Consider the following 119,853-nt stretch of genomic DNA (forward strand, 5'->3'; position numbering starts at 1 on the left):
AAATTCTCATTTTTTCCCAATACACATCTAGTTTCCTAAGGTCAAGATTACCTTGGGTTCCCCTGAATACAAATATAATGGTTTCCCCAAAAGACTGTTTAAATAGTGACTCTCCAATATCACTTTAATTTCATAGACCTTAAGGGAAAAATTATTGTAACTAACTGTTTGGGTGTTGTTCAAGGACATAGTTGTTGCTTTTTTCCCCTTCCTAAATCAATTTATTCTTTAAAGAGAATTCCCTCAGCAGGTGATTGTACCTGAGATGAACGCCTGTTCAACTTGTGCTTCTTACCAAGTAAGGTATGGTGTGTAGGGAAGCCCTCAAATGCGTAAGATGCTCCTTTTCATTGAGACTTTGAGGAAATTTCAAAATAAATATAAAAGGCAAGATGTAGAATATAACATTTTTATGAATCAGAAGTTACAGCTCATGACTTCAAAGCTGTCACATTCTTCTGTTCCTCTCCAGAACACTTGGCAGATATGTGTTCATTCTCTGTCTTCTGGAGAAGAACATTTGAGAAGCATTGATTTATTCTATTTTCAAAGAAGTAATTCCCTTTTATGAAGTGTGTCTCCCAGTTTATTTAGACATTACTTTATATTATAACTTTTTTTTCTTGAGATACTGGAGTTTTGAATATGTCAATTCTATATCTTGAATAAGGAAGAAGTGGATTTAAGTATAGCTTTTCCACTATTGTTCATAGCTGTGCTTTTTTTTTTCTTTTTTTAAAAGATTTTATTTATTTATTTATTTATTGAGAGAGAGAGAGAGAGCACAATCAGGGAGAAGAGGAGAGGCAAAAGGAGAAGCTGACTCCCTGCTGACCGGGGAGCCTGGCAGGGCTTAATCCCAGGACCTTCAGATCATAACTTAAGCCAAAGGCAGACACTTAATGGACTGTGCCACCCAGATGCCCCCCTGTGCTTTTTCTTCTCACTGAGAACAGATTCAGAAGATGTAGTACCTTTTTCACCATCATTGTTTAGGACTCTGCCTCTTGTGTTGGTTTATCATCAGCTTTAATGTCCAGACGTGGGAAAAGTTGGTAGACCCACTTGCATGACTCGTCATAAGCATGGGCTGACACACTTACATTTACACTTTACACAGGACATCACATAAGTGCTTCAAAAATAGTCTATTTTTACTCAAGCAAACATTATGTCTAGGTATTAATATCTCCACCACTTCATAAAAAAAGAAATAGAAGTTTTGTCGTTTTAAGTAACTTGTCCATGGCAACATGGCCAGTGAGTTGATGAACCAGAATTTATCTGGTGACTGGACATCGAGGCCTGTATTTTTATTATTATTCATTTATTTTTTTCCTATGAGGAGATAATTATTTATTATATACCCATAAATATAAAATTACAGATGAATTTATGCAAATAAGCATGCACTTACTGCTTCAACTGAGGTTCAGAGAGTGGAAGACCTACTTTTAACAAGAGTTTCAAAGGCAGTATTGAAATATTACTGTTAGAGTTGGAGATTAAAGAAATATTCTCTGGGCAGATCAGAACAATGCTAAGGGACAGAAAAGAGGTTGTTGAAAGCCATGCTTACCTCTTGCTAACATTTCTAAATGATTTGATCTTTAGATGAGTTGCACACATCAGTCGGTTAATAACAGCAACAACAAAAAAAAACCTCTTCAATAATGATGGCTCTTTCCTATCATAAACCAAGATATCTTTAAAAGTAGAGCCTGATGACTAGTTACTCTTTGATAGAACAACTCAACATCATAACATTAACTTCTCCAAACACACACACACACACACACACACACACACATATTTTGGCATAAATTTCTAATATTTGAATATACAGTTCCCAGTCACTCTTTAGACAAATCAGTTAATTCTGTTATTATTGTACATTTTTGTGGACCACTCTTTCTATCAGGTCTGTCAGAACAGAGTATAATTTATTCTAGGTTTTCTAAAGAATTCATACTTAATGTCTTCCAGGATTACTGGTACTTCCTGACATTGAACTCTCTTGATTAAAATCCTTGTCATTATATTTTATGACAGGAATCAGGAAACTTTCTCTAAAGGGCCAAAAAATAAATAATTTAGGCTTTTTTGGGCTCTCCAGTTTTGGTCCTGACTAGTCAACTACTGGTACTGCATCATGAAAGCAGCCTCAAACAATGCATAAAAGAATATATAAATAAATGGCCTTGTTCTACTAAAACTTTATTGATAAAAACTAGTGGTGGGCCAGATTTGGCCCATAGGTCATACTTTGCTGACCTCTGCTCTATGATATAAAATCCTGAGGTAACATTGTTTAATACCTTGATAGAATTAGTGCCACTTTACTCCTGTGAAGGAAGGCATCTTCTCTAGGCAAATCTACTCCCAGTGTTCTTAATTCTTATAATGAAATGTCAACTATACTTGCATACAAAGTGAAGTATGAGAAACATTTAAACTACTAATAAAATATATGTTCATCACTAATTTTTCAAATAAACATAACATCTAGAATTTAAGGATCTTTTCATACAGAAGTGTGTTAAAACACATATGCAATCTATTTGATGTCAAAAAACGAGTGAGATTGAATGAGGTTAAGTATAGAATGAAGTTGAGGGAGAGAATATTTCTAGATAGAGTTTCAGTATATATGAACATCCTGGGGCAGGAGAAAACAATGATTTGGGGGGAACTATGAGAAGCCTTGAGTGGCTTCATACGAAGACCAAGGCAGAGAGTAATACGAGGCCAAGTCGAGAGGCAGGTGTGGCTCAGATGACAGAGCACCTGACAAGCACTGTGAAGGATTCTGGTCTTTAGCCACAGGGCAGTGGGGTCATACTGAGGGTGTTCAAACAGTGGTACAGAAGAATCAGATCTAAGGTTTTAAAAAGTTTGGAGCATGTTTAACTTGTCTACCTTTAGAGTCATCCCAATAGAAATGTCAGATGAAGTCTGGAATATAGAAGAAAAAACAAGATCTAAGTAATACAATTAGAAATCATCAGCAAGTCCGTGGTTAACTGAGGGTTGGCAGGGAGATGAGACAGAGTAGGGAGAGAGGGAGAAGAGCCCAGATCAGCAGTGTGAGGGATCCCACCTTTAATGGCTGGGGGAGGAAGATCCTATTGAGGGTTCCTGATTTTTTTTCAGACGATCTAAATAATTTACCAAGTATGTACTGAGTGCTTACAGCGTATTGGGACATGTCTAGGGCCTGGAGTTACAGCAGTGAAGGAAACACAGTCTTTGTCTTAATGGAGTGATAAAGCATCTGACAATAAATGGTGAACAAAATTCCGAACTAACTAGAACAGTAGACCTCTCGTCCTCTGCTCAGCGAGTGTTGCTTCTCAAGGCCATCAGAGTGCTCTCCTCCTCCTCCTGTTGGTTTTTCTTCCTGTGTGTTCTGTCAGAGATCCCATTCCCCAAACACTGCAGGAATTAGCCATCAGACATAATTGACCATGTCATCCTCCAAGTTCAGTGCACTGGGTGGGTGAGGGTGGCAGGTGGCCTCATGGGGAAGAGTTGAGATAGTGGTGCACAGTGGGGGTTACAGTTTCCATGATTCCTACGCATCCACAGTGTTAGGAGGCTAGAGAGAGAGGAAGACAGATCAGCACAGACAAAGGGAATTTCACTAAGAAAAGCAGGCTAGGTCAGGAGGTTTTGACATGTTGTTTCTACACAGATAGACCTTAAAACTACAGCAGACCAATCCCTTCTTATACACAGAGGTGCTGAAAGATGTGCTGGGTGAGGTGAGCAGAGAGCTGTCCATGTTTCCTGAGGAGCAGGGCTTTTCTTTTTCAAACTCTTCACCACAGGCCCTGGAGAAGCTAGGAGCTGTGTCCTCAGGGTGGGTCTCTTACTGTCCCTTTGAGGACTGCAGTCTGGTGGGCCTTGGGCAGCCTGACAGCTGAGCACATCCAGCTGCCTTTCCTCCTCAATGTCTGAGAAGGACGGATGCTGACGTTATGGGGGGGTGGATTTCTCAGCATGATGGGATTATGGGTGATCCTTGTTATTTATATATTTTTCTACATTTTCTTCAGAAAAAGCCTGTTATTTAAAAAAAAAAATCATCCAAAGCTTATTACTATATAAAAGAACAAAATGGTTAAGCTGCAGCAAATAGAGAAATTCCAATCCTGTATCTTAGAAGAACAAAAATTGTTCCTGAGACTGATGACCATGCAATGCTCTCATTGACCCAGGAAATATCTATGACAGCAAGTGACAAGAGTGCGGGTGTGTAATGGTAGTATTTAGACTTTGAAGTCACAGGGATATGATATAAATACCACCTCCTGTCCTTACTAGCTTCAGGGACTTGGAAACTTACTCAATCTCTTTGGTTTCAGAGTCCTTTGATGTAAAAAGGAACGAGCACACACCCTCCAGAACTACCATAAGATTGCACACACAGCACGCCCTTTGCCGAGGGCCTGTCACAGAAAACGTGCTTAATATGCAATTCATGTGATAGACATAGACACCGATTTCCTGCAGTCTTCTGATCCACGACATCTTGTGCTGAACCCTGAAAAGAGGGAGAGAGATTGATTTCACAAATAACTGATAACGTTTTAGAAAAGGCAGAGATCTCCCTGAATCTTGTGCACCCGGAGGAAGCGGAAACAGGAGGCGTCTGTCGTAGGCTAAATGGGGGGCGGGGCCTGTAGTATGAAGGGCGGGTCTTCTGACTCCTAGATCGGGGCTCTCTACATCACAGCGTTTTGTGACAAGGTGATACATTGATTTAGTGTTTTCAGAGAAGCAAGAATCCTTACAATTCTTTGAATTATTTTAGTTATTAATTTAAAGTACATTAGCATAATGAGAATAAAGGAAATTAGCACAATTATACTCTTAAGGATACTCTTAATAGAAGTTTTCTTTCAAATATGTATTTATTTAAATGTTTGCTTATTTTTTTAAAGATTTCATTTATTTTATTTGAGATAAAATTTTATTTGAGATTATTTTATTTGAGATATTTTATTTGAGAGAGAGAGAGCGAGAGAGAGCGTGAGAACATGCATGGGGAGAAGAGGCAGAGAGAGAGGGAGAGGAAGAGGGAGAAGGAGGCTCCCTACTGAGCAGGGAGCCCAAGGTAGGGCTCCATCCCAGGACCTGGGATCATGACCTGAGCCAAAGGCGGACCCTTAACTGACTGAGCCATCCAGGTGCCCATGTTTGGTTTTTTTTTTTAGTTTGGTTTTAATTTCTTCTCAAAGTTAAAGGAATCTACATGGGGAAATTATCAATAAGAAAATACAAATATAAATTAACTGGTATGCATGATTTGACTGTACAGAATAGATCCAAATATACTTGTGTGTGTGTGTGGTTTTTTTTTTTTTTTAACAGATTTTATTTATTTATTTAATTATTTGAGAGAGAGAGAGAGAGAGAGATCACAAGTAGGCAGAGAGGCAGGCAGAGAGAGAGAGGGGGACGCAGGCTCACTGCTCAATCCCAGGACCCTGGGATCATGACCTGAGTGGAAGGCAGAGGCTTTACCCCACTGAGCCACCCAGGCACTCCATATACTTGTGTTCTATATATATAATACAGTATGGACTCTAGGTTCATGTTTTCCATCATCTTTATTTAATGAAAGTGGCATGAGAATAATACAAAAGCTGTATTTTATTTCAGAACTAAATACTTGATCAAATCAATGAGAATAATCAATTAAGCTGGATGTCAGACCTTACATTAACAAAGAGTAAATTGAGCCCTGATATTGTCCCCCAGGTCTAATTTAATAAACTAGTTATTAGCTTTAGCCTCTCCTTTCACAGACGTTCATTTGTAAAGCATATGAAGAGTGAGCACTTAGGTCTCTTATCTTATTCTGTTGTTGGGTTCCAACTAAGTTTAAATAATAAAAAATCAGAACTAAAAAAATATGTTGTAGTAAACATTTTTATAAGTTTCAGTTACAGGACCCTATCCTACTTGATCGTGGTGTATGATCCTTTTAGTGTACTGGTGAATTAGGTTTACTAATATTTTGCTAAGTATTTTTGTGTCTGTGTTCATCAGAGATACTGCCTGGAATTTTCTTTTCTTATGGTGGCATCTTTATCTGGTTTTGGCAGTATGTTATTTTCTATGAGATAAATTAATTTCAAAAAAACCAGAGCTGCTTAGTCCAAACTGTTTGCATTACCAATGTGTATTTTCTCTCTTATGTTAATATTTACCATACAATACACAATAATTTAGGAAGTGTGTAGTTATATGAATATACCAATAAAATGCTAGTCTTAGTTGAGGATTGCTACTAGAGACATGAGATGTCTGTTAGGTATGAAAGTATGTAAGTGCTTTAATGAAAAAACTTGCTATGAAGCACAAGTTAAGTATTTATGGATTTTAAACCAAATTTTAGCACCATTTTACTTTTTTACATTTTAGAAAACTCTCTGAAAGACATTCTAAAAATCTTCTATGTAAAAATCTATGTTATTTAATACAACTTTATGTTCCTGAGGTCAGGATGACTATGCATCTTTAGTAATGAGAAATACTAGCTTTGAATTCCTGAGAATGCATTAGGGTTCATGAAGTATGGAAAGCAGATGTATTAACTAAATGAGACCTTGCACAGTGGAAAGTTGGCAACATTCTGGTTTTGGCATTCCGTTTTGTCCAAGGTCCAAATATCATCCTTTATTATATACTGTATGTACTTGACCTCAGCAAAACTAGCATGTCTGTCTTTAATTACTCAAAGGACCCAGTCCTAGGAAAGAAGGATTAGATTGTTTTATGCATATTTTTGAAAGTAAATTGATTGATAATTTAGAATTTTATAATGTTTGCCTTGGCAGTTTTATTTTTTTTAAATTTTCTTAAGATCCAAATGCACACATTTAGAAAGACTGCTTGTAATAAGAGAATGTGGACACGCCGAGAATGTGTTGCAAGTGCCCAACGGCAGACAGGTCACGCTGCTGTTGGCAAACTCATGTTAGTTACCTCATGATTGTGGTTTTCTATGAGGGAAGAAACATCTCTTTTGGAATTACAAAGAAAAAATTTTTTTTTATGATAGACTACAAAATAATAGATAAGAATGCATTGGTAAAATTATATCACGTACTTCCCTAGAACTTTACTGAACCCAAATATCATTACTAATTTTCATTAAACAGATACTTCAAAAGGTGCCATTTATATTTAACAAGTAGGTTAATGGAACTCCTTTGTAAATCATTTTTACATTAATGTGTTATAACAAATTAGGAATTGATCCCAAGAATTTCAATAAAGAATCATCAGAGACTCTACCACCACTGGGAATGCAAAATACATCTCCTTTGGCATAGGACTTCTTTGTTGGGTTTTCATTTTCCTACAACAATTCCCTAAATGATATTTTAGTAGCTGCTTGGCTCATTTGGAAGCTCATAAAGTAATAATGCCGATTAAAAGGATTAAAATCACTCCTCCCTTGGCTCTGATTCTTGCATGAATGAGTTGCATATATGAATGTAATCTAGATTTGGAAATGGTGGAAGCCAGAAAAAATAAGAACCCCTAAGAAAAGGGAGAGAAGAAATAAAGTTTGAATAAGAACTATAACTATGATTTTGTTACAAAATTTTTTTTAAAAAATTTTATTTATTTATTTGACAAACAGAGATCACAAGTAGGCAGAGAGGCAGGCAGAGAGAGAGAAGGAAGCAGGCTCCCCGCTGAGCAGAGAGCCCCACTCAGAGCTTGATCTCAGGACCCTGGGATCATGACCTGAGCCGAAGGCAGAGGCTTTAACCCACTGAGCCACCCAGGTGCCCCTTGCTACAAAATTTTTTACTGGAACATTTGGACAACTGTCAAAAAAATATACCATCTACCCCTAGGGGCCTCACCAGATACTGATTGGTGTCATTGTCAAAGTACCTAAGGTTTTCCTTTTAATGGTAGCAACAGACAGTGCTAGGCAGGAGTTTTAAACTTATTTTTGTGCATGAAGGCCTTTGGAGAAGTTTCTCAGAATGTTATTTTTAAATGTATAAAATAAACAGTGTACTAGTTTTCTATTGCTGCCAGAACAAATAGCCACAAACTTAGTTGGCTTTCACAGCACAAATATATCATCTTAAAGTTCTGAAGGTCAGAAGTCTGATAGAGGTCTCTGTGGGCTAAAATTAAGGTGTTGGCAGGACTGCACTTCTTTTTGAAGGATCTAAGGGAGAATCTGTGCTCCTTGTCTTAATGCAGTTTCTAAAGGCCACCCACATGCCTTGGCTGCTGGCTTCCTTTTCCATCTTCAAAATCTGTAAAGGCTAATCAAGTCCTTTGTTCATTCTCCTCTCTGACCACACTGGGAAAGGTTTTCTGCATTCAGGAATGCTTGTGGTTAGACTGAGCTCATCTGGAGAATCCAGAATAATATCCCCATCTCAAAGTCCTTTACCTTAATTACATCTGCGAAGTCCCTTTTGCCACTTACAGATTCTAGGGTTTGGGTGTGGGCCTCCTTAAAGGTCATTATTTTACCTAATTGGGTTATGAATGAAACAATCATGTGGAAATAAATAATAAAATTATATTAAAATCCAAATTTGCAATAAAATAATATGTTTTTCTTTATTAATACAATAATATCTAGAGAAGATCAAATAATGTCCATACCTGGAAAATAATGATAACCATCAATGACTTTCCAGTCTATCAGGAACAATCACAAAGGCTGTAATGAAGGAGGAAAACAATCCGTCGTGTTTTTATTGGTGACAGAGTCACAAGAAGTGTTAATCCTGCCATGGTTTGTGGTTTATATTCCTAATTGTAAGAAATGTTACATGTCAGCTAGAGATTAAAAAAATAAAGATGTATTTTTTTTCCTCTCCTCCACAACCCCAGATCGTCTTTCAGGTTGAAAAGCTCTGTGCTAAAGAGATGTCAAGAAATGATAACCCTGATGGGGCGCCTGGGTGGCTCCGTGGGTTGGGCCTCTCTTTTTGGCTCAGGTCATGATCTCAGGGTCTTGGGATCCAGCTAGGTATCGTGCTTTCTGCTCAGCAGGAAGCCTGCCTCCCCACCTCTCTCTGCCTACTTGTGATCTCTCTCTCTCTCTCAAATAAATAAATAAAATGATTGGGGGGAGGGGAAGAAAAGAAATGATAACCCTGATGTTATTCTGACATGGGCGGGGAGAACACAGCCCGTCCCATGGCCACAAGAATTATCCAGGACAGTGAGCCTGAAAGAAGACCACGGCAGGTAAGGGGGAGTTTTGATAATATCAGAAAAATCCTATCCTCTTCAAGCTCTGCTTTGTCCACAAAGCCTTCTTGGACTCTTGGAGCTGCTCTTGGTCACTCTCTCAACTCCGTTCTCCATAGCACATTTCCATTGTTTCCAGACACAGGCAGAGCCTGCACCTCCTTCTTGTCTCTCTCGTTTTTTGGGCACCTTGTTCTGCATTGCCCTGGGATGCTCGACGTCTTTTCACATATATGCTCTGCCTCACTCTGAATCTCTGCAAGGAAAAGGGATATACATCTGCGTTCTTTCCAGACAGCAATAAGGGCTTTTTAGGGTAATAGCGAGTGAATATTTACAATGCGATTGACCAACTATCCAATGAATAATCCTCACTGAATTTACATGTGTGTTGTGGAGAAGGCATGCAAATGTCAAGAATTAGCAGAGAGTCTTTTTGATCTAGCTTTTAGACCAAGATATATTTTACAAAAAGATCCTTGGTCTGAGAAATGGAGTTTTCCTTCTTTTCTTTTTGCTTTTTCTGTTCCACTGATTAGCCAGCTTTGTGATCCTGAGCAAGTAACTGCATCTCTCCCGGGCCTCAAGCCCAACCTCTGCTTAGAGGATGGGATTAGATCATTTCTAAGGGCCCTTCCATCTTGAAGAGTTCGTGAATCAGAGTGTATGTCACATTACTAAAGTTTTTAACACTTCATTAGGACTGAATTCAAGTTTCCAGGATTATTCAGTTTTCCCAAGCAGTTTAAGAATTTAAATGTCTAAGGACTGAGACTTTCCTGAAAAAGTAAATTGTGACTCTATCAAACACACTCCTTATAAGATTTATTCCTCCTTGTCAAAAGTCTCATTTGACATGACATGCTCTATCTCCAGTCCTACTCAGACTCTTTCATACCCAGATGAAAGAGGGATTAATTGGTGAAGTCTTCAGAAACCTTTTTATGAGAGCACACTGTGAATTTTCTCCACAAATTTCTTACAAAAACTTAAGCATCCTGATAACTTACCATAAGCTCTTGTGGAAGAGTTTTGGTGACGGTAACCACCAATGAGTCTCCGAGCTGGACTTCAGGGATATTTCCTGTGAATTACTGAGATTGAGTTAACCCCTTAGTTCCGTCTTCTAAAGCTCTTAACTATGAAATAGGTAGGGAGGATTTCAGTTTTTTTTTTTTTTTAAAGTTTTTTTTTTTTTTTTTTTTTTTTATTAATTTGACAGAAAGAAATCACAAGTAGACGGAGAGGCAGACAGAGAGAGAGAGAGAGGGAAGCAGGCTCTCTGCTGAGCAGAGAGCCCGATGCGGGACTCAATCCCAGGACTCTGAGATCATGACCTGAGCCGAAGGCAGTGGCTTAACCCACTGAGCCACCCAGGCGCCCCTTCTAAAGCTCTTAAAGCAGCCACTCCCTGACCTGCTTCCAATTTCCTTGCCACCTCACTCTCCCTCGGCCCTGTTCTGTCCTGTCTGTTCCATATCACTCTCGTCCTTATGAGGAACCGACCCCTCCCTGTGATCTCAGGTCTCTCTCTGACAGACATAAGGCCTAGAGCAGGGGATGAAGATCATGGAGAGGACTGGGCCTTCTACGAAGATGGGATCTACAAGTAGATGCACTTTCAGCTTGAGAAAGAATAAAAATACTTTATTTAGAAGGCTTTAGAATTTACTTAGGATTTATATAGAAGGAAAGGATTTAGACTGGAATCTATTCCATCTTTAAGAGATTGCTGTCTATCTCATTGGAATGATGTGACTGTACTCACTTATGTGGCTATACTGTTAGCCAGTTTCTCCTCATGGCTATTTCGCTGTAATTGAAAAAAGTTATCATGCCCTTTCCCACTACTTTGTTTTTCTTTTTATGTTTCCCCTTTACCTTAATTACCCACTCCATTTTATTGGAATAAGGTACAACTCAAATGTCACCATCCCAGGGAAATTCCTGCTCCAGCTTCCCCAGTTTGGGGGAGGAAAAAATTGTTAAGTTTCAGTAGCAGTTCATGAATATTTTCATTCTGGCACTTAAAACCATGCCTCCAGTTATGTTTACTCATGCACATCTGTGCCTACATAGATTTTAAGCTCCTGAGCAGCGGAAACGTCTAACAAAACTTTGTGCCCTCAGGTTATAATAATAGAAAATAAGTTATCTTATAATTTTGCTTTTTTGCTCCACATAATTCTAAAGAGTATTTTCAAAAGAATTACTAGTATCTGATACATATACATAAATGTATATGTGTATATATATATATATATTATTTTATACACAAACACATATTTAGCAGGATTGTTTATGTTATTCTAAGCAATACTGGGATTTTTCCCAAAAATGATACCAATACTTAATAAATTAATCTGACAGTTTTTATTATAGTGACTTGGAATACATTTTTCCCCAAGATGCAGTTACTATAGCAAAAGCTCTGAGACTAATTCATTTTGAAAATACTTAGGATATCAGGAGATGTTCATAAGCAGTATCTCAAGACAATGTTAAAAAAAGAATCAATAAGTATATACTCAAAATAAATATACTCATTTAAAAATAAAGACACCTATTTTAATTCATCATCAAAAAAGGCAGACATGTTTGCAGTCTTCACACAGGTAGAAATAAAACCTCCAATCGTGAGGAAAACAGGGTCAGCAGATCATTCTCATATCATCCTATGAAGAAGTCACTCTAAAAAAAGGAGAAAGGAAACTACTGCCAAAAAAAAAAAAAAAAAAAAAGGATTCATTTTATTTAGGGTCATAAGGACAAATTTAAAGGGTTTAGGATACCAGGCATATTTTCTTACTGTTCTGTCAACTATTGAGATGGGTATTAAAATCTCTGATTATGATTGTAGACTTCTCCTTGCAATTATATTAGTTTTTGCTTCATGTATTTTGAAGTTCTTTTGTTAGGTACATAAACCCTCAGGGTTGTAATGTTCTGTTGATTAATTGACCACTTTATCACTTTAAAATGACTCTCTTTATCCATGGGAGTATACTTTGTTCTGAAATCTTGTCAGATTTTCTCTCCCTGGTAATCTTCACACTAGCAGAAGAAAATACCCCACATAAAGGAACAGTAATTATTTTGCCGTCTGGGTCCTTGGCTTCACCTTTATTCAAAGAGATATATTTACTGAATTCATGACATATTAGCATAAGATGTTCAGGGGATGTTTATTTATTAAATGGATGTCAGGATTTGAGTTTTGAAAACATAATGTAATGAGGCATCTAGTTCAAATAAGGAGTCATTCAAGGACTATAGACCTCAAATTGTATCAAAGGATTATTCAGAGACTTGAAGAATCTGAGATCTTCAAATGATGTTGACATCCAGCCCTGCCCACTCCTGTTATTTGTGGGAAAACTAACCCTCACAATCACAACGATGTAAAGCAATCGGCTTGAGCATATTAATCTCTCCAAGAGTATGGATGGATCAAGAACATATAACATACACCTACAGAAAACTTGTATGTCGTTACTAGGATGTTATTAGTGGATACTATAGGAATGTTCTGAGCACATCTGACCCACTGTTATCTTCACAATTTCAACAGATAAAGAACCCTGCATTTGAATTAGGAGTCAAGACTTTCTGGGTGGTGTGTATGGACTCTATACATTATCCAGTATTCTGATGTTGTAGAATGAGGTTTTTTTTTTTTTTTTTTTTTTAAAGATAACAATGATAAACAGATAATTTCAGAATCTTTTGAGGCAATTCTCATCTCACACTATAATATTAGAGAACAGTTTTCTGCACAATAATTAACATTTATTTGATGATTTCAGTATAATTTTTTCAGTCCTCACCCAGTCATCTATTAATTTTACTGGTTAGAGATACTTAGTCTACATCAGGCATCACCTAGAATACTAAGGATTTACAAATCTAAATAGCTCTCACCATTAAGGAGGTTAGCATCTTAATGAAGAGAGATTTGTATAAGTAAAGCTTAACTTACACGATGTATGAAGAGGATTTTTGCCAGGTTACAGTTAGAGGGGTTTCATTAGTTTTGGACAGAAAGTATAAAGCGTGGTGCAGCAGACACATCTAAATATCCTTCTTCCTTCTTCCGGGACTCTGACTCTCCCCCAGAGCACAACACAAGTCTCACAACCGAGGGCCCAAGAAGACCAAAACAATTCTATGGGTTACCACCAACGAAGCAAGCAATCAATACGGTCAAGGGCATATTTGAGGGGATTGAAGCCTTCGTAGAGATACAGATACAGATCATTTCTTAAAGCACAAATTGAGCCATAGATTTTAGGAGGAAATTGAGAATTGAAGTCATACTTTCCATCACTTTCAAAACGATAACGTCAATTCTTTGGCCCGATCCTCAGTGCTTTTATCCTCTTGCCTCCTGTCTTAGTCAGCTTGGGCTGCCATCACAAAATACCACAGATGGTTTCAGTGATGGAAATTTATTTCCTCACATTTCTGGAGGCTAGACGTCTGGGATCAAGGTGCCGCCAGGACTGGCTTCTCATGAGTCCTCTCTTTTCTGGCTTGTAGATGGCTGCCGTCTTGCTGTGGCCTCACATGACCTCTTTGTGTGCTTGGAGAAAATAGAGACTGGGAGGAAGGAGAGCAAAGAGAGAGACAGGTATCTTCATTGTCTCTTCCCTTTCTCACAAGGAGACCAGTGCTATGGAACTCAGGCCGCATTGCTCACTTCATCTAACTTACCTCCTGAAAGGCCCCATTTCCAAATACAGTCACATTGGGGGTTGGGCTTTAACTTAGGAAGTTCGGCAGGACACAATTCAGTGCTTAACCCCTTTCCACCTTTGTGATCTCACATTTACAACTCCCATTCCTCATAGGCTTTCTACCACAGGAACACTAAATTCTTCAAATTCCCCTGATTTCTTACATTCTTTCCCCTTCATGCTGCTGTTGTGCATGCTTTGTTTTTGCTCACTTCTCCCTGTGTCTCTGCCTGGTAAACCTACAGTTCAAACTCTTCTTCAGGGCCTTCCCTGATCCTTCCCAGGAAGAACTACTGTGTCTTGTATATAACCTCCAATAATACCACATTATCATGTTAAGTTTTACTTGACCGTGGATGCTTAATACGTATTATTTTTGAACATATGAATGATGCTAATATTTTTACAAGATCTCTTAATATTGCTGAACCACAAAGCTAGTTCTCCAGAAAGTTAGAAGTAATTGTTATACAGTCACCTCTTTCCCCCTCCAAATTCAAGGGATTTCTGGAAGGACAGGCACTCTTGCCTCAGATTTTCAGATAGAAGTTTGAGGAAGTAACTAATTAGAAAGATTACTGACTTTATATTGATGTTCATATCCCTATCTGATTTCCTGATGGGTCTAATGTATTTTTAAAATAAAAATACTTGAGATAAACCTTGTATACTTAGAGTCAAAATAGTAGTATTATTTAAAATAAAAGGAAAAATGGGAAGCTTGGGTCTCCCTAGTGATGTGGGACACCCTCTCCAAGATAATATATTTATCCTTTGCATTCAACTCCTGCTTATTTTCTCCCTGGACTCAGTCCATATACTGCCAGGCCATCAGCTCCAGACTGTGTGTTCCTGTTCTTTATTCACTGCCTCACACCTGCAGTTAATTGTAACACATTGCCTTGATAACTGAAAAATCTAGCTGATACACCTCCCACTAATAACAGGGATTGTGACCTTGACTGAGATCCATGACCTTGGTAATATGGAGTTCACTTAGAACATCTCACTATACTCACAATTTAACTGGTGATTTACCTACATGGATGATAACGCATTGTCTGAAACAGGTAGCCTGAGCTTAGAAACTTTCAGTTATTAGCTGTATGGCTTCAGGCACAGTTAGTATCTGGCTCAGTTTCCTGACCTATAAAACAGGGACAACGATAGGACCCACCTCTCAGGATCACGGGCAGGATTAAATGAATTAACACATGTAAAAATACTGAGTATAGTGCCTAGTCCTTAGTGGGCACCAGCCAGGTAAGCATATCTCCACATGAGGGATGTCTTAAAATTTTGTCATCTTTTTTAAGAAACTTTCTACTGGTGAAAGTTTACTTATGGCCCAAAGTAGATGATCTGATCCAATTGCTCTGATACATAACGTGAGAGAAGTTAAAAAATAATGGGGATGGGTAGGGGAAGTTGTGGAGATAACCGGAACTCTTCAACCCCTAGTCAGTTCCTGTTCTTTCAGAGTTGAAGATTATTTATAACAATGCTGCTATTAGGGTGTAAATTCCTTTAAAAGAACAGCATATAATCTAATTTTAAGGCATACACAGTAACCTCACATTTCTAGAAGTACAAGTTATGTAAATATAGAGAGATCAATTCATATGAACACCCTAGGCTGTTAACTTTCAAGAACTGTAACTGGAGTCTTTTTCTGGGTATAATCTTGAAGCCTGCATACATCCTTGATCATGGGATCCCTAACCATGGGATTGGTCCTTGGCTTCTAGCTCCAGCTCAGTGGTGATTTGGTGAGATGTCTGTGACAATCAAGTGCAGACAGAACTTTATCTTATTTTTTCTTCCCCCTCCATCTGCACTGGCAAAACAATGTTATCAAACAGCTTTACTCAGGATAGTCACAAGAACCTGGGAACATTGTACTTCAGCGTAAATGTTAGCAGCGTTCAGCAACAATCTATCTCTACTGCAATTAACCACCACTCATTCTTTTCAGGCGTTCAGGTTGAAGACCTGGGAGTCAATCTTCATTCTTCCTATGCTCATACCTCATATCCAGTTTATTGGAAATACCATGTCTCTACTTAAAACATAGCCAGAAACCAAGAACATCCCGTTACCTCCACTGCCACCTCTGGTCTAAGCCATCATACTTCACCTTCATTATTGCAATCCTCTTTTAACAGGTCTCCCAGCTTCCACTCTTACCCGCCTTATGGCCTAGTCTCTGCACTGTAGCCAGTATGATCCTTTTAATGATTTCCCCTCCCAGATTCTCATTCTTTGTGATTTGGGTAGGGCTAAAATTACTTAAACTTCAGGGACCGCCAGATTACCTAAAGTGTCTCTTAACTCAGAATGCCAGACCCCACCCTTATAGTTTCTTCTGATTGGGTAGGACTGGGGCAAGAGCCTAAGATTTGCATTTCTAACAATTACCCTTTGAAAAACCACTGGTTGAATATATGATACACTTTTTATTAAGTTTCTGTTTCCTTTCCATAAGAATATAAACTCTACGAGGAAGGAATTTTTTTTTTTTATTTCCTGCTTATTTCTCATGCAAAGACAATACCAGGTATAGTAGCTGCTCGTTAAATATATGCTGAATGACTAAATAAAAATTTCTTATCCTAGTTTTACATCAAAAAATTTCTAACTGTATCTTGCCAGATTTCATATGAAGAAATACAAAGCTAAAAATATTTATATAGTTTAATTCCCTTAGGCAAGAAAGCACTGTAAAGCAATTGGACATAGAGACAACTGGGATTTCCTGATATTTGGGAAATAAATTAATAATTGACATTATTATCTCAACATTACAGTTAATAACAATAAACATTTGTGGTCTGCTATCAGCTGTTGAACACTTCACCTAAAGCATCTCACAGCAAATTGTGAGGAAGCTAGCGATGTTGCTTCCATTTTATAGATAAGTGCTGTTACACCACAGCCCACTTATCAGTGCACTCCAGGGCTTCCACTTTATCTTTTTCCCCCCCAGTGTGCTCTCCCAATTGGGAGCAACCAAGTAGGGTGTGAAATGGGAGGGGACAGTTTTCTTTCAAGTGTCCAGGCATGTGAAGATCTGAATTAAAATTTGCTGTATTTATTTACCTCTTCTAACACTAAAGACCATCCTAGACTCTCTCCTACTACAATAGAAGTGTAGAGGAATGCATCAGAGCACTAGCGTTCTAGATGCAAATATTGAACTCTACAGATGTTACAGGAATTTAGTTGTGAAAAATATGGAAGACATTTTTCAGAAAGATATGAACACATTTTTCAGCCCCACATGGTTTGTGGGGCTTGAATTTGCACTATCTTAGAATAGTTTATTCTTTCTGAATGTTCATTCTATCAAACCCTATGCAGTAGCATTACATTTAGGCAAAGAAAATTGAAAGACAAATGATTATGAGTTAATGATTCACTTTCTTTCAAAGAGACTGTTAGAACAGGGGTCAGCAAACATTTTCTTAAAAGGCCAGATACTAAGTATTTTAGACTTGGAGTCCATCGAATTCTGCAGGTAGGGAAAGCAAACACAGATTAAACATAAATAATGGGTATGGTTTTGTTTCAGTAAAACTTTATTTACACAACAGGAGTCTGCCCACTGACTATACAGAGTTTGTGGACCCCTATGTTAAATTACTCCAATTTTAATGGGATAAGCGAAATGGATGAGATAAATTTCAGGTAAATTTGGCAAATTTACCTCTTTCCTTTTAAAAACTTTTTTTTTTTTACTATAGAAATATCCATATTCCCATACTAACATAATGACTTAAAAAAATGACAAACTCTAGCATGCAAATTAAAACACATTTGGCTCTGTAATAAGCTGAACAACTTAAAGAATCCTCGTATTTATTTTTTACACAGCACAAATGCAGGTGACACACAGTTAGTCCATATTTTCCCACAAAACTTATAAAATTAACAACTTAGAGTCTAAATTCTTATAACCTTCTGCATCGCTCCTAGCTATACACTGTATGGAATCCATTCCACAGCAGCAGAGGAGAACCTTAACTTTAAGCACCAAGCTTCCAGGCATTACTACAAATGTCGTCTTTTCATTCCCTAGTACATGCAGTCCAACTGCCTATGAATAAATACCAATTCACTTTAGTTTCAATGGAGAAAGGAAAACAGCTGGGAAGCCAACATTATTCTTAAGTCTAAAAGTGATTCCACCTCTTTACCTTCTATTTTTTTCCATAAAAATTTTAACTTTTAATGTAGTTATATTAAAAATGAACATAAATTTAATTCTGAACATAATCCCTTTCAGATTCCTCTAACAGTTTAGGATGTTCATAAATCCAGAGGAAAACAAAAACATGATCTCTAATCTAGTATAATCTGGTAATTTTTATTTAAACTTAAATTTAGAATTTTATAGCAAAGAAATACAGTCTGTGTGTTCAAATTATGGTTTAAAAAATCCTTAATTTATGAATATTAAGATAAAATGCGAACCCCAATACATTTCATAGAAGTGTGTGTTTGTTTTCTGAAGCAGGATTCAATGGGCATTTTTAGATTTTGCTCACATCAGCCCTATACACCCGAAGATTACTGGATCCACTAAATGGACAATGAAAACTGGTTGAGGCTGCTGCTGAATGCTTCAACAGGAATCTGATACACAGACACAGATTTCATTGTTATAGTCAATGCAACTGAAGTCTTCCTTAAAACTGTGCTCCTGATGGGCTGAAGATAGAGTAATGGACTGTTAGTTCTTTAAGCCAAAAATGCATGGATCTACTGTACAAAGGCTTCATTCTCTGCCTGTAGTTAGCAACTTGAGGGCCTTCTGTAGATTCTGCACAGCAGTGCTGACATCTTCATATTGCAAAGCACTGCCAGCATATTTGCAGTATTTCTGGGCTCTAGCAAAGTCCTCTGGAGTTAGACGGATATCCCCTAGAAGAAACAGAGAGTCATTAAGATATTTGTAGGAATCTAAAAAGTATCCTGTTAGGTTAGCTAAATGCTTACATTTAAAATTATAGAAAATATTTAAGGTTATATAAAAACATGAAGATTTTTTTCAACCCTAGGTGTAAATATTTAACTAAGTACTTTCATGCTTTTCACTTTTTTCCTTATTAACATAAACCATACATATGCCAATACTAGTAACTTTTTTGAAAAGATTTTTAATCTGGAAGTCAAACTAGAAGCCTTTCTATTTTGATAAATTAATAGCAAAAAAATTATAATCTGTGCAAAAAATGACAGTAGCATTGGTGTTTATACTAGAATAGTTAAGCCTCTCTTTTCACACACAGACTAAACCATCTGACCCTCATCTGAGCTAGAATATAAATATAATTCTCCGTGAAAAAAAAAGAAAGAACATTTTTTAAAAATTATGTAAGTCATTTAGCTTTTTCAGCATGAAAATATTTTTTGTGCCCCCCATATAAAAATCTCTACAGTTTAATTGTCATTAATATAAAATTAAACACATGAACAACCTTTATAAATTATGTCCAAAATTTATTCTCAGCAAGTTTTCCAGTTACACATATGATTAATATGGGTAGACCCTGACTAAATAATCTGGGTAAAACCAAAAAAACAACTTCACTTAATCTAAAGTTTGAATATATATTTCTAAAGATGAAGTTAAAAACTGACTTTGTGTCCTGACTTTTGAAATACTATTTTCTTCAGAATTCTTTATAAGGATATTAAGAACTGATCAGAAGGCTGGGACACAGAATATAATAAACAAACAATATATTTCAAATTCTATTTATATACATACATACATATATGTATGTATGTATATTTTTAAATACTTTATTTATCTGACAGATCACAAGTAGGCAGAGAGGCAGGCAGAGAGACAGGAGGAAGGAGGCTCCCCGCTGAGCAGAGCACCCGATGCGGGGCTGGATCTCACCACCCTGAGACCCTGAGCTGAAGACAAAGGCTCAGATAATATATTTTATATATTATTTTATATTTATTTTTAAAATACTATTTTTAAAAGATTATTTTAAAATATTTAAAAATATATTTATAATATATTTTAATTCAGTTTTAAACATGTACTTCTAAACAGACTATCTTTGTTTAGTTGCTTTTAATTTTGCTATTACCTAGGAAAGGATTTCAAAGTAGGTAGTGTCTCCAGATATCTAGACTCTAAATTCTGATCCAAATCATTATTTTCTAAAATTTTCAAGAGTTCTGAAACAATGCATCCTAAAGTTTCTAGGCCAATGCCAGGTACCTATAAGTACTGAGTAACTTTAATGAATGAAAATAAAAATGCTGTTTGTACATTATTTCCTATATTTTATTTATTTATTTATTTTTATTTCCTATATTTTACAACAGAGTTCATACAGAATTAAACATAAATGAAATTTTAGATTTTAAGATGATACACATAGATCTACATTACAGTAATTAGCCCAGTGTGTTACTTAAAAAGTCTTCAAAAAGTTGTTATTATTAAAGATCATAATGGTTGGTTTTTACTGTTGTGAACTAAGAGATTATATATTCCAACTTTGACAGACCTTGTTTCAATTTTCCTGCATTTCAGTTTGCTTAAAAAGCAAGAAATACAAATCAATAAACTAATAAAATGCAATCATTGCAATCACCACATTGCATCACCACTGCAATGCAATCACCACAAATCTTTTAGTATTTTAGTGTCTTGGCATTTGTTACCCATTAAACCTAAAAAACAATTATCCTGTTGTTGTTCTGTTGAAAATTTAGTCAGGACACTTTAGGTTTATTTATTTTTTTTTAATTGAAAATACCTACTAGATTCTTCAACAGTTTTTCCAAATACATTAAGCAAGGTTCTAGTCATGTAAAGCTATACACCCTATCTAGGTGAGGGAGACACCGTTGATAATTGAGTTTACCCCACTACTCATTTTGTGCTTTAAAAGCCTGTCTTATCATCTCAGGGCAATCTTTAAAGATATACATACAGAATTTATTGGACCTGCTAGAAGAAAGCCCCATGGTTAGAACTCTTATTTTTATAGCATTAGCCGTAGCAATGTTTTGCTGACATACCACTCATTTATTAATGAGATGTATGTAGTGGAAAGAACTCCATTACTATCTTAGTTTTTATAAACCAAACTTAACCACCAATGATAAAATTATTTTAAAACACAAATACTGCACTTATCATGAAATAACAATTTCAATATTCAAAAAAAGTGAATGAAAATATTTTAACAGAAAAATATCATTACAGATATGTAATACATATAGCTTATAAACATGTATGAAATTACATAACTATCATATAAAATATAACTAGATAATAACCAACTTATAGACTCAGATACAAAATATAAGTTATAGATTTAAATAGAGATGCTAGACTTATTAATTAAAAATATAAAGAACTTAAAAAGCCATGTCAAATAGTTGTGTTTGCTATTCTGTAACACTTCAGGTTTCCCTTAATTTAACAAATATCATCTAATCGGGTACCTGGGTGGCTCAGTTGGTTAAGTAACTGCCTTCCGCTCAGGTCATGATCCCAGAGTCCCGGGATCCAGTCCCACATTGGGCTTCCAGCTCTATGGGGAGTCTGCTTCTCCCTCTGACCTTCTCCCCTCTCATGCTCTCTCTTACTCTCTCTCAAATAAATAAATAAAATCTTAAAGAAAAAAAAAACAAACCCCAAACCAAATATCATCTAAGAGTCATTAATAGTAAGACATGTGATTAAAATTTTAAATTAAATTGGGTGCCTGGGTGGCTCAGTGGGTTAAGCCGCTGCCTTCGGCTCAGGTCATGATCTCAGGGTCCTGGGATCGAGTCCCGCATCGGGCTCTCTGCTCAGCAGTGAGCCTGCTTCCCTCTCTCTCTCTCTCTGCCTGCCTCTCCATCTACTTGTGATCTCTCTCTGTCAAATAAATAAAAAATCTTTAAAAAAAAATAATAATAAAAAAAAAAATAAATAAATAAATAAAAAAAAGATTTAAAATTTTAAATTAAATAAAAAAGAAAATCTGCTTAATTATGATTCTTTTAATTTAGCATTTGAAAACTAGATAGGGGCGCCTGGGTGGCTCAGTGGGTTAAAGCCTCTGCCTTGGGCTCAGGTCATGATCCCAGGATCCTGGGATCGAGCCCCGCATTGGGCTCTCTGCTCGGCAAGGAGCCTGCTTCCCTCTCTCTTGTCTGTCTCTCTGCCTACTGGTGATCTCTGTCTGTCAAATAAATAAAATCTTTGAAAACTAGATAAATGGAAAATACATAAAAGGAGAAGAGAACAACTGTTCAATTTCAGTATATACAAAATAGTAAACACTGCTTAGTGCACCCAAATAAAAGCTGTTTTTTTGTATTATTAAAACTTACTAAAGGCCATATCAGACAGACCAGAGAGCACACAGTGGACCTAACAGGTGTCTGAAGGATTAAAAAGGTTGTCTAAAAGAATCTCTTTTTTGAACTCTAAGCTCAGTACAGTTGCAGATGGCTTCAGAGAAGACTCCTCATCACAGGGCTGCTTTTCTCCTCCACAGGGCAGGACAAGAAGGCAGAAGACAGCTAGAGCTGTTAGTCAAGTTCCCATTCACAGCAGAAAGAGCCTGGGTCAGCACTGGATCAAAGATAACCTTTTGGGTTTTAAGAGAAATCCCTGCACATTCAGTAGGCATAAGCATCCATTTCTAAGACTGATTTACCTAATGTCATGATAGATCACAGAATACTTAATTTTAAAAATTCCAAAATGGGTCTTTTGAGATTCCTACTTACCTAGGTAATTTTAAAAATTCATGTCAGGAACCTTGGATATCTGATCCTAGTGTACTCTACTGTCCTCTGACTTGAATGCAAAGCATGGGCAGAATCATTGGGGAATCACCTGATATGCAGTAAATCTTAGAGGTAAAGATAAAGCTCAGTACAGAACCCTTATATCCAGGCATTACCAAGATATGTTCCTTAGAAATGGCAACACTAGAATGATTAGAGGTAGAATTTGATTAGGTCAGGCACTGTGCTAAATACTTTTCAGATATCCCATTTAATTCTCAAAAAAATTCATGAGGTAAGTGGTTATTCATACTGTAATACTATATAGAGAGATGTAAGTTAAAAAAGGAAATGTTCTTCAAGTAATTTGATTTTCTTTTCCACAGTAAGCCACAAATTCACTACAGAAATGTTTAACATATTAATACTAACACACATACACTATGGGTATTAATGGTGATAAGTACTAAGCACTAAAAAGAAAAATGTAACAGGAAAAGGATTCAGGGAGTATTTATTAGAGGTGGTGGTAAAGAGACAGTGATGGTTATAACTATTAGTTCTAATCTGAGTATTATTTAGAATTTTTCAATGTACTTAAGCTCATACATCCATGCAGGAAGATAATTTTAGTATTTTTTTCCTAAATAGGGTCATACTATACATAATGTTCTGCAACCTGTTTTGTTTTTGTTTTTAACTTAATATGCTTAGGAGATCTTTTCATGTCAGGTACTATATGTGTGTGTGTGTGTGTGTGTGTGTGTGTGTGTGTATCTTTTAATATCTACTCAGCATTCCATATGATGAATGAACCATAATATTCCAATAAGCACTTAAAAGATTATTTTCCACTATTACGATGATGTTGAAATAAAAGATCCTTGTAAATTTTGTGACCATGTCTGAATATTTTCTTAAGACGGTGGAATATAGCAGGTTCAAAAAAATTACATTTACAATTCTGACAGTGACATAATACTGCTGAAAAAAACTTTACTAATGTACATTTCCCACCAACAGCATGCGAGAGTCATTCCTTAGGTCTTCAATGACACTACGGATTATTGATCCTTTAAAATATTTTTTTATCTATTGACATAAACCCAAATCACTCTAATTCTCAACTTCCCTAATTAATAATATGGTTGGGAAAGCTTTCATGTGGTCACTGCATACCTGCATTACCGATCATATTCCCTGCCTATTTTTTTCTCCCGAATTGAGTTTCAGTTATTCATTTGTAGGAGCTCTTTATATATGCTCTGGACATTACTTCTTTATTTTTAAATCTCAATTTCTCCTGGTCTATTAGCTGCATTCTAACAATGTAATGGGGAAGAAGGAGTATTCTGTGGTATGAATTTATCATTTTTCATTTGTCAAACCTGTTAAGATAACAACTAAATCAGATACAAGTACTGAGAGATAGTATCTAACATATATTTTTTTCTCATAACCAATTTTTATTTTTTTTAAAGATCCTATTTGAGAGATAAAGAGAGAAAGAATGAATGGGGAGAGAGGCAGAGAAAGACGCAGACTCCACACTGAGCAGGGAGTCCAATGCAGGGCTTGATCCCAGAACCCTAAGATCATGACTCCAGCTGAAGTCAGACACTTAACTGACGGAGCCACCCAGGTGCCCTCCAGATAACCAATTGTTCTAACATTACTTCTGAATATATATTCTTGCCACACTGATCCAAACGCCACATTCATCATTAATTTAATTCCTGTAACATATGGTCTACTTTCCAGAGTCCCTACTCTGTTCACTGATCTATCTATTTCAGATATTTTCACATCAGATTTTAGGTGGATCTTTTAAAATTAGGTGGGACTCCAGAGGGGAGTCTGGAAACCAAGTTTAACAGAGGAACCCAGTATCCATTGGGCAGGTTATCTGGCCTGTCTACTGATAAGATAAATATTTTCCACTATGTTCTTGGGTAATTTGCCAGTTTATAACAGGTTTCTTTTTGTTTTTGTTTTCAACTATGGTCAGTTCCTCTTTCTGGCTAATCTAATCATTTAGTATAGATAAGGAAGATCATAATCATAAGACATGGTAATTGTGGACTAAAGTAATATAGTATCAGCTTCCTGATAGCTTTAGCTATATGTTTGTGCCACTATATCCAGCAGTATACCACAAAAAAGGAACTGTAAAAAAAAAGGGGGAGAGGAAATGCTTTCAGATTTAGATATTTTTGATAATATGAAACAATCTTGGTTCACTGGAGAATCTAGTGAAAACAGACATTTAAAGAAATGTGTAAACATTCCACTATACAATACTTTTAAGGCATAATTAGAAAAGAACACCCAAAACAAAAGATACTATATGTCTCAAAAAATCAGTCAGCTGACTTACCCTGGGAAACTGTACTGAATAGCGCAGGATCAATAGCTGGAATAGTCTGCGGAGTAGGCTGGATAGTATTACTTGCTACACCTGCATCAGAAAACCACAAATGAGCATAAAAATTATAACTCTTAATTATACACTAGGAAAATATTTAAAGGATCATGAAGGAATTTTCATTTCCTAATTACTTTTTTGAAATCTTAATGAATTTTAATCTGACACATTTATTTGATGTTAGAGCCTGGTAAAGAAAATATGCAGAAAAATATATTCTGAGTGTTTACATACACACATGTCTAATGTAGATGGTGGCATGTCTGCATACTATACTATTTCATGCATTTTTCACTTACTAAGCTTTAGCAGTAATTCTCAATTAATGTTACATATACACATGTGTATATATACATGTATATACATGTATATATACACAAATTCATTTACAGAAAAAGTTAAAGAAGTGTAACTCCAAAGTCAGGTGACACACAAGTTTTAAAATGACCAATTCAATGACTATCTTTTGCTTGATTTTGGTAAGTGCTAACCAAATATATTAAAGGATCACCATCCAACATTAACTGTCCCCTCAAAACTTACTTTTAAAAAGACATAATTACATTTAAAAAAAAAATGGAATGCAAGATTTGAGAGGCATCCTCAGAGACTACCTAGTCAAGCCTAGTGCATTGAAGGAGCTGTGTCTAAACCATAAGTAGGTGATGATATATTTCTTGTATAATGTTAAAAAAAAAAAAAGGTAAGTCTACAACCTGCTTACAAATCATTCTAGATATCAAGCCATCCCTTGCTAAGTAATTGTGTTTCTGGCTAAATTAAAATTTTCAAACAAATCTCTTTCTCTATAGAGAAGGAGTACTTTTATTGACCAGTGTACTGTATTAACTTTTAAATGCTTATTAGTACATCTTCATGTAATTAATTAAGTAGGCACTATTAATTAACAAGAACAACACAGAATTTGCAGAGAGAAAATTCAGTTATGTAGTAAAATTTTATTTGAGCAATATTAAAAAAATAAGTGGTCCGTATTTTATCAAGAACTTCTCTGGTCATAGTCATTCACCTAAGGCTTGAACTGACAGCACAGGCTGCTAAACACGCCTCAAGCAGCAGTAAGAAGATGCTGCTTCCATTTGTCTTGATGTACACGAGCCAAGGACTGTCCCTTAGGCAGCCATCATGACATGTTCTCATGGGGGCCTAGTGTACAGGCCCAACATAAGCTCATAAATACTTGTTAAATTAGTAAAAGTAGCTCTTAGTTTATGTTATTCATTTATTTTTTTAAGATGCCAAAATCTGTTTTTCTTTCTTTCCGGATCTGGAAAGGTCTCATTTGTCAGTTCACAAGTGGACAGCAGCTCCAAAAACTGCAATATGTTGGGAGTAATGTGACCATAAAAACATTCATGTGGAAGAGTAGAACTGTGTTGGAAATTTCTTCCTTTTTATTATTTAACAAAAAAGAAGTGTCAACAAATAACTTCTGGTTAACTTTTAAGAAGATGGTTACATAGCCCATTAAATGGGATTAATACACATTTAAGAATTAAACATTACAAGATTTCTAATTAAGTACTGAATTTAAATTGTTCTATAGTCTACATAGTCTGGGAATTTTGAAAAGGAAGAAATGGGTATTGGTTAAAAAACTAGAGAAGATTATCCAGAATTACAATTAAAAAAGACCCCTTAAGGGAGTAGCATTTGGAGAGGCAGAGAAAAAGGGAGAAAGCCACACTATCTACAAGGAACACTATAAGCAAAGTCAAGAAAATAGGAGGATTGGGCTGAGTAAAACCTCAGTATAATCAATGGAAAAGAGCACTGACAGAAATGGTCAGGACAAAATATTAACAACTTTGGAAACTGTATAGCAGGAAAACTCAAATGCAGTTCTTCTCATACATGAAAGAACAATAGAAGAGCTAAGTTTTTAATCTACATATGATAAGCTGTATTTATAATCAAAAGGCCAGCATTAATTATAACATAATTCTAATATTTAACCTATTTAGGTTTATTACTGAGATCTTCTTCCTCAATATTTATAGGCTGTAGAAAGCATGTGTTTCAAGAGAAAGGACAAACCGTCCATTCGATCGCCTCCATCCAATCGTCCACAGTGGTGAAAGCTCAGAGGCCAACACTCGGCCTGCTGAAACAATCGCTCTCGCGGCCCTCCTCGCAGCCCGTGCTTTTTTGTGGAAGAACTAAAAACTGTATATTAGTACATACTATTCTTTTCAGCTATCTTGAGGATTTCCCTTTGATAAAAGTGCATCCTGGATCTTTATATGAGGGAAAGTAAATCAATCTTAAAGTGAGTAAGAGGGGAAACATCTGCTATATTTATAAACTAAAAATGTTATTTCATTTGCTGTTAGCCAACTGAGAGCCTATTTTTTTAAACTGTTTTAAATATAATAGAAAAAAGTAGATGGTTACATAGCCCATGTTTTAAATGTAACAGAAATTTAAATCTGCCAGCTAAGAGGAGATTCCAATATCTCAAACTAATTTTAAGGGGCAAAATATTGTGACAAAAGGAGATTCTGATTTAACAGAGATTTAGTTCCTTGGAGGAAGAGACACAGAAAGGAGGCGCCAAAAACACGAAATCAGAAAGATGTGGGTTCAAATTCTAGTTCTGTCACTATAAGTATGTTTATGTGCTTATTTTCATGGGGTAATTCCTTAATTTCTTTCCAGTGTGTAAATTAGGGATAGCAATATCTAATATAGTTAATACAGTTGCTTAAAATTAATTTATAAAATAGCTATGATAATTTTGTAAATGCTAAGCCTGTAAGAGTGTATATAAAGTAACAAGACAGGACCTCATCTAAAGAAGTTCCAAGGTTTTTGGTTTTATGTGCTCACTCAGAGGAATAAAAAAGAAAAACAAACAAACAAACACAACAAGGCTCAAGCCACAGTTAGCTGGAGCAAGATGAACTGTTCATGCCAGAAAACTTTCTAATAGAAGACTACCTCCTCAATATCTAAGTCTTTGTATGTCAAGGATATTCTAAGCAGGACATACTGTCTGTTAGTGTGAACATATGAAACTATTAAGATGTTATCACTTATATAAAAGTAGCAATTTCATATTTTTTCACCCAAATACAGCCCTCCCAGAAGTAAGCTTTCTCTCTTCTATATACACACTGTATAACTATATATAAAATATATGTATGTGTGTGCTTGTACCAGAATTTTGCCATACAATATGTTGTCTAACATGGTAGCGCTTTTAGGCAACTTTTTTTTAAGGTCAATATCCTATCCCCAAAGGTGACACTTCCCTTGATTCACAAAATGATTTTAAGTGTTCATTAGCTTGCTCTTAAATACCCTGTATTTGGCACAGAGATAGGAAGGAAGAGGGAAAAAAGGAAAAGGAAGCTAATTTGCTGAACACTGATTTTGTGATTAGGCACAGTTAGTAGTGAATTTTCAAACTTTTTCTCTAATAATTAAAATCACCATGAGAATATGATTTAATTTCATTTTAGAAAGAGGCAAAACCTAGGTTGAGAAGCTGCATAACATCTGAGTTTGTGGTTTAGAAAGGAGCAGGAACTAATAACCAACACTGTTTCACTTCAAAGTGCATTTTATTCTCACTTTGCCCTTCTATAAATATGGTGTGTCAGAGGCTCACCTCTGTTTAAATTCACTAGAAGAGAGTAGTATTTATCTAAGGCAAATGCATCTAAGTAGCTGGTATTGCTTAAATTAATAAGTGATAAGTAAGTAATTGCTTATATTAATAAGTAAATTCACTAGAAGAGAGTAGTATTTATCTAAGGCAGATGCATCTAAGTAGCTGGTATTGCTTATATTAATCTACACTGGAAATACTGGAAATAAAATATAATAGTGTTCTGTGAGATTTTACTTACAAAACAAACTCAAATTGGTTTGTCTAATAAACTCAACATACAGACCATAAAGCAAAGCAAAGTCAGAGTAAAATATATAGAATGATGACACAAAAGAGATCAGTGTTAAAATAATCACATTCATCAATATTCTTCAAGACAAAAGTAATAGCCATATTTGCAGATAATACAAAGTTAAAGGTTTGAAAATAGGAGGAAAGAAACTAATAAAAACTGGTGCTATGGTAGTCAAGTAGAAAACTTAAATGCTATGCAACTCATGCAAAATCACCTAAACTGAGGCTGAAAATTTCAAAGTTAGTAATGGTGTGGTACTTAATAGAAACCTTAGAAATTAGGGCTCAAAGGATGATTTTCATCCTATGAATTAACTATTTTGAAATGTTTGTACAGTTTACTACCACAGATTACATTTATGCTGAGATAAAAGAAATATTTTAAGAATAATTTTTGGAAAAACTTCAAGATGCAAATTATGGCTTTAAATGCCCTTCTATTTGAAGGTAAGGGCAACACTTTGTCAATAATACAAGTAGATGGAACAGTATCTGCAGTTTTAAATATTATCTTTTATTTACTGACACCGACTGGTTACTAGAGACTAGTGTGGTTAGATCTTTTCCATGAGAAACAGCCATACAATGCTGATTTATTCAAAGTAGCTATCACTTCCCTTTTTTCCTTCAGTCAAGTGTTTATAATATTAAAAGAATGAACCCACACCCCTTCTTTTCAGTTATCTGTGATTCCACTGCTACAGAGACTGTGTGCCTCAATGTCTGCTCCCTTCATTAATAGTATCTACGTTTAGGGTAGAGATTGGGTCCTAAGGAAATAAGGCAAGAAAAATCAAATCTTGCTGACACAGTGGGACACTGATCAAAACATACTATAACAGAAGACCCGCATACCTCAGGGCTACTCTTGAACAGTGAAGGGTGAAGGGCAAGGTAACAGACGGGAAGAAAGAGAAAATAGCACCACACACGAAAAGCACAGAAGCTATTCTTAGTAAAAAAATATAAAGTTTACAGTAATGTTTGGTCATTCCTCAAAAAAACAAAAGGACAATTAACATTCAAACTTCAACAAAAAGGATGTAACAGTGTTTTGTGGGCTCAAATAGAATTTAAAGATCTTATCATGCTTTATGATCATCATGCTTAGGCATAAACACACTATGAAGTGCAGTCCTCATTTATGAGAGGAGAGTTCAAAACTTGTTAAGCTTTCATTTCCTACCTGTGCTGTGAGGCACTTCTGCTGGCGTATTAGCAGGAGCGTGCGCGCCGGGAGGAATCTGTATCCCAGTGAAGCTGCTTGATGGCATGCTGCTTGGATCATAAGCTGAAGAGGACGGCTGAGGTGGCTGAGTCGGCAGGGACGTTGCTCCAGCATCTTCGTTTTCTTCAACATCTATGGTATAACATAGATGTAAAGTTAAACTAGGTATTTTGAAAGAAAAACGCCAAACATTCTTATTTTGCTATACAGACAGGACAAACAGATGTTTGGATGCAATTCTATTTAATGCAATTGATAAGCAGGCTCTAGCTCTTAAAATAATAGTTTTGTTTTCTTTCCTTAAATCACTTAATTGTGCCTGACAATATGATTGTCACTTCAAGGTAACACTTTATAATTCTACAAAATCTTTTCTTTAAGCTTATGATAAATGATATTTTTGGCAAAACATGTCACATTTATACTATCCATAGCCTATTTTTCTGACAGCTGCCCTTTACTCTATTCATCATTCAACAAGCCATTAAATGATTACCTATGTGTTTGCTGTTCAAAGTATTAGGTTAATCAACAAAAACAAAGGAATGAGATTTCACAAAGCTACCTGCATAGAAAGGAATAATAAGAGAATTTGTGTAGAATCACTTCTCGGCCTTTTGGCTAAGATTAAGTGTAGAGACTTTGTGTTTTTAAGTTCTGAAATTCAGACTTAAAATATACTATCTTACTGGCTGAATTTGAAAGCTACTCTGGGAAAATTAAATAGTGACAGTCTATTTAAAATGACAGTCATTTTTGGGAATCCTCATAATTTAAAATGTAAGTGAGAGCAATCAGTTTATTTCCTATCAAATTTTTAAATAAGTTTTTTTGTTTGATAATATATTACATATTCAATGTAGATAATTTTAATCAACCAAAATAAACCTATCTATTCCGAGATACACATTTTACTAAGTAACCTTGTAGATGTATTTATACTTTATATACACTAAAGTAATTTTCTCCTATTATTAGAGAACTCTAACATTTATATGTCCTGGGAAGGAGCCCCTCCCTCTACTTTTTAAAGGCATTAGAAAGTGACTAAAAGCTGGTAGAAACTAGAGTAAAGATGGTCTTTTGGAGAGAAAATCTCATCAGGTAAGGTTTGCTTTCATGGGGGTTTTCACCTGCATGCACTCAACAATCTGTGCAAAAGAAAGAGGTGCAGAGAAGTGAGCCTTGAAGTGTGTGTATAAACCCCAACTAAATACTGTATGACCCTGAACTATGCATGCACACTCCACGGGGATTCTAGAGGCTCCTAGTGAGAGCAAGAGCCTTAAAGCTGAAAGAAAGACAGGCAATGTTTGAGTCCAGGCATGTTAACTTCCTGCTAGAACAAGAACCAAGAACTTGGAAGAGGAAGATGAGAAAATGCAGGGGAGCTACAAGATGTTATCAACAATAAAAATTAATAGAAACATGGGGTGGGTGGGTGGGAAGATGATTCTCAAATGACCTAGATATCAAAATTAGCAAAAAAAAAAAAATCACATTAAAGCGGGTACTATAAATATGTTCAAGGACACAGAGAAAGAAGTAGTCATAATGAATGAAAGAGGAAAAACTCGGGGGACCTGGGTGGCTCAGTTGGTTAAGCAATTGACTTCGGCTTAGGTCACGATCCTGGAGTCCTGGAATCAAGTCCCACATTGGACTCCCTGCTGGGTGGGGAGTCGTCTTCTCCCTCTGACCTCTCCCCTCTCTTGCTCTCTCTCTCTCTTCGCAAATAAATAAAATCTAAAAAAAAAAAAAAAAAACCTTAAAAAAAAAAAAAAAGAAAGAAAGAGGAAAAACTCACTGGAGGCGGGGGAAGGGAAAAAAACTGTAAGAGGAGACAAAAACAGATGGAACTAACAGAAGACAAATGATAAAAATGACAGAATTAAATCTAGGATTAGCAGTAATTACATTAAATGGACCAAACACTATTTTGAAGGCTGATGTTGACAGACTAAACAAACATATGAACAAAACCCAAATCAAGAAACACCTATATACTTTAAGACTCAGACATGCTTTAGTAAAAGGATAAACTATTAAATACCAAGCAGACAAAAGCTGAAGTAGCTAAATCCAGTAACAGACACATAACTGTCTCTCTTTGCAGATAACATGGTTATTTACAAAGAAACTCCCAAGAAATCTAGAAAACCACCACCAGAATAGTAAATTTAGCAAGGTTGTGCAATACAACATCATTATACAAAAATCAATTATATTTCATACACTAAAAGTAAACAAGGGAATGAAAAAAAAACAAATACTTGGAAACAAATTTTAACCAAAGAGGCAAAAAATCTCTACTTTGGAAAAATACAAAATACTAATCAATAAAAATTAATGGAGGCTTAATAAATGGAAAGATACACCATATTCATGTAACGAAAGACTCAATTTTGTTAAGGTACCCATTCTCCCTAAAGTGATCTATAAATTCAGTGCAGTATCAAACCTAAGTTTGTTTTTTATTTAATAGAAACTGAAAAACCTACTCCAAATTTATGTTGAAATCAAAGGACATAGAATAGCTAAGAACATCTTGAGAAAGAAGACAAGAGTTGGAGAACTTATGCCACCTGACTCCAAGGTTTATTGTAAAAAGGTGGAGGGCTGTGTGCCATTGGTCCCAACTAGAAAAATATACCAACGTAATTGAATAGAATCCAGAAACAGAATCATATTTAAAAGGTTAATTGAATTTTTGACAGAGGAACCGAAGAAATTCAACAAGGAAAGGAAAATGCTTAACAAATGGTGCTGGAATAACAGGCTATCCTTATGGAGGAAAGAATCCTGAATCCAGCCTACCTCACACTGTATGCATGAAAAAATTTAAGGTCTTTCACAAACAAAAGTAACAGCTCCAATGGTAAGTCTTCAGGATTAAAAATATGAAAGAATTTTTAAGGTAGAGATAGACAGAGATCTCATAAGACATAAGAAGTAGCCATAAAAATTTTAAAATTATAAACTACATTTTGCCAGGATTAAAGATTTTTGGTAATTAAAAGAAGGTAAGAAAACAAGTAGGGAAGCAATAGACTAGTAGTAAATATTTGTAAAACATGCATCTAACAAAGAACTTATATGCATAATTTGTAAATAATTCAATAATAAAATGACAGACAACCCATGAAAAACGGTCAAGTTTGTTAATGGTCACAGTAGTACTCACAACAACTGAAAGGTAGAAACAACCAAAATGTTCTTCAATGGATGAATAAATACAATGTGTATAGGCATACAATGGAATATTATTCAGCGTTTGAAAAGAAATTCTAAAACATCTTGTAACATGGATGAACCCTGAAGACATTACAATAAATGAAATAGGCCAGTCACAAAAGGACCAATACTGTCTGATTCCATGTACATGAGGTACCTAGAGACAAAGACAGAAAACATTACAGTGGTGACCAGAGGCTAGGAATGGATAGGGTAAAGGGGACTTACAGTTTAATGGGTATAGAGTTTCAATTTGAGAAGATAAAAATATTCTGGAGTTAGATGGTGGTGACAGGCTGAATAAGATGAATGTGCTTTTTATGCCACTGAGCTGTACATTTAAATGATTAAAATAGTAAACTTTGTTATGTATAATTTACCACAACAAAAAAGAATGGGCAAAAGATTTAAACAGACACTTCACAAATAAATATATATGAACATCCAGTAAACACATATAACAGAGTTCAGTATCATTTAGCCATTGGGGGAAAATGCTAATTAAATCACAATGAAAAACCACTATATATGAATCAGAATGGCTAAATTTAAAAATACTGACGATACGAGGTGCTAGCAAGGATACAGAGTGACAGACTCTAATGCATGGCTGATGAAAGTATAAATGGTACACTGACTTCAGAAAATGGTTTGGGATATCTATCTATCTATCTATCTATATAGATACATGAGAAAATGTCTATCTATAAAAATCTATCTATATAGATAGATAGATAGATATCCCAACAATTTTATTCTAGTTATTGACCCAGCAGGATGAAACACACGCCACCTCTTTACATATAATGTGAAGTATGTCTAAAAACCAAATGCATTTAAATGTCAAGCAGCTTAATTCATCATAACCTCAAACTAGAAACAGCCACAATATTCACTGGCAGATGAGCTGATAAACAAATTATGGCATCCATACTACAGAACACTACTCGGCAGTAAAAAAGAGTGGACTATTGCCACACAAGACACCAATGAATCTCACACATACAGTGTTGAAAGAAGTTGGGTGCAAAACACCACCATGGGATTCCATTTACACAATGTTCTCAATCAGACAGAACTAACTTTTGATTAAACAAACAACTAAATCAGTTGTTTCTCAAGGTGGGAATGGACTGGGAAAGAGTATGAGGTAATTTGGGGGAATAATGGAAATGTTTTTTATTTAGAGGGTGTGAGTGTCAAAAGTCACTGAGTCACTGAATTATATACTAAGCAAACAGTAAACTTTAATTTGTATCAGTAGATGTTAAAGACTGTGGGGTAATTTTTTATTAAAAACAGGGTACTTGGGGCGCCTGGGTGGCTCAGTGGGTTAAGCCGCTGCCTTCGGCTCAGGTCATGATCTCAGGGTCCTGGGATCGAGTCCCACATCGGGCTCTCTGCTCGGCGGGGAGCCTGCTTCCCTCTCTCTCTCTCTCTCTCTCTCTCTCTGCCAGCCTCTCTACCTACCTGTGATCTCTCTCTGTCAAATAAATAAATAAAATCTTTAAAAAAAAAAAAAAAACCAGGGTACTTACATGGTCTCAAAAGGACTTATTCCCCAGTAACTTATTAGTAACAAAACAGCTTATTGATAACAAAAAGAAAATCATTTTAAAGTGTAATAACCCAGAGAATACCACATTACTTGAGTGATCAGTTAATATGACCAATATTTCACCAATATTATACAACCTTCCAATGTTGACATAGGAAACATAATCTCATCCTGGTGTATTTCTGCTAAGCAGGTAACTGTAATCTAATTATGAGGCAACATTAGGCAAACCCAAATTGAGGGACAGTCTATAACTAACCTGTACTCTTCAAAAACACTGGGCCAAGAAACACCTAGAAAGGCTGAAGGACCATTCCAGGTTAAAGATAACTAAGGAGACATGAAAGTCAGATGCAGTGGTTAATCCTGGACTAGAGCCACAAAGGAGATTATTAAATCAACTGAACAGATTTGAATGAAGTACTGAGAAGCGAAAGAGCATTCTTCAACTCATTTTCAAATACTTCAGAAAGTATATATATATATATAAAATTATATCCTTCTGTAGAGCCATAAACCATTTCTGAGGAAGTACTGTAAAAAGCTATGACATTAACATTAGATTAGGGAACTTTAAGATTACATTTTAGATGACTAATATATTGGCTTATTTTATATCTCCTATGTTCTGCAATTACAGGTCTTAATTAGCAGCAAATATTTACTGAGACTAAAAAATGTTGAAGTTAACTGTATCTTAGGGTTTCCCCAAAGAGGGAAATTTTAAATTAGTAGAAATATGATAAAAAATATTACTTTTTTATTGAATATAGGTTAATAACAACCACTTAAAAATAGCATCATTTTGCAGATGCTGAGTTGACAGACATGTAAACCTAGAGTTTGAATGTTAACAGAATTCCCTTCAGTTGAGCCTTATGTTTTTCCTGGAACACTGTTTTTATACTAATCATATGGTTTCCTTATGTACTTTTTGATAATATGACTTAATTGCACACAGCAGTATTTTCAGAATTATCTTTCCCTTTTTTCTTACTCTAAGGTGTAATATCCATTCTTTTTATGGTTTTACTAGAAATTTAATTCCAGAATAACAGAGAATTAGACTTTTGTTAAACATAATACATTTTACCCCTAGAGTTAATTTAAGAACACAAGAGAATATAACGGTATACTCAGAAAAGAAGAATCAAGGTTTTGAAAAAGACTTTTCTCTTATACATTCAGATTAAGGACATAAACCATTTTAGAGCCATAAACCATTTATGAGCAGACACTGTTAGATGTTATGACATTAACACTTGATTAAATTACCAGGTTAGATTTTGTTCTTTTGAAAAAGCATACAGTGAAAATATTCTCCTTTAGATTTTAAAGGATTACTGGTATTCTGTAACTCCCAATTTTCTACTTAGAGGCTCTATAAAAACTGATTAAAAATAATGAAAGAAATTATAAGCTCCATGTAAGCTTAATTTTTGGAAAACATAACAAAAATTATATGTATTTAATTATCTACTAAGTTAGTATTATAAAAAGCCTAAAACAACCATATCACAACAGAAGAGTTCATGATAATTATTAAAATGTATACTTTCAAGGACATAAGTTGAAAATGTTAGTATTAGAAGTCACTGAAAGAATATCTAGAAAAATTAGCACTGATTATTTATTAGGCATATTAATATATCTAAAATGACACATCTGAAATGCTACTAAAGCCAAATATGTTTAAAACAAAAATATGTTATTTGCATGGTGTATTTAAGAATATATGTATAACCACATACAAGAAATATCTCCCAAATCAGATGTTAGAAGGTAATGATAAGTACAATATGATTATATTTACTACAAATATGTATGTGTAAAGGTTACTTAAATATCATCAGGTAAGAGAAGTGGTTCAGCTTCAATTTCCAATTTAATGTAATTACTGAATGTGAAGAAATGTTTCATCTTTGGCCTTAGTTCTTAAACTAGTCACCCTCCCTGGGTGAAGAAACATTTTACTTTGGCTTCATCTCTTGCTTTTAGGTTGACAACTCCAAAATTCTTTTATCCCAGAATTTTCTCCTGCAATCTTTAGATGAGTATATAATTGGCAGCTGGGAGTTCTGCATGTAGTAATCAAATGAGCATCTCAGTATCTTTTCTTGATTTTTCCCACCAAACCTGCTACCTTGTATTAGTCATTTCTTTACCTTGTATTAGTCATTTCTTTGAAAGGCTGGAAACTCAGGGATCATCATCCATTTCCTCCCTCATTAAAGTGTTCTATGTTCTACTGATTACATTTCCTTCTCTTTATCCCCATGTCAATATCTCACCCAGGCTTTTGTTTTATTATAATTTAGATCACTAATAGCCCCTGAATTCTTCTCACAATCTGCAGAATTATCTTTCTCCAATTCACTCTCAAAAATCACCCCCCCACACACACATATTTTACAGTCTTAGCCAGATCTCAATCTGCCTCCCTGCTGCTTTTGAAGTGTTTTTGTTTTGCTTTGTTTTTAAAAATTTGTACCATCCTTCCTTTTCATTTACCCAACTTAATTCAACTTCTCTTTTGAGACTCAGCTCAGGCACAATCTCTTATTACCATGTACTATAACTGCTTATTAAAACTTTTGTACCCCGTGAAGATGTATGCTCTTGTAAGGATCAGGTCTTTTATTCATTCCTGGTACCCAGCAAATGCTGACAAAATGACATTAAAAAAATAAGTTTCTTTAAAAATGAATGAAAAACAATTACATTTTAAAAATGCAAGAACAAGGATATGTCCTGGGAAGTGGGAGTTCATTCCAAATTTAGGTCTCTAAATCATATCTGAAGCACAGAAATGTACCCTGTAATGTTGGTACTATGGTCTCAAGAGAATGTGAAATTAATAATTTTAATGACTGGCTGAGAAATTTTCTTGTAAAACTGGTTGAAGGGAAAAAATTCATCTGCTTAAATGCAGAATAAGAGCACAGACTTTAGAATTAGAAGGTCTGGGTTCAACTGCTGAGTTTCATTAACTAGTTATTAGAGCTTGATCAGAAATGCCCAGCCACCTTCAAAAGCTATGAGAACTAAATTAGCTAATATATGTAAAATATTTAGCACAATGCCTGATAATACTGAGCGTTCCATAAATAACAAATATTAACATAAACTATGAAAGTACTTTATTAAGTGCTATATATTTTATAAGACTTCATATACATACATAAAATAGTTCTGCAGAAATTCAGACAAAGGGGAAAACATCACAGATAGGCAGGATTCAGATAGGTAAAAAAGGATAAGCAATTTAGGAGGGAGGAATGGTTTTATAGTTAGAGAAAGAGATGAAGGTCTCTTTTCATCCAGCTCTTAACATCTATGACTATAATAAAGAGAATATATAGGTCCTATGAAATGAACTGTGCCCCCACAAAACTCATATGATCAAGCCCTAATCACCAATTTGACTATATTTGGAGATAAGCTCTTCAGAAGGTAACTAAGGTTAAAGAGTCATAAGGGTAGAGTCCTATTCTAATAGAATTGTGGCCTTATAGAAAGGAAAGATCTGTTTCTCTCTCGGTCATATGCGAACAAAGAGAAGGCTGATGTCTGAAAGCCAGGAAGTGGGCACTCAAGAGCAAAAGAACCCTGCTCCACTTTGGTCTTGGACTTTCCAGCCTCTAGACCCCTGAGAAAGTGAATGCCACCCCAGTCTATGGTGTTTTGTTATGGTAACCTGACCCACCCAAGACAATACAAGAGAGGAACAGAAAATAAAACTGGTAAAGTAGGCTGATGCCACATTGTGGTGACTCTTGCTTAAAACCTGAAGATCCTGGGTATTTTCTTGTGGACACTTGTTAACAGTAGGACAGACATAAAACATTCCTGATTATGGTCAGTATTAAAGTAGGAAAGGAAGTATGTAAAAAACACAGGCACTGGGTATAAAAAAAATGAAGAAACAAAATACCAATAAGACACATGACTCAGAATAAGAGGGCCAGAGATTCAAGTTCTAGTTCTGTTTCATGATTCTATGTCCTTAGGCAGGCTCTAACCCATGTGGAATCTCAACTTACTCCTGTGTACAACAGTAATAACATAAACTATTCCCAAGGGATTTCCGAGGGTATGAATAAGCGGAAATGATTTGTAAGCTTTAAGGCACTATATGAATGCAAGGTATTTATTACAGAAAATGACTGTAAGAAAAATTCTTTGTGAAAAAGACTATTATAACATTAGTTAAGGACATATCATGAAGCGTTTTTCACAAATAGGTAACAAAAACTTGAAATGCCATATAAAAGCTTGCATCTCTAGAAAACAAACTGCAAAATAATTTAGAGTATTCATATATAAAACTGTAGTGTACCTTTTTCACCAAATGGCACTGTAACATTTTAAACAGTCCTCTAAATAATAAAGAGAACAAGAAGGTTTTCTTGTCTTCCTCACTTGTTCTCTCCTCCCATCTCCTTTGTCTTTTAAAGGCAGGTTTACTGAGCTATAATTTATATGCAGTAAAATTCACACATCTTGGGTATACAGTTTTGACATAAAACTTATACAATGTATAACCACCACTTCTGGTCATCCCCAAGCCTTTCCCATGTTCCTTTGTAGTAAACCCCTTGTCACCCTCGCTCACCCCAAGTACTCAACTTACCTGATTTATGACCCTAGAACACTGCCTTCTCCAGAAAGTTGTATGAATACAATCATATAATACATATGTAGCCCTTCTCTGTTTGGCTTCTTTCACTTAGCATAATGCTTCTGAAATCAGTCCATACCATATTGCTGCAAATATCAGTGGCTGATGGCATCTGAATTATTTCCACTTTTGGCAATTACAAATAAAGCTGCTGTTAAGTTATGTATAAGGCTTTATATGGACATATGTCTGCATTTCTCTTGGGTAAAAAAATACCTTGAAGTGGGGCTGCCAGATATTGTGTCAACTGTATTTTTAATTTTATAAAAAAACTGCCAAACTGTTTTCCTTTTCTTCTCCCATGAGTGATGTGTGAGAGTTCCAGCTACCTGGCATTCTCATTAGCACTTGGGACTATCGGTTTGTTCAATTTTAGCCCTAAATTCTAGTAGGTATGATATAGCTTGCTATAGTCTTTATTTGTTTTTCCTTAATGACTAAAGATTTCAGCATCATTTCATGTGCGTGCTTGCTACCCATTCATTCTTAACTGATATATGGAAATATTCAACATAGCTGTTACATTTTGTTATGGATACTTAATATGTACAATATATTACCATGCAGAACTGCAATGTAACTATCATTTGAAAAACTGTGAGGACAGCACATATATGTAGAAATCACTAAAATGGCCCATAAGAACTAAATTATTAATTTCATCAGTGTAAATTCATTTACTGGGCATTGAGAAAATTGAAAAAAAAAAAAATCCAAGAGGATTAATTCCCATGGAGGAGTAGGGCCAACAAGTCATCCCCAGAACCAGGAACAGCTGGTTTCACAAAAAAATTTCTAGAAAACATTTAAGGGAAAGGATTCAAGGTGATTCAAAATGTTCCAAAACATAAAAAAATACTAGAAATATTCAGATTATATTTATGGAGTAAGCAGAACATTGACACCCCAAAGGAAAACTAGACCAGTCTTACTCATGAATGTCAATTCAAAAATCCTAAATATATAGTAGAGAACTGAATCCATCAATATAATAAAAAAAAAACCCAAAACCAAAAAACAGAGCCACATGAGGTTTATTACTCAATGTAAAGCTGGTAACAATAGAGTAGTAGTGAAATTAATCTATTTAAAAAAACCCAAAACAGAGCCAAGTGAAGTTTATTATTAACATATGCTGTATTATTTGTTTCAAGGGTACAGGTCTGTGATTCATCAGTCTTACACGATACACAGCGCCTAAATGAGGTTTATTACAAAATATAGAGATGGTTCAATATTAGGAAATCTTTTAATAAATTCACTACAGAAACAGATCTAAGGATCTGGATTAGGCTGGTGTCAGTAAACTCTGGCCAACAGGTTGGCTATCTGTTTTTGTTAAGCAAAGTTTTATTGGAACAGAGACATGCTCATTTGATTACATATTGTCTGTGGCTACCTCTGCACTGTAAGAGCAGCTGAGAAGTTGCCACAAGACCTCATGAACTAGAAACCTAAAATATTTATTATCTAACCCTTTAAGAAATGGTTTAAGAAACTCGTGCACTGAATGACCATTTTCACAGATGCCTAAAATTTGTATAACAAAATACAAAGATCACCTAGAATTTTAATGCAGATTACAGTAATTATTCTCCTAATAGTCAATTTCCTGTATGTCTAATCAATAAAAACAAGTGAAAAAGGTCCTTCCTTTTCTTTTCAATTACACACTAACTGAAAGGTGAAGTGAAATGGTAAGACCCTTATTTTTTCACAATTTAATTTTACAAAACTACTTATTATGTAATGGTGAATCTTTCATGCATTTATTAAGTCAAAACAAAAATCAGGTGCAGAAGTGTCTATATTACCAATAGTATTAAAAAAAGGAAGCTATGTATTCCTATTTATTTGTAAATTCATAAAAAATCATCTGTTAAGGGACACAAAAAAACTAAAATAATATAGTATTTATTTATCTGGGTTTGGTAGAATCTGGCCAAATGAGGGATGTGATGGAAATGAGAAATTCATTTAATATATTTTTTTATATCCCCTATAAATTTTAAACCATGTGAATGTACTACCTACCCCTCAGACAAAAAAAAAAAAACCTCACCTCAAATAGATACATAAAAATTAATAGTGTCCTTTGTGGTTTGGGAATATTTTATAAACTATAAATGGATTACCTGTTCAATGTAAGAATGAAATCTAATTACAGGCAGGAGATGGCCAGGCCATCTTGTTGATAAAGACAGATATTAGAGCAGTTTGGCCTTAATCTCTCACTGTCCCTAAATTTATTTTACACCTAATTTTCATGGATTTTGGACCTGATGGAACAAAAGAAAATGTACTGTTTCTTTGAAAAATCATGGATAATATTCGGAACAATTATGATTCTACTAAGTCATTTTACTTAAATAAGTAAATACATACCATTATCTTCTTCAATTCCAACAGGCCCTGCTTGAGGAGTCTCTCCATTCTTTAAACAATTATGGATATATGTTGCCTTCCACCTTGCATATTTTCTGTGTTTCACATTCTAGAAGGAATATTTTTATATCAATATTAAATTTTATATCAATAATAAATTCTAGTAAGAAGTCAAATAAAAAGATACAGTGATTAACCTATGGTATTTCTGAGATAAAACCCATTTTTGCATATTACATCTCTGAAACAATCTGGCAACCTCCCCATCCTACCACTGGATTCTACCAAATGTCTAGGGCTCAACAGACCATAAAAAGCTATCTTCCTCAAGCACATACCTAGTTCTCGCTTATGATTCTGTACTTCAGAAAAGGTCTGCAATGGAAATATGAGAATGTCCATCAGCAAAACCTGTGAATCTTATGCACAGGGAAGAACTAGGCTAAATGAGGGAATTCCAAAATTAATATAAAGATATACAGTGGACTGAGCTATTTCCACCAAAGAGAGAAAAAATGGATCTGTACAAATATATAAAAACACATCTGTGAAAACAAAAGGAAAACGAAGATGATGCAGTGGCTAAAACAAACACTAGACAGATAGCTAAGCAAACCTGACCTTCTAACCCTATAGCATGCTACTTACCAGCTCTGAATCTCAGTTACCTCAATTCCAAAAAGGGGAAAATAATACCTCGTGGGGTTGTTGTAAGAACTGAAAATATCAGTAAAGAACCTGTTAGTTGCCTTTTCTTCTTTTCTGCCTCAAAATTTATGCTATACACTATAAGATTAAGACAAAAATCCGCCTCAAAAATATAAAAAAGTAAAATCTGTAAGAGTTTTGGAGGGGTAATTTTTAGTTTATATTTTTTAATTGACATTTATGATACTCAGGGAATGGTATGAACTGGCGACTTGTTAGAAATGCAGAATCTTTCAACACATCCCAGATCTCGTAAATCAGAATCTGCACTGCAACAAGATCCCCAGGTAATCTGTATGCACATTAGAGTTTTAGATAAGACACTTTTCATTATGTTGAAAACAACAGCAACGTGCCTTTTGCAAAGACCCACTAAGTCACTGGTAAGTACTAAAACAGCATACAGCACAGATACTTAGTTGAGTATCTTATGCAAAATTATCTAGATACTACTACACATTGGTACACAGAAATCTAAAAGAAGTAACTCCCAAATCCCAAATTATTGAATTTGTATCATATTCCCCCCCCCCTTTTTTTTTTAAATCAAACAATCCTCCTCTATGTTCTACTAAAAACAACTTTTCTACACTTATTACCATTTTCTTCCAGGTATGATTTTAATTTACTCTACTTTATTACTTTATAAAGAAACTTTTTAGAAGTATCCACATTTAACTTTTCACTTCTTCACCAGCTCACTCTAGAGAGAAAAAAGTTTCTTTTGTTTGATTTTCAGCACATAAAAGGTCAGAGAATTTGAATGTGCCATGCCTTTTAATGGCAGTGAGCCCACATGTACCAGCCCCCACTTCACTTAAGTTGTTAGTTCACTTAAGGAATGTGCTCAATGTCACCAACAGCCCTCTCCATGCTGGCAAATCCAACAGACACTTGTAGGTATTATCTTACCAAACCTCTCAGCAGCATACAAAACATCGAACCATTCCAAACTCTGTGAAACACTGTCTATTACTGGTTTTTGTGACACTCTTGTTCTCCTGCTTTCCCTCCGGTCTTTGGCTACTAATCCTCTAGCTCATCTCCAGATAAAATTACACACCCTGTACTAGCACATACTATAAATGGGTGGGCTCAATCAATGGATTCACATACAATTTTATTTTTATTTTATTTATTTTTTAAAATTTTATTTTATTTTTTCAGTGTTCTAAGATTCACTGTTTATGTACTACATCCAGTACTCCATGCAATACAATTTTAAATATGAATTATGTTTTTATATAATTAAGTACTAGGAAAGCCACTTAACTAGTGAAGGGAATTACTTCAAGTTTTCAGTGATTTATAGTTTCCCTATTTTTTGGGAAAACCTAAGATATAAATAATCTCAACATTTTTTATGCTTCATAAATAATTGCTTTTAGTTAAGACCTAAGATAGGCAAAAGGGAGATATAAAACAAGTCAATACACTGACTTCTGCCCTTAGAGAGCTGATCATCTTGTTATGGATAGAGATTTAAAATACAAAACAACAGTACTATAAAAATATAGTAGGTAGAAAGTACTGAACTTGTTTCTTTGGTAAGTCCACAATAATGGACAGCTGATAAAGTAAAATGGTATGTTAGCTTGGTCTTACGGAATGGGATAGAAAGTAGTAGTAAGACTATCGTGGAGAGAAGTAAAAGAACAAGCAAAGGAAGAAGGGCAGAAGTAAATGAGGTATTTAGAGAATGAAGGTGAAAAAGTAAATTTGCCACAGGTGGAATAGACATACCAGGGACCAGCTGAGTAAGGAAGATAAATCCAAGAGTAAAGTTGTGGACCAGCATGTTTATAGTACCTTACAGGCTCTGAAGCACTTACACATTTTTCTCTTAATTGGTTCTCATAATAAACCTTGAAATTTAGGCAGGTCACAAGGCTCTGAGATATTAAAATACTGGGTCAATGAAGTAAATACAGTTTAACCTAGAACTGAAGGCCTTCCACACTGTGGATACTGTTTCAGTCTACTCTACTTCCTACTATCTCCCCTCAATCCAGATGAGATTCTTTCTCACCTGCAGTCTTCTCTCCTGCTAGTCTTCCTATTAAACATGGTTTCCTCTTCCAACAGGAGTCTCCTTAGGCTCAGTTCAAATGTTTACTCTCTTATCAACTTCCCTACCAGCACATAAATTAATCATTTATTCAAGTCAGTTACAGATCCGAAGTGCTGGGGATAACACGATGAACAGGCAGGTCTGAACTTTGGGAGTCCAAAATTAAAGCTAAGCAATAATTTCCATCACTGTACTATCTAAAGTCTATGATATTTTCTTCACCTTTCTCTCTTAGGATTCTGCAATCCAGTATTATAAATAGGAGCAAATGGCAGTATAAAAGTAAATGACTTACCCAAAGTTGCACTATTTTGCAGTGAAGCCATCCACTCATTCAGGGCTACCTTAATATGCTACAATTAGCACACTACAATTTGTAACTCAGATGGGAATATATGAAATAAGGTAAAACTGGCTTTAAAAGGTCAGCTACTTAATGCATATTAATAGAGGCTATAATTTGGTATATATAAAGAGGACCCTTTTGAAAGAAAATGAATAAACTGCTTAGGAAAGTTTAATTTGCCTTCCTTTGGGACCTTTAAAAATAGGGCAGATTTTTCTTGGCTCAAAATAATTTAACACCATCTAAAGACTAAGCTGGGTTAAGTTGCATTATGATAACTTTAGGAGGTTCCTTCATTCCTAATTTCACAGTAAAAAACAGGGTAAAGATGTATAAACAATGCTGAGTTCCTTCCTTAGTATGTGAAGTTTAAAAACATTACTCTAACGTGAGATGGCTTCATTTTAGTAAATACATTTTACAAAATTTCCCCAGACAATAAATCAATACAACTGTTTATTTTTTATTCCGTACTATTTTCAAGACACCACCACAAACTGGAACTTATAATACTTCACAGAAAATTTTGGCAGCTGTACTCAAAACTAATTTGCTTTTTAATTTTGTTTTCTTTAAAATAAAGGATGCTAGATATCAAAGAATATTTGAAGAGGAAAATTTCAAGATGTCAATATTTTTGAGATCTTTTAACTCCTTTTGGCTGATTAGACATCCTTTCTGGGAAACAGGAATTACAAAAAGAACTTTTACTTTTGTCCGTGGCCTCTAAGTTCCTGTTTTGTAACTAGATTGATGAGAATCACTGACAACTGCAAATTTTGGACACAAGAGTCAGTGGTGGTAAGAATTTTCATTTGATTTTTAAATCATGTGCATTTGCTACACTGAAGAATGACTGGTTAGGAAATGCCAACCAAAGGCTACAGCAGGGGTTCCCAAACCCGGTACATATAAAAATTACATGAGGATATAATAAAAAAATAGATTCTTAGTCCAAGCTATGGAAAATCTGATAAAAATCATTTTCTATTATCATGCCAAAACGCCACTTTGAAAGAGTATGCTACCATTCTGTCTCTTGGATTTTTGTTTTGAACCCACCTGGTCAAGTGTTTATTCCACTACAATTGCTTTTGTCAAGGTTACAGATTACTTCTCTCTTACAAAATCCCAAACTTGGACATCATCCTACTTGACTCTATCGGCATGAAAAGTTGAGCACTTCCTCCTCCTTGTAATGTCCTTTCACTGGGTTTCCTGGTTATCAAGGTCTGCTGGGTGTTTTTATTTTTGTTTGGTTTGTTTGTTTTGTTTTTGCCTTGCTGGGTGCTCCTGATTCTTTTTATCTACAAAGTGGGGAACCCTCCACAGGCTTCAGTTCTTTGACTTCTCCTCTTCTCTTCTAACACTTTACCTGGCTGATCTTGTTCAGTGTAATGGTTTTAAGTATCATCCTATGCTCCAAATCTCAAATTCATATTCTCTGCTCAGTTTTCTCTTGTGAACTTTTGATTCATCTCAACAATTTACTGTACACCTGATAGTTCAAAGCATTCAGAGTTCAACAGCAACTTCTGATCTTTTCCCACTAAATTTGTTCTTCCCCATGTCAGTACATGGCATTCTTGCAGTTGTTCAAGCCCAAATCACTGGAGTTATTTTTAGTCCTGTATTTCTCTTATAATCTACCAACAAATCTTTTAAAGTCTGTCCACTCTCCATTCAAAATACTTTCAGAGTCCAACTACTTCTCAGCACCTTTCCTACTGCAAATTTTGATCTCAGCCAGTATTACCTTTCACTCTGATTATTTAAAAATGAACTAATGGGCCAACTTACTTCCATCCTTGACCACTAGAAATACTTTAATTTATGAAATGCTTTAAAAATAGCACTTAAATTCCATCAATTCTAGCTGAACTCCTCCTCACCCTTACCTCCTATCAGTCTCCTCTCTCACTCCAGATTCAACTATACTATCTTCACTGATACTTCTTAAACTTGAATAGACCCTCTTTACTACCTCAAACGGTTTGCACTTTGTCTTACGAAGACAAAGATGTTCTCTTCCTGAACATCTTTACATTTCATTCTCTTATCTTCTTCAAGGGCATTGCTAAAATGTTGCTTCTCAGTGAAGCCATTCCCAACCACCCTACTGAAATGAACTTTCCTAACCCTACCTTGAGTTTTGCTATGGTACTTATCATCTGACATACTAGACATTTTGATGTATTAATTTGCTCACTGTCTCCACCAGAAGACTGAGATTCCCATGAGGGCAGGGATTTTACTCATTGCTGCATTACTTGTGCCTAGAACCATGCTTGATGTATAGCAGAGCTTAATATTTGATGATCAAGGAAAGAACAGCAGATTCTGGAATCCATGTTTTTTTAAAAAATCAAATAGCCAAATGATTCTGAAGGTGGTTGTCTTGGAACCACACTTTGAAAAACACTGAACTAGAGTAAAACATTTTTGCTAATGAATAAATGCGAATATTATACTTGGGTACACAGTTTGACTTAGGCTTGCAAAGAAGGGTTAGTGGCCAGGGCTGAGGTTGTCAGTGAAACCCTCTGAATTATATGCAAAAATGCAATACATAAATGCATGGGAGAGAATCCATAGTTTTCATTAACATTTCAAAGCAGTTAATGATACAAATGAAAGGAATTATCTCCAATTGGGTGGTAACATCAAAGATAATACTTAGATATTCTTAGTTCCTCAATTCTCCCAAATATAGTATATAAACAACAAGGGCTCTAACTCCCAGAACAATGGACAAAATACAATGAGAAATGCTTGAAAAATACATATTCAACAAATTTATTACCCCAATGACTCCAATACTGAATTATTTGTTGTCACAAATTACATATATTTCCTATGGAGATTTATTGAACATTTAAAAAATATATAAAATAATACATACATACATATATATAGTTCTCTTCTCTCTATATATAGTTCTGTGAAATAACTTTTTACGCAGTTTTATCAAGCTTAGGAAAGTTTTGCCATAAGTACAAGATACTCTCACATACCTTTCACTTAGATTCCCCAAGTGTTTGCATTTTTATCTATCCATTAATATATACACATTTATGCATATATTAATATGCAAATTGTATCACTTTTTTTTCTGTACCATTTAGGATTAAGTTGGAAGTCACTGTGCCTCTTATCCTTTCTTTACCCATTTTCTAAGATCGATGACAGTCTCATATACAATGGTTATTAAAATCAGGAAATTTAATACTTATATAAGAGTATTCTATGACCTGCAGTCCGAACAACTTCTGTCAATTGTTCCAATTATGTCCCCCATAGTTACTACCTCCCAAGGTTTATATAATTTAAGAAGTTTGCATTATTTAGTTTTCATGTCTTTTTAGTCTTTAATTTGAACAGCCTTTGTTAATGTTTCTTGACCTTCATGTTAAAAAAAAAAAAAAAAGTCAACCTAATTGTAAAACGTCTATTTTTTAGGATTTGTCTGATATTTCCTCGTGATTAGGTTCAGATTATGCATTTTTATCAGGATTAGCACTGAAGTGATATTTGTCTTTCTCACTTCATCTTACTGGAAAGCACATGGTATTGGTTGGTCCCAATACAGGTTGTGTCATGTTTGATGACTTGGTTAAAAGTGGTGTCAGACACGATGTTTCTCCGTCAGAGACTTATTACTTACTTATTCTAAGGATGATTGAGGGAGTGTTAATATCTCAAACTATGATTATCAATTTTTCTGTATTTTTATTTCTATCAATTTTTGTTTTCTATAATTAAAACTTATTTTGTGTACATGTATAACTGTAATATCTTACTGATGAACTGAACCCTTTATTGCTATTCAAAGTCCCATTTTACTTCTACTAACACATCTTCCTAAAGTTTACTTTGTCTAGTATTAATGTGTTCACTTGGAATTTTGTTTACTTAGTATTTGCATTAAGTATTTTCTATCCTTTCATTTTCAAAATATCTGTGTTTCTGTACTTAAAAGGTGTCTCTTGTAAATAGTATAAAGTTATAGCAATATAAAGTTATAGCTTGTTTTTTTTAATCTAGACTGAAAGCCTCTTTAATAGAATGTTAGTCCATTTACATATATAGTATATACTGATATAACTATATGCAGGCCTAAAATTTGCTAATTGTTTTGTATTAGTCCCTACTGTTTTTGTTACCCTCTTTCCCTTTTTCTGTCTCCTTTTGGGTTTAACAAGTATGTACAGGTATAATAATTTTTACTTAATAGGCAGATATCTTTTTAAAGAAGTGAAGGAAAAGAGAAAATATGTAGATTTTTAAAAAATGTATCTATCTACATACTATGTTCAGTGTACTTCTCACCTTCCTCTAAGTCCAAGCTGCCACCTGTTATCATTTCCTTCAGCCTAAAAAACTGTTTCTGTGGTTCTTTAGTTCTTTAGCTCCTTAGAGCAGATATGCTAGCAATGAATTAATCTGCTGAAAAGGTCTTTTATTTTACTTTTGCATTTCGAAGGATAGCTTTGTTCGAAGTAGAATTCTGAATTCACAGGTTCTTTTTTTTCTTTCTTTATTATACATGTCAATTTCATTATCTTTTTGCCACCATTTTTTTCAAAAAATGAGAAGTCAACCATCCTTCAAAACAGTGTTACCTTGTGTATAATGTATTGGTTGCCAAGACTGCTCTTTCAAGATTTTCTTTTCCACCACCCAACTTCACTGGTTTGCCTATATAATGTTCTCGGGTATGGTTTTTTATTTATCTTACTTAGGGTTCACTGAACTTGTTGGATCCAATTTAGAAAATTTACATTATTTCCTCAAATATCTTTTCTTCTACATTTTCTTTCTACTCTCTTTCTTGGGACTCCAACTGCACATGTTGGACCTCCACATATAGTAGTATATAGTATATAACGCCCATCTATTTTTGAATAGATTCATGTCAAATAAATATATAAAACTGAGCAGTTTAGGATGGTTTCCATTAAATTTTCATGTATTTGCTGATGCCCTTTGTAATACAGCACTTTAACATTAACCATCTAGTAGTAAAAGCAAGAACTTGTGTTTTTTAAGCATTTGCTATTTACTGAAGGCTTTACATACATTTCTCATTTGAAATCTAGGAGTACTTGACAAAACAGGTCATTATAATTTTCTTCACCTTAAAGACAGGGGAACAGGCTTACATAATTCAAGTAATTGACCAAAGTCACACAGCTAATGAAGTTGCATATGGACTTCGGAGGCCAATGCCTGTAGTATTCTTAGTCACATTATCCTAACACTGCATGCAAACACGTACCATTCATTCACGATTAAGTAGTAATTATTACACAGAAATGAATTCAAAGTATGTGGAATTCCTACTCTAGTAAGAGAGATACTACCTTTATATTTTTCTGTTATTGTAAATGCTAAGAATGAGACCTTCAGTGTACATACAGTAAGAGCATGAAAACCCAAGGTATGGTATATGTCCTGAACACATCCTTTCGTAAGCACATCATTTCTCCTGGTCTATCATGGTTTTCTAGGTTACCAGTAAGATGTGGCTTAATTCAGAATCTTGAGTTTGTGACAAGACCATACAGAAACTAAAAGCCTTGAGGAAACCTGTAACAAATTGGCTTGGATTTTACAGGTCTCCTTTCAAGTTTCACTTTTCTAGTAATTCAATAATTACTTGTATTTTATAAAACTATTAGTTGCAACAGAATAGAAATTACAAAGGGAAAAAAAAGGCTGGATGTTCATCACACAAAGTGATGTTCTGGGCCAGAGCATGTGGGGACAAGTTACTTTTATTTTCCTGACTCTTGCTTTTCTTACTATAATTCAGAGTTGTAAAAGATGAAGTAAGGTATATCTAAATTGTTTAAGCATAGTGCCAGGCAAATGGCAGGAGTAAAATATCTTCCCTGTACTCTGTCATTACTATACCATAAGTCCTCATAATTAGTTATTTTGCTTCTCTTCCCACATTAGAACACAAATTCTGTGAGGGCAGGAAAGCATACCATATTCATTTGATTCCCCTAAATTAGCAGAAACTCAGCAGATGAGAACAAGTATTATCTTTTACCTGCGATTTTTATGTTCTTCCTAAATTAGCAGTATTAAACCTAAACAAAAGACTTTGTTACAAAGGAAAAAGGCAAAATGTTCTCTGCTCCCAAACATGCTAAAAGTGAAACAAATCTAAAATACAATAAAAGTCTATCAACAGTATTGGCCATGAACAGATTGCACAAGATGCCATAGGAAGGAAACAAAATATTTATGTTTTGAACATCCCTTGTTTTAAAATACAAAATTATAAATTATACTATATATTCTGGTGATTCTATCCCTAAAACTGGGATACTGATTTCCATATAGCTATAGGATTGCTAGAAGTTTATACAATAACATATTTAAATACTGAGATGGAAGTATAAAAGGCACAGTTAAAAGAGTTAAATAGGTATAACTAAAACAGAGATAGAAGATGGCAGATAAAGTATCTTTAAAAAAGAGTTGTAGACTAAAGAAAATACAGATTTCATTTTTGTGCAACTATGAATAATGATGTGAAAAATATCAGGAAATAACAAGAAAAATGCTGTGAGTAAAAGAGATCTATTAACATTTTAGAAGACTTAAGAAGAATTTCTGTGTAAACAAGTCTGAACATTATCTCCATCTACAGATAGAAAAATGAAAAGCTGAACTGTAGCAACATCTGAAATATCAACGATCAGCCATTGTTTTTTACCCTGAGATTTCACTCAGCAAAAATTTACATTTAATGCCAAAGAAGATGTAAGAGTAGAATGAGACTAAGTCCCCTCTTGAAGAGACTGCAGTATACTTTATTCCAAAAAATAATCCACAAAACTAAACGCAGTATGTTACACTATAATATTCATAGAGCTAAGACTCTAACAGTTGAGAGAACAGGGGAATTCATGTAAGGGCAAGAGTAATGTAGCTGACTCAATGAGAAGGTAAGGCTTACACATGCAGGCTAAACACAACAGTTATCAATGGCAGAAACCGGGCAGGCAGTAAGGGAGACCAGGCTGAAGAACATAAAAGAGGACTGGGAAGAAGTACCATAGACAGGAGCCTGGACTTGCAATGCCAGGAAGTGAACAGTCCCTGTTAGGTCCTTCAATAAAACAGTTAACAGAGGAAAATATGTTGTAGAAAAAAAGAACCCCAAATAGGAAAATAAATTAGGTAAACTGTAGTCATGTAGCTTGTGAACCAGTGGAATTTTTTAAAAAGACTGGAACATTAGCTAAAAAGAATTTAATTAGAAGACTCAAAATCTTCACATACACGTCCTACAGATGGCCCCAGGTGGGCCCCATGTTGCAATGTTGGCTTTCTTCTTCCTTCCTCCTACTAGAAATTTGTTTTGTGCTATCATATTTTCAGTGGGTCTAACTTTTTCATTAATATAACCTCCTAGAGTTTTCACCCCTCCTTTTATAGATTCTAACCTAAAACTGTTTTTGCATCTCTCCTTTTCTTTTTCATCTTTGCTTTTTGTTCCTTTTTTATCACCTCTCCCACATGTGGAACATACACTCCTAGAGACTGGTGGAGCTGCAGAGGACCTCAGAGACCTGCTCATCCAGGCTTCACATTTTACAGAAGAAAAAACAAGTCCAAAGAAGTAAAATGACTTCTTGGTTTAGAGTTCAGTGGGGCTTGCCTCTAATGACTACTATCTCTCTTACAATAAATTCTCAGAGCCGATAGCAAAAAAATGTAGTATTTTAAAAATTTTAGAAAACATTAATGTAAAAACCATTGGGGAGGGTATGTGCTATGGTGATTGTGAAATGTGTAAGCCTGATGATTCATAGACCTGCACTCCTGGGGCAAATAATATATTATAAGTTAATAATAAAAAAAAAAGTACAGTGTTACATTAAAAACCACCACTCCCTTGTTTATAAAGATGATAAAATTAAAAGGATTTTAAAATACACAAATAAAAATTATGAGACAGTTATAATGCCTTTCCACTTCCCATTTTCTGTTATTAGAGATTTTAGTGTTTCTCAAAAGAGCATTCTTTTAGAAGCAAGGAAACAACTATTTTTGAGGAAAGTTTTAGCTTTGTTAAAAAAGCTCCGGCATATTCTCTAGTTTTTTTTTTTTTTTTAAGATTTTACTTATTTATTTGACAGACAGAGATCACAAGTAGGCAGAGAGGCAGGCAGAGAGAGAGAGGAGGACGCAGGCTCCCTGCTGAGCAGAGAGCCCGATGTGGGGCTCGATCCAGGACCCTGGGATCATGACCTGAGCCAAAGGCAGAGGCTTTAACCCACTGAGCCACCCAGGCGCCCCGGCATATTCTCTAGTCAAATGCAGCACTGTACTTACCTTATCAATGAACAAATAAGTTAATAAGTCCTGAACTATACCTACAGGAAGATATATTAAAAAAAAAAAAAATCTGCCTACCTGAAATCCTTAAACTCATTCTTTTCCCACCTTTCTGTTTCCTGTTTGTGTGTCTGCTAGTGTTTTCCAAGTACAGGATGTAACTACAGTGGAAGTGGAAAGGAGGGAATGAGTTAAAACTGCTAAATGCTTTGAGTAGCCAGTTTATACCCATTGTTTTTAAAACAGCTCATCTTCTTAATAGTTATTTTGAAATAAATAGAGTTTGTGCCTTGTTTTGGGCACATCAGGCTTAAATCACAAGTAAATAAGTATAAGCCCCAGATATTCTTAAGACAACAATGAGGACTGGGGCGCCTGGGTGGCTCAGTGGGTTGAAGCCTCTGACTTCGGCTCAGGTCATGATCCCAGAGTCCTGGGATCCAGCCCCACATCAGGCTCTCTGCTCGGCAGGGAGCCTGCTTCCCCCTCTCTCTGCCTGCCTCTCTGCCTACTTGTGATCTCTGTCAAATAAATAAATAAAAACTTAAAAAAAAAAAAAAAGACAACAATGAGGACTTAGGAGAAAGGCTTGCTACCAGTCACCATACTGCTCATCTGTACTGATGACAAGCTGCTGAAGTCACAGCTAGAGTGGATTTCTCCCTATTTCACTAAACCAATGGAGCTTGGTTTACAATTATTTGACATTTCACACCATCATTCTGAAAAATCTAAATCTCAGTAATGACAATGAAGATGCCATTTCCAGACATGGAAAATGACGGAACAAAAAAAACAACATTAAAATAAGAGAAAAGAATTTTTAACTATGCTGATAAACTGGTTGGCCTAGGGATTATGTCAGTGGCAGATGAACAGTCTCACCCATATTCTACTTTCCTTGTTGGCTGACTTTATGTATTTAGTCAACCCCAGTTAATGGGCAAATATCAGTTCACAAGTCATATAAGGATAAGATCATTGTATGATATTGAATATGAGATAAATCAGCACTGTGTGTCAAGCAGTTTGTAAATTTTGATATGCACAACTTCCCCTGAATTTCCAAATTTTGCATGTTTTAACATGTGTAAGTTAGTGAAAAGCACCTACGTGTAATTACGCACTAATTGTGCATGTACATATTTCTTGATTTAAATATGCATGACTGGGGCACCTGTGTGGCTCAGTGGGTTAAAGCCTCTGCCTGAGGTCAGGATCCCAGGTTCCTGGGATTGAGCCCCACATCGGGCTCTCTGTTCAGAAGGGAGACTGCTTCCTTTTTTTCTCTCTCTGCCTGCCTCTCTGCCTACCTGTGATCTCTATCTGTCAAATAAATAAATAAAATATTTAAATAAATAAATAAATAAATATATATATGCATATATATGTGCATGAATTACATGATGACTTACATGATGAAGGCCCAAGGAATAACCTCAGCCCAATAAAATAACAAGAACTTCCCTTTTAGGCTGGTCTTAGAATGCCTAACTTCTCTTCTCTGAGCCATTTCAGATCCTTCCAGCTAGCTGGGTCCTTTAGCCACCAATACAGATGCCATTTCCTACTTTAGTCTAGTACCAGTGCAAGGCAGAAGAGCTCAGGTAGCAGGCTGAGTGTAAGACAAGAAAAGAAAAGAGTGCCAACATTCTAGAAAATGGCCCTTTACTCTGTTACTACATATATTCGTTAGCATGCTCAGTCTCTACAATCTCCCCCCACTCCTTTTGAAGCTCTCTTGTTTGCCCAATTTAGAGTCCCTGCCTTAGCTGCTATGTTCAAATAACTAAGGAAGTTATTCTTTGTTAAGGACACCTAAATATAAACCTAGATTTTTTTCTGAAATGCAGATGGACCTCATGCTAATTATGTGTGCAGGTTATGTACGTATCTTTAAATTTTTTTTTTTTTAAACAAAACCTGCATTACTCACTTAAGACTTCTAGATATTTTGTTTTTCCTGTATCTATTACTTCACCTATTATCCGGGGTCCTCATGGTTGGCACCTGTAAGTTCAAACAACTGTTGTCTTCCTTCTGAGATAGGGGAGCAGTTCCCCTAAGTAACAGCAGATGGGCGAGGCAGGGAGAGCCCTCTGGGAAGTACAGGGCAAATGGCCCTGCTAATCTGGCGCTTCCCCGTATCATGACCTTTGCTGATCTCCTGAGTGTCTCCACGTCCTTATTTCTGTATTTGTTGTCTTCCTCTTGCACTTTCAATGTTAAGTATTTACCAGAATGTTGACTTGACCATCTTCTCTATCAAAACTATCCTCTTACGTGAGGGTGTGTCTAATCTAACTTCAACTGTCATCTCTGTTGTGCAGATTCCTTGTCTTCTTATTTGCAGGAGTCTTATTTGCTGACTTATGTTTGTGCTGACAAAAATTTATAATAGGTCTGAACACATTATTTTTCCTCAAGTAAAGAACCTACCTTGTACAAAGTTCGACAATATCATTAACTAGTTCTTTTGTCAAATGACTTGTAGTTCTTCCTCAGCCTAGTTCATTCCACAGGTTCCTACCATACAAAGCAAATCAGAGTCCAGTTCTTCATTCAAAAAATCCACTAATTGAAGATGCCAGGCCTTTTATTGTCTGATCTGTCTTATGACTTATTTTTTAATCTGAACCCATTATTCTCCTTCACCCTACCTGGTACTTTCTAAAACCATACTGAATTCTCTAAAACTTTGAAGAGGACTAGTCCATCACCATGTTTAAACCACTTCTGTACCCTCAAGTAGCTAGTACACAGAGGAAAAAGAGCTCCAGATCAGCCAGAACACAAGATGGGAGCAGAGAGGCTGCTAAACAGAGCGGATCCACAGAGCCTTCAGAATACAAAAAAAGGAATAACCACTGGGAAGCATTTGAGGTTTCATGCTCCAGGTCTCATTTTTCTCTTGTATTACTCTGTTTCAAGGCAACGTGAAAACATGACTTTTCGATGGGCACTGCCCCATACCCTAGAGGGCGTTTTGGAAATATCTGGGGGTGGTTTCTGGTTAGTGGAATAATTGGGAAATGCTGTGTGGGCAAGGCCAGGGATGCCTGATGTTTTGAAATAAAAGAGACAGTCCCACATAATAAAAAATTGCTATTCACTGGACATAACCTTGAAATGTTCTGCACATCTCTTTTGCAGTAATGCAAAAATCTAACTTATAATTATCAATCCCAAAGCTTAACTTTGTTTTAAATATAAAGAATTTTTTACAGTTTTGCTATGTTATTTTATGAAAATGTAAACATCTTACACATCATACTTTATTTTGTTTGCAATTTTACTATGAGCTGCTCATCATTTAGGAAAAATTCATGTCACAGAAAGCAATACTTTTCATAAATTTCAAATCATTAATATAACATACCTTTATCAGTTTCATTTGTAGCTCTTTTTTTTTCTATTTCTAGATTCATATCTCCTCTCTCAAAAAACACATCTTCCGTGCCAATGGCAAAGCGTGCTACAGTGAAAACAACACTGAACTAACAGCAGTTAAGTTGTTGTCACTTAGCCTCAATTTGCTCATATATAAAGTGAGTATATGCTCTACTTATCTTAGAGGTTAAGAAAAACAAAATGCTAAAATGGATATGAAACATCTCAGAAGATAACAAATCTGTGTGCTTTACAATGAAACAAATCACAATATTCCTGAATAAAAATGAAACAGGAAAAAAAACCCAACCCTAAAAGCCTCTGACTCCAGTGTATGTACCAAATAACAGTGTAGAAATTTGACAGAAAGCAGGATTAGTAATATTTAAGCACTTAATAAAATCACATGCTAAACCCATGCTGCCCAACACAGCTGTGCATTTGCTCAACTGTAAAAGTCACACTAGATTTAAGGATTTTACTACAAAAAGTAAATCATTAAGAATTATTTCATCTTCTTACTTTACAAATGTGGCCCGTAGAAAATTTAAAATTACATTTTTTTGCTTACACTACATTTCTGACAGGCCAAATGCAGTTACAACACTCATCGAGAGCAAAAATACTGAGCTCAGGCTATTGAAGCAACAGAGTGTACACTCACTTCATCTGTGAGCTCGCCAAACACGGTTATGACATCTATTAAAAGGCTTGCAGTATAGAAGGACTTAATCATGTTCCTAAAAGAGAAGAAAAAGCTGACTTAGTTAAATGAAAAACATTAAATTGCAGAATTAGCCATGTAACCATAAGAAAAAAAAAACTCCAGTGTTTACAACAGTACTCTGAAATAAATGTTTTAAATAAAATTAGATTTCAAGAACACAATGAAGCTCCTTTTGTAATCTGTTATTAGGAGAAAGTAATAACCTTCATAATACAAATAAATATACTACGGCAAGATTTTATAGTATACTTTTTATTAAAAAATGCAACTACAGGGGCATCTGGGTGACTCAGTTGATTGTCTGACTCCTGATTTTGGCTCAGGTCATGATCTTAGGGTTGTGAGATTGGGCCCTGCTCTGGGCATGGAGTCTGCTTAAGATTCTCTCTCTCCCTCTCCCTTTGCCTGCCCCCTCCAACCGCACCCCCCCAACACATGCACACGCTCTGGGGCGGGGAAGCAATCACAGTATTATCTGAATCTGTATCAAGCCATATATGTTTCTTTCCATTTAAGTATCATTACAATGTAATGATAAATCATTTGAATTAGCAGGTTTTGTGACAATTAAAAAAAATCAGTATCATTGCACCAGGCTGTTGCTGGCTAAAATCAAATCTTAGATTTTACCAAATGTTAAAGAATGGCTAATTGGGGTATAATTACTGAAAAAAATAAATCTACCCTGGCTATTTTTCAATCAGCCATTTTCTCTAAAAAGACAGGCTGGTTTTTGTAATGCCAATCATTCTGATATTCTATAAGTAATTAAAAAAAATCTAAGTCATTAATCAAGAAGTTTAAAAGTGTCCAATGGATAACTGGATAATTCCTCATATAGTAACTAAACTTACAATTTTAATTTTTCTCTTGCTTTACTTACTTGTGAAATCGTCCAGCACGATCTTCATTATCCGCATACAAAAACATTTTCAAAGCATAATTCTCCAAATGAGCAGAACCAACTATTTCTTGAGTAATAGCTTCATTATCACCCAACTGTTTCTTAAGCTAAAATTAAATCAGATACAAAGCTTAAGATTTTGGATTCACAGAAATGTATGCTTAAATACAAATAATCCTAAGGACCATTTTAGACTTTTAAAATTATTTTATATTCATTTCAGTAAAAGATGTACCAATGAAATCTTGCAAAAACTGCTCTGTCTCAGCCCAAGGTTTTTTAAAATAAAACTCAATGTTAACAAAATTTTGAAGACACACTCATGATAACCTGAAAGGATAATTTAGCTCTAAAAATCAAAGTAACTAAGAATAAAAAGATAACACACCCAACTATCTATGTAAAGCATCAGACAAGTATTTCAAAATAACAGCCAATAAACTATCAGGTGTCCTATAATGGAATTAGGAAATTCTCTAATCATGATTTAAAATTTTAATTTGTTGCCATTTCAATTTCTATCAAATATAAAAAAATATGATTACAGAAATCATTATATCCTGAAACAGTATCGCCTAGAGCGTACTGTGTAAAACAGATCTAATTCTATAGTATGAGATCACAAACTCAGAAAAGGATTACAAAAGTTTTTAAAATTTAGACAAATATATACCTCGTTAACACAATTCACAACTGTAAATTTTCAGTCAGTACATCCTTTTCCTACACACATAATAATTTAAAATATTTTGAACACAACAAACTAAGTTCCTACTTATTCCGAATGCTGTACTAGAATGAAATGGCTTTTTGGAATATTATCTGAGTACCATACTAACTGCTTAAAAATGGCTTTTCTCAGAAACATTATATAAAGTAAAAAATTAAATTTAAAAAAGGCTTCAGGATTCCTTATAAAAATCAGCAAAATAAATATTCTCATTGTTACAACAGAAGTTCTAGAAGAGATTTAATGTTGGAACTGAAGGATGATTTAGCTACAGCAATACTTACCCTGAACAAAAATGGGAAAAAAACCCCACATCTAACACTAGTTTATTATATCCATGTTACGAAATGTTTTAATTGTACAATTAATTCTAGAAAAAAACTGGGAATATGTCACTTTACCTCATCTTCAACATGAAATATCTGACAGGAAAAACATACACTCAGTTTTCCAACTGTATTCTAAACATTACAGCACAGGCAGATGGGACAGACTCACCACAGAATAGATTTATTCTACCTGTTATTTAATTTAGGTAATAATAAACTCTTGCTGAGTCCCTTTACAAATGTGATTTTATATTTTGCTTATTATAAAGAACTATTCTGATTTCTGTTTTATCCGTAAGATAGTTTAGTTATTACTGTTATGTTGTGAAATTAATAAAGAGATATTCTATACAAAGTCTGTTAGCAATATGATTTTATAAATGTACTGCTATGCGTGAGACACATTCTTCCTCTCACTCCCTAACCTCATCTTCAAAAAAAGAATACTCAAATTTTTCCTGTATCTACAGAAACCACTTTAGAAGTAGAAGGACGGACAGGCTTCAAGGGCAGCTGGATTCCCATCAATGGCGCCACTAGATCCAATGGGTGGTTAATAGTAGCAATGACAGGGACTCTGGGTCAGAAAGCCAGACACCCATACCTAACCAAGTTAGAACCCTACTGCCCAGGGCTATTTAATGTAATTAGGTTTTGATCTGAGTAACTTTCAACATTTATAAAAGCTCTGGGATGACTATTATAAATGCTCTGATTTTTAAAATATCTAAAATTCTCTCTACAAAAAATAATGCAACTAGTCAAATATTTAGGTTTCTAATTCTCTTGAGCAGGTCATATAACTAAGTAAATAAAAGGCTGCAGGTATTAATATAACAGCCAGAAGTAGACCCTGACACTGTTAAAAGAAAAGCCAGGACAGCTGGGCAAGGGAGGCACAGGGTGGAGTCCTGATTAAGTTGAATTGGTACAGCCACTCCTGTCTTCTTGCACTGATACCCAATTCAACTCATTCAATCTTCCCTGGATTGGTACTTCTATATGACCTGTGAGATTATATCATGGTTCAAGAAGATGACTCATCCATTAGTCACCTACCACATTTCTACTAGCAGGGAAGAATGCCTGGACCATAAAACTATCTTCTCCTGGTACCAAGAGTGAGACAAAGAGACTATAGGCAATTGATACTATTTCCTTCGTTGTCCTTCACTAAATAAGTAGTCCATTTCATTATTGTAGGAGCAATTTAAGAATTCCCAAATCAATAATCCATGTAACTGTATGAAGTAGATTAGAAAGGGTTTGTCACTTATGAAAGAATGACTTGAAGGTCACCTACAATAACAAGATATAGAAATCTACTTTAATACAACTTACAACTCCCTTAGCAGTAAGATATGAATGAAAAAAATTGAGTCAGGGCGCTTAGGTGGCTCAGTTGGTTGAGTGTCTGCCTTCGGCTCAGGTCATGATCCTGGGTCCTGGGCTCAAGCCCCATGTCAGGCTCCCTGCGTTGGTTGGGGTGAGTCTGCTTCTCCCTCTCCCTCTGCCTGCTGCTCCCCTGCTTGTGTTCTCTCTCTCTGTCTGTCAAATAAATGAATAAAATCTTTGAAAAAAAAAAAAAAGTGTGTCTAGTTTTTCCTCAGCTGTAATGACATTACTTGATGGCTGCCAAGAGGAAGAACTAAAATGGCAAAATACACATAAACGAATGTAATAAAATGCAACTTAAAACAATCAGAAAATAAATGATCAGTGTTTAACTTACAGCTTCTAATTGATCCATCAGCTTTGATAAAAATTTACGACAGTCAGGAGTTTTACTATCAATCTTCATTCCAGTTTGCATTGCATATAAACGACCTACAAAGAAAAGAAAAATGAGATGACCTGAACAATTTCCATTAGTGAATGTTTAAAATATACATTCTTCAAATAAATAATTTAAAATCTAAGTGAATTTGGAAATAAAACTTTAAAAATAAACTTTGGAAAAATAAACTTTAGCAATAAAACTGATTTATTATGGATCTTATTTACAAAAATAAAGAACATACAAATATTATCCAAAGAATGTAACAGATCCATGATAATAGCAATTTTTTTTTAATCAAGTAAAGTCTTCTCTTTTGGCACTATGTTAGAAAGAAAGGACAAAAAGAAAGAAAGGAGGAAATGAGGGAAGGAGAAGGAGAAGAGAAAAAAAGACTAGGTCCTAAGCTGTTAAAAAGACCTGTAATTTAATTGGGAAGTTAAGGCAACCAGAAAAATCACATGTACAAGAACACTCACCAAGTGCCCAAAAGTGATACTAACAAAATATATAATATGAGCTAGAACACTGGGAAACATAACTTGAGTTGAAGCTAACAGGGAGAACTGTTTAAGTTACTTGTATATATACAAAAAAAAAAAAAAATACACACCCTTTTAAAAAAGTTAATAAAAACATTAGAGATAAGGCTAAACCTAAAAACAAAACAAAACAAAACAAAAAAAACAACTCTGTGACACCATGATCTTAATAGCTTTTCCAGTGACAGGAGCAGTGAAAGGTCTGGTGGTAATTGTTACCATTGGTGTGTACATACACCACCTGTAATTTACTCTTATATTCTCCAAGTATATCCTGGAAATCCTGGATATATCATTCTAATGAAAGCACATTTAGGTGGTTCCCAGATGTTCATTACTACAAATCTTGTTACCATACCTTCTTGTGTTTGCATTCAAGAGTTCCCTGAGGCAAATAACCAAGAAATGGAATACCCAGGTCATATACGTGTATCTTTTTCATCTTTGAGAGCTACTCTTAAACTGTCCTCCAAACAGATTACTAAAATACAGTTATAGTTCCAACATATGCAAGCACCATTTCCTCAAACCCACAAAAGTAAACAAACAAAAAAGCCTGGTAGTATCGAACTTATCAGTGTCAAGATTTTACGTGATATTTCATTTTCACTACTAAAAAAGTACTGCATATTTACTGGATAGCTCTATATCCACCTTCTTGAATTAGTAGCTATCAAAACAAAAGAAAAAAAAATGTGCCAAATTTCTATTTGGTTGTTTGCTTTTCAACAAACTGTCTTGTGGCAGTTCTTTACACAGTATAAAGGAGGGATATGTTTCTCCCCTCAGATGACGTCTTATGAACACCATCACCCTTCCCTGCTTTATTTTTCTTTCAGCACATAATCATCTTCTACTTATTAATCCACCGTCTCTACTTCAACTCGAATTTAAACTCTGTGATGATGGCAATTTCAGTCTATTTGGTTTGTTTATGTACCCTTGGAATGTAGGATAGTGCTTGGCCTTCGATAAACATTTTCTGCATAGATAAAGACATGGATGAAAGAATAGCTCATTCTGCCCCACTGATTTAAATGCCACTTTTATCATTCATTATCATATATTAAGCTTCCATGGGATAAAAAGGCCCAATTCTGTATATTGTCTATCCTGCTTCATTAGTCTACTGGCCTATCACTGCTTATTTACTAGAGCTTTAAAACATAGCTTGGGTATCTGTTAGGTACTCTCAAGATTTCCAATTCAATTAAGGCTACTCAATTATATCTTCTTTAAGAATGTATTAAGATACACATGATATACAGTTATTTATTGTGTTTTTAATTTTAAAAGCTTTATCTGAAGAAACTACTTTTTAAATACTTAGTCTTGCTGTTAGGACTATGTCCTATTACAGAGTTTGATGTTTAATTTGTTAATGCATTTATTTTCACGTTATCAAATTTCAGGGTTTGATCCATCTAGTTATTTTTTAGTATATGTGCTGCCGAAGCGAGCACAATCCATCTAGTTATTAACAAGAGGAAAAAAAAGGAGTTCCAAAAGTACTGTACAGATTTACATTGCCACACAGTATAAAAAGCAAGGTGCTTTTGTCTTCTCTGCACAACAGCCAGCACTGGGCATCACTGTGACCCAAAACCAAATTCTAATCTAAAAAAACAAACCAAAAAAAAAAAAAAAAATGCTCATTTTAAATGACTCTTGCTTTGATACCAAATGTGACCAAATTTTCTTTTTCTTTCTTCTACTTTTAACCAGTCATATATATATTTCTTTAAGCAACATGGCTGCGTCCTTTACCCATTTGTGTCTCAGGTTTTAATCATCGCCCTGCCCCCAACCCCAACCCATAGCTCCTAAAGCATGGCTGAACGCTCTCTCCTTTTAAACCAGTCACATCTCTTTTGAGCTGTTTAAGATCTGTGCCTGTCTTAGCTCCTTTTCTTCTTGTAACTGACTGAACTCCTTAACACTTTTTCTTTGTGAGCTGTTCAGGTTTCTTCTCCCAGTGTTTTTGTTGCATTTCTTCTTCAACAGTGCATCAAATGAGCTCTTTCGAAAGCAAACATACTGGCTGCAAATATCATGCCATCTTTCAATTTCTGAATGCTGTTTTAAAACACAGAGACGTGAAATATCTATGTTCTCAAAGCTATTATTTCCTTTCCTCTCCCCCCCACCCCGTAAATTCCAAGCTTGGAAAAGTTCTTTTACCTTGAAGGGGCTAGATATTCAGTTACATGATTTTTCTAGTTTTCCCCATGGTTTTAATTTTTCAAATTTAACTCTAACTTGCATTTCCTCTCCTCCACAAGTTACTGGCACGTATCTCAAATACACAAAAAATGATGCAACCTTTCTCTAATGGTTTTGTGGTTCCCTCTTTAATATATTTTCACCTTTTAAAAAATCATTTTTAAAAAGACTATTTGAGAGAAAAGAGAAAAAGAGAGTGTGCAGTTGCAAGGTGCGGGGGAGTAGCAGAAACGGCAGGACAAGTAAACTATGCACTGAGCACGGAACCCAATGTCGGACTTGATCCCATGACCCTGAGATCATGACCTGTGATGAAATAAAGAGTCCGATACTTAACTGTCTGAGCCACCCAGTGTATATTTTTCCTTTATATGTTTCCTGGTTATTTGATTTGCTGAGATCACAGATCAAATGCTACCTCTAGCACATGATAGTATCTCTTAACTGGTAATTCACTTTTTCTTCCTCCAAATTTACTCTGCTATGTCTTGCTGTATTACCAAAATTTTATCAAGAATTTTATGTGGTCTTGCTCGTATTTTTAAGAGGAAAGCTTCTGCTTCAGAAAGCTTCTGCTTACATCCTTTCTCCTCTCATCTATAAACTATATTTTCTTATCCCAACCTAGCCCATACCTCTTCTACAGGGCCCCATTCTTTTACCATAATCCCTGGAGTTACTTCTTTATAATCAGCAAAATCCTGTGTATCTCCTCAGATTCCTTCTCCCTCTGCCTTAACTAAATCCTAGACACCACTGGAAGCAATCCTCTTATATTCTTTCTACATCAGGACTGACAAGCATGACTTTTTTTCTTTGCATCCCATTGCTACTTACTTTCTCTCAGTATCTTCTAAACACACTGGTCTAAAGCTCAAGCCCCTCTCTTCTACCTGATCTTGTTAAGCTTGTAACTGACCGAGAACCTCAGGGTCCTTCCTTATTTTTCCACTATCTTGAAAATTTGCTGTTCGCATGGATAATTGATACTTGTGGCAGAGACTACTAACTGCCCACATTCTTTCTTCCTACCTTCTTTGCTAATGAGACCCCTACACTATTAAGGGGGCTGTAATGTACCTAGCCAAAATAGTACATTTCCCAATATTATTCAAAGCCAGATATGGCCATTCAACTAAGACTGGTACCATGTTATCAGAAGTTGTTGGGAGAGAATTCTGGAAGTAATCTTAAAGGGGAAATGACAGATCTTACTGACCCTTTCCCTCTTCTTCCTGATGCCTAAAATAGACACGGTGTAACTAAAACACTAGTAGACAACTTAGACCACAAGGCAACCTTGGAAATGGTAATCATGTGTTTGCCTGTAGATCTGAAATTGGAAAGTACTTGGGTCCCTGATGACTTCGTGGGACTGACACGTTTTGGGTACTGCCAACATCAGACTTTGTTTTAAATGAGGGAATTCTTATCTGACTTAGCTATTGTTATTTTGGATTTTCAGCAATAAGAAAGCAAATCTAATCCAAATTAATACACAAAACAATGTTCTCAATTCTTGCTGACCCTAATAATTGTATGTACTCTCCCATACAAGCCACTCACTCCATGATTAAATCACAACCTCAAATTGCTCTACTTCCCAAATCAGTATATTAAGCACCAAATCTAAACACAATTTTCATTTTTTCCAACTTGAAACTATGCCTATTACAACAGGTGGCCAGTTCACTGGTGTCTATTTCTTTATTGCGATCAGTCTTTTCTCCTTTAACTTACCTCTGCAGCCAGCTTTGATTTTATAATTTTCTAGAACTTTACTGCCCTTACCCCTTAAGTTTTTCTTTACTATGTTCCTCTGGCAAAAGGACACTCATTATTTAAACCCATCTATCCTCTTTCTCTATGCCTATATATAAGCAATAGAGACCACTGGCAGATGAGCACCATTATAAATATCATAATTATCAACCTCAAATGAGCTTAATGCTTGCCTTCCCAACCTCCCAAATGACTATTTCAAACATACATCAATCTCTTTAAACAACCACCTCACCCAAAAACAAGCACAGAAAATTTAATGGACGTTAATTAATTATTCACTATCTATATATACTGTTAGCCAACAGGATGTCATAATAATGTGAGGAAACAGTACAGTTTCATGTTCCTAGGAGGTCTTTTTCCTATCTTCCTAACAGAGTAGTGAACAGTGTATGCATCCTACAGTCCATGGAGTGTAGGTTGTTGAGTGTAATTGGTGAACCAACTTTGGAGATAAATGGCTATTCAGCACAGACAGGTTGAAAAACTGAGCCCAATTATTAGGATCACATTGGCTTTAGTGGAATCCATCTAGGACTACAGAAATTAATCAGGCACTATTTCTTGCTACCATGAGAAAGTGATTTAAGTGACTTATTCACATGTAAAAAAAGTACAATTCTCGGTTTCTACTTATCATTTTTAACTACTTCTATTGTTTACAATACAAATGGAGACTATCTATATCTACTTTGAAGCAAAAATCAAATTATTCCCAATTCATATCACCACAGCCATTATTATTCTCCCTCACAACACAAATAAAAACAAGGCTCAGCTCCCATCCTTTAAATGTTACCTTAACACAGATGGCTATTACCTGAAATACAATGTAATGATAATATAGTTAACTGGTTTCACCCACATACATTTTCTTTCTTGGTTTACATGCATATTTAGGTCTTTGCAATTACTAGGACATTATTACATAACACCTTTAATTGAAGAACTGGGAAGAAATCACCTCAGAATTGGAAATATTTAGGATGAAAATGGCCTGGCTGTAACAGTTTTTTAGTATCTCATGTGGTTTACTTGTTAAATACAGAAAATTATCTTCTGATATATTTTTAATATTAATAAAAGCAAAAAGGCCTTAAATCTACTTGTAAAAATTAGTAAGTACACCAGAAGATCTTTCTGCCATAAAGGATGGAAAAAAAGAATCACTTTCATATACAGCTCAAGACACTGTGCTAATTCACTGTAGCAGCAGGAGGATGATGAAAAATTAATGTCTAACATGGAAAATTACCTACTAAAACAGAATAAATATGTAGCTAAAATCTTCTATAAGAAAATATATTTGATTTATTTCATCAAGGAAATGTGTTTATTTTTATGAATAAATGTTATTTGAAGATGAGTAATGAGGCACATTTGCAAAAGGATTAAATACTTTCCAACCTAACTTTAATTTAATGTGAGGCATTTAGGAGATAAATATTTTCTAATCCTGAAGGTATGTATAATTCGAAGTTCCATAAAATCTAAACATTAACATTCTAACACATCCTTGCTTATACATAAGAAATATAAACTATGAAATGCAAGCTATAAACACGCAAAAAAGATATACAGAAGCAATTATGAAGAGAGATGCTTTGATAGGTTAAATAAACAAGGCACTCAAATAGGAATCATTATAATTTCAAATTATGTTTAAAAGACTTTATTCCAACAAATAGAACTGAAAATACTACTCTATTCATAAGCATACTGTAAATACTTACTCTATGGTTAGTATTAGCTTTTGTGAAGGGACTTCTGAATCAAAGATAAAAAGTAAACTGTGAATGAGTATCTACTAACAAAAGATATTTACATTGCTCATTCCTTCATTAAACAACTATTTTTGGAGCTCCTGTCGTAATATAGTAGCTTTAAGAAAAAGTGGACTATTCCTGAATTCTTACTAAAAGATTATGCTGGTACAGAGCAAAAGCAAAGTGACTACTTGACTACTAAAATGAGACCAGATTCTAATTCTGGCCATGATGGAATAACTAGACTTGACATTCCACCATAAACAACAAAAAACTAGACAAAATGTATGAACCACTTTTTCACAAATAGAAATAGATGGGAAGACTATGACACCAGGAGAAAGGAAACAAATGAGATGACTACACCAATGATCAGTCCAGCATTCTTCCTGGAGGCACATTCTAAACTATGGAGAGTGTGTGTGGGGGGGTGCCTCAAAGAAAATACAGTTCAGTAGAGCTGAGAAAACAGATTAAAGCTTAGAATGACTATAAAGGAGCTCTAAGTGGAGGGGCAGAGTTCTGAAGAAGAGAAGCCACGCAGAAGAGACATCCCAGGCAGGGATAAACTAGAGGCTAAACTGAATACTACAAGATGCACACGTAGATCAGAACTCCACGAAGTCAGACAGAGTGAGTGGAAGTTGTGAGCTGGACCATCCCCAAAGCTGGGACGCATTCAAGTTGCAACCAGGGTGAAGAGTTCTAAATGCCTACCCAAGATATTCAGTAGAGACCCCAAATGGTAGGGTATGCTTTGGTAGTAGAAGATTATCCCATCCTTAAAGCTACTTTAGACTTGCCCCCAAACTAAAAACAAAGACACGAACATATCACACTTAACTGCAACTAACTTAATTGTTGGCCAGATCAAATTTGGTCAAAGGCCATAATATCCAGACATTCAAGAACTTAAATTTCACTATGTCCTGCAACCAATCAAAAATTACTACAGATGGCAAATAAGGAGGAGAATGTGAACAGCCCAATTAAGACTGAACAATGACAAAATGACAGAAACAGCAGTGACATTAAATCACTTGGAAATCATGAACAAGTATTTAATAAAAACCATGAATAAAATGAGGAGAGAAACAAAACGTGCACAAAGGAACACAAATGGGGCGCCTGAGTGGCTCAGTGGTTTAAAGCCTCTGCCTTTGGCTCAGGTCATGATCCCAGAGTCCTGGGATCAGGCTGGCATTGGGCTCTCTGCTCAGCAGGGAGCCTGCTTCCCTTCCTCTCTCTGCCTGCCTCTCTTCCTACTTGTGATCTCCATCTGTCAAATAAATAAAATCTTAAAAAACAACAACAACAAAAAAACAAAAACAAAGGAACATAAATGGAATGTCTGGATATGAAAAATTTCTGAAATGAAAAACTGACTGGACAGGATACCACAAAAGACTGATTTCAGAATGTACCAACAGAAACTACTCAAAGCAGGAAAAAAGAAAGGATTGAAAAGAAACAGAAGATCAGAGTTTCAGTGAGTTAGGAAAAAATATCAAAAAACAGAAAGAAAAGAAAAAAATGCTGAAGAAAAATATAAAACAGAAAAATTAAAACTCCTTACCCAGCAAAACTATCTTTCGAAAATAAGTAAGAAATAAAGCTTGTTTCAAACAACAGAAATTGAAAGAACTCACTTGATTCGAGTGAATCAAGAATTCACTTGCAAAGCTCTTCAACAGGACAGAAAAATGATACCAGATTACATGGGAAAATATTTCAAATTTTATTTCATTTTATAAATTTCTTTTAAAAAATGACAACTAAAGAAATTAAAACGTAGATTAGGGCTTATGGGCTTATGACATACTGATAAGTAAAATGTGTGACAATGATAGCCAAAGGACAGGAGAGGAAAAAGAAAATCAAGTTTTTATGTTGAATGTGAGGTGTTATGTTATATGATGACAGGCTATGATAAGTTAACATGAATGCTAAAGCAACTACTAAAAAAATAAAACAAAGAGGAATATCTAATAAGCCCACAGTGGAGGCACAACAGAATCTGAATTGCTTCCAAAGAGAAGCAGTAACTAAGGTTCAAAAACATCTAACAACCAAAAAACCTGGACAAGCCATAGAAAGATAAATGACAGACTGAATGAAAGCAGGAACTTAAGCAACGAAACCTCTTATATAGCAACATGCTGCCAGAGAGTCAGTTTTCACTTTGAACATCAAACATAATTGTCATAAAAAATGAACCTTACCAAAGATGCTTTAAATCAGCATGGATGCCAAAGAAAGATAATGACAGTGAAGGACGAATTACTTGACACCACTGATCCTGTCCCTTTAACCTTAGGGACAGGCTGAGAGTCTTAAAAACTCATTTACTTTACTCAAAAATAGGATTAACTATTAAAATGACCATTTTTTACAAAACAGAACTCATGATCCCAGCATGTCTGCAAAAACAAATATAAGGTAAATAAATGGATTGTTAATGGATAAATCAGGTATCTTAACCTTTTGTGTTTCCATTATTAACCTGTCACTGCTATAGTAAAGTATCCTGAGTCAGCCTATAATAAAAAATAATTACTGAGACAACAGAACTATGGACTTCAATTAATCACAGATTCAGAAAACAGTAAAAAAATGGAAAATTGCTTATCTTTTATTGGTTTAGTTAAGTTTGTCTCCTTGGCTTTAAAAGATCCAATTTCTGTGTGATTAACTACAGAAAAAATAATAGGCAACTGATTATTAATCCTAAAATCTATCTAACTTAACACATCCATTAAAAAAATCCAGTATTATTTAGCCTTTAAGCTAAATTAAAATTTTACACTGTAGGTCCTGTAATATCTCAGAATTGAAATGGCCATACCTATTTACAACTTCCTGAATGACTGTATTTAATTTTCCAGTGATTATATAAACAAATGACCCTCAAAGAGCACTTACACACCTTCATTCACAGTCTGATAATTATACACTGTCACCCCCTAGAGGAAACTCTGAAAAATCACACTTGAAACTATGTTTAACTAAACATTTGGTTAAACCAAATCTCAATGGAAGGAATCTTTATGGGTTTAGCTTGATCTACACCAAACCTAACAGAATCAAAATATGTATCATACTGTGCCTATATTTAGCATAGGCTCAAAAATATTCTGGCTTCATTAAAGGAAAAAAAAAAGAGAGAGAGACACACATGTTGCTCAGTTATGTTAGCAACTCAAGCCTATCCTCCTTTTCTACTCTTCACTTATTAGAAATCTCCCAGATTACTGCACTGCCTTTCTGCCCCCCTTTCATTGTCAGTTTGACTCGGTCCTTTATCCTCACTCACTCCATAATTGGTTTTCTAATTACTACTTACTGTCAACAATCTTCCATATAACTATTTCTCATCTAGCATTTGCCATTCGGTTCCTGGTTCCATTACTTACTAACAGAAGAACCAGGGTGACAGTGGGATTCAAATCAGATATCCTGAAAGATAGCACTGTTACAAATGCTGAGAGCTACATGAATGTTAGTTGTCTGGTTTCTTTATTCAGTGACAACTGTGTGGCTATAGTTCCCTCTAGGGACCACTGATGCCTTAAAATCCAGGTAATTTAACAAACATTTTTGAGCACCTTTTCTTTACTATGTATCTATCTCCAGTGGCCCAGCACTATAAGGCACAGTCAATAAATAAAAAGCCCCCAGAAGTGTGCAAGTCTGAAGTTTAAACTCCGGAAAAGATAGCAGATAAATGAAAAGCAATTAAGGTAGCCTTACAAGACACAATGAGGACACAAAAAGGATGCGCTTTTCCAAGTTTAGGAGAAGGCCTCCCTGAAAAGGTAACATTCAAGCTAGTTCCTAAGGATAAAGTGGAGTGGGGGTGGTGGGGAAGGAAACAGTTGTCAAGGCACAGGGAATATAATGTTGGAAGGCTTAAAGACAAGAGAAAATGAGCAAGGTTCCAGAAACAGTAAAATTCAGTTTGATTAGAACTGCTATAGATGATTCAGGGTTCAAATCACTAAGGGCACTTATATATGGAGCAACAACAGGTGGATTTAAAAATGAATCGGTCCTTAATAAAGCTTTTGTTTTTGCATTTTTTATGACATGGAACATGTTCACTTAGAGAACAGAAAATAAACAAAAAAGACAATCAGAAGAAAACACTATCCATGAACCCAAAAGCCACAATATTTTTCTCCAAGTATATACATATTAAAAAGTTCAAGTCATATTATACATACAATTTTATATCCTGCATTTTCAAATAAACTTCTTCCTATGTTACAAAAGATGACTTGCAATTCTTACCGATTATATTACTTTCCACCCAGTAGATCTGCCGTAACTTAATTAACCATTTCCACAATGACACATATTTAGGTTGTTTTGCATTTTTCACAAATGCATAAATAATCATCCAGAGGACTCCACATAAAACTCTCAGTATATTTGTGATTATTTCCTAAGCAAAAACTTTCCAAAACTATAATTACTGAATTATATAGACTTTTACAATTCCATTTTGCCAAAATACTTTCTAAAAGTTTGTACCAAGTCACACAGCCTTGTCAATGGAGATTTCACCACATATTCATCTACACTGAGTTACAATTTTACAACCAAAAAAAGTAACCTATTTTAATTTACATGACTAATTAAGCTCAATGTTAATAATTAGCATTCCTTCTTTAGTAGTTAAATATACATGCTCTTTGTCCCTTTATCTACAAGGATCTTTTTTCTTAAAAACCAGTTTTGTATGAGTGTTTTATATACCAGGGATTCCAGTCTCATCTACTGGAAATATTTTTTCTTGCAATGTTTTTTTAAATTAATACTGTTTGTGCCATACAGAATTTCTAAATGTTTCTAGACAACTCTATTATTCTTTTACTTTTTTTTTTTTTAAACTAAGCAGTTAAAACAGATCTTCCTAGCAGCTAAAGGGATTATCTGTTTGAAGTAGAAACTAGGAAGCTCTGTCAGTAACTAGGGATAAAATGAGGCCATGATATACCAAAGAAACTGAGTAGACAAGTAAAATTTTAAAAATTTAATGACTGAGACATATGAGGGAATTGAGAAAGGTTAAATTTGTAATCTGGGGCACTTGGGTGGCTCAGATGGTTAGGTAACCAACCTTGATTTTGGCTCAGGTCCTAATCTCAGGGTTGTGGGGAGTCTGCTGCTCTCTCTCTTTCTCCCTTGGCCCTCCCCCAGCTCATGCTCTCTTAAAAAATTTGTAATTTCTAGCTAATAAATTTTCACATCTGACAGAAATGGGATATTCCAGAAAATGTTATTTAATATATCAATACTAGGCCAAAAATATTTCAAATTGAAGAAACTAATCAATATAAAAAATAATTTCCCCCCAAAAGCAGAAAATTCTGCTTCATCAATTACTTTTCTTTAATCTAAAAAAAGAGATAAAGCTGTGTTTTAATCTACATCAGATATGAGAACCTTCATAACAATATTAAGGAAGCTAGCATGATATGATTATTGAAAATCTGACAATGGTAACACATAAAAAAAAAAGGCTGAATCAGTATTACTTAGGAACTCTTCTTGCAGGAGAAAAACAGGAAAAAATAGACTACGACATTAAGAAAAATACATGATATACAGAGTTTATACCAATAGCACGACATAAGAAAAGAAAGGCTGATAAACAGGGTACTACCAAAATTAAAACTGTGTCTGTGACACCCTGTTATGAATACAAAAGAGAAGCCACAGACTGGGAGAAAATATTTGCAAAACAAGGACTAGTAACTACAATATATTAAAACCAAGTAAACACAAAAGGGGGGGAGGGACAAAACCAGAAAATATGCTGAAGGTGATATACATACAGTAATAAACACAAGAAAAGATGTTAATTTCAGTAGCCATCAGGTAAATAAAATTAAAGACATGATATCAACGTAACTATCAGAAAGACTAAAATAAAAAACAGTGACACACCAAATGCCAGGATGGGGTGGGGTAGGGTTGAGGGATGGGTGTGGTGACAAGAAGATGGGTGTGGCTACAAAAAAGTAACAAGTGATTCTTGGGGAACTGTTCTCTATCTTGACTATGGTGATATAGGAACCTATACTTGATAAACTGTTTAGAACTAAATAACACACTCACAGGAACAAACATAAAACTGGGGAAGTATGAATAAGACTGGTGGATTTCATCAATGTCAATATTTTCTGGTCATAATATTTCAGTATAGTTTTGCAAGTTACTACTACTAGAAGACACAGGGTAAAGCACATGCATGATCTTTCTCTTTTTCTGACAAATTCATGTGGCTTTACAATTACTTCAAATTAATAAGTTTAATTAAAAAAAAAACTAATGGGATTCTTTCCAGGAATGGAGGGGTATTTCAAGGAGGAGGACATTTACTATTTTTTTATTACATAATACAATAATAAGTTCAAAGAAGTAAGCATAAGCACACTAGCACTTGCACAAATGGTGAAAAAAGGTAATTTGATACACATTTTAACATACATTCCTGATTTAAAAAGAAAACAAAAGACCAAACAAAGAAATACAGAAATATTAAGGTCACAATTAAAAAATGATGAGGTCAGAGATAAATCATTTTTGGAGATCATATAATTGAAATGGAGGAGGCACAATGGGGACATACTGAGAACATACCTATGACTTCATCTAAAACTCATTATAAACACAGTAGGGTAAGTTATAAAATACAGTGCACTGAGATTCTTTCCATTACATTTCCTCACTGTAATTAGAACATTTTAAAAAGCCATAAATTACTATAGTTACTATATAGTTCATCTATTCAATCAACAGACAAAATTTACACACATCCACTGTGTCTTAGATATTAAGAGTTAGAAACTCAACGATCATCAACATAAGACATACTTCTTACTCTCATAGAGCTTACACTCTAGCGAAGTAATAGTAACATTTAGAGAGATGGCATGTATTAAGTATTTTTGAATGTCAGTTATGTGCCAGGTGGTGAGAGAAAAAAAGGTATTAATCCCTCCCTGTCCTCCAGGAGAATCCAGAAGATGAAAAGGCAAATCAGTATTTATAACACAATTTAATTAAAATGAGAGGCCCACTGGAACAACTTCCAACCATCCCTATGAGGTAATGAAAAGCAGCTTACAAAAAGTGTAATTTGTACTGAATCAGTAAGAGTAAGCTAACCAGGTTAAGAAGAAGTCAAGGGATTCTGAAAGGCAAAGAGCAGCAACATACACAGAGCCTTAAAACTAAAAGACAGTATGGAGCTTTACCAGTCAGCAAGTACTTTAGCAAAATAATCTTGACTTTTTTTTTTCTCACCAAAAATTCTTTGCTGTAGGAATTTAGAACTCTACACTAAGATTATAAAAATGTATCTCTTCACACATTTTTAAGTTGCTATTTACCACTTTTCATCAGTTTAAGCAAGTATAAAAGATGTAATTTCTGTACATCAAATACATACATCTAAAATTTCTAACATTCTTTCAACTGTATAACAATTTGATATAATTCTAAAACACACAAAGCTCTTTCTTTAAGCATCAAAAATAATACATTTTGTCTTTAACCTGTACTTCCATTTACATATCATAATGAATTTTATTACAAAGAATGTATTTGTATGCTCAAAATCCTAACTTGATTATACTTCTCTACAACAACAAAAATGTACAAAAATTGAAGTTTAAATTTACCAAAATTTCCTGTGAGATAAGATACTAAGTGTTAAAATTTTTCCTCTGGATTTCCTCTAAGCATTAAAATTACATAATTATTGTAATGCATAATTGATCAAAACATATCAATGTTACACATTTCAATAATCATTAAAAAGAAGGTAAATTTATTGGAAATGCATCTTACAATGAGCTAAACTGTATCCAGGAATCAATATGATATACTATCATACAGAACAGGAGTAGAGCAAAGCTTCTGTTCCCACTTTCATATTTACAAATTTAAGATGAGAGAAAATTTATTCACATAAAATAGCAGATGAGAATGGAAGTTTTATCACATCAAAATCACTGAATTCTATGAATTCCTTCTGGGTTAAAGGCTAAAAAGCATATACTTACCTATCATCAAATATTATTTTTAATCATCTCTTACCTGACATTTCACATAGGTCAGCCTCAAAATTTGTTTTAAAATTAGAAAAGTACTTGTCACCCCTCATTAGAGTTATTCATTTTCTCAATTTTGTGAAGCAATACAAAAAAAATCTTACACATTCATCATTTTCTTTCATGACATTGAGACAGGATTATTCTAAGACACTGACAGGATTAGGAAAACTGAAATACTGTTCATTTCAACATCCTCTGGCAAAGAAAACAAAACAAAGCAAAACAAAACAAAAACACTTGAAACCAATTTAAACTTATTTCTCTTATCACTTGTTTTAAATGTATTTCTCAAAAAACAAAATACCTCAGAGCTGATGATTACACTCATTTAATTTGAGAATGTCTACCACAGAATATTGATGGCAAAACCTGCTGTTAATGGCAAACCAGCCAGTCAGTGGAGGCTTACTTTCTCAGAAAAATATCACATAGTTTTCCAGTTTGAATAAATATGTTAAGCCATGTCTGCTTTCACCTCATTTCATCTGAATTCTAATTCCAAAATTTCAGTAAGCCACAGATCCTTAAGTCACTTGGATGAAACAAGGCCCTACCCACTTCAGCATTTCTCTTAGATCAGGAATGATATTCTTTAAAATAATGAATACAAAATGTAAAGGTTAGATCATTTCATGATAACTCTTACGTTTAGGGAATTCAGAACAATGCAACACAGCCTGGTTTTAACATGAGGCTCTACCCTCAATAGATACATCTGTAAGTGTAAGAGACTTTGGAAAAAGCCTTTTCCAATGTGGTTCTTCCAAGTCCTCCTCCCCACAGTTAAACCTTCTCATCCTCTCTTGTACATGACTCTGGTCCCAAACTGTTCCTCTCTACCCTTCTGGATAAAATCCCAAATGATCAAACAATGGCTACTAATATCTAAGGACAATTCCTTTTCTTCCCTTTTATAAAATGTTCTGTCTCGTTCCCCAAATTAGAATGTTGCTTTGACATCCTTTCCCATGCCCTGTATTTTCAAATAAAGGTTTATTCTTGGCTCCAATTTTCTTCGATATAAAACAGGAAAGGAAAGGATGCTCTCCTTAATACCTTAATTAACAGAGACTTCACTACACCATTAATTTGAATTGTCCCTTTTTTCTGGACACCCTGGAAGGTTTTCCACACTCCTTCCCAGGGGAGTATGCCATAAAAAATACTCATGATACATGAGAGCATGCTTTTCTTCTTTAAAGTTGAAGAGCATTTGTGAACAGGATGTGGGAAAAGAGAAGTAGCATACAACTTTGCTATCCTGATCAAAGGAGCTTTGTCAGAGAAGAAACAGAAGTTGAGAATTGCGGAGGTGATTCCTGTAGAATTCCTTCATACTGAGGTTTGAAGAACACTGGTTGGTACATGTAGAGCACAAATCACAACAAGTTACCATGAACGGTCTTCTGTTATACAACAGAAATCAGACCCACACATATGGCAGTTACAGGAATTATGAGAGAGCAAATTTAAACAAACTTTTTAAAGCATTTAAAGAAATAAGAGTATTTAAGAAATATAGTAACAAAAGACTATCAGAAATGGCTACACTGATTTAAAAACAACAAAAAAAGAGAACATCCAGAAATAAAAAAGGGAAACAGAAACTCAATAAATGAGTGATACAAAAGGATATGTGGAGGTGAACACAGACCTAAAGAAATTATACAGAATGTAGCACAGAGAGACAAAGGGATGCAAACTATGAAAACACTGAGACAAAGGAGAAAAGTCCAACACGTCTAATCAAAACTTCAGTAGAGGATACTTAAACAGATAATAGTAGAGAATTCTCCAAAATTTATGAAAGACACCCATCTGTAAATCCAGGAAGCCAAAGTCAATCCTAAAGAAGGCAGATGAAAAGAAATCAAGTCCTAGAAAATCAGAACATAAATTACAAGAGTGATAAATTGGCTATACTTTAAAATTAAGAACTTTTGAATACCAAAGGACTTCATGAATAGAGTGAAAAATCAAACTATGAACTTGGAGAAGACATTTGCCATGCATGTAACAAAGGAGTATTATCTTAAAGAAAAGACAAGCACTGAAATAAAAAAAAATGGACAAAGCCAATAAATAGGTATTTCAAAGGGGAATCACAAATGGTAATTAACATATGAAAAGATGCTCAACCTCATTAAGACTCAGTGAATTGCAAATTTAGCTTCAATTTCATGCTCACCAGATTGGCGAAAATTAAAAAGTCTAATAACTTCAAATATGGTGGGTACCTTGGTGTTCATTTTATTATTCCTTAAGCTGTATAAACACATTGTATGTGTTCTTTAATATGTTTTATAACAAAAAATATTTTATAAGTACCACTGAATTTAGCAATGAACATGTTTGTCTATGGCCCTGCAGAGAGCACTTTCAGTGAAATAAAGGGGATGAAAAGCAGGCTGCAATGAGCTGAAAAGGCTCTATGTGATAGGAAGGTAAAGACAACACAAACAACTATTTCAAGCTTAAATTTGAGGTTAGGCAGACAGAACTTTAACTCTCACAGTGAGAGCTTTTTTAAAATTTAATTTTTTAAATAAAGGAAACTGGGGCAAATTTAAAAAGAAATAGCAGAAGGAAGAAGACGATGACACAGAAAATAAAAGCCCCTGGCTATTCACAAAGGTATATAATACGGAGCTTATGAATAGCAGTTAGTTTTAGACAGGAATAAGGGTTCCAACTTCACTGTTATAAAAAAGTACCTTTTTGACCTTATCATATCACGTTTCTCATCCCTCTAACCATTCCAGTTACAAGGGGCTCCTTGATCCTCCTTCAAGCATGCCCCTGCCTCATGACTTCTGCATATGTTACTCCCTCTACTGAGAATACTCTTTTCCAATGATGCAAAGCCTGCCTTTCACTCCTTTCAAGTCTTTGCTCAGATATGAACTCAGTGAAGTATTCCATGAGTACCTTAAAAGTGGAATCCCCTCCTCAACCCTTCTACTCTATTCCTAGTACTCCTTGTTCTTTTTCCCTGCTTTATTTTTCTTCAAAACCTTCTAATATTCCATATAATATGCTCATTTTATTGTTTAATCCCCTCTTCCCCACTTGTCTACAAGCTCCATGAACTAGAGCCACAGCGCCGGGGAATGCTTCATACACAGGAAGAAACTCAATAAATACAAGGTGAATAAATGATTAATAATCCCTACTCGAGGAACTGGAAGAACATATATAATGAAAACAATACTGTATGACTTGAACAAAATGAAGCAGAGCCTAGAGAGTAATCAACGTACTGCCTACAGAAGAAATTACATTGGAGTTAGATCTTGAATCATGAGTTTGCGAAGTGGAAAAAAAAAAAAAAGACAGACATTCCAAGGAACTAAAAACATGGAGGTTTAAAAGGGCCTTGTACACCTGAGAAATGAAAATGGGGTTCTAGAGTATGACAGGGAAGACAGCAGACCAGATTTTAGCGAGCCTCACAATGTTCACAGCCTTATAATGTTCACATTATACCGAGTTTTTCAACGCTAAAAACACTTTATAGAAGATTATAGTTGCTTGGTCACTCTTTATTTGCGGTCAAGTTTAGAGTTTAAAGTTTACATAGAACTACTGCAAAGAAAAAAATCTGAACAACCTAATCTGTTCTCCAACTGCAGACTGTATGTCTCACAATCAACCACAGTATTCCTATGAATTGTCTCAAACCCAAGTATTATTCAAAGAAGTCAAGACAAAAAATTCTCATTGGTGGGAAAATGGCCAAATTCAAGGGCTACTTGAATTCAAAGACTACTAGTCTCCATTTCACCATTTATGAGTTTTTTAATGGGCTTGCCTGTTGTCATACTTAACCTGCACTTATTACTATGTTTTCAATTCGTCTACCTTCCTTCTGTCCACATCCTTACTGTCCTTGGGACACAGCTTCGTTTTAGCTCCAACACACGTTACTTAACCATCCAGGTTATTTTCGATACAGGAGACACTCTTGAGTACACACACAAAACCTTAAGACAGTGTGTTAGCTCACGTGCCCAGGTAGCCAGTTTAGGAATACTTATGCACAAGACTAAAAAGGTGGCCAACACCCAACTTCTAAGTTTTGCCTCTCTGGGGCCTGCGGCAGGGGAGGAGGGGGAGCACGTGAGACAGGGGAAACCGTGAAAAGGGCGGGGCTCCACTGTGTTCCCAGGGAAGGCCAGAGGTCAAAGCTCAGGTCTAAAGCTGAAGGGGCGGGGCCTGCCTTAAAAACCAAGGGGTGGTGTGTGGGTTCTGGAGGATAAAGAGGGACACGGCGACTCGGAAAGACTCACAGTAATAAGCCACCACAGGGTCCCGCTTGTCATGTTCCTGAGCCGTCCTCAGATGATGCTGTATGCTCTTAAACTGGGGGGGGAGTGGGGGCAGCGGAGCAAGCGCGGCCATCTCTATTCCAGGAATCACCACTTCCTACTCGCGCGCCACCGACACTTCCGCTTCCGTCTGGCAGGTCGCGCGCACGAGCGCGAACGACAAATCCCGCCCACTCTCCCGTTGCTCAGCGACAGCAAGTCAACTACGGACTCCCAACAGGGACAACCTCAGTGTACCTCGCTCTTGGTGGTTAGAACCCAGAGAAGGCTAAGCCGTTCCGCGGTTGTACGGCTTGTGGCACCAGCACCCTCTGCTGGCTGCGGGTGGGAGGGAAAAGAGTTTTCGTTTTGTTTTACCTTGTCGTGTCCCTCCTGCCTTTTTTCCTTTTCTCCCTCCCTCCTTCCGTCCGTCCTTCCCTCCTTCTTTCCTTCCTCCTTCCTTCTTCTTTCCCAATACAGAAGGTAGGAAGGGGAAAGCAAGAAGAGAATAATGTTTGCTGATTGGGAGAAAGGGTAAAGGCGTGAATTGCCTTTGGTATCATTCAGAAATTATCACTTCCAGTTTCTCAGATTATTTTAATAGTGTCCTTAGAAGCTTTTCTGGTTTTAGAAACTTTAAATTTAATTACTGTGAGCATGAGAGGTAATTGAGTTCTTCTGTATTGACACATTGGGTAAAATAGCCAGACTCTTTTCAACTTAAATACCAGGCACATTAAGCTTAAAGAAAATTGAATTTTTCTTGTGAACTGGTGAATGAATAATCTGAAGATCATTTATTTCTGGAGAATGATCAATAATTTGCCAAATATATTGACTCATACGATTGTCGGCATCAACTTTTCCTTCTACCATCAGTGACTTCCATTCTTTTTCTCTCTTCTCCATCCCATTCTGTCGTTTTCCAGGCCTTTACACTTTATTGGCCTTGTCCAATAACCTTCATCTTTATTGCTTTTTTTTCTCAGCTCCCAGGTTTGAGGGTTCATCTTAAAACTAGCTTTCATTGAAATCACACCATCTCCAAGGAAAAAGATCTGAACCTCTGAAATTTGTCATGCCTGCTATTCTCTCATCACCAAACCATCTTCCCCACTCCCCCACCCCTGCAGAAACTGCTCTGTGTCCTCATTATTACCCCCTACTCCACATGCTTTGTCCGTTTCTTCTTGCAGAGTACATTACCTTACTGGGTCTGCCTTTTTTTTTTTTTTTCTTTTTTTTTTTTACCCGACAAGAAACTGAGTTCTGTATTCTCCCCAATCTCAGTAACATTCACTACCGCTTGACAATGTATGTGTTATAGACTGAATATTTGGGTCTCCTTAAAATTCGTATGTTGAAACTTAATGCCCAATGTGATGGTACTAGGAGGTGGAGTTTCTGAGAGGTGATGAAGGCAGAGCCTTTGTAAATGGGATTAATACCTTTATAAAAGAGACCCCAGAGAGCTAGCTGGGCCTTCTCCCACGTGAGGAGGATAAGATACAAAAGCAACATTCTGCAACCTACAAGGCGGTCCTCACTAGAACCTGACCATGCTGGACCCCAGATCTTCCAGTCAGAAGAGTTGGATTGGTAGAGAAACTAAAGCAGAGTGGGTTAACCATAAATGCCATCTGTTTGTCCTTATGACTTCTCATTTATTCTTTTCCTATTCTTGATTGTCAACTGTGGTTATTCTTCACCTAAGTTCACCTAAGAAGTTGTTGTTGTTGTTTCCAAAGACATATCTAGGTCTCACTCCCAGGCACCCCAATGTAAATGTCCTGGGTTGGAGCCTAAATAGCAGTATTTTTAAAAGGGCTTCAGGAAGTTTTAATGGTTGAGGACCAGTGCCCCAGTGAATCATCAATATGTGGGTGATGTTTCAAGCCTTGTCCTTTCTCTTTAAGCTAGACTCTCTCTATTTTTTTTTTTTTTACAGGATAGTAGTGTAAATAGTTTATTTGCTCATATGTCATGAAAAGACCAGAAAAGTAACATGAATTGCTTTTTTATAAAACATTTCTAATATTGCTAAGAAGGCAAGCCCATTAATAAGCAGAAAAGAACATGCCAACATTATTGTCTATTTGTTGATTAATAAATAGGCAACTATTTTAATATATGCTTTTTAGTAATAAGCTTTGGAAAGCAGCCGCCTGTCAAAAAGAGCCAACTACTTGTGTTGTATCATGGTCAAATTGTTTTTTTCATCAAAATCAATGTTAACAGACAAAATCTTGGCATGTTCTTTTTAAAGTACACATTTATGAAAATGTGCTAGCAGGTGGCAGTTTTAAAAGTAATTTTTTCTAAATAGGTATGCTAAAGTGAAATGTGGTAACTGATCCCTAAACTGTCCTTGTAGTTAAATATATATATTAAAAAAAACTATAAGTTAAAATAACATTCAGATTGTATAGCACAGGCTGATGCATTTTTAAACAATATTTACAATATTACCCAGAGGGTTAGGTGGGAATTAAAGTGTAAAAACCATAAAAAACTGCACCAATTTTATAGCAAAATATCTGTACATTTAAAAAGAGATCATATAACTACACATTATCCAAGGAAAATGGGACCTTCACCAAGGGGTTCACATAAGCACAACATAAAATAAGAAATTCAGTGGTTAAATACTATACAATAAACTTTACAATTAATATATTGATGTACCAAGAAGTAAGCCAGAAGCAGAGTGTATAATATGTAAAGTACACATTCCATATGTAAAGTACATATTCCTGCTATTGAGATTAAAGTTATGAGATATGAATTGTTTTACCCCACCTCTGCTACAACAAAGTAGTAATAACTAGCTGGCGTTTGCTGAGCTTTCTGTTACGAATCATGTATGTTTCTAGGGACTTAGCATAAACTCATTTAATCTTTACCACACCCTATGAAGAACATATTATCACTTTCATTATCTTATAGAAAAGAAAAATGGAGCACTTAGGCATTATGTAACTTGCAGCAGATCACAGCCAGCAAATATGAGTGTTTGATATGAAAATCCATGTGCTTTGGTTTCAGATCCTGTGGAATCTAACCACATAATGTCCCTCTATGCCAATATATCCTTGTATTTTATGTTTTTCCTATTGAATGGTCCTATGTCTGAAAATTATGTGTTCTATTTCTAGTAAAGGCTCTACCTTCCTGTTATTCTCCAGATCTCTCCCTTTGGGACTGGAGATTTTTCAGGTCCCTTTCTCTTTTGCATGTGTTCTAGGAGGAAAGGGACAAAATAAGCAAGTAAGTGAAATGGATTTTACGCCATCTGCTAAGACATGCTCTCTTCTTTCCAAGTACTGTACTCGCGTCGTGAAAGGACTATTGATATGGGGAAGAAAAGTAACAGGGACTGTTAGCATAACAGCACATTAAAATTATGGTGTGAAAGAAAATAAATATTAATAACATGTGATTGTTTCTTCTTCTTGATGTTTTATAATGAAGAAGTTACTATGGAGGAAGACCTAAACTCTCCTCCGTCCAGCTCCGAAGAGTTGCTAAAGGATTTCACATCCCCCTCCAGGTTGGGGCTTAAATCTTGGCTAGTTAGGGGAGGGCATAGGTGGAATTAACCAGTCAAGCTCCCTGGCCTGGCATTTTCTTTGTGGGAAGGCTTTTGGTTTTAAAGATTTTATTTATTTATCTATTTGACAGAGATCACAAGTAGGCAGAGAGGCAGGCAGAAAGAGAAAGGGAAAGCAGGCTCTGTGCTGAGCAGAGAGCCCGATGCACGGCTTAATCCCAGGACCCTGAGATCATGACCTGAGCTGAAGGCAGAGTCTTAACCCACTGAGCCACCCAGGCACCCCAGGCTTTTGATTTTAAGTGTTATTTTTTAAATAAATATAAAGATACTCTATTTCCTGTTTAATTGTTCAGTTTTTAGTAATATGTGCCTTTCTAGGAATGTGTTCATTTTATGTAAGTATCAAACTTATTGACATAACATTGTTCATGATGTTTCCTTATGAACATTTAAATACTCTGTTTTGATGTCCCTCTTTTTCATTTATGATCTGGGTCATTTTCTTTTTCCCTTTTATTATCCCAACCTGTCTAGTGAGAAATGTATTGGTTTTACTAATCTTTGCAAAGAAACACTTTTTGTTTCCTTGATTTTTCTTTCTATTGTCTTTCAGTTTTCTACAGTTTCTTCACAGTTTTCAGGTTTTGTGTTTTTTTCTCTCTCTCCTATTTAATTTGTATTTAAATTATTTTTATAATTTCCTAAATTGAGAGTTTTAAGTCATCTTATAACTTAATTTTTACTAATAGAATATTTATTTATTTATTTATTCATTTTAAAGGTTTTATTTATTTATTTGACAGAGAGAGAGATCACACGTAGGCAGAGAGGAGTGCAGAGAGAGAGGGAAGCAGGCTCCCTGCCGAGCAGAGAGCCCGATGCGGGGCTCCATCCCAGGACCCTGGGATCATGACCTGACCCAAAGACAGAGGCTTAACCCACTGAGCCACCCAGGTGCCCCTCTAATAGAATATTTACAACTTCTAATATTGTTGATTACTCTTCTAGCTGCTTTCCACAAATTTTGAAAAACTGTGTTTGCATTAGTATTTGTTTATTGTAGTTTTCAATTTTCCACATAATTTCTTCCTCGAACTATGGATTAATAGAATGATATTGCTAGTTTCTCAAATACTTGTGCATATTCCTGACCTGATATCTTATTTTTATTAACTTCTAGTTTAATTCCATTGTGACCAGCTCCCATACTCCATATGATTTCATTCCTTCAGACTTTCTTATGACCCAGCAAAGAGTCCCTCTTGGTGAATGTTCCACATGCACTTGAATAAAAATGTGTAATCTGCTGGTAAGGTGAAATGTTCTCTAAATATCAATAAGGGCAAGTCAGTTATTAGTAACGTGTAAGTACTCCCTCTCCTTTCTGATGTTTGTCAGTTGATTAGTGAGAGAGAGGTGTTGAAATCTCTAATTGTAACTGAATTTATTTCTCTTTTGAATTTTGTCAGGTTTTGCCTAATATATTTTGTTGCTCTTTAACTGGTGACATAACATTTAGAATGTTTCCTAATGAAATTATCCTTTAATCATTATTAAATGTTTCTTTTATACCTGTCATTTTCCTTTGCCCTGAAATTTACTTGGGTTTCCTCATATTGTGGCGACTTCAGCTTTCTTGTGCTGTTGCATGATATATCCTTTTCCATTTTATTTTCATTATCTATTTGTAAAATATTTGAATGGTCTAAATAATAAATCTTTAAATATTCAAAAATATTTAAAGTGGTGTTCTTGTTAATTGGTCAGGCTTCTAAAAAAAATGCATCCGGACAATCTTTGCTTTTGTTTAGGTGTGCAAAGACCTTTTATATTTATTGTTACTATTGATATTTTTAGATTTAGATACTGCCTTGTTATTGATTTCAATTTGCCCCATCATTTTTTGTTTCCTTTTTCTCTTTTTTGTCATCTTCTGGATTAATTTAATGTTAATTAACTAATTTTATGATTTTATTTAGCTTTTTTTGTTATCTTTTTAGCCCAAATATTGTTGTTTTGCTTTACCAGTTATCTTATAGATTAAAGTATGTATCTTTAAATTATTACAGTATACTTCAGGTGATAACATACAACTTTACATGCAAGAATGTTATAATAGTATATTTCATACTTACTTTGATTCACCGAATTTGTCTATTTTATTATTATTTTCCTTTACTACTTTGTATTTATAGTTTATGTTTTTTATGTTTGTTTTTGAATTTATTAACTGTATTCTCTATCTTTATTCTTATTAGAGTATTTTTGTATTTTTTAGTTTTATTTTGAAGTTCTTTTACTTTTTAAATTACATTTACTATTTCTTTTTAATAATAAATGTATTTTCAACTGTCAATTTTCTGTGTATTACAGACATGGTCCTATATCATGGGTTTTAATATGTAGTATTCTGACTGCTATTCATTTATAAATACAGAAAAACTACAGTTTAAATTACCTTGTTTGATCCATGAGCTTTTTATGAAATATTGACAGTCTTAATAATTTTTACTATGTTTACATTTTGGATGGAAAAGTCAATTTTTATAAATATTTCATATTTACATTGCATAAATGCCACATTTATATATATCACTTATTATTCATGAGTATGTAGCTGTGCTAACAATCCTGATATAGTTACCAACAAAATGAAATCATAAAATAGCGGATCAGTAAGGAATTAAAAAGATTATCCAAATCAGCTTTCTCACCAGATCTGTATCTTTAACCATAACAACCTGTACTGTTTGCTGAAAAGAAGCAGAGGTAAGCAGGGTTTCTGTGGTGACTTAGAAATGCCATCATTGCCTGTCCAGCAAGGAGATAGAGTCCAGGGGGCAAGGAGACTGTATCTTGCAGGACAAGGTATCTTGGGCAGGAGACCTGTAAAGCAAGAGAGCTCCAGAGATCTGTAAAGGGTATCCAGCTGAATCCTGCTTGGTGTAACATCTTTAAATATCTTTTAAGGAAAAGAACTGCTGATAAGATTGAAAGAAACATTATCCAAGATGCACACATGATTGAGACTAGTTGCGTCACACAACAGCCAATGTAAAAAATCTCTTTACAAAGAGTCATAATTTGGGGGTGTCTGGGTGGCTCAGTTGTTAAGCATCTGCGTTTGGCTCAGGTCATGATCCCAGGGTCCTAGGACTGAGTCCCACATTGGGCTCCCTACTTGGTGGGAAGCCTGCTTCTCCCTCTACCCCTCCCCCTGCTTGTAATCCCTCTCTCTCTCTCTCTCTCTCTCTCTCTGTCAAATAAATAATAAAATCTTTAAAAAACAACAACAGGGATGTCTGGGTGACTCAGTGGGTTAAGCCCCAGCCTTTGGCTCAGGTCATGATCTCAGGTCCCACATCGAGCTCTCTGCTCAGCAGGGATCCTGCTCCCCCCTGCTTCTCTCTCTGCCTGCTTGTGCCTGCCTCTCTCTCTCTGTGCCTGCTTGTGCCTCTCTGTCAAATAAATAAATAAAATCTTTAAAAAACAAAAATAAAAATAAACAACAACAACAAAAGAGTCATACTTTGACAAGGTACTGGAGGATGAATTAGAATAAGAATAAATTATTGTTTCTCTATGAGTGGGCAATGGTATTAAGAGGAAGCCTATTCGTTTTTGAGGGTCAAGGGAGAAAAAAAGATCTTCCCTGGGAAAAATCCTAGGAGACAAACCAGGACAATGTCTTGTATTACTTCTCCCTTCTTTCTCTGAGAAATACAGACCTATTTCTTGCAGCTACAGCAATTTATATAGCAACCATGAGTACAATAAACTGAGTGTTTATGTCCCCCCTGAAATTCATATTTTAAAATCCTAATACCTAATGTGATGGTATTAGAAGGTCAGAACTTTGGGAAGTGATTAGATCATGAGGGTAGGACCCCCTTGAATGGGATTAATGCCCTGATAAAAGGAACTCCAGAGAGTTGCCTCACCTTCTTTCTACCATGTGAGGATCCAGGACAAGTCTGTAACTCAGAAGAGGGATCTCACCCAAACTTGACTGTCCTGTGCTAAATAAATAAATAAATAAAAATCAACCAGCTTGAAGATAGAATTTTGAGAGTGGTGGAAAGGTAGCATTTCCAAAATATCAAAGGATCATCTGATAGAGTACTCAGAAAGGGTTTGCCTCAGTAAGAGCTACACTGGTTCCATCTAACAAAACTTAAAAGGAAGCTCAGAGGATCAACCATTTCCAAGAAAATGAACCTTGCCCCAGAATAAAGTTTAAGAATATTTATGGGAAGACAAAAATATCCTGCATCCAACAAAGTAAAACATACCTTGTCTGGCACCAAATAAAAAAATTACTTTTAAAGGTGCAGGAGAATAGATCCAAGATAAACTTGTTTATGTTGATGGGAGGATTGGTGAAAGCAATACACAGGCAATAAAAGATGTGCTATCTACAGAGAATTTGACAATAATAATAAAGGGGACTAATCATTGTTGCTGTTTCTTAGCACATAGGGCCAGTGATTCTAAACAAAGACAGTGAATAAATACTTCTTCTTTTCAGGGTGGGCTCTTCCCACAGTAAGCACTCTTTAAGATGCCACTGGACCACTCACTAAATATAAAGGTATTAAATCTTGGTTATCTTTGTCTAGGAACTCTTAGTATAGTACATGTTCAATAACAGATACTTATCTCTTTGTTGAATGAAAATAAGTTGGCTCTTCTCCTGTGCTTTGTATGTGGAAAAAGCCTCAACGACTTAAAATCCTGAATCTAGAATTCATGACATTAAACATAGGCTGAACAATGCTTAAGAAAAATTTGAAAACCTCAGTATTTGACTGACTATACTCTCTTTGCTAATAAGGCGTCAGTATAAGGCAGTCATATATAAAGATTTTTTTTCTGAGATTTTTATTTATTTATTTGACAGACAGAGATCACAAGTAGGTAGAGAGGTAGGTGGAGAGAGAGGAGGGGAAGCAGGCTCCCTGCTGAGCAGAGAGCCCAATACGGGGCTCGATCCCAGCACCCTGGGACCATATCTGAGCTGAAGGCAGAGGTTTTAACCCTGAGCCACCCAGGCGCCCCCATATATAAAGATTTTAAATGATGTCATATAAAGGTGATTATTGGTAAGACAAGCAGATTAAAAGAATACACTGAGCTGGTATAAATTTCTCTGAAATGATTTCATAACACTTCAGGAAGTCTAACTTAATATAAATATAGTTTTCTAGTTCCATAATCTTGAACATAAAAGCTACAGTTATCAGGATATCTGTAAGAGGTGTTTTCTTTATTTTCCGACAAGAAACAAGGAAACCATTCACAATATTTGCCATAGCATTTTAAATTTATTTGTTGGCTATATTACCATATCATTTAATGTTAAAATGGTCAGGAAAACAATATAATATTAAAAATGTAATTACTCCATTTCTTTAAGTTAGTGATCAAACTATAGAATGACTTTTAATAATTAATTTACAACTTTTGTGCTTAAACAAGTAACATTTTATATGAATGCAAATATAATTATACCCTCAAAGTTTAATCAAAAGGGTTCAGCCTTTACATTTAGGAGATCTGAATTCTAATGTGGTTATATGACTTTGGGCATATACATTAACCTCTCTGAGACTCAATTCTCCACTTTGTGTAAAAGGGATAATAAAAGTTTGTCTGGCCACAAAATACTGTGATTATTTGAGATGTTTTGTGTGAGAGAACTCTGTAAAGATTTTATTTTAAAAAGTTAACATTAGTTCTGTGTATATTTTCTAGTAGGTGACAAAATTAAGATAGAATGAAATGTTTGTTCAGGAATACCTGCCTCAGAACTTAGTATAATGTTTTATATTAGACATGAAGTTCAGACACACTGAGGTAAGTTTAAAATTATGTTTGAAATTGAGACACTCACTGAATAAGATGAACTGACTAAAAATGATTGGTAAAGAATTGTGGCATGACAGTAAGTAATTACCCTTCTCATCATTGCCTGATTAGAAAGCAAAATCTTCTAAATATGATCTCAAAAACTTCAGCAACACATAATACTACTGTAATCACAGTAAATGCATACATTGCAATGAGAAAAATGGTCTTCTCAAAGTGTTCCGGCACCATGCATTTTATAATAGTAAACTTTTTCCCAAGAGATCCAGCATCACACAAGTAAAGGGGTTTAACTTGGAAACCAAAGAGGTGAATCTGAAGCCAAAATGCTATCACCTCTAGACTGATTCTTAATAAAACAGAGAGGATATAAATCACAGTGTAGACAGGCTTTTGAAGAATGCATTCTTGATTGATGCTTTTACATGCAGCATAAAGATGGAAAATAGCTCCAGGAACCAGGACAATCACTAGTTGTAACGCCCAGAACACCTAAAGTATGTCAGAAATATCTTAGTCAAATCAGTCAACCTATTACCAAAAAACACATGAAAGAGACTGACTCTTAACAGAGGCAAACTTAACAATTCCAAGTTTCATAAGTCTTATGAGGAGTAAAAATAATATAAGGAAGATAGTGATGTTGATCATCTTTAATTACTAAGATGTAGTCCTATTTTGCTGTCATCACTACCAATTACGAATAATAATGAAGTATTTTATTTTAGTAGCTACCTAATTTCCATTTTCTGATTACAGGACTAGGGTATAATTGTAACATCAATAGATAACAGAATTCTGGAGATGAAGGAAACTCTTGACCAACTCAAATTTACCTGAAACATAGAACAAGTTAGAGAACAAGTAATAATTCTAGAAATAATATCTGTCAGAATATTCTTCATCTTATTATGATTTTTTTTTTTACATTTAAAAAGGAAACAGTTTTTATCTGATGTAGAGGAAGGTTTATATGCACACAGAAAAACTTACTTGTGGAGTGATTGGCCTAAACTGATTATAACAGAAGAGATTTATTTCTCTTTTGTCTGGATCACAACTGAAGTGCAAAGCTTCATTCCCATAGACCGCAAAGCCTAACACCCCAAGGAAGAACATTCTTACTGATCCAAAGAAAAGGGTGTGGAATTGACCGATCACAGTTGGAGGCTTCACCTGTTAATGGTTTTAGGAGAGAAAGATGGTTTGAAAACAAACATTAAAGAAGTACATTTTAAAGGATGTTTTCATTATCACATTTTAAAATATTTAAGATTCATGAATTTTTGAAGCAAGATAGAATTTCAGACCTCATTAAGCCCCATGCAAATTCTGTATCATGAGCTTGCTCACCCCTTCGCACTCCAAAAATATGAAATGTTAACAGTCAAATAAAGACATGTTGCTGATCAAATGTATGATCTTGGAAATATTTAAAAAGCTCTAAATTCAATGACTGTCCTTCCTATCCTTGTAATCCTTTTGCAATAAAACCAAGAGAATCTTAGAATATCTAGGACCACTTTTAGAAAATTAGATAATAAATTTAATATTAAACTCATTAGTATGCACACTATCTCAACAACCAAATGATGTTTATTTAATTGTCATTACAGCTTATTTTCTACTTCTTAATTATCAGATTGAGAAGAGAGTGGCTACTTTAAAACACTAACAGCTGAATGTAGTTCCTGAATTATTCTAGTTATAGTTTTAAATTCAGAATATTCTGAAGCATACAGTTGATATTTATATTATTCTCCATATATGTAGAGATTCTTACTCATCAACACTTAATGCAAATCAGGTTAAAATACAAGACAAGACTCCAACAATTATTTTTCGTTTGTTTGTTTGTATAATACTTACACATCCTTCATAGAAGTTTTTGATGTAATTCAAAGACATGTCTCAGAAGTTGTTAGCCTGGCATCCCTGTGGGTTAATTCTTGACCCACATTGCCACTTCGTGTCTGCCAGAATCAAACTCATATTCTCTCATGACTCTTACAGCAGAAAACACTTACCACTGCAAATTTCTCTCCCCTCCTTTTTTTCCCCCCCCTCTTTTTTTTTTTTTTTTTTTTTTTTTCAGATCTCTGGGGCCCCAGTCAACTTCCCTATCTCTGTCCCAAAACAAAACAAAACAAAAACAAAGAAAAGCGGAGAGCATGTGGTCACTGTAATAATCCCTTGACTCACACTGTCAGCAGAGCCAGCCAGCCAGACAGGAGTGCTAGCAAAGCAAGAGGCCAGTCTAACAGGAGCTCTGAACCCTCAATGCCTCTCAATTACCTGAGAATCGCCTATATGTTAATAGGTGGATTTTTTTTTTTAAGATTTTATTTATCTATTTGACAGAGAGATCACAAGTAGGCAGGGAGGCAGGCAGAGAGAGAGGGAGAAGCAGGCTCCCCACTGAGCAGAGAGTCCGATGCGGGGCTCGATCCCCAGACTCTGAGATCATGACCTGGGCCAAAGGCAGAGGCTTTAACCCACTGAACTACCCAGGCGCCCCTAATGGGTGGATTTTTAAGCTTAGAGTTTTCTCCAAAATGTTTAGTGATCCTCCCCTCTGCCTCCATTTAGGTATGTCTGAAAAGAAAATTACATGGGAAATCTTCCTGATTCTTGTTTACTTTCATGGAATAGGATTAATTTCTGGGACATTTAAGAAACCGTAACACAGGGGTGCCTGGGTGGCTCAGTGGGTTAAAGCCTCTGCCTTCGGCTCAGGTCATGATCTCAGGGTCCTGGGATAGAGCCCCGCATCGGGCTCTCTGCTCAGCAGGGAGCCTGCTTCCTCCTCTCTCTCTCTGCCTGCCTCTCTGCCTACTTGTGATCTCTCTCTCTCTCTGTGTGTCAAATAAATAAAAATCTAACAAACAAACAAACAAAAAAACCATAACACAGGTTATGATAACTATTACAGCACTGAATATTACTGATATATTGTAATATTTTTCTTTTTGCTGAATGCTTACCATGGACATGGAAAAACCCGCAGTTAGATCTCTTTTCTGAGTGAAAAGATAGAGTACTGCCAACCAGGATGAGACCAGGATCTGGCACAAATTATGTGAACAATCCTGCCTTCTCTTCTGTCCCTCAGTAAATACACCAAGTGCTAGATATTGTTATGGGTGCTGGGATGAGCAGGAGCCAAAACAGACAAGGAGCTGCCTTCCAACTGATCCATCTGTATAATATCTTCTACCCACCTGTGCTTCCGTACAGACAATGGTGGGTCAAATCTGCTTATTCACCTGCCTTCCTCATCTTTGTTTTGTTTGTGATCTGTGAAAGTTGTAACTCTAAACAACTTCACTGCTTTCCTTAGCAAATGGAGAAGTGACTGTATAACCCATGCAATTATAGCCAATGGGCAAGGGGCCATGGCCTTGTTGAATCGGGGTATTGTACTGGATAGGGGAAATATACGTGGACAATGTAATGATCGCTCAGAGCCACTGGATGACAGAAATTGCTGTATATTCTCATCTTCGCAGAAACAGAATTCCAGATTTGCTGTCTACTGATGCCTATGAAGCAGTTTCCAAAAACCAAACTATATTTTGCATGGGCGGAATTCTGCTTTGACTTCTACCATGTGCAATAATGGATGTGTTTGTTTAGACCATCAAACACTAGGGTCAAACATTTAAAATCATCAAAGTCTTCCTGTGTTTTTTCAGAGATGAACAAAATTAGCTTGAACCTTAATTGCATATGTAAATGGTAGAAACACAGTTTCATTTTCATTGTTGGGATCTATGGTAACCAAATAAATAATACTGCTCTTCCCCTTATAGCTTATGATCCAATCGAGCCATAAGACAAAAGTATAAAGTGCATAGAAACCAAAATGTCACCCTTATTATACTCTCATTACCATAAAGATTGTGCTGGAAGAGGGACGTGGTTTATCTCCTCAGGAAAGTGTGATTCTTAGCCAGACACAGGTGCAGGCTTCATCAGTGCTGTATCCTAACTGCCTTTCCCACATGAAGTACCTTCCTGCCTCTCTAAGATTTATGCATGAGAAGAGCAGAACAAAACTGCTGATTTCTGTGGACAACTGTCTTCCAAAGGGAAAATGTTAAGAAGTAAATGATGAATGCTCAGTTTTACCTTCCAAATGTGAGGTCAACTCACCAGCTAAGACAGTGGCTGTAGTGACTCTGGTCTCACGTTTGGCAATTGATAGGACTATTAATTAGGATGACAACCTGAACTTCTTTATATGCTAACAGCTGACAGTACTAGAAGCAGCAAAAGAGGGCAATCCCCAATGCGCAAGCATTATTTAGTCCTCGACTTGCTTCACGTTTACTAATGTTCCATTAGATACAGCAAGTTACACTGTCAGCCCAAATTCAAGAAATAGCTACTACCTGTCAATTGACCTGCAGCCAGATTGCAGAGGTATGGGTACAGAGACAGGAATAATTTGTGACTGATTTTATGTTCTACAACAATATGCCCTCTGATGACACATATTCATGTCTCTCCCACATATCTTCACCTCATTTCAGCATTGTAAAAGTCTCATCCAATCATAACATTAAGGTTGAAATCCAAGGTTTTGTGATTTGCATCACATGAAAATCTGAATGTGGCTGATATATAGCTCCTTAGGAGCCAGAATCTAAAGAAAGAAAAGCAAAAGTTCTCTTCCACACAACGTTAATGCACAATAGTGATACAGGGATAGAAGAACTCTGACACCTCCACTTGCAGTGTGGGAGAACAGGAGGCACACTGCTATTACTGGCCCATAGCAATTTTGAAATTTTGCATAGGACATAATGCCAGTTCTCCCTATTCTGAAGGCACTGAATATCCCTTGCTTAAGCCCTAGTACTACTTTTGAAAGATGCTCCCCAGTCTATTGTACAGTACTTCTTGATCAAAGTGGTTTCCTGGTGCATTGTTGTCAAAGTCTGCGACTCCATCATCTGTGTTTTTAGCTGAAAACATCTAACCTTTTTCATTAAAAAATGGTTGCATTTGAAACTGAGTAACTTCCTTAGACTGCCTCCTGCTAGAAATGTGGAGGATCAGAAGGCTTTTTTACAGTTTGACTAATATTATCCATTTGATTGAAACTAGTAGTTGTTTTGCTTTTGTTTGTTTGTTTTGTTTGTTGGTACAGCTCTCTTAATCACTTTTTTAGTTTCCAATGTACCAGTTTTAATGCACTTAGTTTGAAAAAGAGTTATACCCTCAATTATTTTTAAGAAAGGATAAAACGTCTCTGAGACCATGCTTTTAAAGATTTCTAGAAAACTTCTGTCTAATGAGATATTAATTAGTCATGTCTTAAATATTTTGAGGTTTATCCAAGAATGTTATAGTCATACTACTGATTTTATTTGTAGTCTTACATTAGGAATTTTTACTTGCCAGGGACACTAGAAAGAAAACAAAACAAAACAAAAAGAATTCCCATGATCCCTCTATATTTTCCCCAAATTTTGCCTGCAATTTCATCTCTAGGTCCCTTCACTAGGTCATCGTTCTCTTCTTATACCTTACTAAATGTGGCTAGGAAAAAAAACCAAGCAAAACAAACAGACAAACAAAAATGTGGCTAGGAGTACCAACCTGTTACCTTTAGAGTTCTTTTTGGATTTCTTAGCCAAATCCAGATTTTCATTAGTATTTTTTTTAATCTTTCATGTTATTTCACGTGACTATTGTGCTGATTGTCTTCATATTATAAGAGTCACCATATTTCTGGCCTGCTACAGTTATTTTCTCAATGCTTTTCCAGCTTCTACTAAGAATTTCACATTGCTTTTCTTGCCTTTGGTAATAGTTTCTTTGTTCCTTTTTCCACTTTCTGCCTACTGAAGATGTTACTGCATTTTTAGGGTTTGTTCTTGTAGTGTCTGACCTTTTTTTTTTTTTTAAGATTTTATTTATTTATTTGACAGAGAGAGAGAGAGCACAAGGAGGCAGAGAGGTAGGCAGAGGGAGTGCGGAGAGTAGGTTCCCTGTTGAGCAGAGAGCCCCACGTGGGTCTCAATCCCAGGACCCTGAGATCATGACCTGAGCTGAAGGCAGAGGCTTTAACCCACTGAGCCACCCAGGTGTCCCCTGTGTGACTTTTTGTACCAATATTTTCAATATCTGTATCAGTTGAGACTTTTTTCATAGCAAGTCACTCTAAAATTTAATAGCCAAAATAGAAAGTATTTGTTTCACTTGTGGTTTAGGAGACTATTTCACCCAGCCTGGACTGGCTTAGTAATTTCTACTGAGTTCTTGCATGCATATACGGTTAGTCAACAGGTCAGCTGCCAGGTGGATTATCCAGGGTGACTTAACTCACATGTCTGGAGGTTGGCAGACTTGAGCCAGAGTGATTTGGGTGACTAAGGCACATGTCTCTTGTCTTTCTGAAGATTGGCCCAGACTTCTACTTGTGGTGGGGATTATAGAGTTTCCAAAACAGAGAGTTGAAAAGGCCAAAAGTGCAAGAACATGTCAAGCCTCTGCTTGCTTCAGAGTTACTAATGTCCCACCAGCCAAAGCAAGGCTCATGGCGATTCCAGCTTTTAGTAAGAAGATCTGAAGTTATATTCCAGTGACAGGGATGCGGGGAGGTAAAGAATGTATAGTGATTTTACAATCAACCCCATGACTGGGGGCATTAAGTGAGACAATATAATATTCAAGAATCTTGTTTGTTTCAAAATGCAATTGGGAATCAAAGATATGTACATTCTTCCTAGAGAATCAATTATTGAAAACTAAAGTTTGGGGCCATGCTTGTATGCTGTCCACTGAGCCTTTCTTTCCTGATGTGAAAAGCATATGAGAAGAACTAGAGTAGATGGGAAAAAACTCTCTTATAATAATATATTAGCCTATGGGATGATTTCTATCTGCTATTAAGTATTTTTAAAAAATTATCTCCCCAGAGTTCTTACAACTCTGTGAGATATGTTCTTTTGCATGTCTATTTTACAGGTGAAGCCCAGAGAGTGTAAGTAATCTACCCAAAGTTACAGTTAGTAGATGGCAAAACCAGGGGGTGAAAGATAGTGAATGAATTGCTTTTTGTTAACTGGTGAGCTGTAGGCACACGAGAATATTATTGGGGTGATTGTTAGGACCCTGAAACATGAGGAATTAAGGGAAAATAAGTCTGGGTTTCTTATTTTCTCCTGCAAAAATCTCAGGGGTTATTAGTTCTGTGAAGATTGGCCATTTTTGTATTTCCCTGGCCTGTTCTCAATGTGAAGAGGAAAAGCCAAGCAGAGAACTAACACAGTGTAATATGTGCCAAGGGAGTACTTGAGAAATGTGAATGACTCCCCAGAAATGATGTCAGCTAAATTTCTTTCTCATTTGGTATCCGTGTGAGGAGGAAGAACATATGGGCTCTGGAATCAGAAAACCTGTTTGGACCCTTGTTTCACCACTCGGTTAGATTTGAGATCTCGGGAAAAGTATTTACCATCTCTGAGTGTCAGTTTCTCTAAGTGGGGTTGATGGTAGTATTTACCTCACAGGGTTGTTGTATGAAGATTATTAAAAGTATTTGGGAAACCATTCCTCCTGTGTTTAATGAGACCCCGAATCATCTTTTTTTTCTATTAATTTTTTTTTAGTTATTCAGACTACAGAATGTTAAGTTAATTATCCCTTTTAAGAAAGGAAGAGTCACTGCTTTCTCCAACCTAAAGAACGTTTGTATTGGCCATGAAGAACATTTTTGGGAAGAATGAATAACATGCAAATCCCACTTTTTAAAAAAATTTTGTTGAGGTATAACTGACATATAACATTATGTTGGTTTCAGGTGTACAATGTAATGCTTTGATATTTGTATATATTTCAATATGATTACCACAATAAATCTACTTAACATTTGTTACCATACATAGTTACAAAATTTTTTTTCTTGTGATAAGAACTTTTAAGATTTATTCTTTCAGTAACTTTGAAATATGTATGTTTATTTTCAATGTCTTTTCTCTGTCTCTGTTTGATCTTTTTTGGGAGGGTGTGTCTCTTCCTTTAGAGTCTACTAAGATCCCAAGACAAGTGGGACTGAAGCCCAGAGAAGCTTTGAGTAAATTTAATTACTAAAACATACCTCTGCTCTCCCAGCTCCAAAGATTTTAAAATGAATAGGTTACCTCCATCAATTTCCTGAGTAAATGGCCCTGAATTTGAAACTATAGCACCAGCTTGCTTGCTTAAACTTGCTTAAAGCTTTTCATTTTAGCAGAGGAGTGAAAACAGGTTCACATCTTTTTCTACTTCTACTGTTAATATTACTAGTGCTTTCACACACACATACACACCACACATACAGATGCATACACAAATTGCTGACATTTATTGATTACTGCTATTTTCTGGCACTGCTCTAAACTATGGGAGTCATGTATAATCTTTTGCCAGATATTCTTGGAGTCCTAAAATTTCTTAGATTAAAAACATTGAAGACCTGTGTGGTCTAGCCCAGAAAGGGAAAAACCTCTAATTTTGCACACAACTCAAGATAGGACCCAAATGAAATAACTGTAGAAAAGCACTGGTCAGGATGGCTAACACGTAACAGCCCATAAATATTTTTCATTATTACTACTTACAATCTGCTCTAAATTAATACTTTAAATCAAGTCACAGGTTTTGCTTTAGAGTTATTCTTTTCTACGTATTTGTGCTTATTCATTTTCACTCAACCAGTAAATATTGAATACCTAGAATATCAGCTGCTATGTACATTGTTATGTGTTATGTGTGAGAATAATAGAGCCCCCGCCTTCATTGGGCTTATAGTATAGTAGAGCATGTGTGCTTGTGCATATATATATGCATGTGTGTATATAAATGTATGTGATTGACATGTATCGTGCTCAATATGTTTAAAATAAAGCATGATTTATGTTTAATCCTTCAAAGTATGGTCACAAACTACCTCGGCTTATTTCACATCTGGCAAACAAGGAGAAATAATCTCTTCATAAGTTTCTTCTCTAGCATCCTTTGAGTCTCAGAGTTTTGCATTGTGTTACAGTAATTTACTGTTCTCCTCATGAGATATCCAATGACTGTTGAATGGGATAAAATAGAGATCAATTTAGGTACTCCCAATAGTAGATTTCACAGAAGGACAGCTGAGATAAGGCAATCCGGACAGCTGCCTCAATTCATAAATCACAATCCTTAACCAATTCACATCTCACTGAAATCTCTGACCTGCCAAAATTGGGTTTGTCTTTCTGCATGAATAATTTATATTCTCTGGAATGGAACTGGGGATGCCTTAGTGGAAAGGGTCAATAACCAATCATGTTATTTTAGGCAAATGATTTAACTTGCTGGGTTGCATTTCCGTGTCTCTGAAAGGAATAGACTGGATTCCACAATCTGTAAATAATTTCACATATGGTTTTATGATTCTAAGTCTTATAACCATACTTGGAGCTATTGTACTTGCTGTGAGAACTATTGTGAGTAATTTGTATGTTACCAGTAATTGCTTGACCTACTGGTTAAATTGAAAGCCTCATTTTACTTCTTCATCAACAAATTTATACATTTCATATTTCCAATAGGCCTATATTGCACAGTTTCTAGGCATATAACACACATGCCTTAGTTCTTTTTCAGATGCTCTAGCCATACAGTCAAGCCCCTAGAAGAATACAGTCTATGAGTCCAGGACACCTGAATTTGTGTCCTTTTCTACCATTATGGTTGTTGTTTACACATTTTGTGTTAACTGTACAAGTTTAGTTTTTCTAATTTTACAGTGCAGAAAATAACTCTTACCCCAAAGATGCTATAATTAATAAGAGAATATATGAAGTAATTTCTGGCACAATGTCTGACACATAGTTGATTTCTCAATAAATACCACTTTTGCTCTTGTGATGGAGACTAGACTCATTGTATCAAACTTGAGAGGAAGTATATCAAATAGGTAAAAATTTGGGTTCTTGAATCAGTGAACGTAGAATTTGAATCACAGCTTGCGATGAAAATGCCTCAGGAAAACTAGCTAATGACTCAAAACCTCATTCTCCTCAGCCACTGGGATTTGTAGAGTTCTCTGGATCATGGATTTGTTTTCAACAAATTTGGGGGGAAAAGTCAGCCATTATGTCTTCAAACATTTTTTTGTCCTTTTCTCCTCTTTTTCTGGGACTCCAATTACTTAGATGCTAGAGTGTTTAATATGGTATCTGATCCTTTCTCTGAATGCTGCTTCTCACTGTGAATAGTTATTATGTTAATGTCACTGATATTTTCTTCTACAGAGTCTCAACTGAAGTTAATCCTGCCCAGGACATTTTTCATCTGGGATACTGTATATTTCTATCTAGGACAAGGGTCAATGAACTGTAGCACCTGGATCAGCCACAGTTTTTGTAAAATAAAGTTTTATTGCAACATAATCATGCCCATTCATTTATGTATTGTCTGTGGTTGCTTTTGTGCTACATGATCATAGTAGTTGCGACAGAAATCATATGGCCCATAAATCTAAAATATTTACCATCTGGCCATGTAAGAAAAAAACATGCCAACCTTTCTAGGGCCAATCCAGCTCTAGAAGTTGAATGTGGGTCTTTTTAAAATTTTTATTGATTAATGGATTGATTTTATTTATTTGAGAGAGAGAGAGAGAGAGAGAGAGAGCACAAACAGGGGGAGGGGAAGAGGGAAAAGCAGACCCCACTGAGCAGGGAGTCTGGCTTGGGGCTCCATCTCAGGACCCCAACTTCATGACCTGAGTAGAAAGCAGCTGCTTAACTGATTCAGCCACCCAGACACCCCTTACCCCCCACCCTTTTTAAGATTTGAGTCTTTTTTTAATCTTCCATTTCTCAAATCATCATGTTAATATTTTTCTGTACCATTTTAAAGGTAGATGGGATATATATATATATATATATATATATATATATATATATTTTTTTTTTTTTTTTTTAAAGATTTTATTTATTTATTTGACAGAAAGAGATCACAAGTAGGTAGAGAGGCAGGCAGAGAGAGAGAGAGGAGGAAGCAGGCTCCCTGCTGAGCAGAGAGCCTGATGCGGGACTTGATCCCAGGACCCTGAGATCATGACCTGAGCCGAAGGCAGCGGCTTAACCCACTGAGCCACCCAGGTGCCCGATGAGACATATTTTAATGGCTGTTTTGTGTCCTTGTTTGTCTATTCTAATGATCAATTTTTTCCCTCATTACGGTTTATAAGTTCCTGTTTTTTGTATGCCTCTTAATTTTTAAATGAATTGCTGACATTTTGTTGGTTGCTGTATTTTGTTGATTTCCTTTCAATGGTGTTAGAATTTGTCCTGGCATGCAGGTAGGTTACTCAGATCAGCTGGATACCTTTCAGGCTTGATTTTAGCCTGTTAAGATGGGTTGGGGTTAGCTTGCAGTCGGGCATATTCTGCCTTTCAAATGAATGTGGATATGTTTCACCTTTTAAAATTGAGCATGTTTTCCTGAATACATCTTAAGCCTGATGTACCTGACCTTAAAGAGGAATAAAGTATATGGAGAAAATGTAGAAGGGGATGCAGTAGTTAGAACAACTCGTCCCCTGACATTAAAATAACAATAACAATAACAATAATAATAATAACAACGCTGTAGGCAGCCAATGTGTTTCTCCCTCAGCTCTGCCGAAAGAGGGAATATTTCTTGGCCATCAGATTCACATTAACCTCCCAAAAGCTTCTAGTCCCCATGACAATTTTTAAATAGTAATTATATCCCAAAAGATCTTTAGTCATAGGCATTTCTCCTAAGAATGATTCCTAGATAAACCTGAGGGGATATTATGATAATTTGTCAATGAATAAATTCTTCATTATGAAATAACCTGCATCTTACAAACATGATTTTGGAGGGCTCTTATCTGAAGTCACCACAAATTGCCATCAGCAAATGAAAAACTTTAGCATCAGGTTTGGCTATGTACCCATGATTAATATTCTTGGTAATAACTTAGTGATGACTACAAATATAGATATATTAGCATAACCTTTCAACATGTTCAGGTTTTCATGTGATTTCAAATTATTTCAATGCTAAAAGTTAGTGAACATTACAACATTATAACTCGATGCTTTAGATTTATTACTTGGAGGTTATTTTCATCTTTCTGAAAAATACTGAATTATTAAATTTGTGCAAGCCAAGTTTTATTTTTTTTTATTTTTTGTGAACCAGGTATCTGTGGAGAGGCCCAAACCTGACAGCAAATGGTTTTTATCAAATTATTTGCTATAGAGTCAAACTCAGAAAGCTTATGCTTAATACTACCCTTTGTTGGTGCTTATCCCTGATTTCACTCAATTTTCATCAACATAAGTTCCATAAGTCATCAATTTGTTGTAACTTTTTAGTGTTGGACATACTGAGAAATTGTAAATACTTCTATCATAATCTTCAAAGTGGGAAAAATTAATAACTGTATATTTGGCATGGTAGGGTACTCTAACTGCTGCTTAATTTTAGTTTATGTTGTATCATATTTTGTATTTTTGAAACATTGCATTCCTTTAATTTATGAAATGCTTATAGAATCAAACTTCCATGTATATATTTAGTCTGATGTGCACAAACTCCAGATTACTGAATTAAAACCTTGTGCTAAATTGTTGGGCTATCATTAGAATTTCCATTCCTTATTCCCTTTGTGACATGTTACCAGGGAAAATTCATTGCTTTGAATAATAATGAGCTTGAGACAAATTTAGCTTTTGAAAGCTGATTAATGCCTTTTTCTGTTTTGAACACCTAATATATAAACCACCTTTGCTTCTTTTTATAAAGAAAATTTAATGGCCATTTTTCTATGATTTCCTACTTATTAAGTATTGGAATGTGCTAATTTATCTTTAAAATGTTAATATAGATGCTGGGATGGAAATGTACTGGAGCTAGTAAAATATGAAACCATATGTGAGATGACATTATTAATATGCTACTAACTATAATTATTTGAGTTTTATGAGTCATATGAACTAAAACCATCGCATATTCTCTGATAATTTCAGAAGGAGTGATTTTTCCAACTTTGTACGTTAGGGGTATAAACTTCTCAAGAAGTATTAAAAGATCCTATGAAAATCTAATGATCTTGTCATCGCTAGCATTCTTGGACACTCCAGTGAATGGAAACCACTACCATTTTTTATTGTTACTGGGATACAAATAGTCTAAGATGACTTTGTGTGGCGGCAAGTTTCTAATAGCACTTTCTATCTGTAAAATTAAAAAGGGATTTTGGGTGAGGTAACAGGTTTTTAGTAATATTAATCATGATAATGTTAGAAGTTAATTTATTAAAAGCAATTATATTAAGGACAAGGATAATGATTATGGGGTTATTTGCCTAACAGAGATTAAAATTTACAGTAACAATAAGCTGAAAGATGATTTTGTGCCAACAGAGCTGTTAAAAATATGTAACACTGAATTATGAATAGAAACATAAATGGATAAGAAAATAAAAGAATAGCTCATAATACTGAGTGGAAAATTGCTCATCAGTTATCAAATGACACATAAAGGTCTGGTGAAAAAGCAAGACCTTGCTGGGGTAAATTCCCCGGAGTCAGTAGACAGAGCAATTTGCAATTGAATGGTATCACAGATACGCTGTAGAGACCTTTCATGGATTGCTGATTTTTCGGAACTGAAAAGCATCAACAACCTATTAGGGTTTCAAGACTTTAAGTAGATGAATGGTTCCAGTAATTTATCCTTGAGTCCTTTATAAAAGACTCTACGGGATAGAAATCCTTGAAGTTCTCTGTTTTCAAACAAGATTTTTAATTAACTCTTCACACCCCCTTGGAGCCAAATATGCTATGTACAGCTTCTTATAATAATTGTAGGCTGAAGATGTATTTTTGTGTAGATGTGTATATGTGTTTGGGTAAATGTAGTTTTTTTGTGAGATTAAGGAACTGTCGAGAGCAACGGGTATCCAAGTTCTTTCTTTGATTTAACATTTCTGTGAAAGTCCTATTCAAGATCTTTGGGTAATTTTTCACAACCATTGCCCCTACGTCAGATTCCAAAAGAGCTCAGAGTTTTAACTTGATGCCTACATGAAAAAATGCTAGAAGTAAGAAATTTTAAAAAAGAAGGTCATAGGAAGAAAGAACAATAATGCTTTTCTAGTGATTGATTATCTCCCCTCTCCTGTTCCTCTGCTTCTACTAGTGTAGTTCAGGTCTGGTATTCATAGTTTGATACTGTCTTGTTATTGTCATATTACTGGCTCAAGTGCTTCTACACCCAATGCTGGAGTAATTGTTCTATATATGGTTTTGTTGTTTTCCTCCAAAATCGTCTTTGCTTCCCAAATTTTAATGACCATAGTCTACACACCTTAATTTAGGGTTTTGAGTTCCACAAGTCGGCCTTTTCAGTCTCTTCTCCCATTCTTTTAGAAAAATCCATGCTTCAGCCACTTCAGACCATCTCCTATACCTCAGATGTGCCTTATTTCCTTTCCATATGTAGATCCTTTCCAAAAGTGCTCTATTTTTATCTTCCCACCATACTGTTTATTTTCCCCACTAAGGTCCTATCCATCTGGGGGGCTACATTTAAATTTCTTATGTCTGTGATTCCATCCCTGACCAACCGAACCAACAGAGAAATTTCCCTCCGAACTTTCAAAATATTTCGCAATGCACAAGGCTAATACTAGGCCCCTTGACATCTTTGAACAAATTAGAAAATCCCATTCCCTTTGGAAAGACAGTCCCATAAGCGCACAGCGTGTTGAGCAGACTATAACTCTAAGTGAAGCAGGAAAAAGCAGATGGAGCTCCTTCCCAGAATGTGGGGCTTAATGAAGAGATTCACCAGGCTTCAGCTCTCTTTTCTGTCACTGTGTAGCTGGCTGACCTTGGGTATATTATTTTACTTCTCTAGATTTTGTTTTCTTCCCTGAAAAAGGGATAATAGTATGAAATTCATACTATTGCTAAGAATAATAATAGAGATAATGAACGTAGATTTTCTAGCTGTATATTTGGCATAGAAACCCCAATTGGTAAATTGTAATGACCCTTATAATTATTATGTTTTACACTACCATCCTTAATTTCAGGGCTAGTCTGTTTTTCTCCTTGAATTAAAGTTTCAGGTATGGAAATTAAATATCTTTGTAGAGACAAATGCATTTTTAGTTTTTTGACTGAAATGTTTACTGATAATCATTATCAGATCAGTACCTCCTAAATAAATATTAACAAGACTACATTTCTTGAACTAAGATGTTATTTTCTCTTGCTGTTGACATTACTCGATACGAATGGAAATATAAGACCAGAGACAGGAAATAAATATGAGGAGGTAACAGTCTTATTAATACAGTGATCTTGATTTAAAGTTATGATACATTTTGAGAAAGACATTTGTTAGTTTGATCAAACATTCCCATTCAACTAATGAGAACACTTTCCATTTTATGAAAGACCATTTGTGAAAAAATATCAGATTACTGACCACAAAAATGTCAAAACCACCTAGTTATCTGGAAAAAACAGTGATAGAGATGATTCTCCATATAACACCAAAGAGAAAGACCTTAGCCTTGACCCATGGAGATTGCCTTTAAGGCGACAAAGTAATTTATTTTTCCAACCTAGACTCATTCAAATTCTTGTCTTCTCTGGTAATATTGCTGCAGGTTATATGCAGTGGGCCAAATTCATATCAGTCTTTTAACCTCTCCAGAGCTCTTTGTAACTGCGTGGTGTATTGGTTTTGATGGAACTTTTCCTACTTCGTAATTGGGCTCTTCATGCTGAGAAACCTCTGGGGGATCTGGAGGGACAGCAGGGAAGATGTGCATGTAGGAGGGAATTGGGCCAAAGGAAGGTATCTGTTAAACATTCATATATTTCCATTTGGAGAGTGTATGTGGCTTTAATATTTGGGCTATGTTTATATATATAAAATATGAAAACCTCCATGTGAAAGGGAAGCATTCAAATAAAAATGAACAATTCAGGCAAAAATGACAAACCTTTGAATGTTTAGAGATTTTTGGATGCTTCCAAATTCAGTTGGCTGCTTGTTATGTAATTGGAGGCTGTGGATAAGAAAATTAGCAACATTACCATTGTTTGATTCCTCAGTCCTGGGTTCTACCTGTACTATGTATATAGTTGAAAAAAAATGAATGTAATGAATTCATTTAGTTAGACATATGGAATTACTTCATTTTTATTTTGATAATTATGATTTTATATTGTTTTGGTTTTTATTATGATTTTATTACTTCAGACATGATCCACAGGTAGATGGTAATAGATGGTAAAAGAACTAAAGTTTGTGAGAGGAACTTCTTTTGCAGGAAGTCATTCTATTTCATGAAACTCACCAACTGTCAAAAGTCAATGAACTTGATACATAAGGAACAGTAAGTCTTTCATGTGCTTCATGACTCAGCAGCTGTAGCAAAATCAGAAGTTTGAATCACCAACTCCACTTTCCATAATGAAGTCTTCTTATGCATATTTAGTGTATGAGATTCAATGCATTTTCAGAACTGAAAATTAAATATGACTTTAGACCATAAGATTCACTCTTTTACTTTTGTTTTTTAAAAGTGACAAGATACAAGAAATGAATTCCAAACCATCAAATGTAGGAAATCTCTTTCCAGCAAAACAAAGTATTTCAGTTTTTCCAAATGCTTAAATCAAGTGAACCTAAAGTAGTAGTCTAGCTTGTATCATAAATTCAGCTATGGTATTTTAAAAATTTTGGAAAAAAATTAAAAATAAAACTGGAGGGGCACCTGGGTGGCTCAGTGGGTTAAGGCCTCTGCCTTCAGCTCAGGTCATGATCCCAGGATCCTGGGATCAAGCCCTGCATCAGGCTTTCTGCTCAGCAGGTAGCCTGCTTCCTCCTCTCTCTCTGCCTGCCTCTCTGCCTACTTGTGATTTCTGTCTGTCAAATAAATGAATAAAATCTTAAAAAAAAAAAAAGAAAATGTCATTCCATTATGAATGGCTCTATATGAGTTAAATGAGTTAAATTTAACTCTATATGAGTTAAATCATACAGAATGTTTTACATTGTTAATGTTTTGTGGTTTGCAAATATTTTTTGCATGTATTATTTTGATGTAATTTACATTATAAATTCATGACATGGGTAAGGCAGCTTTGGCCAAGGTGAAGCCTCTATTAATCAAATTAAGTATTACACTCATATAAATAAAATTTAAAGCTGATTCTTTTTCTGATCTGACATTCACTGCTCTGGCTATTGAACCTACACTCAAGTAGCTCGCATGAAAAGAAAATGCTGGAGATATAATAATTCTACTGTCATTCTTTTGTTATATCCATCTGAAGGGTCTCATGACTAAGGTTTTATTACATTACATTACATTTATTACATTATAACAAAAATGTAACTGCGATTTACAAAATGTGAGCAGCACTCAGCAGGTGGTGCTAATGAGACACAAAATATTGAATCCTCGCCTCCTACAGACGGAGATTAAGTAGTTTAGTAATTAAGAATGTTGGGGTTTAAGAACAGCCTGGTGGCATTGTTTCTCATCTGAGCAGTGCTGATGCCACATCAAATCATTTTAGAGATTTATTCAATCCCTTCTTTATACTGAGTTTGAAGATAATATTTATTCTTTCTTTTACTTCATAATATTTAAAAAAAAAAATAAAGAGACTTCTTTCACCTGAAAACTAAACCTAGTCATTTGCCCCTATGAACTTTCTTCCATTCATATGCTGGAGGAATGGGAAAAAAATGAATCTATTGTGGTTATTTTTTTAAGCACAGAATATGGACTTCAAAAAAGATTTTTAGGAGCTACTAACTCCCAAGAAATTATAATCTTATTTATCTTTGAGGGACACTTGGCAGATTATTTACCAGATCAACGTTTAGGCCCAGTGTTCCAAGGTGAAAAGTTCCTTTTGTTCTGTGGCTCTACTAAACATTCAGTATGAAAACTGGACATAATGTGGCATTAAATGAAAAGTGAATTTTTCAGAATAAGGAAATTTAACTAGAGAGGATGAAATTATTTGCTTATTTTGTCAATTTAGCAATTAAGCTACACAAATAACATCTGCTCATGTATTAGGAAGTGCCTTGCTGGCTTCTGACTAAGTTATTTGAGGGGTATCTCACCAGGAAAGACAGAGTTGAATTTTAAATGGAGAATTCAGCAGAGTTTACTAAGAACATATTAATGTGCATTCTCTGAAGTCACATTTCTACACAGGTTATATGGTCATTGACATTTCCGGTATCTTAAGTTTTTCAAAGCTCAATTTTCTTCCAATAAAAACCAATCTCATCCCAAGTCTATGTTCTAATTTGAATAAGGTGATCAATTTCACATTTTTGTGAATCCTATTTGAAACTAGCCACGCATAAAACTACTTCAAAAAACTTCCGTCTAAATGTCTAAGGTTTAAGAGACTTCTACATAAAGGAAAATTGAGTTATTCTTTTTGTAAGTAACATTAATGATTGGAAACTCATAGAAATAACATTATTATATACTGTGGTGATGGTTACACAACTGTGAATATATTAATAATTTAATTGTACAATTAATTTAGGGGGTCCATAGATTTTCTATACATGCTTAAACATTAAACGTGATAAGCTACTGAAAAACCTCCTCTACATTCTCCTCTTCTTTCTTCAAATCAGAGATTATGACTGTTGTATTCATTGCCCTTTCTCAACAAAGATGACCTCTTCCCAGGTACCAGATTTTGTTGCTCGTAATGATGCAAAGTAAAGGCCATGCAGCAGTGAATTCAAGTATTTTGTGGGCATAGCCAGGATCTTTGATCATGTTACAGGATCAAGTTTCCCAATGGGAGGAGTCTGCTAAGACAGCCAATTAACTTCTTAGTAGGATTATTTGAGAATAATTTAATATATTTCCTGCCTCCACAAGTTCCCTAACCGAGCATGATTTATTTTAATCTATCCATGGGAGCAAAGTCATTAAGAAGACAGATGTGAACTATGATGTGTGGAAAAAAGGCAGAAGAAAAATTTCCTTACTACCTGTAGCCCATTGACAAGTCCTTGAAACAGGCAGAGTGACATTCCTCTAGGGACTCAACTGCCTCAATGATAATACTTAATACTTTGCTACGGGCAAAAGGCAATCCTAGCCTGACTCCCCGCCCCCTCCCCAGCGCCCCTCCTCCCCCCGCAGGATCCTGTAAGTCTCATTTAGTGTATAAAAATTCCTTTGGAAACTTTGTTTATCTCTAAATTCCCCAAGATATGTGTTGGCAATCATCCCCCAAGCATATGGCCGACTGATATCCATCTGAAGAGTCTCATGACTAAGGTTTTATTAGATGGTAATAAATGACCGTTTACCAATGATAACTAGCCCCCTCAAGGTTCTGAAAACCTTGTTTCCAAAAAAAGAGACTTATGCTATCCTTAACCCTCTCCCAACTTGAGTATATAATAGGTTACTCCTCATGACCCCAGTGCTGCTCTTTCTGCCCGTGGGTCCTGTCCCGGTGCTTTAATAAAACCACTTTTTTGCACCAAAGACATCTCCAAGAATTCTTTCTTGGCTGTCAGATTTGAACCCTAATGTCTTTCCTACATCAAATTACTTGCCCTATTTAGAAATGTTCATAACTTACGGGGTCCATAGATTTTCTATACATGATTAAGCATTAAATGTGATAAGCTATTGAGGAAACTTCTCTACTTTTTCCTCTTCTTTCTTCATCTTCTTCTTAACACCTTTATTGGTATCTAATTTGCAGCATATCGTTCATCCATTTACAGTGTACAATCAAATTATTAATATATTCATAGTGTGTGACCATTGCCACAATCAATTTGAAAATACCTCATCACCCTCAAAACAAACCCCATATCCATTAACCTTTTCCCATATCTTCTCCCAGCCCCTTCCCTCTAACTCCTGAGTCCTAGGTAACCACTAAACTGTTTTCTATCCCTATAGATTTGCCCATTCTGGACACTGCATATAAATTTTATACATTTCATTTCATTTATAAATGGAATCATACAGTACGTGCTCTTCTGTGATTGGCTTTACTTAGCATAATATTTTCAAGGCTCATCCACATTGTGGCATGTATCAGTACTTGATTTCTTTTTAATGCCAAACAATATTCCATTGTATGGATATATTATATTGTATTTATCCATTTATCAGTTGAGGGACATGTAGGTTGTTTTCACATTTTGGCTATTATGAATAATGCTGTGGTCACAATGCAAAGCGTTTGTGTAATATATAATTTTTTTGGGTAAATACTTAGGAGTGGATTGCTTAGTAATATGGTACCTTTGGTACCCTTTTGAGGAAGAGCCTGACTGTTTTCCACAGTGACTGTATCATTTTTCATTTCTACAAGCAATGTATAAGCATTTGAATTTCTCCACATTTTTGCCAAACTTGTTTTTGTTGTCTTTTTGATTATGGCTATTCCAGCAGGTACAAAGTGGTATCTCCTTGTGTTTTGATTTGCATTTCCCCACTGGCTGATAATATTGAGCTTCTCTTCATGTGCTGATCGACCATTTTTATATCTTCTTTGGAGAACTCTTTGGATTTATGTATCTTCTTTGTGTTTATTTAGATCTTTTGTGCATTTCTATATATTGAGGTATCTTTTGTTGTAAGAGCTTTTTATATAGTCTAGATATATGATTTATAAATTCTATTCTGTGTATCATCTTTCCACCTTTTTGATGGTGTTCGGGAAAGCACAAAAATGAAGACCTTTCATACTTGATTTTAGCAGTTTGAGTTTTCTCTTGTTCTTGGTCAGTCTAGCTAAAGTTTTATCAAGCTTTGATCTCATCAAATAATGAAGTTTTAATGTTAGTGATTTTCGCTTTCATTTTTCTGTTCTCCATTTGATTAATGTCTGCTCTAATTTTTATGATTTCCTTCCATCGGCTTGATTAGTTTAAGTTGTTCTTTTCATTGCTTTAAGATGAAAGATTAGGATATTAAATTGAGATTTTTCTTCTTTTTTGATATAGGTGTTTAGATCCATATATTTCTTTGTAAACACTGATTTGGTTGCATTTTGGTAATTTTGGTTTGTTGTATCTTTGTTTTCATCTTAAAATATTTTCTAATTTCCATTGTGATTTCTTTTTTTTTTTTTTAAGATTTTATTTATTTATTTGACAGAGAGAGAGATCACAAGTAGGCAGAGAGGCAGGCAGAGGGGGAGGGGGAGGGGGAAGCAGGCTTCCCCGCCAAGCAAAGAGCCCAATGTGGGACTTGATCCCAGGACCCTGAGATCATGACCTGAGGTGAAGGCAGAGGCATAACCCACTAAGCCAGCCAGGCGCTCCTCCATTGTGATTTCTTATTTGACACATTGGATACTAAGGGATATGTTGTTTAATTTCCACGTATTTGTGAATTTCCTAAATTTTTTGTTATTGATTTAGAATTTTATTCCATGGTGGTCAGAAAACATTTGTGTTTTTAATGATTTTAATAATTGTACATTCATTGACGATTATTTTATGGTTAACCTATGATCTATCCTGGAGAATGTTTCATAGGTACTTGAGAAGAATATGTATTTTCCACTTGCTGAGTAGATTGTTCTAATGATGTCTGTTAGGTCTAGTTGGTTTACAGTTCCTTGTTGCCACTCTCTCTAGTTGTTCTAGCCATTACTGAAAGTGAGATATTAATATCTCCAACTATTACTATTGAATCTTCAGTTTTTCCCTTAAGTTCTGTCAATATTTGCTTCACATATTTTGAGACTTCGTTGTTACATACAAATGTGTTTAGAATTCTTGATAAATTGACTCTTTTTTGTTACAAAATGTCCCTCTTTATCCCTAGTAACCCCTTCGGTTTAAAGGCTATTTTGTCTGATACTAGTGTAAAACTCTAGCTCTCTCATGGCTGCTGCTTGCATATTTCTTTTGCCATTCTTTCCCTTTCAACCTATGTGTACCTTTGAATCTAAAGTGTGCCTGTCTTATGCAGAGTTAGATTTTTAAAAAAATTTTATTTATTTATTTGAGAGAGGGAGAGAGAGCACAAGCAGGGAGAGGGGCAGAGGAGAGGGAAAAGCAGATTCCTTGCTGTACAGGAAGCCTGATATGGGTGGGGCTCCATCCCAGGACCCTGAGATCATGACCTGAGCCAAAGACAGACGCTTAACCACATGAGCCACCCAGATGCCCTGATCTTGTTTTTTAATACACTCAGCCAATCTCTGCCTTTTATTTGGATTGTTTAATCCACTTACCTTTTATGTTATTACTGATATAGTTGAATTTTGTGTGACAGTTTTCTTTTTGTGTTTTGCATCTCATTCTTTTTTGTTCTTCTGTTCCTTTTTTATTGCTTTCTTTTGAATGAAGTAAAATTTTCTAGTTTAACATTTCAATTCTTTAAATAATGATGCAGGAGAGCTGGGTTCTTGTCTCACAGACTAGAAGAATGAATCTCAAGAACAAAGGAGAGTAAAGCGATGGAAGTTTATTAAGTGAAAATACAGGAAAAGCTTTCAAGAGTGAGAGGGGTTCCGACAGGGTTGACACTGAGGGCCTTTAGGGTTGGTCTTTTATAGAAAGCTGACCGGGGGACTTGAATCCTTTTAACATTGCTGTTGATATCACCATTGAGCAAGGACTAGTGACAACACCTTCAATGACTTTCTCACTTTTTAGGGTCTGGTTATTCTTTGTTGGTCTCAGGTGATTATCATAAAAAAGACACACACCCTACATGCCTAGGGCAGGGTGGGCTGGTTTGTTCCCTCATCTCTGTTTCGCCACACCTTCATATTTTTGGGATTTCTGTGAGCCTGATCACAGAGCCCCCTATCTGTCTTTATCGATCTAACCCAGTCTGTCCCTTACTCAGTAATTTTTTTACTACTGTTTTGTGTTATTTTCTTAGTAGTTGCTCTAGGCCTTACTATATATATCTTATCAGAATCTACTTCACATTTATACTAAATTAATACCAGTTTATGTGTAGTAAAAGCCCAATAATACATTGTTCTAATTATTACTTTATATAATTATTCCTTTTAAAGATGCGGGGAGAATAAAAAAGGGCAAATATGTATTTATTGTTTGTTAGAGTAACTTTCTTATTTACCATTCCTGGTTCTTTTCATTTGTTCTTGTGGATTCTCTTTATTTGTTCTTATGGATTCCTCTAGTGTCTTTTTCTTAATCCTGTATAGTTCTGTTTCCACGCACCTACTTTGTGCATTGTCAAATATTATTATATTCGTATATATTATAGGCGCAATGATACAATTTTATGGATATAGTTTTATACAATTGCTTATTAAAATAAGTTAAAAGAAGAAAAAGGAAGAAATATGCATATATTCTCTTTTCTAATTAAATTTGCCCACATTCTTTGATTTTTCATGAGGATTTGACTACTGTCAGGGTCACTTTCTTTGTTTTATTGTCATTCCCAGTGTCTTTCAGCTTGAACTTCCTCATACTCTGTTCCTGTTACAGTCATTTCCCTTAGTGAAAGCTTTCAAGCTCCACTTTCATAGTTTATCTCTTTCTTGTGCAAAATCTTTTTCTTATTGAATGCTGTTTTGATTATGATGTACCTTGGTACAATTTTTTTTAAACCACAGGTGGAATTTATTTAAAAAACCAAAAACAATCCCAAACAAGACTTCTTTTGACATCAAAATATAGAACAGATAATTCTATCCAGGAGTTCTTATGGATATAAATATCTAGGTTAAATGCAACACCTTGTAAAAAATATGATTTTATTCTATTTATCTTTTTTATAACTATATTTAGAGTATTTTTTAAGTCTTATTTTATTTTAGAGAGAGAGAGAGAGAGGGAGGATGCGCAGAGGGAGAGAGAGAATCTCAAGAAGACTCCGGCTGAGCGTGGATCCCCACACAGGGCTCTATCTCATGACCCTAAAGATCACAACCTTTGAGATCACAACCCATGAGATCACAACCGGAGCTGAAATCCACAGTGGGAAACTCAACCAAATGAGCCACCCAGGAGCCTTCTTTATAGAGATTTTTAAGTGGTTTTAGGTTCACACACACAAAATGAAAGTTACAGAGATTGTCTCTATATCTCCTCCTCTCATCTGTGCACATCTCACTATCAACATCGTGCAAGGGTTGGTACATTTGTTGTAATTAATAAACATATGTTTACAGATTGTTATCACCCAGAGTCCATAATTTACATTAGAGTTCACCCTTGGTGTTGCATTTTCTATGTCTTTAGACAACTGTATAGTGGCATGCATCTGCCATTTTGATACCATGCAAAGTAGTTTCACTGTCCTAAAAAGTCTCTGTGCAGCGCTTCTTTTCTTCTGCATCCTCCCTAAGGTAACCTTTGGTGACTACTGATCCTTCTACTGTCTCCATGCTTTTGTGTTTCCCAGAATATCATATAGTTGGAATCAGGAAATGTGTAGCCTTTTCAGATTTGTTTCTTTCACTTGGTAATCTCCATTTACGTTTCCTTCAGGTCTTTTCCTGGCTTGATAGCTACCTTTTTGGTGCTAAATAATATCACAATGTCTGCATATACCATAGTTTATATGTGCACTTACTGAAGGACAACTGGGTTACTTCCAAGTTTTTGCAATTATGAATTAAGTTGCTATAAACTTCCTACACAGGATTTTGTGTGGATGTTATGTTTTCAATTCATTTGAGTGACTACTAAGAAGCACAACTGATAGATTTTATAAGAACATACTTAATTTTGTAAGAAAGTCCAAACTGTATTCAAAAGTAACTTATCATTTCACATTTCCAGAAGCACTAAGTGAGAGTTCCTGTTGTTCTGTATCCTCATTAATATTTGGCATTATCAGTATTTTGGATTTTGGCCATTCCTATAGGTGTGTGGTGGTATCTCATTGTTGCTGCTGTTTTGAATTTAAGTGCTTTTTATTTTTTGACCCCTACATGACATGTTTTTTTGTTTTTGTTTTTGTTTTTCCTTAAAAACAATGCCCCCATACCAAATAAATCTAGGTCAAAATAAATGAAGAGCTCAAGATGATTTTGTCTAAGTCCTGACGTTGTGTGGATGAAAAGCAGCAAGTAGTTATGACAACAGGCGATAACAACCAAAATCATAGCCAAATGTGTTAACATATTTTTACATTTAAGCCAGCCTTAAAGTAAATCATATATGAGGTCACACCATCCTCACGGTAGTTCATGATAACAACCATGTTATCTGGATTCATGTATTCACAAATAAAGAACTGGAACTTGGTGAAATTAGCAAGGATGTGCTTGATTTGTCCTATAGCCCCTGCCATAGAAGGTTTTACTCTTTCTGACCTCTGTTCTTTAAGTTTTCCTTTGATTGATTTCATATAATCTTTGATGTATTTCTCGTGGGTTTCTTTTGTGAATCTGATTTCTTGCAGGTGATGGTTCATGACAATATCAACATCACTGATTACTGTGTTTTGAGTCCCTTTGTCCTTGGGGCCTTCTGTGAAGGCATTTTCACCAATGAACAACTTATCAATGTTACCCTATGTCTTATTGGCCATCTTCCCCTTCCCCTCAGGCACAACTCAGCTCATCATGGCTTATGAGATCTCAGTAGATGATCATGACAATGGCTGGAGAGAGTCTATGGTAGCACTAGCCTTGTAGGAGCCCAGAGCAGGAAGTAAGTGGGATGCAGCCAGGAAGGCATGCTGGGGGAAGGGATAGTGGGTAGAAAAGTTCTCTGTTCAGATTTTTTTTTGCTTATTTTTTAGTAGGGTTTTTTGTTTTTTTTTATTGTTGAGTATTGTGTTTGTATTTTTGGACAACAGTCATTTTCCAGCTATTGTCTGGTAAATATTTTTTCCTAGTTTGTGGCTTGTCTTCTCATTTTCTTCACTGTATTTTTGTAGAGCAGAAGTATATGATTTTGACTCATTAATTTAGTCAAACTTATCAATTATTTCTTTATACATTGAGCTTTCGATATTTTATGTAAAATAATATTGCCTTCCAAGGTCATCTAGGTTTTCTCCTGTTATCTTCTAGGAGTTTTATTGTTTTATGTTCTACACTTAGGTTGATGGTTAATTGTGGGTAAGATATAAGGTCTGAGTCACAATTCTCTTTTTTTTTTCCTTTCTCTTTCTTTCTTTCTTTTTTTTTTTTTTTGCATGTGAATTTTTTTTTCTAGCACAATTTGCTAAAAGACATTCTTTGCTCCATAGTATTACCTTTGCTTCTTTGTCAGAAATTAGTTGACTATGTTTATGTGAATCTATTTCTGTACTCTTTATGCTGTCCCATTGATTTATTTGTTTATTCTTTTGCTGATACCATACTGTCATGATTACTGTAGCTCTATAGTAAATCTTGAAGTCAGGTAGTGTAAGTTCTCTATGTTCTTTTTCAATATTGTGTTGGATATTTTGGGTCTTTGGCTTTACCATATAAACTTTAGATTCACTTTGTCAATATCCACAAATTAACCTAAGATTTTAATTGATATATCATTATAGATCAAGTGGGGGAAAAAGTGATATCTTAAAAATATTGAGTCTTCCTATCCATGAGTATGGATTACCTCTCCATTTATTTCATTCCTTTATTTATGTGATTTCTTTTATCAGCGTTTTATAGCTTTCCTCATATAGTTCTTGTATATATTTTTCAAGATTTGTACAAGTATTTTATTTTGGGAGTGCTCATGTAAATGGTATCATGTTTTTAATTTCAAATTCCACTTATTCATTGCTGCTATATAAAAAAGCAATTGGCTTTTATATATTAACCTCGTATGCTACAATCTTGCTATAATCACTTTTTAGTTGCAAGTATTTTGTTGAATTTTTTGGATTATCTCCATAATCATGCCATTTTTGAACAATGACGATTTTACTCCTCCTTCTTAATCAGTATGCCATTCATTTCCTTTTCTTGTCCTATTGCATTGCTAAGACTTCCAGTACAATGTGAAATAGAAGTGGTGAAAGAGAACATCCTTTCTTTGTTCCCAATCTTATAGGGAGTTTTCAGTTTGGTTTTTTCTTTTTTTCTTTTTTTTTTTTTTTAGTAGAGTTTCCTTCATGTTTCTTCTGCTTGGGATTTACTTTCATCAAATTTGAAAACATCCTGGGCCACTATTTTAATTTTTCTTTTTCTCCTGTCCTTCAGGGACCTAATTACAGAAAGATTAGGCCACTGAATTCTTTCCAGTGTATTGATACACTGTTCTTTTTTGTCTTTCAGGTTTTTTTTTTGTCTCAGTATTTTATCTTGGATAATTCCTGTTATTATATTTCAAGTTTACTGATCTCTTTTGCAGTGTTTGATCTACTCTTAATCTCATAAAATTTATTTCCCATCACATTGTTTTTTCCTCTGTAGAAATTGAATATGTCTTTTTATATTCACCATTTCTCTATGTTAATGCTAATGTTTTCTTCTTCCTTCTCAAACACAAGGTTTAAGGTTTTAGTACATTTTTGACATCTTTATCTATTTATTGTATCATCTGATACAATTGTTTGTATCATCTGACAAATTGTTTCTTTTCTTTTTCTTTTTCTGTTTTCTTTTTTTGGTTGAGATTTCCAGCTTATTTGCATAAATTTTAAAAAACAAAGAATGTTTACATATACTTCTGAATAGATTTTGTTCAGTTTAGGGCAATGAAATATACATTTTATAAACATTGAAAACTTCAGTATTAAAAATGTGTGCTTCAATTACATAGAAATTATATTTTTTCATACAATTTTATTCTCTTGGAACAATGAGACAGTGAACTTTGAAGTCAAATATATTAGACTTCAAAATACATTTTACTAAAGACTTTAGGAAATTAAGCAAGTCATCTTACCTCTACGAATTTTGATCATCTCATATGTAAAATTAAGACTCACATATGTACCTCATAGACACTAAAAACATTAAATTAGATGTTACTTTAAGGCACCTTTTGTGATGTATAGAACATTGATGTATAGAACTTTTTTAATAAAAAAAAACGTTTTTTAATAAAAAAAATTGTCCCTTTGGTAGATGTTTATTCTGATGTGTACTGATTCTATACAAATGAGATAATACCCATGCACCTATAAGCAATTTGGTGATATATCTAAATATATACATAATTATAATAATTTTATAATATTTTAATAAAATATCAGTAAGGCTATTATTATTAAGGCATTCATTATCGCTCCAATCTCATGAACCTAAGACCTTGAGTAAATACATATGGGTTCACTTAAAATGCAAAAATTCAATTCTAGATGCCTCATTTCTGTAATGTCAGGCAATTGGATATTTATCAATCTAGCTTTTAGACTAAACATTTTTCTCATCTAAATGCTTAACATCGGGGCGCCTGGGTGTCTCAGTGGGTTAAAGCCTCTGCTTTCAGCTCAGGTCATGAACCCAGGGTCCTGGGATCGAGCCCTGCATTGGGATCTCTGTGCAGCAAGGAGACTGCTTTCCTTCCTCTCTCTCTGCCTGCCTTTCTGCCTACTTGTGATCTCTGTCTGTCAAATAAATTAAAATAAATAAATAAATAAATAAATAAATAAATAAATAAAATGCTTAACATCATCAGACACAGTCAGAAAAGAGTACGTATATTCATACACCGATTTAGACTCCAATTTGTTCTCACATAACAAAGGTTAGAATGGAATAGTTGCAGTTTAAAAGTGAGAGATTTCTTAATGTAGAAGATTGCTTTGGTAGTTAATTTATTTTGCATAATAAGACTGGATGATAAAAGATAAAGTTTAAATAACTTTGAAGATAAAATTCCTAGAGACATTCTCAACTTATATGTAATATTGATTGCCTTGATCTATATGACATATAAGTGATTTATATACATATACATTTATATACATTATATGCATTCAAACTGATTTTATTTAGCCAACCTTAACCTAATAACAAATTAAGTAATGAAATCCAAGAAGAATATGATAAGGACTTGTAATCAAGTTAGAAAACATGAAATTGACTACAGTGCAAATGTTTATCTTGGCTAATGAAACTATGATAATTAAATGCTGTTACTGATCAGAAATATTTGAACAATTGCTTACATTTTAGAAATGGGTTAGCACATTTCGTCAGCTTATGGCTAGATCATTGTACATAGTTCTTGACTAATTTTCTTTTTATCACACAATTTTATTCTTTAGTAACCAAGAACCAGCCTAATGTCATTTCTAACAAAGAGTGTTATTTAGCTAACTTCAGAACTGTGCCACTTCTGAGAAATTTACATTAAACTCAGATGGTGTTAATTTGGAAAATCATTTTGGTTTTGGGAATACACTATTTAAAATAGTGTTATTGGGGGCCTGGGTGGCTCAGTAGGTTAAGCCTCTGCCTTTGGCTCAGGTCATGATCTCAGGGGTCCTGGCCACCACATCTGGCTTTCTGCTCAGCAGGGAGCCTGCTTCCTTCTCTCTCTCTGCTTGCTGCTCTGCCTACTTGTGAGCTCTCTGTCAAATAAGTAAATAAAATCTTTAAAAAATAAAATAAAATATAATAGCATTATCAAGGTAAGGGGGATTAAAGAGTACACTTATCATCATGAGCACTGAGTTATGTATGGAACTGCTGAATCGCTCTCTTGTATAATTGAAACTGAAAAATAGTGCATTATATGTGTATTGAGTGTATATTTAGGGGTAGCATTGCTCAGTCATAGGCATTCATATGTTCAATTTTAGTAGATATTGTCCAGCAAGTTTCCAAAAGAAAAAAAGTTAGAATTCACTTTGGAAAATTGTTCATTTCAGCTAAAGTTGAACATATTCAATCATTGTGATCTAAAAAGAAAAAAAAAGAAAAAAAAAAAAGAAAATCTACACCTGACATTCAAATGTGCATCAGAAGACAAAGAATATTAATGGAAACATTGGCTAAATTAGCTAAAACCATAAAGAATCTAAATGTCAACATTAGAAGGGGTACATACAGTGGCATGTTTATATTGGAATACTCCGTGGCAATGAAAAATGCTACACACAAAATCACGAAGGGGTCTCACTGATATAATGTTGAGAGAAAGAAACTGGACACAAGATTAAATACTTTATGGTTCCGTTTATAACATGCTCAAAAGCAGCAA

General features: G+C 35.1%; 2 protein-coding genes, 1 long non-coding RNA gene and 1 pseudogene across 3 annotated transcripts; all 4 read right to left on the reverse strand.

The window, feature by feature from the left end:
* Nucleotides 1–17,533: 17,533 nt before the first annotated feature.
* On the reverse strand, nucleotides 17,534–80,424 carry VTA1 (vesicle trafficking 1). Its single transcript, XM_032339359.1, has 8 exons — nucleotides 80,259–80,424; nucleotides 61,483–61,577; nucleotides 58,671–58,798; nucleotides 57,725–57,800; nucleotides 42,188–42,296; nucleotides 30,288–30,461; nucleotides 25,123–25,203; nucleotides 17,534–18,908 (listed from the first exon to the last, which is right to left on the reverse strand). The coding sequence occupies exons 1-8, from the start codon at nucleotides 80,368–80,370 to the stop codon at nucleotides 18,763–18,765; spliced, it is 921 nt and encodes a 306-aa protein (XP_032195250.1). The 5' UTR covers nucleotides 80,371–80,424; the 3' UTR covers nucleotides 17,534–18,762.
* A 4,343-nt stretch (nucleotides 80,425–84,767) lies between these two features.
* LOC116587757 lies at nucleotides 84,768–110,559 on the reverse strand. The gene is made up of 3 exons (XR_004284625.1): nucleotides 110,492–110,559; nucleotides 103,563–103,567; nucleotides 84,768–84,789 (listed from the first exon to the last, which is right to left on the reverse strand). It is a non-coding gene; the product is annotated as an uncharacterized LOC116587757 (long non-coding RNA).
* On the reverse strand, nucleotides 89,794–91,605 carry GJE1 (gap junction protein epsilon 1). The gene is made up of 3 exons (XM_032338329.1): nucleotides 91,567–91,605; nucleotides 90,691–90,873; nucleotides 89,794–90,189 (listed from the first exon to the last, which is right to left on the reverse strand). Exons 1-3 carry the CDS (start codon nucleotides 91,603–91,605, stop codon nucleotides 89,794–89,796), a joined length of 618 nt encoding a protein of 205 aa, XP_032194220.1.
* A 4,297-nt stretch (nucleotides 110,560–114,856) lies between the features above and the next one.
* LOC116587758 lies at nucleotides 114,857–115,288 on the reverse strand (annotated as a pseudogene).
* Between the last annotated feature and the right edge of the window lie 4,565 nt (nucleotides 115,289–119,853).

This window comes from Mustela erminea, chromosome 4, assembly GCF_009829155.1.
Source record: "Mustela erminea isolate mMusErm1 chromosome 4, mMusErm1.Pri, whole genome shotgun sequence".
Classification (NCBI taxonomy): domain Eukaryota; kingdom Metazoa; phylum Chordata; class Mammalia; order Carnivora; family Mustelidae; genus Mustela; species Mustela erminea.

Bases quoted from the DNA above. Each gene is read 5' to 3' on its own strand.
- GJE1 (XM_032338329.1), bottom strand. From the start codon at position 91,605: ATGTCTTTGAATTACATCAAAAACTTCTATGAAGGATGT. The intron at 90,874-91,566 runs GTAAGTATTATA...AACCATTAACAG, and splicing joins AAAACTTCTATGAAGGATGT to GTGAAGCCTCCAACTGTGAT. The intron at 90,190-90,690 runs GTAAGTTTTTCT...GACATACTTTAG, and splicing joins TTAGGCCAATCACTCCACAA to GTGTTCTGGGCGTTACAACT.
- VTA1 (XM_032339359.1), bottom strand. From the start codon at position 80,370: ATGGCCGCGCTTGCTCCGCTGCCCCCACTCCCCCCCCAGTTTAAGAGC. The intron at 57,801-58,670 runs GTAAGTAAAGCA...CTTCTCTTTTAG, and splicing joins CGTGCTGGACGATTTCACAA to GAACATGATTAAGTCCTTCT. The intron at 30,462-42,187 runs GTATGTATTTAC...GTTATACCATAG, and splicing joins TGGAATTGAAGAAGATAATG to ATGTTGAAGAAAACGAAGAT.